Raw genomic sequence first — 125837 nt, 5'->3', positions numbered from 1 at the left:
CAGCAGAGCAGGAGAACAAACACAGTTAACACACTATCAGCCCCCCCCACCACACACACACACACACACACACACACACAGGCATCTGCTGCAGTAGAGAACTACTCAAACTGTGAGATACACAAACAGACTAGTCTCAAATTAGCCCAATAAACACACGTACATACACACAGCCACGCAGGGTACGGAGCAACAAGAGGCTGAAATACAAATTATTGCATCCGACTGCAAGAGAACACACACACACCTCCCCCCTGGAGTGATGATACACGCACACAACCTATTGCCTGTCAGCATTCCTGAGGTAAAACATAAACACGCTGAAGGTTGTTTTTAGCAGAGGGGTCTGGGACCCTCCTGTCACCATCGAGACAGGCCAGAGGGAAGGGGACGGGGACACAGCAGGACCCTCCACACCTGCCACCAAGAGTCCTGTACCCAGCAGGGGGTGAAGAGTGTTCTCGACAAAAGAAAAATCAAACGGTCTATGTTCAGGACCACACCTGAGGGGTAGCCAGCTAATTTGGATAAGTAACCAGAGGGGTATTCTACGAATCAGGTTTAAGGAGCTAGTGAGGTAACTTTGGTCAACTTGAGTTCAACTTGGGATAACCAGTCATACAAATGTGGTTCACTTTTTAGTCAGGTAAATTTTTATGGCAACAAATCCTTCAGAACTAACCTGCTCCCGAGCAGACTAAGGCAACACTAACTAAATTTATTCTGAGTCTGACCCGCAAGTTGAGAACAAATGAAATCAGATTCCCTCCCTCTCGCAAAGATTGCATCACTATCCCCTTCATTTCAGGAAGACCGATTAAATATTTGATTAATAAAATGTTGTTTGTTTATTTATTAAAATGTTTAAAATACCTATTACATTATTTAGTAATAACAGAATGCATTTGAAACTTCATACAGGTAACACTTAACAATATTCTCTAGGAGCAGTAGTGTCTGGGCTAGAATCTATTGTAGGTTCGCTTAAGTTGAATTTGACACAGGCACAAGGGTTGTATTAAAACGGCACATTTTTGCATAGACAAATTCATCAACACAACTACAGTATAATAACACAGTAAAAAATTGTCTCAGTCCTAAATTGAAAAGGATCAGTGTGTGTGTTCAGTTTGTAGGCCTACTACCCGGGTAGTGCGCATGTGCATGTTGGAGCTATTATGTATACGAGATTGATCCAATTAATAAGTGTGTCCTCAATGAGATGGATTGAAGAAGCAAATACATGCTAGCTCAATGGCTTTTCTCAGTTACCATGTAACTGTAGTAGAAAACAAGCTACGTAACTCACCGGTTTCCACGTGGATTTTGACCAAAAAAGAAATCTTGAAACACTGTTCTTGACAAACACACCATCTTGAAACAAAACCAATCTTGAAAACAAATAAAACTTGGTTTCTCACTCAAGGGCTGATAAATTATATAATATACAATACTATAGCGCCTTCTAGGGGAATTACAATGTATTGAATAAGGAAAAACCCAAATTCTATACTGGTGTAAATTGTACTACACGTCTTAAGTTGGATTCAACTGGCTTATGTTGGGGGAATGCGTAAACTCAAGGGCTTGGGAGAAAGCTTTGTCTAAACCGTTTAGAATAGAATTCATAACAAAGAGTAAGGGGTTACCGAGGGATACGTGAGTCAGCTCTTCGAGAGGATTCATCTCAGCATGGTCATCTTCTGGAGTAGGGTTGACTCTTGCTCGAGGAATTTCATGGACAATGATGATTGTCGGGTAGCTGATCTGTTTCTGAGCAGACTGAGGGTTGTAGTACTCCACCTCTTCGTCATTTCCACATTGTTGTTCTACTCATCTTCCTCTTCAGATACTGGACTTTGCTGAGGAGTTGTTAGTTTGGGTCTCTGTTCGAGGTCTTGGTCCTCTTCAACTTGAGCAGACGGCGCAAGGAATCCACAGAGCAAGATCATCGCAGTGAAGCTTCATCTCCACCCACAGCTTTTCATACCAGACCTGCTGGCTTTCTGTCCTACTCCTATCCGCATGAACTGGTCCTGACCCCAACTGCAGTCGCGCAATGTTATTTTAGGGCGTATGTGAATTTTTTTTTTTTAAATAGTCCGGGAGGCCATTTGATGGATTCTTCAGCAGTCTTATGGCTTGGGGGTAGAAGCTGTTAAGGAGCCTTTTGAACCTAGACTTGGCACTCCGGTACAGCTTGCCGTGAGGTAGCAGAGAGAACAGTCTATGACTAGGGTAACTCTTCTTTTACAATTTTTTGGGCCTTCCTCTGACACCACCTAGTATATTGATCCTTGATGTCAGGACGCTTGGCCCCAGTGATGTACTGGGCTGTACGCACTACCCTCTGTAGCGCCTTTAGATCGGATGCTGAGCAGTTGCCATAACAGGCGGTGATGCAACCGGTCAGGATGCTCTCGATGGTGCAGCTGTAGAACTTTGAGGATCTGGGGACCCATGCCAAATATTTTCAGTCTCTTAAGGGGGAAAAGGTGTTGTCGTGCCGTCTTCACGACTGTCTTGGAGTGTAATCATATCTATAGCCAAGCATAGGCTATAGCCTAGTCTATTTAATTGAGACTATACACGCACCTGATCTCGCACATATGGCGACAACTTGAAGCAACAAGAATGATGAGAGCGGACACTTGCACTTTCTCTTAGGCTATGTCCTATATGCAAGACGTAGCACATCTTTTAGGACGACGATTTGCAGGCAGAAACAAATAAATGGGTAATCAATATGTATTGAAAATGAAAAGGTGAAATGATCGCTCACCATGGTAGCCTGTGCACATTGCGGATTTTTCTTACAATGATGATCACATTTTCTAAATGCACCTCGACTCCATTACCAATATTTACTTCTTTCCATTCAAAATATTTACTTAGGGACACTGTAGCCAACTATAGTCTAATCATATTTAATTCCATTTCCTTGGAAAGGTAACTACCACGTGACTCTCCACCCACGCAAAGGCAGCCCACATTATTTCATTGAGACTACACATATACCAGGCACACTTGATCTTGCATGCCCAACTAGGAGAGGTAGGCTACTTAACTTGAAGCAGCTAATTCTGTGTGTGTGAATAATGCGCCAAAGAGCTGCTTTTAATACAATATGTAGACTAAGGCATACAACGCAATTGACTGCTTGAGACCGAACTCTCGCAGCCTGTTCAAGACACGCATCAGCTGTTCTTGATATTCTTTGAGCGTGTCTGAGAACACAATGAGGTTGTCAAGGAACACAAGGACTTCGTTCGGGTTCAGGCTGCCCATCTATACACTGAACAAAAACAAACGCAACAATTAACGATTTTATTGAAATCAGTAAATTGAAATTACTTAATTAGGCCCTATTCATGGACTTCACAACTGGGCAGGGGCGCAGCCATTGGTGGACATAGGCTTACCCACTTGGGAGCCAGGCCAACCCCCTGGGGAGCCAGGCCCAGCCAATCAGAATGAGTTTTCCCCCACAAAAAGGGCTTTATTACAGACAGAAATACTCAGTTTCATCAGCTGTCTGGGTGGCTGGTCTCAGACAATCCCGCAGGTGAAGAAGCCGGAAGTGGAGGTCCTGGGCTGGCATGGTTACACGTGGTCTGCGGTTGTGAGGCCGGTTGGAAGTACAGCCAAATTCTATAAAATGACATTTGAGGCAGCTTATGGTAAAGAAATTAACATAAAATGCTCAGGCAACAGCTCTGGTGGACATTCCTGCAGTGAGCATGCCAATTGCACGCTCCCTCAACGTGAGACATCTGTGGCATTGCGGTGTGACAAAAAGGCACATTTTAGAGTGGCCTTTTATTGTCCCCAGCACAAAGTGCACCATGGCAAAGGAGAAATGCTCACTAACAGGGTTGTAAACAAATGTGTATAACATTTGAGAAATAAGCTTTTTATGCGTATGGAACCTTTCTGGGAACTTTTACTTCAGCTCATGAAACATGGAATCAACACCTTACATGTTGCGTTTCTATATTTCTTCAGTATACTTCTCCACGACATGCTGAAAAGTGCTGGGTGCATTTGTGACTCCTTGAGGCATCTGGTTGAACCCCCAGAATCCCATTGATGTGAAAAGCAGCGTTTGTCTTGCTCCTCCATTTCAACTTGATAGTGTCCCAACTGCAAGTCCATGACAGAGAATCACTTCGAGCCTGTCAGAGCCGATAAGGCTTCCTCTATGTTTAGTAAGGTGTATACATCTGATGGTCTGGTTGTTCAACCTGTAGTTGATGTCAGAGCTCTTTCAGGTGAAGTCGTACGGCTTGGTAGTCAGACGGATGGATCTGGCTCTCTGCTTGAAGTTGGATTGGAGAGACCAATGCGGATGCCTGACTGCAGTTGTGTGACTATAGTCAAGGTCACCCATGGCAAACACTTCAAGGATAGAGCTCAGCTTGCTTGTCGAAAGTGATGGTGCTCTCAGAACCTGTCAGATTCAGTGTTGCACTCAGCAGTGGTATTGGCAGTGTGAGATACTGTTGTTGAGCTTTGTTTCTGGATGTTGACAGTGAGGCGAGGGACGAGGGGATGGAGAGTTCTGCAATTTGGCAGTTTGCTGGCACTGATGTCATGAGCAGTCTCGTTCTTGAGTAGGATTGGTACTTTAAACAAATTACATTCTTGGACTTGACAGGATGTAGTTACAGAAGAACAGACCACCTGGCATGAGTGGGAGGCTCCACCAGCAGCGGGTACTTTTCTTCTGTGCTGCTGGAACAGTGACACTCTTCTTGCATTGCAATTTGACTTTCCCCACTTTGCTGTTGTCTTGCATCTTCTGTACAGGCTATTGAGTGGAGTGTAAGGGCTCGTCTCTGGCTTGCTACGAGCTCTGCCATCTTTGTCGGCTGTACATGCTTGTACAGGATGTTGGGATGACTAGGGCTAATGTGTTCACAGTCTCGGTTTTTCCAGGGATGTTCTCGGGAAAGAGGATGTTGACCTCGACGTAGCCTAGGTAGGGCACAGCTTGACCTCCAGCACCAACCTCTGATGATGTCCAGGGAGAGAATAGGCTGGGATGGAAAGTATTCATCATGGAAGGACTTAGTGAATGTTGTCACTTGTAAGCATGAATTGAGAAGGGAATTGCTCTGGTTTCCATCGATAATTACGACAGCCGTTCATCTTGGTCCTACTAAGCTAATGAATTTGTCAGTGTTGTCAGCCTCGGTATGCCCCTCTACTAAAACCTTGTCCCGTTTAAGCTCGTAGCTCACAGCTTCTTTCCATCTTCAAATCAGCCACCTGCCTCCTCACGATCTCAGTCTCAGAGACGTAGGCTTACAAAACTTCTGAACCGGGTCTGTAGTGACGCCTCTAGCACTGTGATGCTGTGCCTTACACGGAACCCAAACCAGCTGCGCGCGTGCACCATCGTGCATAAATGTATTTTGTCCCCCCACACCAAACGCGATCACGACGCGCAGGTTAAAATATCAAAACAAATTCTGAACCAATTACATTAATTTGGGGACAGGTCGAAAAGCATTAAACATTTATGGCAATTTAGCTAGCTAGCTTGCACTTGCTAGCTAATTTATCCTATTTCGCTAACTTGCTGCTGCTAGCTAATTTGACCTGGGATATAAAAATCGAGTTGTTTTACCTGATATGCACAAGGTCCTCTACTCCGACAATTAATCCACACATAAAACGGTCAACTGAATTGTTTCTAGTCATCTCTCCTCCTGCTAGGCTTTTTCTTCTCTTGACTTTATATTGCAATTGGCAACTTTCATAAATTAGGTGCATTACCGCCACTGACCTCGTTCGTCTTTCAGTCACCCACGTCGGTATAACCAATGAGGAGATGGCACATGGGTAGCTGCTTCTATAAACACGAGATGGGAGAGGCAGGACTTGAGGTGCGATCTGCGTCACAAATAGAACTGACTTCTATTTTAGCCCTTGGCAACGCAGACACTTGTTGGCGCGCGCGAGCAGTGTGGGTGCAATAATTTTATAAAATAGATTTCTACATTTATTTTTTAGTCAGCCTGTTAGACCGATGCGCCACTTGGGAGGTGTCCTATTCCATTCTTAACTGTACGAGGAGCTCTGCAAAGTCGGGGGGTGTCTCCGTCTTGATGTCCAGCCGCAGACTAATGAGGAGTGGTCCCATCAGCCTTGTGTGAACCGTTTCACTAGCTCAGGGTCAGCATCAGCCCCTTTCACTTCCGTTCTCTTCACAGCAGCACTGAGGAGTATCTGCAGCCTCTGTAGGTGTTCAGATGCCCTCTCACCTGAGTTCTGGTGGGTGTTCAGGAATCTGGTATAGATTTCATTGCTGTCCTCCACGAGGCCATAAGCTGACTCCAGTAGCTTCAAATAGGCTCTTGGGGATGCAGAGGCAAGCTGCCTTACCATGTCTGAGGCTGGGGGAAGCAGAATCTCCAGGACCCTCCTCTGCTGTAGATATTTAGAGGTGCAATCTTGTAACATCCGTTTGACATGACACCATGTTTCATAGTCAGATTCACCTGGGGCCTTTGGGTACTTTGCCTGAGAAGGAACGTAGCCATTTGAGTTGGTTCCGTGTTATGGAGGTGTTCTTCATGACATGCTTTACCACAATGCGTTGGACTTCAGGTGTGTTGATGACATAATGCAGCTGCACATCAGTCCTTGTTAGGGTTGATCACCACCTACCGTGGACTTCATGTCTGAATGAGGAGGTAGCTGGAATGGGGTGGTCTGTGTTCGATCATACCTCTTCTCAGCAGATCATTTCAGTAAGGGTGTGTCGCCATCATCAGAGTGGACACGGTCATTGTCAGATGTACTTAGTCATAAGAGGTAACTAGGGGCTGGTCAGTGGGCTGTAACTCTACCCATACTGCTTGTAAATAAATAGAATTTCAATGTCTGAAATATGTCTGTGCCAAACCCCAAAACACCAGCAAAATATGTGCTCTGCTTTCAATTATCCTGGCTAGCTCACCACAAAAATGATGTAACACTTATCACACTATGCTCTAGGAGCAGTAGCGTCTGGGCTAGAATCTATCGTAGGTGACTTTGAAAATTTGACAGGCACAAGGGTCGTATTAAAAATGATAAAAAATGTCACATTTATTACAGACAAATTAATCACTGCACAAATATAAACACAGTAAAAATGGTCTCTGTCCCAAATAGAAAAGTATCAGTGTGTGTTCAGTTTGTAGGCCTACTACCCGGGTTGTGCGTGTGTGTGAGTGCAGGTTGGAGCGCTTATCTGTATCCAAGATTGATCCAATGAAGAAGCACACCCTCAATGCGATGGATTGAAGAAGCAAATACATTGGTGCAGCCTGCATGCGCCAGTCGAGTCAAAATGGGTCGTTGGTGGTTAGTTCGCCATTCTTCTTTGAGATCACTGAATCACCTTCGTTCTAGTCTTAGAATCAACCAATAAAAACATAACAAATCTGCAGAGAGCAGCACAGGATCTCAGTTAGAATCTCATAGTGGTAAAACTTCTCAATTCAATACAAACATTACAATGACTGCCATTGACTTCTGTACAGTACTGTTGCAACCAGTTATCAAGTAAATGCTAAAGTAAAGAGCTTAGCACAACATTTACATACAATAGCATCTCAATTTAAAACATTTATATTTTAAATTCACAACAGGAATAATAGTATCTCTAATTTAAACACCATTTCAATAAAATTAGGTTACAGTTCCATGAGCGAGAAAAAATGCCAATACATTCTAGAATGATCACTCAAGAGCTAGCCCCATCAGCAATACAAGTAGCTAGACATAATTAACACTTCATTCATATGAGCTAAAAACTTAAATACAGTTTCTCATTTACACATCTAACTACAATTGGTTTTTAGTTACAAAACACTAACAAGACAATAATATAAAATTAACAAGACAATAATATAATTATTCAACAAAACCCTGCTAATGACATGCTAGTGCAATGGCTTTTCTCAGTTATCATGCTAGTAGAAAAGAAGCTAGGTAACTCACCGGAGTACATGATTTTGACAAAATTAATTCATCTTGAAACACTGTTCTTGATAAGCCCACTCCGTCTTGAAACAAAATCTTGAAAAGGAATATCACTCAAAACACTATATATAATTCGGTTTCGCTCTGGTTAACTCTATGGTTCATCACTCTTGCTAGCTCGTGATGGTATCTGACTGGCGCGGTTTCTCACTCACGGCCTGATTGAACGTTCTATGATCATCTACAATACTAAAGCGCCCTCTAGGGGAATTACAATATTTTGACTAAGGAAAAACAAAAATTTAACACCGGTGTAAATTGTGGGTTACAACACAGTAAAACTTTTGTATGGAGAAATACAATTATTATTACTACTATGTTCAAATTAGTTTATTGATAGGAGTTGGAAAAAACGGGTTAATGCATTGATAAGCACACCAAAGATGGCATTAACTTCAAGTAATAAAATAAAAAGACGGTACTTCTAAAAACCTATTTCACACCATAGCCTGCTTTATTAGCGATATAACTTTTCCTTCATTTTGATTTCGGCACAAATGAAAAATGTGGCACTGACTTGCCCATGGATTGATGTTTCAGCATTGTATACATTTAGAGTTCAGTGTTCGCTAGCCACGTGCGACATATGCATGCCCAGTTATCCACCGTCTTACTACGAATGAAGACAGCTGGAACGTGAAGCTAACTGAAGCTTTAGAAAACCCTGAGTAGATCCAGCTGTTTTCATAATATAGGATGCCCCTCAGAAATGTTAAATGTTCTGGTTAATATATTATTTTAATAGCTAAAGAAATGCGTTTTTCGTTTGTTGAATTTATTAGACCATGTCAACTTCAACCTTATCTTCCAAAAAAATAAGTTATTTCAAAAGATTTAGGCAAATTACCTGTCCAACTCCTTGCTTTGTAGTATACAAAAAAAGTGACACAATGGTTTGTGAGAAATTTCTAACACAATTCCCGACATTATACATGACAATCATCTGTTCTACATAATGTATATCGTTTTAACTGTGGCACAATGCAAACTATGACATCTGATTAGTGTTGATTAATGACAATGTAGCGCAGTTTCGCGGCCCTCCACAAGGTTCCGAGCAAAGCGCCACCCAACCGCCCACAATTATAAATACATCTATCTATCTATCAACAAATGTTGTGCCATGGGGCAGTTTTGAAGCTAATCTCATGCCATGTTACACATTTTGCCATGAACCCGAGAGAAAATGTTGCCGTTTTAGAGTTCACAGACTTATTGATAGTAGGGGGAAAAGTTGAGATCGTCTAACATTTGGCTTAGAATTTACATTTGAACTATATACACTGCTCAAAAAAATAAAGGGAACACTTAAACAACACAATGTAACTCCAAGTCAATCACACTTCTGTGAAATCAAACTGTCCACTTAGGAAGCAACACTGATTGACAATACATTTCACATGCTGTTGTGCAAATGGTATAGACAACAGGTGGAATTTATAGGCAATTAGCAAGACACCCCCAATAAAGGAGTGGTTCTGCAGGTGGGGACCACAGACCACTTCTCAGTTCCTATGCTTCCTGGCTGATGTTTTGGTCACTTTTGAATGCTGGCGGTGCTTTCACTCTAGTGGTAGCATGAGACGGAGTCTACAACCCACACAAGTGGCTCAGGTAGTGCAGCTCATCCAGGATGGCACATCAATGCGAGCTGTGGCAAGAAGGTTTGCTGTGTCTGTCAGCGTAGTGTCCAGAGCATGGAGGCACTACCAGGAGACAGGCCAGTACATCAGGAGACGTGGAGGAGGCCGTAGGAGAGCAACAACCCAGCAGCAGGACCGCTTCCTCCGCCTTTGTGCAAGGAGGAGCAGGAGGAGCACTGCCAGAGCCCTGCAAAATGACCTCCAGCAGGCCACAAATGTGCATGCGTCTGCTCAAATGGTCAGAAACAGACTCCATGAGGGTGGTATGAGGGCCCGACGTCCACAGATGGGGGTTGGGCTTATAGCCCAACACCGTGCAGGACGTTTGGCATTTGCCAGACAACACCAAGATTGGCAAATTCGCCACTGGCGTCCTGTGCTCTTCACAGATGAAAGCAGGTTCACACTGAGCACGTGACAGTCTGGAGACGTCGTGGAGAACGTTCTGCTGCCTGCAACATCCTCCAGCATGACCGGTTTGGCGGTGGGTCAGTCATGGTGTGGGGTGGCATTTCTTTGGGGGGGCCGCACAGCCCTCCATGTGCTTGCCAGAGGTAGCCTGACAGCCATTAGGTACCGAGATGAGATCCTCAGACCCCTTGTGAGACCATATGCTGGTGCGGTTGGCCCTGGATTCCTCCTAATGCAAGACAATGCTAGACCTCATGTGGCTGGAGTGTGTCAGCAGTTCCTGCAAGAGGAAGGCATTGATGCTATGGACTGGCCCGCCCGTTCCCCAGACCTGAATCCAATTGAGCACATCTGGGACATCATGTCTCGCTCCATCCACCAATACCACGTTGCACCACAGACTGTCCAGGAGTTGGCAGATGCTTTAGTCCAGGTCTGGGAGGAGATCCCTCAGGAGACCATCCGCCACCTCATCAGGAGCATGCCCAGGCGTTGTAGGGAGGTCATACAGGCACGTGGAGGCCACACACACTACTGAGCCTCATTTTGACTTGTTTTAAGGACATTACATCAAAGTTAGATCAGCCTGTAGTGTGGTTTTCCACTTTAATTTTGAGTGTGACTCCAAATCCAGACCTCCATGGGTTGATAAATTGGATTTCCATTGATTATTTGTGTGATTTTGTTGTCAGCACATTCAACTAAGTAAAGAAAAAAGTATTTAATAAGATTATTTCATTCATTCAGATCTAGGATGTGTTCCCTTTATTTTTTTGAGCAGTGTATTTTGATTGGTGATACTTAGTGCGATTGGTGATACTTTGGTCTATGTAAAGGAAAAACCTAATTCATTTGTTTTCCATATAGCATTTCATTTTAAACCGTTGTTGAACAATAGTAAAAAGGCCTTTGTTTAATTCTATAATTTGGTTATTCAAATATGTAATACAAATCTCCAAACATTTTTATTTTGTTTTATAACACGCTCCAGGGCTAATTTATTTAGCATTTTGGCATGTTTTTCTAGATTTAGAACATTAAGCATTTATAAAGCAAACCATCCATTAGCATAGCAAATACTTAAATTGTTTAAGAGTATGTTACAGAACAGGGATTAAAATATTTTTTCAGAATAAAAAGATTTTAAGGGTGTTGGCGTTCAGTGATGGAGTTGACAAGCCACTGATGGAGTTGACAGACATTTTTTGCCTCAAAAAAAGTTAAATACAAACATTTGTAAAATATGGAAATATATTAATTTGAATATCCCCAATAAAAAAAACAACATTCCCACATCTTTCAGCACTGACAGAGTTCATGTTTTACAGAGTTGACAATTTTAATTTTTCTTCATTCAAGTTGTATACACAGAAGCAATGTTTTTCCTCAGTTATTTTACGACTCTAAAACCTAATTAAATGTAACATTTTAAACAAAATTCATATTCTATCTTAATCCATCAGGCAGATGGAGTTGAACGTTTATGGTTGTGACCAAGGTGATTCCAGTATTGTTTAAATCTATCAAAAGTAGAGAACTTTACAGACCATTAGTGGTCTTGTTGCACTACATCTAATGAGGACATGAATAAGGGGTCCTTATGGTATACAGTGCCTTCAGAAAGTATTCACACCTCTTGACTTTTCTACATTGTTGTGTTACAGCCCAAATTTAAAATCAAGAGTTTTTGGTCACTGGCCTACACACAATACCCCATCATTTCAAAGTGTAATTATGTTTTTCGAAAATCTTTACAAATTAATACAAAATTTAAAGCTGAAATGTCTTAAATCAATAAGTATTTAACTCCTTTGTTATGGTAAGCCTATATAAGTTCAGGAGTAAAAAGGTGCTTACATTTTGAATGACTATCTCTGTACCCCACATATAAATATAACTAAGGTCCCTCAGTCTAGCAGTGAATTTCAAAACACAGATTCAACCACAAAGACCAGCGAGGTTTTCCAATGCCTCGCAAAGTCCTTAACGATTACAAGCATAAACATAACATGATGCAGCCACCACTATGCTTTAAAATATGGAGTGTATTCAGGACAAATAGGTAATTGCTTTGCCACGTTTTGCAGTATTACTTTTGTGACTTGTTGCTAACATGTTTTGGAATATTTTTATTCTGTACAGTCTTCCTTTTCACTCTGTCAATTTGGTTAGTATTGTGGAGTAACTACAAAGTTCTTGATCCATCCTCAGTTTTCCCCTATAATAGCCATTAATATCTGTAACTGTTTTAAAGTCACCATTGGCCTCATGGTGAAATCTCTGAGCAGTTTACGTCCTCTCTGGAAACAGATTTACAGATTTAGGAAGGAAGCTTGCATCTTTGTTGTGACTAGGTGTATTGATACCCCATTCAAAGTTGAAATAACTTCACCATGCTTAAAGGGATATTCAATATCTACCAATAGGTGCCTTCTTTGCAAAGCAGTGGAAAACCTCCCTGCTTTTTGTGGTTCTGTGTTTGAAATTCACTTCTCAAATGAGGGACCTTACAGATAGTGTGTGTGTGTGTGTGGGGGGGGGGGGGTGGTGGTGGTGTAACAAATGAGTCAGTTTCTATTACTACACAGAGTGAGTGCATGCAACCTATGAGACTTGAGTACATTTGTACTCCAGAATTTATTTAGGCTTACCATAAAAGGGTTGAATACTTAATTTGATGTATTTATAATACAATTACTGACATTATGGGGTTGTGTGTAGGCCAATTAATATCCATGATTACCAGTTTTTAGAATTTAACACTTTTTGGAGAGCTTGAAATTGGGATCCTTTGCTCAGTACAAGGGCATTCAGGCATACAGTGCTTTTGGAAAGTATTCAGACCCCTTCACTTTTTCCACATTTTGTTAGACTTAATCTAGAATGGATAAAAAATATTGTTTTTCCCTCAATCTACACACAATACACCATAATGACAAATCAAAAACAGGTTTTTAGAAATGTTTGCAAATGTATTAAAAATAAAAAACAGTAATACCTTATTTACATAAGCAGTCAAACCCTTTGCTATGAGACTCTGAAATTGAGTTCAGACGCATCCTGTTTCCATTGATCATCCTTGACGTTTCTACAACTCGATTGGAGTCCACCTGGGGTAAATTCAATTAATTGGACATGATTTGGAAAGGCACACACCTGTCTATATAAAAAGGTCCCACAGCTGACAATGCATGTCAGAGCAAAAACCAAGCCATGAGGTCGAAGGAATTGTCCATAGAGCTCAGAGACAGGATTGTACCGAGGCACAGATTCGGGGAAGAGTACCAAAACATTTCTGCAGCGTTGAAGGTCTCCAAGAACACAGTGACCTCAATCATTCTTAAATGGAAGAAGTTTGGAACCACCAAGACTCTTCCTAGAGCTGGCCGCCTGGCCAAACTGAGCAATCAGGAGAGAAGGGCCTTGGTCAGGGAGGTGACCAAGAACCCAATGGTCACTTTGACAGAGCTCCAGAGTTCCTCTGTGTAGATGGGAGAACCTTCCATTAGGACAACCATCTCTGCACCACTACACCAAATCAGGCTTTTATGGTAGAGTAGCCAGACAGAAGCCATTCCTCAGTAAAAGGCCCATTACAGCCCACTTGGAGTTTGCCAAAAGGCACCTAAAGACTCACAGACCATGAGAAACAAGATTCTCTGGTCTGTTGAAACAAAGATTGAACTCTTTGGCTTGAATGCCAAGCGTCACATCGGGAGGAAACCTGGCACAATCCATTTGGTGAAGCGTGGTTGTGGCAGCATCATGCTGTGGGGATGTTTTTCAGCAGCAGAGACAGACTAGTCAGGATTAACAGAAAGATGAACAGAGCAAAGTACAGAGAGATCCTCGATGAAAACCTGCTCTAGAGCACTCAAGACCTCAGACTGGGGCAGAGGTTCACCTTCTAACAGGAACGACCCTAAGCACACAGCCAAGACAACGCAGGAGTGGCTTGAGAGACCTGAAAATAGCTGTGCAGCGACACTCCCCATCCAACCTGACAGAGCTTGAGAGGATCTTTAGAGAATAATGGGAGAAACTCCCCAAATACAGGTGTGGTAAGCTTGTAGTGTCATACCCAAGAAGACTCGAGGCTGTAATCGCTGCCAAAAGGTGCTTCAACAAAAGTACAGCGTAAAGGGTCTGAATTATACAAACATTTCTAAATGTGTTTTTGCTTTGTCATTATGGGGTATTGCGTGTAGATAGATTTGGGGGGGGAAAACAACTTTTATCAATTTTAGAATAAGGCTGTAAAGTAGTCAAGGGGTCTGAATACTTTCTGAATGCACTGTAGACCCAAAATAAAATGGAATAATATTGAAAGTATTTAGAAAATTCCAAAAACAAAATGTCCCTTAATGTAAATGTTAATCTCAAATAACACAACTATATATATATATATATATATATATATATATATATATATATATATATATATATATATATATATATATATATATATATATATAGTTGTGTTATTTGAGATTAACATTTACATTAAGGGACATTTTGTTTATATTATTTTGTTTAAATGTTAAAATGTTGTTTTATGGTGTATATAGTTTCCCTGCCGGACAAGGATTGTCCCGACTATCAAGAATCCCTGAGCTAGTTTCCTGCTAGAAAATGTTGCAGTTTAAAGCTAATTTCATGTAATAAAAAAACCGACCACCCCCAATTTACATGTCAGCACAATTAACTATTGGTCAATAAAATCGATTGAGTTTCACCCTTGACATCCATCAGATGTACTGTCATGCACAGGCCCAATTGATCAATCACCTCAAAATGAGAAAATGTAATCTCAGAGTAATCCTTAAATCCTGTCTTGAGCGGCTCAAACTGCAACAGCTGGACAAAGTGTGTTTAACTTGATGGCTTTTAATTGATGTCATTACTGCGTCACTGTGTTGAAAAACTGAAACATCTGCACTGTGATAGGGGATAACGGTGACGAGATTTAGTTCGGTTTAGTGAGTCGTTGTTGACGTTGGCTGCCAAATTCTGTCAGGTTTAAGACCCACCTAAAGATCCCTGTTGAATAAGTGATGTGCAAGCATCTTCACAGCTTTGAGTTACATGGAAACTTATCAAAATATGGGAGAAATATTCATTTATCTGATTAAATTGGGAATTAGGATGCAGTTTATATGAAAACCTTCTCACCATATCAACTCTGGTATAAGCAAAAGCTCAAATAACATTTTCAGCCAATTTATTATTCCAAATAGTTAAGTTAAAAAGGCTCAATAATGATTGCAAGTTAAGGTTTCCATTACACTGCGAAGACAATAATTCATTGTCATTCCTCATGGACAGGCCTTTTTCCAAAGGGATTAAACAAGTATTCTCCCCAAAGCCTATGCATAATAACCTCAGAAATCAAAACCCCTTTATGAATAAGAATTACCAAGCTACTTCTCAAAACACTACCATGGAAACACCTTCCCAATTCAGCAATGGATCAGTAGCATTGCATGCTAGCTAAAGTTAGCTATGCTACACTTGTAGTATCATCCTTGGACATCCAATTTCCCCATAGCAATGGTAGATTTTCATTTGGGGTGCTTGTTTTGCGGGGGACACCTGGTTATTGGCCGGGTGGGCAGAGTTGGCACTCGATTTGCAATTTAGGAGCCCAGTGGCAAACACCGAACGCCCCACTCCAAACAGACAAGTCAAAAACAAAAATTGCAGGTGGAGAACTTCTGATAATTGATTAACAATGAGGAAAATGGCAGTGTCATGGTGCCATCTGAAAAACAATTCTTCATATTTTGATCTGTCAATTTCTCCTCTGTCACGCTTTACTTAGTGATGACATTTACAGCCCCCAGGCTCTACAGTACTTGAATACAACAGCAAACTCCTCCTTCGCCGCTTTCGTAGTGCACCGTGAGCTAGCTGTGCAAAACAAGCACACCCATTGAGAACCATGTCAGCGTTAGTGTTGGCTGGACCAATCAGGGAACATGTGACAATATATACAGTGCATTCGGAAAGTACTCAGAGCTTGATATTTTCCCACATTGTTACATTACAGCCTATTCTAAAATGTATTAAATTGTCCCCCTCCCTCAATCTACACATACCCCATAATGACAAAGAAAAACAGGGCTTCAGAAATGTTTGCAAATTTATTACAAATAAAAAACAAATATTCAATTGACATAAGTATTCAGATCTTTACTCAGTACTTTGTTGAAGCACCTTTGGTAGCGATTACAGCCTCAAGTCTTCTTGGATATGATGCTAAAAGCTTGGCACACCTTTATTTGGGGAATTTCTCCCATTCTCTAAAGAACCTCTCAAGCGCTGTCAGGTTGGATGGGGAGCGTTACTGCACAGCTATTTTCAGGTCTCTCCAGAGATGTTCGATCGGGTTCAAGTCCGGGCCTCAAGGACATTGAGACTTGTCCTGAAGCCACTCCTGCGTTGTCTTGGCTGTGTGCTTAGGGTCGTTGTTCTGTTGGAAGGTGAACCTTTGCCCCAGTCTGATGTCCTGAGCGCTCTGGAGCAGGTTTTCAAGGATCTCTGTACTTTGCTCCGTTCATCTTTCCCTCCATCTTCACTAGCCTCCCAGTCCCTACCGCTGAAAAACGGCACCACGCTTCACCGTAGGGATGGTGCCAAGTTTCCTCCAGAAGTGACACTTGGCATTCAGGCCAAACAGTTCAATCTTGTTTTTAGGTGCCTTTTGGCAAACTCCAAGGCTGTCATGTGCCTTTTATTGAGTGGCTTCTGGCTGGCCACTACCATAAAGGCCTGATTGGTAGACTGCTGCAGAGATGGTTGTCCTTTTGGAACGTTCTCCCATCTCCACAGAGGAACCCTGGAGCTCTGTCAGAGTGACCATCAGGTTCTTGGTCACATCCCTGGCCAAGGCCCTTTTCCCCCCCGATTTCTCAATTTGGCCAGGTAGCCTGCTCTAGGAAGTCTTGGTGATTACAAACTTCTTCCATTTAAGAATGGAGGCCACTGTGTTCTTGGGGACCTTCAATGCTGCAGATATTTTTTGGTACCCTTCCCCAGATCTGTTCCTTGACACAATCCTGTCTGAGCTCCAGGGACAATTCCTTTGACCTCATGGCTTGGTTTTTGTTCTGACATGCACTGTCCACTGTGGGACCTTTATATAGACAGGTGTGTGCCTTTCCAAATCATGTCCAATCAATAGAATTTTTCCACAGTTGAACTCCAAATCAAGTTGTATAAACATCAAGGATGATCAAGTCTCATAGCAAAGGGTCTGAATACTTATGTAAATAAGGTATGGTCTTTATTTTTAATAAATACAAATACGCAAAGATTTCTAAAAACCTGTTTTTGAATTGTCATTATGGCTAGTGTGTAGATAGCTGAGGATTTTTTATTTTAGAATAAGCCTGCAACGTAACAAAATGTGGAAAAAGTGAAAGGGTCTGAATACTTTCTGAAGGCACTGTACCTTTATCCTATTCTGTCAGTTAAATAAACACTAGCTTTTTTACTGCACATAAGGTCAAGTAGGTCAGCCTGGCAAGTCAGCATCCAGTAACAAACGTCTTCCTTTTCCGCTGGGAGAGGGATGGAACCCAACGCATACCATAAACATAAGCAATCATTTTTACACCACTTTATTTATTTATTACAATTAATTAAATTCTCTTTTCTTGAGTGTCGACTACTCCTTACCTTTTCCATTTAAAACAAGTCCAGTATGTGACTACTCTTTTTAGAAACTGAAAAGTCCTGAAGAGAGGGGGTAGGGAAGGGGTCTGGGATGGGTTTGAGTAAAGAAGGAAGGAGTGATGACTTTTCCAGGTGGCTCTACTCCAGGTGAGGAGATTTTCATATTTAATGTGATATTCTTTCATTCGCTGGATTTCCTCTTCTTTCTCCCCTTCTCGTTTTATTCCACACCATTCTCTGCATCATCTCCTTGCTCTCTGTCCATTAGCAGAGCAGCGTATTTACTGGCTGAGCTGAATTTCTGAAACAAAAAACAAAATAGAGCAGGAGAGATCCTAACATTGCTCACTTGGGTCCCACTTTACAATAAAAGTTCTAAATACTTATGTATGTACATGGTACAGTGCAACTACAGGTAACGGATATAACAGTTGTCGTAACATGCTGACCACACCGCTCGCGTCGCAAAATAAATTTAAACATACATGCTATTCAATTATTGCACCCACACTGCTCGCACGCGCCAACAAGTGTCTGTGTTGCCAAGCGCTAAAATAGAAGTCAGTTCTATTTGTGATGCTGAACGCAGTGCAAGTCCTGCCTCTCCCATCTCCTCATTGGTTTATAGAAGCAGATACCCACATGCCATCTCCTCATTGGTTATACCCACATGGGTGATTAAAAGATGAACTGAGTTCAGTCAGTTGTCATGGTAACTATGAAAGTTAGATGTCAATCGCCATATAAAGTACAAAGAAGAAAAAGCGTGGGAGGAGAGATGACTAGAAACTATTCTGTTGACCGTTTTGTGTGTGGATTAATTGTCGGAGTAGAGGACCTTGTGCATTTCAGGTAAAATAACAACTCAACGTTTATATCCCAGGACAAATTAGCTAGAAACAGTAAGCTAGCTAAATAGGACAAATTAACTGCAAGCTAGCTAGCTAAATTGCCATAAATGTTTAATGCTTTTCGACCTGTCCCCAAATTGATGTAATTGGTTCAGTTTGTTTTGATATTTCAACCTACGCATCGTGATTGCATTTGGTGTGGGGGGACAAAATCAATTTGCACACAATGGGACGCGTGGCCGGTTTGGGTACAGTGTTAGAACTATATCACACTGTGCACCTAAACTGTAATTACACTGTACCTGCCTATACATTATATGTATGCATAACTATTTTGTGTATAGATATTAGAAAACTTGTCAAAATGTGTTATATATGACTTCGCAATAAAAGCCAAAAAGACAGAAGAACAAAAAAGGAAACATTGAGGAAAAAGGCTGGCGATGATGAGGGATACTGAAAGGGCGGTTTCACGGACTGAAGCCAATGTGAAGGGAGAATGGGGTAAAGGACTGAAGACTTTCAGTGGAAGACTGATGATACAGGGGTAGTTTCAGTTTCTGAATAATCAAAACTTTACATGGGAGGTGGGAATCGTGTGTGGGCGTTTGGGGAAAACACACTATGGGGTGTGTCAAGACCACTTGATGTGGCAACAGGACTCACGAGGGTGGGGGACTCTTCGTATTTCTTTGGCTCTGGTGCAGGTCTTGAGTCTCGGCCTCTTTTCGCCTTTCTACAAACAGAATAAAGACTACGTTAAACTTCACTGTCCAGCTAAGTCTTGCGGGTCAGAACCTGTGAGTGCACAAACTGGCACTAGCACACTGCTCAACAGTAGGACACCAAATAATTCCAATTGATCCAATAGAATCCACTCATAACTGTATATGCAGGAGAAGACTAATAGTATTCACCTTGAATAACCTCTAAAGGCTGGTTAACAGTTAACAATCCTGTTGGTGACTTTGACTCAGGTCCTCAACATGACATTTCTGTTTAAGCCCAAAACAAGCATTCCTGATTTAACTACTCAACTAATAGTCAAGCTCAGGTGTGCTTGTGCAGGGATAGAACACAAATGTTATAAGTTGGGGATACTGACCAACATCTGTGTGAAAACACCATGGGAACGTATGCAATCTTAACCAGTTCCATCCAGTTTAAAGAACTGTGACAAAAAAAAAAAAAAAGTTTCCACTTTTGACGACACTTGCAAGAAAACACCCACATGAACACACGCCTCCAAGACACAAACCTCTATTTCAGTGGGATTTTTTTTTCATGAAGAAAACCAAGGTGAAATCAGCCAGTACTATTACCAAAGATATTTTGGTTCGCCAAGTTACGCTACTTGCAAGCAAATACTAGAATACTAGTGAAATATTTCTAATATTTATTCTTTGCATGGCTAGCCAACAAGCTAGGAAGAATGTTGAGTGTTGCTGGCAAGGTAACAAGTCAGCTAGCTGCTGCTGCCTCCCGAATGGCGCAATGGTCTAAGCTACTGCATTGCAGTGCAAGCTGTGCCAGCCACTAGAGATTCTGGGTTCGAGTCCAGGCTCTGTCGCAGCCGGCCGCGACCGGGAGACCCATGGGGCGGCGCACAATAGGCCCAGCGTCGTCCGGGTTAGGCCGGCAGGAATGTCCTTGTCCCATCACGCACTAGTGACTCCTGTGGTGGCCCGGGCGCAGTGCACGCTGACACGGGCGCCAGGTGTACGGTGTTTCCTCCGACACATCGGTGCGGCTGGTTTCCAGGTTAAGTGGGCATTGTGTCAAGAAGCAGTGCGGCTTGGTTGGGTTCTGTTTCGGAGGATGCACGGCTCTCCACCTTCGCCTCTCCCGAGTCCCTATGGGAGTTGCAGCGATGAGACAAGAATGTAACTACCAATTGGATACCACAAAATTGGGGAGAGAGAAGGGGTAAAAAAAAAAAGAAATTCTGGCTAATTAGTCAAACCCACACAAGGTCCTGAACAAAACTAATTTGCTAGCTTGCTATCCTCACGGTCAGCATTTCTACGTTTTCTTACATTTACACTGACAACTGGTATATACACTGCTAACTACTGTTCTGGAGTGTAAGATGTATACAGTGCATAAAATGCGCTCGCAGTTCGTGGAGTCCCACACTGGAATTAGCTAGCTAAACAAAGTCTAAAAGTGTGATTTTTACTCCCCACAACCATTCAGCTCAGGTATTACTGAGCTGAATTTGGAAGCGGTTGTTATTTTATCATTAATATTTACAAAATACAGTCATGATAATTTGGAAGTTTTGAACATGAAGTTATCATGCTTTTTTTGTAGTGAAGGCAAGCTAGCCCTTGCTTCTTGTCTCATGCTGTGCAGTAACCTTTGGGGAAGCCATGAGTCGAGGAATTGGCGGTTACATCCACAATCTCCTCACTGAGGACAGTATTGGGCCCTAGTGAAGGCGCTTCCCCTTAGCTAGCAAGCATTTGAGGACCTTTGTTTTGACGGAAAAGGGTAGCAATTGCATTTCTTTTAACTTTCTTCTTTCCCAACAGCAGTTGACGCACCAACCATAAACCAACCTTTAGAGGTGCCCTGACTGCAATACACTGCCTATTCCACTAATGCCACTCGTTTTGGGCTGACCTGTCTTCCTCCCTTCGTCGGTCTCCATTGGCCCCCTCTCCTCGGCCCCGCCCTGCTCCAGGCACTGCGGCCCCCCCTCTCCCCCGTGGGGGGCCCCGGTCCAGACGCACACCGTCCACTTTATTCTCGTCTGGAAGGGAGAGCCCAAACAGTGAGGATTGAGGGGTTAGGGAGACGGGAACTCCACTAAAGGCTACAACAGAATTCCACACAGCCTACGGCCCAGGTTGCGTACAGCAGCATTCCACACAGCCTACAGCCCAGGTTACATTCAAGATCATTACATTTGCGCAGTTATGCAAAACAGTGTCGAATGGGAGGTTCACACTTCAAACTTTTGTAATCTTGAATACAACCTGGGCCTGGGGAACCCATTTTCCTTAATAGCCGCAGGGTCTGCTGTTTTTGCTGTGTGACAACCTTCACCTGATTAAGAAACCAAAGCCATTAAATATTTACTACTCTTACTTCATTTCCCATGAGTTACTGTCATATTCATGGCAAAATCTGTCAACAGCTTGATAACACCAGGGGTGTGTTCACAAGGAACAAACAAGAGAAAATAAGTTTTATGGAAAGGAGTGTTATTACTACTGGATTCATGTTGTTTGGTGCCTTTTAAATACTACCCTGGGAAAGTAGCAGACACTGCACCCCTACAGGACCAAGCGTTCCCCACTTTGCTTTACACCAGGGCTGCCCAGTTTTGTTCCTGCCATCTTCTTTCCTGGGTATTGTTTCAACTGACAATTCAGTAAATTAGAGTGATTCCAATTATTCAAAGTTACTTCCGTTGTCCTATCTCATCCACATTAATTAGAAATTATTGTGTGTGAGTGAAGTACTGGTGGGCGAGCTTCCACATTGCTTTTTGTCAAACCTCCAGACCAGCTAGCCAATGAAACAAGACAAGAGAACCAACAGGAGAGATTATCCAGGACCAGAATTGGGCAGTGCTACTCTTCAATCCATTTAAGTCAAGACGTGGCCTCCTGGTCCCAATCCACCCAATCACCCCCATATCCTCTGCTTTAGCTAATCACCAAACGCTAGAAGGGCAGAAGAGCTAGAAGGGGAAACAATCACCAATTTATACTGAAAATATAAAAACGCAACATGTAAAGTGTTTCATGAGCTGAAATAAGATCCCAGAAATGCGCTCAAATTTTGTGAACACATTTACTTACATCCCTGTTAGTGAGCATTTCTCTATTGCCAAGATAATCCATCCACCTGACCAATGTGGCATATCAAGAAACTGATTAAACCGCATGGTCATTACACACGTGCACCTTTTGTTGGGGACAATAAAAGGCCACTCTAAAAATGTACCGTTTTGTCACACAACAGAATGCCATAGATGTTAAGTTGAGGGAGAGTGCAATTATCATGCTGACTGCAAGACTGTCCACCAGAGCTGTTACCAGAGAATTGAATGTTAATTTCTCTACCATAAGCCTCTTCCATTTTTGAGAATTTGTCAGTACGTCCAACCGACCTCAACCACGCCAGCCCAAGACTTCCACAAATGGCTTCTTCACCTGAGGGATCGTCTGAGGGGAGGGATTTTAAATATTAGGTTACCCATTAGCCGACGCCAATGGTCACAGCTAGTCTTACTGGGGTCTGAAGGGAACGTTGCTGAGGAGTATTGCTGTCTGTAATAAAGCCCTTTTGTGGCTAGGGCTGGCTCCCTAGTAGGTGACTTAAGTGGGTGGGCCTCTGCCACCTACCCAGTCATATGTTCCTTAAATGAACTGTAACTCGGTGCAATTGTTGCATGGTGCGTTTATATTTTTTATTCAATATATTTTATAATTGGAACGTGATCAAGGCTCGACATTAACGCTTGTCCCGGACAAGCGTTAAAAAAAATTATTGCTTGACAAGAAGAATATAGATTTAAGTTGTCCAAATGGACAAGTAAAGAAAATCAAAATCAAACAATTACTCAGATCAGAAATGGATCATCAGAGGCCAACATTGGAATAATACTCAAATCTATTGTTCATGTATATAAATAAAAAAAGCCTACACGTCAGAGTGTAGGTGATATGCATATTGGCTACTTTAATGATACTTAACATAACTATAGGCATGTTTGACAAATATAAAATAGGATAATTAACATTAACGTCTAAAGGCTTGATTCTGTCAACATAGCCATTTCCGCACATAATCTAGTACTTCATAAAATTGCTGTCAATGAGAATGACATTCTCATTGATGCATTCGGAAAGTATTCAGACCCCTTCACTTATTCCACATTTTGTTACGTTGCAGCCTTATTCTAAAATGGATAAAAGTTTTTTTCCCCCTCATCACTCTACACACAATAACCCATAATGACAAAGCATAAACAGGTTTTTAGAAATATTTGCAAATGTATTATCTTTTCTTTGGCAGCAATTAAAGCCTTGAGTCTTCTTGGGTATGATGCTACAAGCTTGGCACAACTGTATTTGGGGAGTTACTCCCATTCTCCTCTGCAGATCCTCTCAAGCGCTGTTAGGTTAGATGGGGAGCATTGCTGCACAGCTATTTTCAGGTCTCTCCAGAGATGTTCGATCGGTCTTCAAGTCCGGGCTCTGCCAGGGGCCACTCAAGGACATTCAGAGACTTGTCCCCAAGCCACTCCTGCGTTGTCTTGGCTGTGTGCTTAGGATGGTTGTCCTGTTGGAAGGTGAACATTTGCCCCAGTCTGAGGTCCTGGAGTAGGTTTTCGTCAAGGACCTCTGTACTTTGCTCAGTTCATCTTTCCCTCAATCCCGACTAGTCTCCCAGTCCCTGCCATTGAAAAACATCCCCACAGCATGATGCTGCCACCATTATGCTTCACCGTAGGGATGGTGCCAGGTTTCCAGACCAGAGAATCTTGTTTCTCATAGTCTGAGATTCCTTCAGAAAAACTCTAAGCGGGCTGTCATGTGCCTTTTACTGAGGAGTGGCTTCCGTCTGGCCACTCTACCATAAAGGCCTGATTGGTGGAGTGCTGCAGAGATGGTTGTCCTTCTGGAAGGTTCTCCCGTCTCCACAGAGGAACTCTGGAGCTTGCCCCGATTGCGAAGTTTGGCCAGGCGGCCAGCTCTAGGAAGTCTTGATGGTTCCAAACTTCTTTGGAAGTTTGTCTGAGCTCTACAGACAATTCCCTTGACCTTATAGCTTGGTTTTTGCTCTGACAGGCAATGTCAAATGTGGGACCTTATATAGACAGGTGTGTGCCTTTCCAAATCATGTCCAATCAATTGAAATGACCACAGGTGGACTCCCATCAAGTTGTAGAAAAATCTCAAGGATGATCAATGGAAACAGGATGCATCTGAGCTCAATTTGGAGCCTCAAAGCAAAGGTTCGGAATAGTTATGTAAATAAGGTGTTCTGTTTTTAATACAGTTGCAAAAATGTTTACACCTGTTTTCGCTTCATCATTATTAGATGATGTGTAGATGGAGGAAAAACATTTGTTCAATCCATTTTAGAATAAGTGATGTAACAAAATGTGGAAAAAGTGAAGGGGTCTGAACACTTTCCGAATTAACTGTATAACGCACATTTCTATGAGAATTTTGTTGGATCACCCAAAAAGTTACATATTCCAGCTTTAATTGTTTAAAACCTGGAGGTTCATGTAATTTTTATGAAGCATGTCTTAGCTTGGTTCAATCAAAGTAGCCTAGCCTAAGCAAAATACAACCATAGAGAGGGAATTATTTTATTAGCACTTAATATGGCATTGAAACCAGCATTTCTCTCAGTTTTTAAAAATCAACGTTTGTTATTTGTCCAGCAGCCAAAGGCATAATCTTAAACTGTGTTCGAATACTTATACTAACCACGCTAACCGTACTATTTGTGACGTGAATTGAGTATATAGCATGCTTATTGGTCAGAGTGTGGATATAGTATGCCATAAGTTCCCGGATGTCGTACAAAATTCCCCAAAATACGAAGTATACATGCAGTGGACACCATTTTTGTGCTTTTAGGGTCCATAATGCAATTCTTCAGAAAATGGGCATGGCTTCAAAACGTTTCCAGATTTGAAGAAAATGGCGGAAAATATGCAGCTGAAGTCTGACGAGATCGAATACAAATTCATTGCTTTAACTAATTATGACAAATGTTAAGGAAATGTTGAGCAATGTAATAAAGTAATGACTTTTCAAATAAGTTACATGTTATGTTGACTGACAATTTGTTCGCTGCGCTATCCTTACAAACCGCATAGAATTACAGCAGTATGTACCGGTATGTTAGCTAGTTACCTAACGTTAGTTGGCTACTAATACATCGAACTTGCTAGGCAGTATATTAACTAACCCAACATTTATTGACTTGATTATTCACTGCTAAGTGGTATAGTCGTTCTGCGTTTCAGTGGATATTGTTAATTTTGGCTATCTACTCCGATTTCAGAGCACTCTCTCGCAGAATAACTGATGAATTTACCAACGCTTAACACCCATTGAATACGGTCGGTGTCAGTAAAAGTTGGCAAATGTTTTTTTTTAATTAAATTGTTGCAAGCAGCACAGTTAGTCACCAACAATCTGTATAACATGAACACAGCCTAATCAGCTCTGCTAGGGCGAGTAAAACTGTCAGAGTGAGGTGTTCTCTCATTTGTGTCTGGAAGTAACTGTTTGAATGTTAAATGACGAGACAGAGGCATTGATGCGAGTAACCAGTCTTGTTCAGTAAATTGCCATACATCCGGGTATTTCAAGCACACCGGTAAAAACACTGGAGTTGCAGTAATTAACATTTACCAACAGATGTCATCACTGTCCCATCTTACACCCATAACAGTAACTAGCCAACATTAGACAGTTAGCTTGGGTGCTTTACTGTCGTTGAATGCTCGGATCAACCCTACTCCTCCGCCAAAGTGTCCAGTGTGAACACCCCGAGAGCGAATCACTTGAATTTACGTACGGACAATCTGACAACGCTCTGGATTTACGAACGCCCAGAGCTCACTCTGGCACTACAGATTGAATTTACAAACACACCCAAAATCGTAAAATTTGTATCTAGTCATTTGTTATGCTAACAAGCTAGCAAGAGCTTGCATAGCAACAGCATCAATTTCCAGTAGACAGACGAAGCACTAGTACACTCAACTGAAATGATACTGTTCGTTTACAGTACACTAAAATGAACTAATAGCATATAGTATGTTAGTATGGGTATTCGAACACAGCTCGTCATAGTCGCAATGCATGCTAGTTGATGCATCTTTAGATCTCCCTTCTAATTTCTAACGGATATTTTCATCTGTCACATGAAACCGCTAGGGCATGCAGTGTGCTTTTGAGAAGTGTTTTCCCGCTATTTGCATTTTGGAACATTCGTGCATAGCCTAAAGCAATGTGTGTATTGTTGACCTTATAATATGAAGAAATAAAACTAACATTTTAAGATAAGTCATCTGTTACATCAGCCTCATTGCTTTTTAAATGTTTTAATATGCTCCCAGAACTGTCCCAGAGAGTTATGAACCGTAGACATATTTATAGAGACGCCCTTAATTACGAGCCGTGGAGGGAATTATTTTAAAAAGACAAAAACGATTTGGTTGTACTTATGTTACAATATTTTATAGGCCACCAAGCCTACGTTTTACTTAGGTAGGCCAATTCTGATAATTTTTCCACCAATTGGTCTTTGACCAATCAGATCAGCTCTGAAAAACATCTGATGTTAAAAGATCTGATGTGAATGGTCAAAAGATCAATTGGTGGTAAAAATATCAGAATTGGGCTGCCTGTGTAAATGCAACCCATGAGTGGCGAAGCATTGCCTGGCTAACCAGACGCTTTGCTCTGGCCAAACGCTACACCCATGGACGTTTGTTTCTTCTCCTCAATGAGTCTAGATCTGAGAACATCCACGACCCGTCACCGAATGCGAACACATTCGTGGCCGTCTGATTGATCCAGTAACCAATGGGTTGGGCCAGAGCCAGAACACACGTGGGCAAAGCAGCGGTTTGAAAATTTGGCTTTGATACTCTGATTGGTTAGAGCAGATCCAATAGCTGACGCCCCAAACAGCTTCAATGATGGCAGTCTCAGACCAAAGTATGTAGTGAACGACAGAGCAGCAGAATAACTGAATGTACGTTGTCAGACTATGCCAACCATTCTCCAGGAGAGCCTTAGAGGAAGTGTTGTATTTTGAGACAGGCTTGAATATGCAAAGAAGCCAATAGGTAGAGTGTAGCCTACATTTTTGTCTGATTCTGTGTTCAATATTTTTGTTGTTGAAACAAGTGACTAGGGCTTTTGGACAAGAAAAAAATAATTATGTATAAGAATTCCTATTTGTCCAAAAGACAAGTGCATATAAAAGTTAATGTCAAGTCCTGGTGATGTTGTAAAATATAATTATCCAGCAGTGATTGAACGGTGAGGGGGTGAATAGAACCCAAAAGTGTCTATCACGCTCAGAATCTCTTATAGTAGGACCGAAAGGCCTAGTCGGTCCACTCTGGGATTAGATTAGGACAAAGTCTCCATTACTCCTTCTTTGGAAGGAACTACTAACATAACAGAAAAGCACAAGGTCTTTGTGGTCTCAGAGTCTTACCCTTACTAGATCCTCTTTCATTTGCAGAACTCGAGCTGAAAAGAGAGATGGGACATTCAGACGTTTAACTAACTAGCTTGCAACAAAACAATTCTAAACTATTCTTAGCCACAGTCACTAAAATAGACAGGCTTTTGGGAATGGATGTGACATCAATACAAGACATAATTGGCCACTTCATTATCCAGAGATGCTATAAAATATAGAAGACGTATAAGAACATGTTCTGACCTCAGTTTGGGAGGTGCCGTGTCACTGGTGGAGATAGGGGCGCATCCCTCGCTGGACCCGGTACTCAACGCAGGCCGCTTGACCCAGGCATTCTCCTTAGGTGGCGGTGCAGGCATCACCTTAAGGGGCTCCTTGGAGGAGAAGGTGGAAGAGTTGGCGGAAGAGGGGCGAGACCCGGGAGAGGGAGGGTCATCCTCCTTACCACTGAATACCTCGTTCTCCACTGAGCGCTCGCTCTCTCTGCGCCGTGAGGCTGTGGTGAAGATGGGATGCTGTCTTTTTAGTTTGGTGAAGAGACATGCAAAGCAAGACCATACACAGTATGCATATACAGTTGAAGTCGAAGTTTACATACACTTAGGTTGGAGTCATTAAAACTCGTTTTTCGACTTCTCCACAAATTGTGTTAAACAATAGTTTTGGCAAGTCGGTTAGGACATCTACTTTGTGCATGACAAGTGTTTTTTTCCAACAATTGTTAAGAGATTATTTCACTTATAATTCACTGTATGACAATTCCAGTGGGTCAGAAGTTTACATAGACACAGTCAACTTAGTGTATAAACAGCTTGGAAAATTCCAGAAAATTATGTCATGGCTTTAGAAGCTTCTGATAGGCTAATTGACATCCTTTGAGTCAATTGGAGGTGTACCAGTGGATGTATTTCAAGGCCTACCTTCAAACTCAGTGCCTCGTTGCTTGACATCATGGGAAAATCTGAAGAAATCAGCCAAGACCAAGAATTCTAGACCTCCACAAGTCTGGTTCATCCTTGGGAGCAATTTCCAAACACCTGAAGGTACCACGTTCATCTGTACAAACAATAGTACGCAAGTATAAACACCATGGGACCACACAGCCGTCATACCGCTCAGGAAGGAGACGCGTTCTGTTTCCTAGAGATGAACATACTTTGGTGCGAAAAGTGCAAATCAATCCCAGAACAGCAGCAAAGACCCTTGTGAAGATGCTGGAGGAATCAGATACAAAAGTATCTATATCCACAGTAAAACGAGTCCTATACCGACATAACCTGAAAGGCCGCTCAGCAAGGAAGAAGACACTGCTCCAAAACCGCCATAAAAAAGCTAGACTACGGTTTGCAACTGCACATGGGGACAAAGATCGTACATTTTGGAGAAATGTCCTCTGGTCTGATGAAACAAAAATAGAACTGTTTGGCCATAATGACCATCGTTATGTTTGGAGGAAAAGGGGGGAGGCGTGCAAGCCTAAGAACACCATTCCAACCGTGGAGCACGGGGTTGGCAGCATCATGTTGTGGGGGTGCTTTGCTGCAGGATGGACTGGTGCACTTCAAAATAGATGGCATCATGAGGAAAATTGTGGATATATTGAAGCAACATCTCAAGACATCAGTCAGGAAGTTAAAGCTTGGTCGCAAATGGGTCTTCCAAATGGACAATGACCCCAAGCATACTTCCAAAGTTGTGGCAAAATGGCTTAAGGACAACAAAGTCAAGGTATTGGAGTGGCCATCACAAAACCCTGACCTCAATCCCACAGAAAATTTGTGAGCAGAACTGAAAAGGTGTGTGTGAGCAAGGAGGCCTACAAACCTGACTCAGGTACACCAGCTCTGTCTGGAGGGATGGGCCAAAATTCACCCAACTTATTGTGGGAAGCTTGTGGAAGGCTACGAGACATTTGACCCAAGTTAAACAATTTAAAGGCAATGCTACCAAATACTAATTGAGTGCATGTAAACTTCTGACCCACTGGGAATATGATGAAAAAAATGAAAGCTGAAATAAATCATTTTCTCTACAATTATTCTGACATTACACATTCTTAAAATAAAAGTGGTGATCCTAACTGACCTAAGACAAGGAATTTTTACTAGGATTAAATGTCAGGAATTGTGAAAAACTGAGTTTAAATGTATTTGGCTAAGGTGTATGAAAACTTCCAACTTCAACTGTATGCATATATATGCGTATACACAGCACACACACACACACACACACACACACACACACACACACACACACACACACTCAAAAGTTTGGGTTCACTTAGAAATGTCCTTGTTTTTGAAAGGAAAGCACATTTTTTTGTCCATTAAAATAACATCAAATTGATCAGAAATACAGTGTAGACATTGTTATTGTACGGTTTAGTGTGTACCTTTAAATGACCAGAAGGGCCCGTACAGATCCGAACGAGACAACGGCAGTCGAGAGAGCCATTTGATCATTTATGCTGCTGCGCTTGCTTTTCACCAGAGTTGAGCGTGGCGTGTAGCTTGGTGTTTGCCAATCATAAGTCATCAAAGCGGCAAATAGGTTTGTTATGGAATTAAAATGACGCAAATAAAAATGTGTGAAGGATAGGCTACAACAAACAAGAGCCAACAGGTAGGCTGCTAATTACAGTGGATTCACAAAGTACTCACACCTTGACTTTTTGCACATTTTGTTGTGTTAAAGCATGAATTTCAAATGGATAAAATTTTGATTTTTGGTCACTGACCTACACACAATACCCCATATTGTCAAAGTGGAATTCATTAAAAACGAAAAGCTGAAATGTCTTGAGTCAATTAGTATTCAACTCCTTTGTTATGACAAGCCTAAATAAGTTCAGGAGTAAAAATGTGCTTAACAAATCAAATACTCTGTGCAATAATAGTATTTAACATGATTTTTGAATGACTACCTCATCTCTGTACCCAACACATACAGATAATTCTAAGGTACCTCAGCCGAGCAGTGAATTTCAAACCCATATTCAACCAAAGACCAGTGAGGTTTTCCAATGCCTCGCAAAGGGCACCTATTGGAAAAGAAAAAAGCAGACATTGAAAAATAGATATAATACCTTTTGAATTTAAGCTGTAACAACAAAATGTGGAATAAGTGAAGATGTATGAATACTTTCTGAAGGCACTAATATTCTGAATAGAGTTATTTGTAACTGTAGGATGAGAAAGCACATGTACTGCAGTCTCAATTAGCCTAGCTAGCTAACTAATATTAGCTAGTTTAACTAGCATGTCACGGTTTGAAGCAGTTAAGACAAGTACTACGTAAATGTAATCATATTTAATGATAAATAACCTAGCTATTGCAGCTATTAGTCTTCTAAAGTGCAAGTCTGCTTGGCTGGTTGCCGTTTTTCTTCTCTCCCTCCCCGTGTCACTCGCTCACAGTATGTCCCCTCCCCCTCCTGCTAGAGGCTCATCTCCTGTTGCGCTTTATCAGCTCCGGTTAATAAAGTAGCTTAAAAATTACTTTAGGGTTCTGGATCCAACCAGGTCTATACGGGTTTAGTTCTTCTCTGGTCCAATCGGAACAGGTTTCTATATTTAAATGATCAATTATGCATATCAGGTCCGGGTGGGAAAGCCCCAGGTTCATTTCGGAATGGGTCCAACTTTTTGGACCAATGTAGACCTCTATTACCAGTATCGCAATATTTTTTCCATGGCAAAAATGACAACACAAAGCAGACCAAACTCCCAAACTGCTTTATGTAATATATTGTGTGTTATTGCTTGGAAAATAAATATGACAATTGTTTGTTTCCAACATTATGGCTGTTTTCCTAAATAAGTTAAATCCGCTTCATGTTTTGTTACCTTGCCACAAGGGTTGGGCAAAATTTGTGGAGACCTCTTCTACGATATACTACTCCAAATACGGCGATATCCGATAATCATTTTGTGCCGTTAACGACAAAATTATTTGAGACTGGCATTTTTGTGCTTATTTATTTAACTAAGCAAGTCAGTTAAGAACAAATTCTTATTTACATTGACTGCATACCAAAAGGCCTCCTGCGAGGACTAAAAATTGGGATTAAAAATAAAAAAAATATAGGACAAAGAAAATATTAACAATATTATAGTCACATTCTCATTAAATCATTGGAGGCAAAAAATAAAAAGGCTTAGTTAATTCATTTAGACTTAATTTTCAACATATTGATGATACAGCCGAACTGATAAAACTTCAGTTTTGATTTGTAAAATTCAAATAGAGTAATCTTGCATGTCACAATATATCGTCTTGCATTTTGATTTAGTCACATCAGCCCAAACCTACTTGCCACGATACTAATGAGCACTGCGATACTATAGCTCAGTATTTGAATTATTCAAGGCTATCAATCATTTCATACCCTAATGTATCACAGGAAGCTGGTGGCACCTTAGTTGGGGAGGACAGGCTCGTGGTAATGGCTGGAGCGGAATAAGACTAATGGTATTAAATACATGGTTTCCATGTGTTTGGTGCCATTCCATTTGCGCCGTTCTAGCCATTATTATGAGCCGTCCACCCCTCAGCAACCTCCACTGGACTGTATATACTATAGATATACATTTCCTGAAATACTGCTGAAAAAGAGTGGCTGTTGTAAGGGACCACTAGTCTGAAAACAAATATATACAGTGACAATACATTGAATATTGTGGTTTAAACTTAAACCTGATCATGTAAGAGTCCTTACACCACAAGCGAAGAGACTACAAAGAGAACCGGATTGAACTCAGAAGCAAAATAAGGTTGACCCTCACCTCTCCCTCCAGAGGTACTTCCTGGATGTGATGACTCACTTCCTGTGCGGGACCGCTCAGAAGGTGGCTCCTCATTCCTCCAGCTTGGGTCCCTGAGGACAGAAGAGAAAGGTTTTGAGTAAATACTTTAAGACGATATGAATAATATCAATTACATGCTGACTAGACCAGGCACGTCCGTGTGAGCATGTTGATTTTGTCGATCCACACCAGACGTGATCTGGACACGCAAGTTGAAATATCAAAACAAACTCTAAACCAACTATATTAATTTGGCAACAGGTCTAAAACACATGAAACATTCATGGATATTTAACTAGCTAGCTTGCTGTTGCTAGCTAATTTGTCCTGGGATATAAACATTGGGTTGTTATTTTACCTGAAATGGACAAGGTCCTTTTTTTCTGGATCTTTGCAAAATTTTAACCCATTTTGAGTCAAACAAAATCATGTGATCTCTATTCCAAAAGGGGAAACCTAGTTTGTTTCTAGTAATCTCTCCTACAGTTTAGTTGTCTGACTTTATATGGCATTTGACAACCAACTTTAAGGTGCATTACTGGCACCAACTGGACTATAATCTTTCAAATCACCCAAGTGGGTATATGCTCCTAAAAACCAATGAGATGGGACTTGCATCACATCAAGCATCAAAAATAGAACCAAGTTCTATTTTAGTGCCAGGCTACGCAGACAGTTGTTGATGTGCACAAGAAGTTTGGATGAAATGATTGACATAATAATGTATGTGTCAATTTATTTTGCAATGCTCACGCAACGCGGCTGGTGTGGTCAGCATGTAGGTTCTAGGAATGACCCACACAAACATGCATATACACAGTACCAGTCAAAGGTTGACACCAACTCATTCCAGGGTTCTCTTCATTTTTAAAACTTTCTACATTGTAGAATAATAGTGAAGACATCAAAACTATGAAATACCACATACGGAATCATGTAGTAACCAAAAATGTGTTAAACAAATACTAATATTTTATATTAGATTCTTCAAAGTAGCCACCCTTTGCCTTGATGACAGCTATGCACAATCTAGGTAGCCACCTGGAATGCATTTCAATTAACAAGTGTGCCTTGCTAAAAGTTAATTTGTGGAATTTCTTTCCTTCTTAACTTCTTGGGGCTATGTGGGACGTTAGCGTGCCACCCGTGGCGCACCCTATCAACAGCAGGTGCATTTCAAGAGCGGCAAATTTGAAACCAAATAAATGTCAAAATTCAAAATTCAAAACTAACTTACACCCTTTGAAAGATAAACATCTCCTTAATCTAACCACGTCGTCCGATTTCAAAAAGGTTTTACGGGGAAAGCATAAAGTTAGGTTATGTTAGGAGAGTACATTGACAATAGCTGTGTGTAATGCATTGTCGATTCAAAGACAGGCATCACCAAAACCATAAAATCAGCTAAAATTATGCACTAACCTTTTACAATCTCCATCAGATGACACTCCTAGGACATTATGTTAGACAATGCATGCATTTTTAGTTCTATCAAGTTCATATTTATATCTAAAAACAGCGTTTTACTATGGCGTTGATGTTCAGGAAATCGTTTCCCTCCAATACCGGCAGTCAAGTCATGACAACAAAATAATTAATTAATATTAGAAAACATTGGTAAAATATTATATTGTCATTCAAAGAATTATAGATTTACATCTCTTGAACGCAATGGACTTGCCAGATTTAAAATTAACCTTACTGGGAAATCACACTTTGCAATAATCTGAGCACTGCGCCAGAAAAATACGCATTGCGATACAGACTAACCGCCATGTTGGAGAGATCTAAAATCGAAAATACTATGTAAATAATCCATTACCTTTGATTCTCTTCATCAGATGTCACTTCCAAAGAATCCCAGGTCCATAACGAATGTAGTTTTGTTCAAAAAAGCTCATCATTTATGTCCAAAAACCTCCGTGTTGTTAGCACATGATCTAAGCCAGCCGGACTTCACTTCACTTCCCGAACGGAAAAAATATATTTACGTTCGTTCAAACATGTCAAACGTTGTATCGCATAAATCATTAGGGCCTTTTTTAACCTGTTAGGGTATAGGGGGCAGTATTGAGACTTTTTTGAAAAAAGATGTGCCCATTTTTAAATGCCTCCTACACCTACCCAGTAACTACAATATGCATATACTTATTATATATGGATAGAAAACACCCTAAAGTTTCAAAAACTGTTTGAATGGTGTCTGTGAGTATAACAGAACTCATTTGGCAGGCAAAACCCTGAGACAGATTCTGACAGGAAGTGGATACCTGATGTGTTGAATTGACTTTGAGCCTATGCCATTGAAAAACAAAGGGGGTGAAGTATATTCTGGCACTTCCTATTGCTTCCACAAGATGTCCCCAGCCTTTACAAAGTGTTTTGAGTGTTCTACAGTGAGATCTGACCGAATAAGAGCCATGGAACGTGATGGTCCATCATTCACCCTGGCGCGCGATTTGATGGTGGGTACTCTCATTCCGAAACGTTTTAAAAGAAAACCCAATGGTCCGCCTTGAATTTTATTCATGTTCTGGTTAAAAAAGGCCCTAATGATTTATGCGATACAACGTTTGACATGTTTGAACGAACGGAAATATATTTTTTCCGTTCTTGAAGTGAAGTGAAGTCCGGCTGGCTTAGATCATGCGCTACAACACGGAGGTTTTTCGACATAAATGATGAGCTTTTTTGAACAAAACTACATTCGTTATGGACCTGGGACTCTTTGGAAGTGACATCTGATGAAGAGAATCAAAGGTAATGGATTATTTATATAGTATTTTCGATTTTAGATTCCTCCAACATGGCGGTTAGTCTGTATCGCGATGCGTATTTTTCTGGCGCAGTGCTCAGATTATTGCAAAGTGTGATTTCCCAGTAAGGTTAATTTAAAATCTGACAAGTCCATTGCGTTCAAGAGATGTAAATCTATAATTCTTTGAATGACAATATAATATTTTAGCAATGTTTTCTAATATTAATTAATTATTTTGTCGTCATGACTTGACTGCCGGTATTGGAGGGAAACGATTTCCTGAACATCAACGCCATAGTAAAACACTGTTTTTAGATATAAATATGAACTTGATAGAACTAAAAATGCATGCATTGTCTAACAAAATGTCCTAGGAGTGTCATCTGATGGAGATTGTAAAAGGTTAGTGCATAATTTTAGCTGATTGTATGGTTTTGGTGACGCATGTCTTTGAATCGACAATGCATTGCACACAGCTATTGTCAATGTACTCTCCTAACATAACCTAACTTTATGCTTTCCCCGTAAAACCTTTTTGAAATCGGTAAACGTGGTTAGATTAAGAATATGTTTATCTTTCAAAGGCTGTAAGTTAGTTGTATGTTTGAGAAATTTGAATTTGTACATTTATTTGGTTTCAAATTTGCCGCTCTTGAAATGCACCTGCTGTTGATAGGGTGCGCCACAGGTGGCACGCTAACGTCCCAGGTAGCCTCAAGAAGTTTTTTAACCAGAACATGAATAAAATTCAAGGCGGACCATTGGGTTCTCTTTTAAAACGTTTCGGAATGAGAGTACCCACCATCAACTCGCGCGCAAGGTGTCTAATGGGCCATCACCGTTCCAAGGCTCTTCTTCAGTCAGATCTCAGAGTAGAAGACTCAAAACACTTTGTAAAGGCTGGGGACATCTTGTGGAAGCAATAGGAAGTGCCAAAACATTCCTCAGCCCCTTTGTTTTTCAATGGTATAGGCTTAAAGTCAATTCAACACATCAGGTATCCACTTCCTGTCAGAATCTGTCTCAGGGTTTTGCCTGCCAAATGAGTTCTGTTATACTCACAGACACCATTCAAACAGTTTTAGAAACTTTAGGGTGTTTTCTATCCATATATAATAAGTATATGCATATTGTAGTTACTGGGTAGGATTAGTAACCAGATTAAATCGGGTACATTTTTTTATCCAGCCGTGAAAATACTGCCCCCTATACCCTAACAGGTTAATGCGTTTGAGCCAATCAGTTGTGTTGTGACAAGGTAGGGGTGGTATACAGAAGATAGCCCTATTTGGTAAAAGACCAAGTCCATTTTATGGCAAGAACAGCTCAAATAAGCAAAGAGAAATGACAGTCCATCATTACTTTAAGACATGAAGGTCAGTCAATGCGAAACATTTCAATTACTTTGAAAGTTTCTTCAAGTGCAGTCGCAAAAACCATCAAGCAAGCGCTATGGATGAAACTGGCTCTCATGAGGACCGCCACAGAAAAGGAAGACCCAGAGTTACCACTGCTGCAGAGGATAAGTTCATTAGAGTTAACTGCAGATTGCAGCCCAAATAAATGCTTCACAGAGTTCAAGTAACAGACATCAACATAAACTGTTCAGAGGAGACTGCAGCAATTCGACCATGAAGGCTTGATTCATGCAAAGAAACCACTACTGAAGGACACCAATAAGAAGACACTTGCTTGGGCCAAGAAACATGAGCAATGGACATTAGACCGACGTAAATTTGTCATTTGGTCTGAGTAGGTAAACGGATGATCTCTGCATGTGTGGTTCCCACCGTGAAGCATGACGGTGCTTTGCTGGTGACACTGTCAGTGATTTATTTCGAATTCAAGGCACACTTAACCAGCACAACTACCACAGCAGTCTGCAGCAATATGCCATCCCATCTGGTTTGCTCTTACATAAATATATTTTGATTTGTTTAACACTTTTTGGGTTACTACATGATTCCATGTGTTATTTCATAGTGTTGATGTCTTCACTATTATTCTACAATGTAGAACCCTTGAATAAGTAGGTGCCCAAACTTGAGATGTAATGAGATAGATAGATCTCAAACTCAGCTAAATAAATTACGTCCCTTTTTCAGGACCCTTTCTTTCAAAGATTATTCGTAAAAATCCAAATAACTTCACAGATCTTCATTGTAAAGGGTTTTAACACTGTTTCCAATGCTTGTTCAATCAACCATAAACAATTAATGAACATGCACCTGTGGAACGGTCGTTAAGACACTAACAGCTTACAGATGGTAGGCAATTAAAGTCACAGTTATGAAAACTTAGGACACTAAAGAGGCCTTTCTACTGACTCTGAAAAACACCAAAAGACGCCCAGGGTCCCTGCTCATCTGCGTGAACGTGCCTTAGGCATGCTGCAAGGAGGCATGAGTACTGCATGTGTGGCCAGGGCAATAAATTGCAATGTCGTACTGTGAGACGCCTAAGACGGCGCTACAGGGAGACAGGATGGACAGCTGATCGTCCTCGCAGTGGCAGACCACGTGTAACACCACCTACACAGGATCGGTACATCCGAACATCACTCCTGCGGGACAGGTACAGGATGGCAACAACTGCCCGAGTTACACCAGGAACGCACAATCCCTCCATGAGTGCTCAGACTGTCCGCAATAGGCTGAGAGAGGCTGGACTGAGGGCTTGTAGGCCTGTTGTAAGGCAGGTCCTCACCAAACATCACCGGCAACAACTTTGCCTACAGGCACAAACCCACCGTCGCTGGACCAGACAGGACTGGCAAAAAAGTGCTCTTCAATGACGAGTCGCGGTTTCGTCTCACCAGGGGTGATGGTCGGATTCGCGGTTATCGTCAAAGGAATGAGCGTTACACAGAAGCCAGTACACTGGAGTGGGATCGATTTGGAGGTGGAGGGTCCGTCATGGTCTGGGGCGTGTGTCAGCATCATCGGACTGAGCTTGTTGTCATTGCAGGCAATCCCAACGCTGTGTGTTACAGGGAAGACATCCTCCTCCCTCATGTGGTACCCTTCCTGCAGGCTCATCCTGACATGACCCTCCAGCATGACAATGCCACCAGCCATACTGCTTGTTCTGTGCGTGATTTCCTGCAAGACAGGAATGTCAGTGTTCTGCTATGGCCAGCGAAGAGCCCGGATCTCAATCCCATTGAGCACGTCTGGGACCTGTTGGATCGGAGGGTGAGAGCTAGGGCCTTTCCCTCCAGAAATGTCTGGGAACTTGCAGGTGCCTTGGTGGAAGAGTGGGGTGGCATGTCACAGCAAGAACTGGCAAATCTGGTGCAGTCCATGAGGAGATGCACTGCAGTACTTAATGCAGCTGGTGGCCACACCAGATACTAGTTCCGTCAGCCGCTCGTGGGCTATTCCTGAGCTAGCCAGCTGAAGTGTCTCCTGGGCTACAACTCACCTATCCTGACCCGTTTTACTGCCGATGCGGAGCCCCATCGGGTCTTCACGACTGGACCACCGACGTTATCTGCCCGAGGGAGTTGTCCAACTGGCCCCTCCGTCGCGACGTAACCTGATCGCCCATCTGCGGCCGGCTAATCGTTAGCTGTCTTTTCGGCTGCGATCTGAATAGGTCTATCGGACACTTTTCTTGGGCCACTATAACTAACTATTTTGCCAACTTGGACAGGTCCCCCCTTCCACACGGAACCCCACTAACCCACAGACGGAAACGCACGAGGTGGCTAAAAACAGACCTCCCTCCCATCTTCCACCAGCTTGCTACCTATGGCCCGGCTAGCTGTCTGAATCTCACTGGACCCTCTGATCACTCGGCTAAGCATGCCTCTCCTTAATGTCAATATGCCTTGTCCATTGCTGTTCTGGTTAGTGTTTATTGGCTTATTTCACTGTAGAGCCTCTAGCCCTGCTCATTATACCTTATCCAACCTCTCAGTTCCTCCACCCACACATGCTATGACATCTTCTGGTTTCAATGATGTTTCTAGAGACAATATCTCTCTCATAATCACTAAATGCCTAGGTTTACCTCCTCTGTACTCACATCCCACCATACCTTTGTCTGTACATTATACCTTGAAGCTATTTTATCGCCCCCAGAAACCTGCTCCTTTTTCTCTCTATTCTGGACGTCACAGACGACCAATTCTTATAGCTTTTAGCCGTACCCTCATACTTATTCTTCTCTGCTCCTCTGGGGATGTAGAGGTGAATCCAGGCCCTGCAGTGCCTGGCTCCACTCCTACTCCCCAGGCGCTCTCTTTTGATGACTTCTGTAACCGTAATAGCCTTGGTTTCATGCATGTTAACATTAGAAGCCTCCTCCCTAAGTTTGTTTTATTCACTGCTTTAGCACACTCTGCCAACCCGGATGTCCTAGCTGTGTCTGAATCTTGGCTTAGGAAGTCCACCAAAAACTGTGAAATCTTCATCCCTAACTACAACGTTTTCAGACAAGATAGAACGACCAAAGGGGGCGGTGTTGCAATCTACTGCAGAGATAGCCTGCAGTGTTCTGTCCTGCTATCCAGGTCTGTACCCAAACAATTTGAACCGTTGCCGCCTGCTATAGACCCCCCTCGGCCCCTAGCTGTGCTCTGGACACCATATGTGAACTGATTGCCCCCCATCTATCTTCAGAGCTCGTGCTACTAGGCGACCTAAACTGGGACATGCTTAACACCCCAGCCATTCTACAATCCAAGCTTGATGCCCTCAATCTCACACAAATTATTAATGAACCCACCAGGTACAACCCCAAAGCCGCAAACACTGGCACCCTCATAGATATCATCCTAACCAATGTGCCCTCTAATTACACCTCTGCTGTTTTCAACCAAGATCTCAGCGATCACTGCCTCATTGCCTGCACCCGTAATGGGTCAGCGGTCAAACGACCTCCACTCATCACTGTCAAACGCTCCCTGAAACATTTCAACGAGCAAGCCTTTCTAATCGACCTGGCCCTGGTATCCTGGAAGGATATTGACCTCATCCCGTCAGTAGAGGATGCCTGGTTATTTTTTAAAAATGCCTTCCTCTCCATCTTAAATAAGCATGCCCCTTTCAAGAAATTTAGAACCAGGAACAGATATAGCCCTTGGTTCTCCCCAGACCTGACTGCCCTTAACCAACACAAAAATATCCTGTGGCGTTCTGCATTAGCATCGAACTGCCCCCGCGATATGCAACTTTTTAGGGAAGTTAGAAACCAATACACACAGGCAGTTAGAAATGCCAAGGCTAGCTTTTTCAAACAGAAATTTGCTTCGTGCAACTCCAACTCTAAAAAGTTCTGGGACATTGTAAAGTCCATGGAGAATAAGAACACCTCCTCCCAACTGCCCACTGCACTGAGGATAGGAAACTCTGTCACCACCGATAAGCCCACTATAATTGAGAATTTCAATAAGCATTTTTCTACGGATGGCCATGCTTTCCACCTAACTACCCCTACTGCATTCAACAGCACTGCACCCCCCACAGCTACTCGCCCAAGCCTCCCCCATTTCTCCTTCTCCCAAATCCATTCAGCTGATGTTCTGAAAGAGCTGCAAAATCTGGACCCCTACAAATCAGCTGGGCTTGACAATCTGGACCCTTTCTTTCTAAAATTATCTGCCGAAATTATTGCAACCCCTATTACTAGCCTGTTCAACCTCTCGTGTCGTCTGAGATTCCCATAGATTGGAAAGCAGCTGCTGTCATCCCCCTCTTCAAAGGAGGTGACACTCTTGACCCAAATTGCTACAGACCTATATCCATCCTACCCTGCCTTTCTAAGGTCTTCGAAAGCCAAGTCAACAAACAGATTACCGACTATTTTGAATCCCACCGCACCCTCTCCGCTATGCAATCTGGTTTCAGAGCTGGTCATGGGTGCACCTCAGCCACGCTCAAGGTCCTAAACGACATCGTAACCGCCATCGATAAGAAACAATACTGTGCTGCGGTATTCATTGACCTGGCCAAAGCTTTTGACTCTGTTAATCACCACATCCTCATCGGCAGACTTAGTAGCCTTGGTTTCTCAAACGATTGCGTCGCCTGGTTCACCAACTACTTCTCTGACAGAGTTCAGTGTGTCAAATCGGAGGGCCTACTGTCTGGACCTCTGGCAGTCTCTATGGGGGTACCACAGGGTTCAATTCTTGGGCCAACTCTTCTCTGTATACATAAATGATGTCGCTCTTGCTGCTGGTGAATCTCTGATCCACCTCTACGCAGACGACACCATTCTGTATACTTCTGGCCCTTCTTTGGACACTGTGTTAACAACCCTCCAGACGAGCTTCAATGCCATTCAACTCTCTTTCCGTGGTCTCCAACTGCTCCTAAACACAAGTAAAACTAAATGCATGCTCTTCAACCGATCGCTGCCTGCACCTGCCCGCCCATCCAGCATAACTTCTCTGGACGGTTCTAACTTAGAATTTGTGGACAACTACAAATACCTAGGTGTCTGGTTAGACTGTAAACTCTCCTTCCAGACTCACATCAATCTCCTCCAATCCAAAGTGAAATCTAGAATTGGCTTCCTATTTCGCAACAAAGCATCCTTCACTCATGCTGCCAAACATACCCTCGTAAAACTGACCATCCTACCAATCCTCGACTTCGGCGATGTCATTTACAAAATAGCCTCCAATACCCTACTCAACAAGCTGGATGCAGTCTATCACAGTGCCATCCGTTTTGTCACCAAAGCCCCATATACAACCCACCACTGCGACCTGTATGCTCTCGTTGGCTGGCCTTCACTTCATAATCGTCGCCAAACACATTGGCTCCAGGTCATCTACAAGACCCTGCTAGGTAAAGTCCCCCCTTATCTCCGCTCACTGGTCACCATAGCAGCACCAACCTGTAGCACACGCTCCAGCAGGTATATCTCTCTGGTCACCCCTAAAGCCAACTCCTCCTTTGGTCGTCTCTCCTTCCAGTTCTCTGCTGCCAATGACTGGAACGAACTACAAAAATCTCTGAAACTGGAAACACTTATCTCCCTCACTAGCTTTAAGCACCAGCTGTCAGAGCAGCTCACAGATCACTGCACCTGTACATAGCCCATCTATAATTTAGCCCAAACTACTACCTCTTCCCCTACTGTATTTATTTATTTTATTTATTTTGCTCCTTTGCACCATATTATTTAGATTTGAACTTTCTTCAAACTACAAATCTACCATTCCAGTGTTTCTTGCTATACTTTATTTACTTTGCCACCATGGCATTTTTTTGCCTTTACCTCCCTTATCTCACATCATTTGCTCACATTGTATATAGTCTTATTTTTTTCTACTGTATTATTGACTGTATGTTGTTTACTCAATGTGTAACTCTGTGTTGTTGTATGTTGTCGAACTGCTTTGCTTTATCTTGTCCAGGTCGCAATTGTAAATGAGAAATTTTTCTCAACTAGCCTACCTGGTTAAATAAAGGTGAAATAAAAAATAAATAACTAAAAATACTGACATTTACTTTTGATTTTGACCCCTCCCTTTGTTCAGGGACACATTATTCCATTTATGTTAGTCACATGTCTGTAGAAAGTTTCTTTTTTTTGCAGAGTTTATAACACACACACACACACTTCAGGGAAAGGCTGTGTCCAGAGGGCCCATGGCCAAATTACCAATAAACAGCTGCTGTAGCTTTTACAAAATGTGTAATAATTTAGAGCTGAAAACATTCGATACGGGCACATAATCTGAGTTTTAATGCCAATTGCCATGCTTTTTATGTTGCACCAGGTTGCCCTTGCATAGTGTTTTGCTTACCATAAAATCACTCAAGAATTCTGCCAGACTCACGCTCAATTCAGCTCTGCCGCTTCCTGCTATACCCACAAACTCTCACCTGTCGCGAGGTTTCCTATCGAAGCCCTTGGACTTGTCCTCTTCCAGCTGCCTCTGGAGCTTCTCCTCCACCTCCCGCTCCTTAGCCGCTGTGTCCACGGGCTTGGCCGCTCCGAAGATGGAGGCTCGACCAGAGCTGCGGGCGGCTGCCGGAGTAGCCCCACCGCTGCCGGCCTGCTGCTCCTCGGCCATGCTGCGCGGCTTCAGGACCAACTTGGGCCTTTCGGTTGGACCACCTGGTTGTGGGGGGTGGGGAGATACATGGGTTACATTGTCTATATTTAACCTTTATTTGAACCTTGGCTACATCCAAGGGAGACCTGTTCATATTGTGATGTAATATAACACTGCTAATTATTTAAAGGGGATCTAGGCAGGGGACCTGAGGGAAGGGTGTGGTCAGTGGGGGTAGCAGGATGGACATGGTTATAGGGTTGAATAATACACAGAATAATAAACTGTAATAAAAGAAAATATTGAGTGTAATTTGAGGGTAGTTTATCCTCACCTCTCTCCTCACGCCCTTCGTCCTGCCTCTCATACCGGCCCTCCCGGTCTCCGCCATAGCGATCCCGGGCCCCATAGCGGCTACCACCACCTCCGCCACTCTGATAGTCATCGTCACGGCGGTACCCACTGCCGAAGGCACGTCGCCCGCCATCATCCCTATCCCTGCGGGAGCCAAAGGCTGCGGTAGAGTAGAGGGAGTACAAGCGCCAAGACTTAGACAGCGTTATTGATAAAGCGACTAACTGAAATATGAGGGCGACACAGGGAAGCACTTATTCTGTTTAGTATGGGGTTATATACAGACAGTACAGTCAAAAGTTTGGACACTTACTCATTCTAGGGTTTCTTTATTTTTACTATTTTTAAGAAAAGTTAATTTCTTACAAGACACACCTGTTAATTGTAATGCATTCCAGGTGACTACCTCATGAAGCTGGTTGAGGTAAAGGTTGGCTACTTTGAAGAATCTCAAATTTAAAATATTTTTTGGTTACTACATGATTCCATGTCTGTTATTTCATAGTTTTGATGTCTTCACTTTTATTCTACAATGCAGAAAATAAAAAATATACAAAAACCCTGGAATGAGTAGGTGTGTCCCAACTTTTGGCTGGTACTGTATATCTCATGAAGGCACACAAATACACACGTGACGGCTGCTTAAAAAGCTGTTCACAGAACAAAAAAAATGGAGCTGCCGTATTTAAGAAACTGCTTGATTTTAGCACAAGCACCTGCAGTCAGATTAATGCAACTGCAGGATCTAAAAACTCTGCCACTCCGCAAGTGTCAGGTTGAAAAAAAGGACTTGACTAATGCCAAGCACTCTCAGTGCAAGTTTGGGGAATGATACTGGCACAATTCACGTGTTGTACCATTTTTCATTATCTTTAGGTCGAAAAACTGGAGCTCATGAATCGCACATTGTGGCAGGGTCAACGACATCTGATTTACTGCAAAAAGACCAAAAGACTAGCATGTCAGAATTCTGACAAAGCGTTGCACTTCAAATCAAATGTTATTTGTCACATGTGCCATGTCACATTTACAACCTGTGTAAACCTTACCGTGAAATGCTTACTTACAAGCCCTTAACCAATAATGCAGTTGAGAAAAATAAGAGTTAGGAGAATATTTACAAAATAAACTAAAGTAAAAAAAAAAAAAAAATGGAGTAAAAATAAAATAACGAGGCTATATACAGGGCACACCAGTACCGAGTCAATATGCGGGAGTACAGGTTTGTCGAGGTAATTTAGTTAATATGTAAATGTAGGTAGGGGTAAAGTGACTATGCATAGATAATAAACAGCGAGTAGCAGTAGCGTATAAAATGCGAATAGCCCAGGTAGCCATTTGATTAACTGTTCAGCAGTCTTATGGCTTGGGGGTTTAGGAAGCCTTTTGGACCTAGACTTGGTGCTTCGGAACTGCTTGTCGTGCGGTACTAGAGAGAACAGTCTACGATTAGGGTGTTGGATCCTTGGCAAATTTTAGGGCCTTCCTCTGATACCACCTGGTATAGAGGTCCTGGATGGCAGGAAGCTTGGCCCAGTGATGTAATGGGCTGTATGCACTACCCTCTTTTGCACCACGTGGAGTTTGGCAAAGTCTGATTTAACCCTTACCTTAACCATTGGGAGTTAGCCAGCTAACTAGTAATTAGCATTAGCGGCTAATACGATCCACTTTAGGCACAACTTTTCCAAAATATTCATGACAAACAAGCTGTTTGCAGACAGTAAGACACACAAACTAATAGACGACAAACGGAGTAAGTAGCAAACTATAAAAACTGACATTACACAAGCCGGAGTGGCGTATCACATTTAACAAACCAAAACAGTGAAATAGCATTATAGAAGGTAAAGTAAAAAAACAAAACCGGTCCTTGCATAGACACCGATACATACAAGGTTCATATAGATTGACTTTTTATTAAGTTTCCATGACCAACAATTGGCAGTGTCTATGTACAGGCTTTTGATCAAGCCCTGCTCAAACACAGAGACAGTTTATCAAGGTCCGACTGAGCAGTTCATTTCTAAAAAATGTGTTTTGTTACTGGAATAAAAGTCTGTACAGGTGACACACATTAGCTTTCCTGGAGGATGGTTGACAACCCTTGATGTAAAACATTACAACCAAATACATTTGATGCCAAATTAAATAATTCGCTCAATCAATATAGCAAAAGGTCAAATGGCTATGGTAGGTTACAAATATTTTTATTCAGCTGAAGCAAGCCCACAAAATTATATATATTTATTTGCTACCTTAAAAGTTTACACTTTGCAGGCTGACTAGCATCTATTGTTGCAATGTCCCATACATTGGACGCCCAAATCAAATGGAAGTATCAACAAAAAAAGTTAAGGCACATAATCCAAAACAAGGCTAGATTTAATATTTTTTACTAATGTTAACGAATCACTAATTATTATTTTGATTCACATGATTCGAATCACAGCGATTGAATCGAATCCCAACTAATACAATGACAAAGTGAATTGTCTCGTCAAGAAGAACCATTTAAATGAATCAAATGAATCGTTCATAAAAGTTAAATCAACTTTGTATGGCCTTATTCGCTAGTGTCAGTGGAACGTTTTTGGGGACATGACGAAAACATTAATACATGCAAATAATATCTAAAAACAGTTAACTAGAGGGTACAAAATCGGTTTTGAATTGGCTACCTAGTTAATCTGTTCTCTATTTAAGTGATAATGCCCGAGAAGCCAGTGTCTGGAGGATATATTGTTACGGTGTTGTGCCGAAAATCTCCCCCCTGCCAGAATTCTCCCTCTCCTTCGCGTGAACACACTCAATTCTTCATTACTGCGTCTTGCTTGCTAGTTGAGATTTCTGCTCTTCACTCCATTGTCAGTTTAGCCTACATTTCACTGATCTTAGTAGCAGAAAGCATTTTTTATTTGTCACTAGAGTCAAATGCTTTGTGGCACGCACACACACACACACACACACACACACACACACACACCACACACCACACACACCTGATTAACATGATACCAAAATTATTCTGATTAGGGATGCACAATATCGGTGAACATATATCGGAGAAATCAGCCGATATTAGCTAAAAAAATGCCAACATCAGTATCTGACGATGTCTAGATTAACGCCTCAAGAGCAAAACCGATGTCAAAGCTGACGTGCATACCTATAACACGAAGGTACATGACGAAATGACACTAAGTAAAATGGTGCGCTATACGTGCAACTCAGCATTCCTAAACGAGCCCACAATGTCTGCTGTACAGATCGAGCAGTCAACAAGTCAAGCAGTCATTTGAAAGAGTAACAAAATATCAGCGAGACAACTCAAAGGCAAAATCCATTAAAGCCAAGATAATGGAATTCATTGCCCTTGACAATCAACCGTTCTGTCGTGGGTGATGTTGGCTTTTGCCGACTGGTCGAGCACCAGTTAACACTACCAAGTGCGCTATTTATCCTGATGTTGCCCTACCGGAGTTAGACAGTAATAGCGTCACTGCTATTAGCTTCACGACATACATTCTATGGAACGCCGTTTGGGTCTTTGCGTGTCAAAAAAGATACAGTAGCACTGTCAAAGCTGTACAAAAAAAGTCTGCAAACAAGCAAACACTTAACACGAATGTGTTTACAATACTTCGTTGGTAATAAAGCATAATTCGTTCGACCGCAACTTCTGGGGTAGCTAGCTTTAGCTTGGTACCTAGCTATCACCAATACAACCAGCCTGAAAACAATGACCAGTAGAAACTGCAGTCATTTTCATTATTCTTAGCAATGATTTAGGAATCCTTGTAAGTATTAGCTAGGTTGCCACTTGTTCGCCTATTGAAATTTAACTTCAGTTCATGAAAATAAATAGCTAGCCAGCTACTTAACCCTGTTACCCAAAGCTAACGTTATAAGCAGCCAGCTAGCTTCATCTGGCTAGTGAGGCTCGACCGGACTGGGTTGTTTTGTGAAGCTAGCCACAATAAGGATTAGGTACAAAAATGGAATCTGTTTGCCTTCAAAATAATAGTACGTAATTGACAGTGATGCAAATTAATACAAATAGTAGAATTATGCCATACTTTTATTTTGAAGGCTAACCGCAAAGTCCACTATTGTTGCTAATCCTTATTGTGGCTAGCTTAACAGATGGGTCCAACCACCATTAATCAAATAAAGAACTGTCTTACAAATTAGTGTTATTTTAGATGACACCTAGCTATATAGTTAGCTAGCTAACTATAGCTACTGAAATAAATTGCTTGCATCCATGAGCTAGCTAGATTGTTTTTTATGACCAGCACTGCAGGTGCGCGAGACAACTTTACCAGCATCATAGCCTACGTATCGATGAATCGTTGTGACGTATGAAATATGAGTGATTGTGTAATAACTACGTAAAAAATGTATGAACGCGTAAAATTATTATGTGATGTGCAGTCATATTCAGGTTCTGATTGGTCAACAAGCTTATTTGACACATCAAAAAGTGTTAAATATAATATTTTTTGACAAGCAAAGACCATAGAAATCCTGGTTGAGAATGAAACGAGAATAAATGAACAACAAAACAGCAAGTAAGTGAAAGAAATAGGTTTTGATTTTGTTTTACTGGTAATGGGGACATACGTAAATGCCAACAAAATAACTTTTTGGTCAGAGTGTGTGTGTAACCTTTATTTAACTAGGCAAGTCAGTTAAGAACAAATTCTTATTTACAATGACAGCCGGACGACGCTGGGCCAATTGTGCGCCGCCCTATGGGACTCCCAATCACAGCCGGGTGTGATACAGCCTGGATTCGAACCAGGGACTGTAGTGACGCCTCTTGCACTGAGATGCAGTGCCTTAGACCGCTGCATCCAAGTTTGTGTGTAACCTATTTAACTGTACTAGAATGCTTAAAACCTGTTGGGGATAGGGGGCAGTATTTTCACGGCCGGATAAAAAAACATACCCGATTTAATCTGGTTACTACTCCTGCCCAGAAACTAGAATATGCATATAATTAGTAGATTTTGATAGAAAACACTAACGTTTCTAAAACTGTTTGAATGGTGTCTGTGAGAATAACAGAACTCATATGGCAGGCCAAAACCTGAAAAGATTCCATACAGGAAGTGCCCTGTCTGATAATTTGTTCTCCTTCTGTGGCATCTCTATCAAAAATACAGCATCTGTGCTGTAACGTGACATTTTCTAAGGCTTCCATTGGCTCTCAGAAGGCGCCAGAAAGTGTAATGGAGTGTCTGCAGTCTCTGGGCGAAAAACAGCAGGAGTTTTTGTGAGTGGTCAGGCTGAGAACAGTGACACTGGAGATGCGCGTCCACGAGACGACTCCATTTTTTTCTTTCAGCCTTTGAATGAATACAACTTCGCCCGGTTGGAATATTATCGCTATTTTACGAGAAAAATCGCATAAAAATTGATTTTAAACAGCGTTTGAGAATGCTTCTAAGTACAGTAATGGAATATTTTGAATTTTTTTTGTCACGAAATGCGCTCGCGCGTCACCCTTCGGATTGTGACCTGAACACACAAACAAAACGGAGCTATTTGGATATAACTATGGATTATTTGGAACCGAAACAACATTTGTTGTTGAAGTAGAAGTCCTGGGAGTGCATTCTGGCAAAGAACAGCAAAGGTAATCCAATTTTTCTTATAGTAAATCTGAGTTTGGTGAGGGCCAAACTTGGTGGGTGTCAAAATAGCTAGCCATGATGGCCGGGCTATGTCCTCAGAATATTGCAAAATGTGCTTTCGCCGAAAAGCTATTTTAAAATCTGACACCGCGATTGCATAAAGGAGTTCTGTATCTATAATTCTTAAAATAATTATGTTTTTTGTGAACGTTTATCATGAGTAATTTAACCTGTTAGGGTATAGGGGGCAGTATTTTCACGGCTGGATAAAAAAATGTACCCGATTTAATCTGGTTACTAATCCTACCCAGTAACTACAATATGCATATACTTATTATATATGGATAGAAAACACCCTAAAGTTTCAAAAACTGTTTGAATGGTGTCTGTGAGTATAACAGAACTCATTTGGCAGGCAAAACCCTGAGACAGATTCTGACAGGAAGTGGATACCTGATGTGTTGAATTGACTTTAAGCCTATACCATTGAAAAACAAAGGGGCTGAGGAATATTTTGGCACTTCCTATTGCTTCCACAAGATGTCCCCAGCCTTTACAAAGTGTTTTGAGTCTTCTACAGTGAGATCTGACTGAAGAAGAGCGTTGGAACGGCGATGGCCCATTAGACACCTGGCGTGCGATTTGATGGTGGGTACTCTCATTCCGAAACTTTTCAAAAGAGAACCCAATGGTCCGCCTTGAATTTTATTCATGTTCTGGTTAAAAAAGGCCCTAATGATTTATGCGATACAACGTTTGACATGTTTGAACGAACGTAAATATATTTTTTCCGTTCTTGAAGTGAAGTGAAGTGAAGTCCGGCTGGCTTAGATCATGTGCTACAACACGGAGGTTTTTGGACATAAATGATGAGCTTTTTTGAACAAAACTACATTCGTTATGGACCTGGGATTCTTTGGAAGTGACATCTGATGAAGAGAATCAAAGGTAATGGATTATTTACATTGTATTTTCGATTTTAGATCTCTCCAACATGGCGGTTAGTCTGTATCGCAATGCGTATTTTTCTGGCGCAGTGCTCAGATTATTGCAAAGTGTGATTTCCCAGTAAGGTTAATTTTAAATCTGGCAAGTCCATTGCGTTCAAGAGATGTAAATCTATAATTATTTGAATGACAATATAATATTTTACCAATGTTTTCTAATATTAATTAATTATTTTGTTTGCCGGTATTGGAGGGAAACGATTTCCTGAACATCAACGCCATAGTAAAACGCTGTTTTTAGATATAAATATGAACTTGATAGAACTAAAAATGCATGCATTGTCTAACATAATGTCCTAGGAGTGTCATCTGATGGAGATTGTAAAAGGTTAGTGCATAATTTTAGCTGATTTTATGGTTTTGGTGACGCCTGTCTTTGAATCGACAATACTCTACACACAGCTATTGTCAATGTACTCTCCTAACATAACCTAACTTTATGCTTTCCCCGTAAAACCTTTTTGAAATTGGAAAACGTGGTTAGATTAAGGAGATGTTTATCTTTCAAAGGCTGTAAGTTAGTTGTATGTTTGAGAAATTTGAATTTTGACATTTATTTGGTTTCAAATTTGCCGCTCTTGAAATGCACCTGCTGTTGATAGGGTGCGCCACAGGTGGCACGCTAACGTCCCACATAGCCCCAAGAAGTTAATAAATTCACCGGATGTTTGCGGTGGGTATGCTAGTTCTGAACATCACATGTTAATGTAAAAAGCTGGTTTTTGATATAAATATGAACTTGATTGAACAAAACATGCATGTATTGTATAACAATGTCCTAGGAGTGTCATCTGATGAAGATCATGAAAGGTTAGTGCTGCATTTAGCTGTGGATTTGGTGACATATATGCTTGCTTTGAAAATGGCTTTGTGATTATTTTTGGCAGGGTACTCTCCTGACATAATCTAATGTTTTGCTTTCGCGTAAAGCCTTTTTGAAATCGGACAATGTGGTTAGATAGCTAGCGGAACGTCTGTCCCTAACAGGTTTTAAGCACCTTATGTGAACCTTGTCATTAAGTAGAATGGCAGGAGGCAGCGGGAGAAAGCTAGCATGCATAAAAACTGAAGTCATATTCACATCAAATGGAGAGAAGAGGGACATTTTTTGAAATAATAATTGCCTTTTGAAATAATTAAGTCTGATATAAAAAAATGTGAAAGGCTTCAGCCATATGGGCCAGGTTACCCGACATTGAGAAAAATAAATTAAATCTGACTAGATATTTTGCACTTTACTGCGTGGTGCCAGTCAAGTTGAAATAGGCTCTACATCGTATGTCGCATCATGATGTTGTCACCATCGACAATGGCTGTCAATTATCTTCGATATATCATAATAAATCGCCCAACCCTACTTGATATTCAAAATCATACAGGAGGCATTAGGGACCTGGATAACAAAGTAAATACAGCAGACTAGATCAGTGGTTCCCAAACTTTTTATAGTCCCGTACCCCTTCAAACATTCAACCTCCAGCTGCGTACCACCTCTAGCACCAGGGTCAGCGCACACTCAAATGTTGTTCTTTGCCATCATCATAAGCCTGCCACACACACACACACACACTATACATGTATTAAACATAAGAATGTGTGAGAGTTTGTGTCACAACCCGGCTCATGGGAAGTGACAAAGAGCTCTTATAGGACCAGAGCCAATAATATAATCAATAATTTCTCTTTATTTAGCCATCTTACATATAAAACCTTATTTGTTAAACAAAAATTGTGAATAACTCACCACAGGTAAATGAGAAGGGTGTGCTTGAAAGGATGCACATAACTCTGCAATGTTGGGTTGTATTGGAGAGAGTCTCAGTCTTAAATCATTTTCTGTGCCTATATTTCGTTTTCATGCTAGTGAGGGCCGAGAATCCACTCTCACATAGGCACGTGGTTGCAGAGGGAATCAGTGTCTTAACAGCACGATTTGCCAAGGAAAGAAACTGATCGTAGCCCTATCCAGAAATATTTTATTGGCTTCTGATTAAATTACATTTTCACTAAACTGCTTGTTGCAATTTCAATGAGGCACTCTTGTTCAGATATCAGTAAGTGGACTGGAGGCAGGGCATGAAAGGGATAACGAATCCAGTTGTTTGTGTAGTCCGTTTTGGGAAAGTACCTGCGTAATTGCGCAACGATGGAAAGACCTGTGTGTTGTCCTTGTTAATGCAGACAGAAAATAGCTCCAACTTCTTAATCATACACTCAATTTTGTCCCACACATTGAATATAGTTGCAGAGTCCCTGTAATCCTACATTCAGATGATTCAGGCGAGAAAAAACATCACCCAGACAGGCCAGTCATGTGAGAAACTAGTCATCATGCAAGCGGTCAGACAAGTGAAAATGATGGTTAGTAAAGAAAACTTTAAGCTCGTCTCTCAATTTAAAAATAACATGTCAATACCTTGCCCCTTGATAACCAGCGCACTTCTGTATGTTGTAAAACCGTTACATGGTCGCTGCCCATATCATTGCATAATGCAGAAAATCCACAAAAGTTCAGGGACCTTGCTTTAACACAGCTAACCATTTTCACTGTAGTGTCCAAAACATCTTTCAAGCTGTCAGGTATTCCCTTGGCAGCAAGAGCCTCTCGGTGGATTCTGCATTGTACCCAACTGGTGTCGGGAGCAACTGCTTGTACGCACGTTACCACTCCACTAAGTCTCCCCGTCATGGCTTTTGCACCATCAGTACACATACCAACACATCTTGACCACCAAAGTCCATTTGATGTCACAAAGCTGTCCAGTACTTGAAAAATATCCTCTCCTGTTGTCCTGGTTTCCAGAAGAGGATGTCTTCCTTAATTGACCCCCCCCATAAACGTAACAGACATATACCAGGAGCTGTGCCAGGCCCGCCACGCCTGTTGACTCGTCCAGCTGTAACGCATATAATCCACTGGCTTGTATGCGAAGCAGTAATTGTTTCAAAACAATTACTGTTGTTTGATGAAGACATTGTCTGTATAGTAATTTTTTTGCCTTTTCCCCCAGGATGAAATAATTAAGTCCTCCACAATAGTATGGGGCTTGCCTGTCCTAGCCACTCGGTAGCTCACCATATAAGACGCTTCTAGCCCCTTCTTATAAATGGTATCTGTTGCTTTTATACATGTCATACTACTCGAAAGTCGTCTTAATTCTCGCTCAAAAAACTCCCGTGGCTTATTTTTTAAATTGGGATGTTTTGTTTCTAAATGTCTGCGCAAGAGTGAAGGTTTCCGGCGAGAGAGTAATGGTTAATGTGATTGGATGTTAATTATTTGACTAGGCTACCTGTATTTGACATTGTGTTGTTATTTTGATCAACACTTGGTTTAATTGTATTTTTGGCAGTGAAACGAGGCTACTCAGGTGAGAGAAAAAAACCTAACCAAATGTATAGCCCTGTTGGAAAATATAAATGTGAAGAAGTTTTATTTTATTTTTTGGCATATCCCCGACGGCATTGAACGTACTCCCAGTTTGGGAACACCTGGTCTAGATTGACGACGATACGTTAAGATTTGAGCAGTGGTTTCACCTCCGTTCTCACCTCCCCGGTCGTCATAGCGGTCTCTGCCGCCAAAGCCGCGGTCCCGGTCGCCGCCGCGGTCCCGGTCGCCGCCGCGGTCCCGGTCGTTGTCCCTTCGCAGCCCGTCACGGTCTCCGTAGCGGTCGCGTGACCCTGACAGGGAACGAAAGAGTTAATGGGACTATGAAAGGGATACAAATCAAGTAACACAAATGCAAATCAAATCTCTTGAGATCCAAGAAATATTAAGAAAAAATGTCAAAAGGATGCAGTTCTTTTCACACAGTGCAAGATAAGAACTGGAACTATGTGGACGGCATAAAACATACCCATGCGTGCTTGACATTTCAGATAAATAGTGTAGCATGACGCTTTGAGACAAAGGTGACTCACCACCTGGATTTGGTCTTACGTAGCAAAATTTGAAATTGTGTTTTTTTAACATTGGATAAAAGTAGAGACTAAAAGCTACAAAATGGTATATTATACAGGGCATTTTTGACAGTGGGAAAGTCATTCTGCTTTGGAAGTTGATAAACTTGTAAACTCACTTTTGAGAAAATTGCCTTTGAATGTTTTGGTATCTACACCAATTCAGCATCGTTCACACCCTCTTAAGCTTTAGCCTCATAACGTACACTTGACGCTCTGGCCGATGATTTGTTTACCTCTGGATAACATGAAAAACAGCCTAACCAGCTCTGCTGACAACAATTTCATTATGCTTTTTTGCTGACACCGGCCATATTCAACAGGTGTTGTACACTTTAGCTTAAGACATGAACCTAGCTAGGTAAACAACGTGTAAGATTACACACGTCACGTAACGTTAGCCAATGAGCCAGCCAGCTCACGTTAGCTTGTTAAAACAACAATGAACATAGTGGCAAATAAATAATGCCACGTTTGCCCGTAGTTTGAAGATGTAATCCGGAGACAGGTGTTTTCGCCATCTTTAGCTATCATACTCTAATTCCACTGATTTCAAAACTCAACCCTCCAGAAATTGGAGAGCAACACTTATGCAGCTCCACTACAAGATTATAATTTTTTTTTTTTAAACCCGCGTTCGACAGGATTACCAACACAGACTGTAATAGAAGCCTTCTATATGGCAGACCAATCCAAACTTCTCTCTCGGCATGTCCAGCCCACTCATTATATCAGTCAATAATGGCTAGTGGGAAGGTTGCTGTCTTTTTCTGTGGCTTAACCAACAAGGCTTGTAATTTAACACATTTTATTCATATTTACAGATGGCATACAAGTTTGTTAAGGCACATGAAAGTTGCCATGTTCCAGAAGTTATTTCTGCCAAAAAACGCATTTTGATGATTTTTTTGGTTTTTACTCAAATGTCTCTGTGAAGTCGTGATTTGCAACATACGCTTAGTTTCCTGAAACGGGTCACAAAGGACATTAAGAGGTCTGCCCCAGCCTCATTCGCGACGCTGTGCCTATTCTGTCCTTCCTTGGTGAACCCGTGCGTACACGCTTGCAAAAGCTAAGCTGTGAGGCTGCTTTAAAAGAAGCTTGCTGAGTACATTCATACAGTCTATAGATATGTGGCTCTTTTAGCTTAGAGGGAAACACTCTTACCGAAGGCGGATTCTTCTCTCTTTGGGGGTCCATCGTCGGCATCTGCAGCTGGCCGGGCCCTCCAGTCATCACTGTCTGTCTTGTCGGGGCCTGCCATGTCTCCCATGCGGCCCATCCTGTCTCGTCCACCCATCTGACCATTGTCTCTCCCCTCTGGCCATTCAAGGTTAGGGATCAAATGATAAAAGCCCACACAGAAAATGCAATCCCCCCCAAGTGCTTTATTCCTACACCACAACAGATAAAGTTTGCGCTACAATGGCCTTCAGCAGTGTTTTTTTGGCCAGGCACTGGTAGGGAAATGTGGAATGTGCATCAATTGACCTCCTGACACATACGGTTTGCAAGACACAGATTAAGCCTAGTCCTGGACTGAATAGCATTTTCAATTGAGAATCTCCATTGAAAATACTAAATCGGTGCATCATTAATTCAGAAGGAAGGCCATGGGTTGTGTGTAACTTACCCTTGTCGTTGGACTGATCTGCAATATCCACCCGGATCCTGCGGTTTCCCAGGTTCTATTAGGTCAGAAGCAGGAAACAAGCTCAGAGACATGCAAGTCATTACCAGTAATGTGGCCTAAATGACCAACTAATCTCCTTTCCATAATAGCATGTTCCAGCATGATAGATTGAAAACTATTTACCTGTCACTAACAGTTAAATTCCATATTTGTCTTGAGCAATCAAAGTAATTTCACTAATGATTAATCGAAAGCTCTAACTACTTTACTAAATCTACAGCACAATGTTAATTTTTAACTACAGTTGAAGTTGGAAGTTTACATACACCTTATCCAAATACATTTAAACTCAGTTTTTCACAATTAGAAAAAAACTAGTAAAAATTCCCTGTCTTAGGTCAGTTAGGATCACTACTTTATTTTAAGAATGTGAAATGTCAGAATAGTAGAGAATTATTTATTTCAGCTTTTATTTCTTTCATCATATTCCCAGTGGGTCAGAAGTTTACATACACTCAATTAGTATTTGGTAGCATTGCCTTTAAACAAAACTGGAGCATGCGCAACCATGGGGCAAAACAGATGAGCTGGCTTAGATTGTTGACAACATGTAAACTATATTTTGTCTCTTACTGAAAACAAATACATTTGCACAATGAGCAATTTTTCTCAAATACGTCATTACAGTTGATGGTTAACATTGACATGCAATCTGCTATAACAAGGCATGGTATTAAGAACAAGATTAAAACGAGTCACTTACGATTCCCCACATGGCAGTGTCATTGTTGGTAGCTATGTGGCTATCCAGAATCACAATTCAGACTTCTGCCCCATTGAAGCGTGCGTATAATTGGTGACATTGTCAGCTAACCCAAACTATTACCAATACTGAATGGATGTTGTGATGAATCCTAATTAGAGACAGACACGTGGTTCATCATGCTCATCATTGATCTCATTGTTCCTAGATCATGGACCTCGAATTAAGACCCTCGATCCTTTCTCTCCTCCGTGTGTTGTTCCTTACCTCCTCGTTGAGAGTCAGCGCCCTCAAGAGAGAGTCCACGTCGTCAAACTCTGCGTAGCCAAAGCCCTTCAGCCTCTCTGGGTTACTGGGCTCCCGTGGCAAGCGCACCGCACTGATCTGAGAACAGAGGGGAGACGTGGACCAGCAAGAGGGTGAGAGGGCTGATGGAGAACTGCATTGGTCTGAGGTCAGAAATAAGACAGACGAGTGAATGCGAGATGAACTCCACTATAGTCTCAGAAGAGGGGAAATACTGCAGTGACATAAAATTAATGGGTATATCGTTGGTATGGGTATCGTGAGATTAATCAAAATGTCCTTGAGGGCAATAGGATAAACACTTTCCTAGCTTACATTGCCAGCTCTATTCAAATCAAATTGTATTTGTCACATGCGCCAAATACAACAGGTGTAGACCTTACAGTGACATGCTTACTTACAAGCCCTTAACCAACAATGCAGTTTTAAGAAAATACCTAAAAAAAAGTAAGAGATAAGAATAACAATTAAAGGGTAGAAGTAAAATATCAATAGCGGGGCTACATACAGAAGGTACCGGTAGAGTCAATGTGCGGGGGCAACGGTGTCGAGGTAATATGTACATTTAGAGTTATTAAAAGTGACTATGCATAGATAACAGAGAAGCAGCAGCGTAGAAAAGGGGAGGGGGCAATGAAAATAGTCTGGGTAGACATTTGATTAGAAGTCCAGGAGTCTTATGGCTTGGGGGTATAAGCTGTTTAGAAGCCTCTTGGACCTAGACTTGTTGCTCCGGTACTACTTGCCATGCGGTAGCAGAGAGAAGTCTATGACTAGGGTGACTGGAGTCTTTGACAATTTTTAGGGCCTTCCTCTGACACCGCCTGGTATAGAGGTCCTCGATGGCAGGAAGCTTGACCCCAGTGATGTACTGGGCCGTACGCACTACCCTCTGTAGTGCCTTGCGATCGGAGGCCGAGCAGTTGCCATAACAGGAAGTGATGCAACCTGTCAGGATGCTCTCGATTGCGCAGCTGTAAAACTATTTGAAGATCTGAGGACCCACGCCAAATCTTTTCAGTCTCCTTAGGGGGAATAGGTTTTGTCGTACCCTCTTCACGGCTGTCCTGGTGTGCTTGGACCACTTTAGTTTGTTGGTGATGTGGACACCAAGGAACATGAAGCTCTCACCCTGCTGCACTACAGTCCCGTCGATGAGAATGGGGGCATGCTCGGTCCTTTTTTCCCTGTAGTCCACAATCATCTCCTTTGTCTTGATCGCTTGCACCACACGGTCAAGTCTCTGACCTTGGCTGTATCATCGTTGTCTGTGATCACTTTAGTGTCCTCGGCAAACTTAATGATGGTGTTGGAGTCGGAGTCATTCCTGGCAGTGCAGTCATGAGTGAACAGGGAGCACAGGAGGGGACTGAGCACGCACCCGAGGGGCCCCTGTGTTGAGGATCAGCGTGGCGGATGTGTTGTTACCTACCCTTACCACCTGGGAGCAGCCCGTCAGGAACTCCAGGATCCAGTTGCAGAGAGGTTTTTAGTCCCAGGGTCCTTAGCTTAGTGATGAGCTTTGAGGGCACTACGGTGTTGAACGCTGAGCTGCAGTCAATGAAAAGCATTCTCACAAAGGTGTTCCTTTTGTCCAAGTGTGAAAGGGCAGTGGGGAGTGCAATAGAGATTGCATCATCTGTGGATCTGTTGGGGCGGTATGCAAATTGGAGTGCGTCTAGGGTTTCTGGGATAATGGTGTTGATGTAAGCCATGACCAGCCTTTCAAAGCATTTCATAGCTACAGACGTGAGTGCTACGGGTCAGTAGTCATTTAGGCAGGTTACCTTAGTGTTCTTGGGCACAGGGACTATGGTGGTCTGCTTGAAACATGTTGATATTACAGACTCCGACAGGGAGATGTTGAAAATATTAGAAGACACTTGCCAGGTGGTCAGTGCATGCTTGAAGTACACGTCCTCGTAATCCGTCTGGCCCGGAGGCCTTGTGAATGTTGACCTGTTTAGAGGTCTTACATCAGCTACGTAGAGTGTGATCACACAGTCGTCCGGACCAGCTGATGCTCTCATTCACGTTTCAGTGTTACTTGCCTTGAAGCGAGCATAGAAGTAATTTAGCTCGTCTGGTAGGCTTGTGTCACTGGGCATCTCACGGCTGTGCTTCCCTTTGTAGTCTGTAATAGTTTGCAATCCCTGCCACATAAGACGAGCGTCAGAGCCGGTGTAGTACGATTCAATCTTAGCCCTGTATTGACCCTTTGTCTGTCTGATGGTTCGTCGGAGGGCATAGCAGGATTTCTTATGAGCTTCCGGGTTAGAGTCACGGTCCTTGAAAGCGGCAGCTCGACCCTTTAGATCAGTACGAATGTTGCCTGTAATAAATGGATTCAAGTTGGGGTATGTATGTACAGTCACCGTGGGGATGATGTCATTGATGCACTTATTGATGAAGCCAGTGACTGTGGTGTACTCCAATGCCATCGAAAGAATCCCAGAACATATTCCAGTCTGTGCTAGCAAAACAGTCCTGTAGTTTAGCATCTTATTCATATGACCACTTTTTTATAGACTGAGTCACTGGTGTCCTGCTTTAAATCTTGCTTGTAAGCAGTTATCTGGAGGATAGAATTATGGTCAGATTTGCCAAATGGAGGGCAAGTGAGAGCTTTGTATGCATCTCTGTGTGTGGAGTAAAGGTGGTCTAGAGTTTTTTCCCCCCCCTCTGGTTGCACATTTAACATGCTCATAGAAATTAGGCAAAACTGTTTTCAGTTTCCCTGCATTAAAGTCCCCGGCCACTAGGAGTGCCGCCTCTGGATCAGCGTTTTCCGGTTTGCTTATGGCGATATACAGCTCATTGAGTGTGGTTTTAGTGCCAGCATCGTTCTGTGGTGGTATGTAGACAGCTACGAAAAATACAGACGAAAGCTCTAGGTAGATAGTGTGGTCTACAGCATATCATGAGTTACTCTACCTCAGGCGAGCAAAACCTTGAGATTTCCTTAGATATCGTGCAACAGCTGTTGTTTACAAATATACATAGGCCCCCACCCCGTGTCTGACCAAAGACTGCTATACCATCCTGCCGATAGTGTATAACCCGCCATCTGTATTTTATTAATGTCGTTGTTCTGCCACGACTCGGTGAAACATGATACTACAGTTTTTAATGTCCTGTTGGTTGGATATACGTGCTTTCAGTTCGTCCCATTTATTTTCCAACGATTGAACATTGGCCAACTGTACGGATGGCAAAAGCAGATTAGCCCCTCGTCGCCTGATCCTCACAAGGCACCCCGATCTCTTTCCGCGATCTCTCTGTATTCCCCACATAACCTTTGGTAATTCCATTTCACCATTTAAGCTACAGCAAAAACATTTTCACTGCAACAACCAGTAAAACCATATTTGAGGTATCCTATGCTGACATTAAAGATATTCCAATGTATGGTGTTTAATTTGCTACACCTGCAATAACAGCTGTTAAATATGTGTATGTGACCAATACAATATGCATAAAACTGCAACATTTCAGGCAAATCATAATCTTTGGGCAAGTATAAAAATGCTGCCGACTTGCCCAATGGGCAAGTGTCAATGTTAATCCCCAGAAGACCCTTGGTGCTTTCAAGAACAGGCAAGACAGGTTGATGTTTCAGTTAATCCTCCTTCTATAGATCTAGGACAACCTCATGTGGTTTGAATGTCCCATTGTGTCCTTCAGTAGGTTCATGTGAGTACAAGCCAAGGGACTGGCCCTCGAATTTCCCAGCGGCATCCCACTTGTGTGGCCGTAATTCCCCCTAAGCAAATCCATACATTGCGGCCAAAGTGGCTGTTGTAATAATTATAATTCCCTTCTCCTGTGCTCCGAAGCTCCTCTCACTCACATGGCTCTCAGATCTCTCAATTCTTATTAGCCAATGCTCGTTACATGACTGGGTCCTTCTCACAGGCATTGCAGCTCCAAAGTAGGAGATGCAACGGCGAAGGTCCTTATCGAATGTGAATATTGAAGAGGTTACAAGAACTGTCCACATTTATTTTTCGTCAGCCAACAAAATGAGTAACGAACAGCAAAAGCACTAGCCTATGTCAATCTACTATCCCCCATAGAACAAAAGTTGACCTATTTAATTGGTCAGCTTGTCGTTCTGTATGAGAAATAAATATTAGCCTACTCTGGGACAGTTGTGGGACGCAAATTAATACAACCACTGTATATCAAAACACTTTTAAAAGCAATGAGGATGATGCAACAGATCAGAACATTTAGCTTAAAATGTTGATAAACTATTAGGCTATTTATTCACATAAGCGTAGCAATGCGCATAGAGCAGTAGACTAAGTGTGAATGTTCCAAGATGCAATTAGCGGGAAAACACTGTTCTCAGAAGAGCACAACATATGTGAGCAATTTCACACGACAGGAAAATATCCTTCAGTAATGTAGAAAGAGGAAAGATCTAAAGAAGCAAAAACAAGCATGGGTTGTTAACATGACTAAAATTGTGTCTTTCACTGATGGACAAAGAAAAGATGAGAAATTCTGGTTGCAATAGCATATCAGGAAGTGTTTATAAAATAATTCCCACGGTCTCAAAATCCCTATGGTCGGAACACTGCAAGACATGTCTCAAAACAGCAAAAAACGTTGAGGTTTTAAACAATTACTCTTAAATAGTTCCAAAATGTTGACTGCCTCCGCTCAGATTGCAAGGTGGGTGATGTTGCAGTGCACAACAGGCACAGTCCTTTCTCTCCTATCTGAACAAAAAGTGCCTCAATATTTGTCAAACATGACTGCCATTTAGCATATATAATGTGTAATTAAAGTTAGATTACATTTTTAGTCACCTCCCTCATTTCCGCATCGGTCTGGTCATTTATTACGGAACAAAAACCACTGTTGTTAAACACATCTAAAGCAGTCAAAAAGTGGGGGTGTCTCCTCACACCAGTGTCAAGTTCAAATCAGGCACAACGTAGCTAAACATTTTGAAATTGGGTCATTCCATATGAATTCAATCACTGACTGCACCCCTTTAGATTTGAACAAAAACTCCCAAACATGTTTTCCCATGGTAGAAGTGTTTTTTTTTTTTTTTTTTCTTTTGGGACCTGAATGCCAAAACTTTCAAGAGATAGGTGCTCAAACTTGACCCACTTTGCATACCCCACCCTACCATGAGGACATCCATGTCTTCATCACTGAAAAAGATACTGTTGAGTTTGATATAATTTGAAAGCTTAAACAGGATTGTGAAACTAACATTTATTGAAAAAGTAATTTTTTTAAATTAAATGAGCAATTATCTGAAAACGTGTAAACTCAAATTGCTTTCATTTTCACGTATGTTGTAGCTTATTTTACATTGAGGTGTTGTGCCCGTCATCGGTTGAGACACAGCATTCTCTTGAATACAGGCTGTCATTTTAATTATAGAAAAATAATTAAATAGAATGGACCTATCCCTTCAGACCACTTCAAATTAGCTGGTACACCAATGAAATATATTTTCTTTTTGTGGAAAAAATGTAAACACAATATACATTTTTCAAATGCACAAAAAGCTCATTTCTCTAAAATGTTGTGCAAAATTAATTTACGTCCCTGTTTGTGGGCATTTCTACTTTGCTAAGATAATCCAACCACCACAAACAGAAATATGATTACACGGGTCCACCTTGTCTGGGGTCAAAAAGGCAACTCTAAAATGTGCAGTTTCGTCATACAACACAATGCCACAGGAGCGTGCAATTGGCATGCTGACTGCAGGAATATCCACCAGAGCTGATGCCAAACAATTGAATGTTAATATCTCTGCCATAAGCTGCCTCCAACGTCATTTTAGAGCATATGGCAATTTGAACGCACAGAGATAACGTGACAAGATCCTGAGGCCCATTGTCGTGCCATTCAGCCACCGACATCACCTCATGTTTCAGCATGATGAATCGCAAGGATCTGTACACAATTCCTGGAAGCTGAAAATGTCCCAGTTCTTCCATGGCCTGCATACTCAGACATGTCACCCATTGAGCATGTTTGGGATGCTCTGGATCAACATGTACGACTGCGTGTTCCAGTTCCCGCCAATATCCAGCAACTTCATCCAGCCATTGAAGAGGAGTGGGACAGCATTCCACAATCAACAGCCTTATCAACTCTATGCCAAGATGTCGCACTGCACGAGGCAAATGGTCACACCAGATACAGACTGGTTTTCGGATCCAACCGAAAACCTTGACAATATGGCAAAGTTGTTTCCTACAAATTATTTGCCTACTTAACAATAACATTGTATTTCCATGCCACTAAGTTAGTGTAATTTAGACGAAACAGTCCCATTAGCCTCCGAGGTGCAACTCATGTCTAGGGCAAAAATAAATATTAGATGCAGCCATGGTGGTATTAGCTAACTCATGTCTGACTACAACAGTGTACCAACTAACAGCAACAAACTCCAACCAAGCCAGCGCCATAGCAAAACATGTCACAGTTGGTTGCCTAGTGTAATGGCGTCACCAGCCTGAATCTGGAGCCAGTCAGTCTACATCTTTAAAGCATAGAAGAATTAGCTTCCAAACGAGATTGTTATTTATTGAACTATGTTTATAATTGAGGGATGATGACAATCGTTGATCCTGTTTTCAGTTAGACAAAGTGCACAGCTGGGTGCCAGACTGATCCCCTGGTCATGAACGGATGCCGGGACCTACCAGAAGAAGTAAAGGTGGGCATCATAACATGTCCAGCAATGTGATTGTAATAGTTTAGCCACCTCCAAAAATATTTCATTTTTTTCCCGCAGCTTTTCAGGCAAGGCCTCAGAATAAAATTATTTCATGTGACACAAGAACCCTTGTGACGACACCTCCGTTGTTGCCAGGCTCCATCGGCTCCTATGAAAAGGACACGCCATCATGAGGCCTCTGATAGTGACCCGAGTTACTGCCCTGTTGACAGACGGCTTCATCAACAATGACAGGTAATGTGTGTCAAATGAAAAGTTGTATTAAAAAATACCCGGCTTGATAAAGTAGTTGGCCAATTCCCCAGCCAAGCAAATAGAACTAGTAGTAATTTGGGTTTTGAAGTGCATTAGAAAAAAACTTCCTTTCTCTAGAACAAAATGCAATTTACCACTTGGCGATCAATTATATCACCCTGTCACAGGCCCGCCCAGTCAACACCACCTCATAAGATTGCCTGCTACAGTTCGAGAGATGTCCAGTTTGCAACCGAACATGCAGCATAGAGAAGAGCAGCAAGGGGGCACTCATCAGCATCATGCAGACATGCCCTTGCTGTAAGCATTCCTGTGTGTGTGTGTGTGTGTGTGTGACCGACCAGTATCTTTGAGGGGCCAGGAGCTGATCCACCCTGCTGTGCCCATCAATGTGGTTCTGGCAAAGACCTCCCCTCTAGCCTCAACAAAAGGTCGTCAGTGGGGAGAACATAATTAGGTAGGTTTAGTTTGACCTGTTCAAACTTCAACATATTACCAATGGCTGTTAGGATAGGGACTAGAACAGTGACTACATGTGTATGTGTTCACAGAAACATGCATGGAGAAAGAACAGAAACTTGCTAAATGATGTGATGAAGTCTAGACTGACTTGATACTGATGTCTCTGAATGGAGAGAGACATGCCAATAGGCATTAACATTTTACTAGACAACTTTTACTTGTGTTGTCTTTTTATTATTATTGAATGGTAGAAGTCAATACGTGGGGGGAGATAGCCTGTGTATTCTGCACCAGGATCAGGGAACTCCCGGTTGAATACGAGACTCCACACAAGAAGGTATGACCACTGACATGCCGAAGTAGTTCCATTACCACAAAACAAAAACACAGATAGGCACAGTATCGGTTGAAAATGACAATGAAAGGTGCATTTTGTTATATTAGCAGAACACTGCTTCTATGATATTATGTAAAGGGTTGTTTATTCTACATGGCCCTGTTACCACATAAATTCAGCAATTGCATTCTTCTCATGTTACTCTGTAGGCTCCTGACCCATTCAAAGCTTTCCCACTCAAGTCAACATTCTCTGATTTGTGGACCTATAACCATCTTTGTGGTACCATTTGAAAGTCGATGTTAAATTTTTACTCAGATTTTAGTTCATTTATTACACAACACATGACACGCACCGTGTATTCATGAGCACGCTGTCTCTCAAACGATGGTTAGAACAACAAACCCCTCTGAGGATGTAAAATGGAGTCTAAGCTACAACATTTACTGAACAAAAATAATTGCAAAATGCAAACATTTCAAAGACTTTACTGAGTTAGTTAAGGAAAATCAGTCAATAGAAATAAATACATTAGACACTAATCTATGGATTTCACATGACTAGGAATACAGATATGCATCTGTTGGTCACAAATACACTACATTGCCAAAAGTATGTGGACACCTGCTCATCAAACATCTTATTCCAAAATCATGGGCATTAATATGGAGTTGGTCCCAACCTTTGCTTCTATAAACAGCCTGCACTCTTCTGGGAAGGCTTTCCACTAGATGTTAGAACATGGCTGCGGGGATTTGCTTCCATTCAGCCACAAGAGCATTACTGAGGTCGGGCACGGATGTTGGGCGATTCGGTCTGGCTAACAGTTGGCGTTCCACTTCATCCCAAAAGTGTTTGATGGGGTTGAGGTCAGGGCTCTGTGCAGGCCAGTCAAGTTCTTCCACACCAATCTCGACAAACCATTTCTGTATGGACCACGCTTTGTGAATAGGGGCATTGTCATGCGGAAACAGGAAAGGGCCTTCCCCAAACTGTTGCCACAAAGTTGGAAACACAGAATCATCTAATGTCATTGTATGCTGTAGCGTTAAGATTTCCCTTCGCTGAAACTAAGGGGCCTAGCCCGAAACATGAAAAACAGCCCCAGACCTTTATTCCTCCACCCCCAAACTTTACAGTTGGCACTATGCATTGGGGCAGAGAACCAAACCAGGTTCGTACATCGGATTGCCAGATGGTGAAGCGTGAATCATCATTCCAGAGAACGCGTTTCCATTGCTCCAGAGCCCAATGGCGGCAAGCTTTACACCACTCCAGCGGTCACTTGGAATTGCACATGGTGATCTTAGGCTTGTGTGCCATGGAAACCCGACGAACAGTTCTTGTGCTGATGATGCCTCCAGAGGCAGTAACTCAGTTGTGCGTGTTGCAACTGAGGACTGACGATTTCTACATTCTACGCACTTCAGTGGTCCCATTCTGTGAGCTTATGTGGCCTACCACTTCGCGGCTGAGCCGTTGTTGCTTCTAGACATTTCCACTTCACAATAACAGCACTTACAGTTCACTGGGGCTGCTCTAGCCAGGCAGAAGTTTTACGAACTGACTTGTTGGAAAGGTGGCATCCTATGACAGTGCCACGTTGAACGTCACTGAGCTCTTCAGTACGGTCCATTCTACTGCCAATGTTTGTCTATTGAGATTGCATGGCTGTTTGCTTGATTTTATACACCAGTCAGCAATGGGTGTGGCCGAAATAGCCAAATCCGCTTATTTGTGTACCTTAAAAAAAATGTAGGGGAGGGGAACAGAAAACCAGTCAGTATCTGGCTGGAGCACCATTTGCCTCATGCAATCATATGAAAAAACCAATAGTAAACAAGCGTTCTGATTAGACACGTTCAGGTAGGACTAGGACTGCACAATTAATCAAATTCAGATTGAAATTGTGATATTGACGTGTGCAATATCAATATCGCATGAGGCTGCGATTCTCTTTTCTTTGACACTTAATGCAACAAAAGCTAGACTACGGTACCTCCTCCAATGAGATGCGCTAGACATTCATTCACTATCTACATGCACAGAGGATGCTGACCAATCACAAGCGGGCTCTCACGCTCTGCATGGCATGCACCTGCTGGCCAATCACAAGAGTCCCCGCTTAGAGCACGCAGTTAGATGCTGGCGAGGAGAGAAAGGGCTTTAACAAGTCACATCTTCAGTGGTATGGGAGTATTTCGGCTACATGCAAACCGATGTCAACCAAATGCAAGTGTTGTGCAAATAGTGCCTCAGAATTGTGGCGACAACATGAGGCAACACGACAAATGTATTTAATCATTTTAAGAAAAAACACCCGCAGACACAGAAATCACAGAGGCTATCACATAGCCAAAAACACTTCCTATTTACAGAGTCAGCAAAGAATGCTTTAAGAAGATGAAGCTGGACAGGAGATATAAGATTCAGTCTCGCACATTTCTCTCCCATAACAGATAATGGCGCCGGAGGAGATGGCTGCCGTTTTACAATCCCCTAACCAATTGTGCTCGTGTGTGTTCTTTCACGTTATTTGTAACTTATTTTGTACATAATGATAAAAATTATGAATAATAATGTAATAATATTTCTGCCACTGAGCCTTATGAACGAAAAGAGCTTCTAGATATCAGGGCAGCGATTACTCACCCCGTACTGGAAGAATACTTTTTCCTGTAACAAGTCGGACGCGAAGGATTTACTTCAGAAGCCCGACAAGGCCCTCATCCCCGTCATTCGCAGGACAAAGAGACGGAGATACCGGGGAAGAAGGTCCGGGTGCCTTGTAAGAATCAGGCAGCGAGCGGGTAATCTCCCCTTACCGTCGGTCCTATTAGCCAACGTACAATCAACGGAAAATAAAATGGACAAACTACGATCACGTATATCCTACCAAACGGGACTTTAAAAACTACTATCTTATGTTTCACCGAGTCGTGGCTGAACGACGACATGAACAACATACAGCTGGCGGTTTTAAGCTTTTTTGGCAGGATAGAAAAGCGGCCTCTGGTAAGACAAGGGGTGGTGGCATACGTATATTTGTAAACAGCTCGTGCACGAAATCTAAGGAAGTCTCGAGGACTTGCTCGAGGATCTCATGATAAACTGTAGACCACACTATTTACCAAGACAGTTTAAATCTATATTCTTCGTAGCTGTCTATTTACCACCACAAAATTATGCTGGCACTAAGACAGCACTCAATGAGCAGTATACGGCCATAAGCAAACAGGAAAACGCTCATCCAGAGGCGACGCTCCTACTGGCTGGGGACTTCAATGCAGGGAAACTTAAATCCATTTTACCTAATTTCTACCAGCAAGTTATATGTGCAAACAGAGGGAAAACAATACTAGACCACCTTTATTCCACACACAGATGCGTACAAAGCTCTTCTATCCTCCTGATTCCTGCTTATAAGCAAAAACTAAAGCAGGAAACACCAGTGACTTGGTCAATAAAAAAAGTGCTCAGATGAAGCAGATGCTAAACTACAGGACTGTTTTGCTAGCACAGACTGGAATATGTTCTGGGATTCTTCCGATGGCATTGAAGAGTATACCACATCAGTCACTGGCTTCATCAATAAGTGCATCGATGACGTCGTCCCCACAGTGACCATAAGTACGTTTTATTTTTATTTACCCTTTAACTAGGCAAGTTAGTTAAGAACAAATTCTTATTTACAATGATGGCCTACCCTGGCCTATCTCGGATGACGCTGGGCCAACTGTGCGCTGCCCTATAAGACTCCCAATCCCGGCCGATTGTGATACAGCCTGGATTCGAACCAGGGACTGTAGTGGCGCCTCATGCACTGAGATGCAGTGCCTTAGACCATTGCGCCAAAAGTACATACCAGAAGCCATGGATTACAGGCAGCATCTACACTGAGCTAAAGGGTAGAGCTGCCACCTTCAAGGAGTAGGACTCTAACCCAGAAGCCTATAAGAAATCACACTATGTCCTCTGACAAACCATCAAACAGTCAAAGCTCAATACTGGACTAACATCGAATCGTACTACACTGGCTCCGACGCTCGTCAGATGTGGCAGGGTTTGCAAACTATTTGACTACAAAGGGAAGCACAGCCGAGAGCTGCCCAGTGACACGAGCCTACCAGACGAGCTAAATTACTTCTATGCTCACTTCAAGGCAAGTAACACTGAAACATGAATGAGAGCATCAGCTGTTCCGGACGACTGTGTGATCACACTTTCCGCAGCCGATGTGAGTAAGACCTTTAAACAGGTCAACATTCACAAGGCCTCAGGACCAGACAGATTACCAAGACATGTACATCGGGCAGGCGCTGACCAACTGGCAAGTGTCTTCACCGACATGTTCAACCTCTCCCTGTCTGAGTCTGTAATATCAACATGTTTCAAGCAGACCACCATAGTCCCTGTGCCCAAGAACACTAAGGTAACCTGCCTAAATGACTACCGACCCGTAGCACTCACGTCTGTAGCCATGAAATGCTTTGAAAGGCTGATCATGGCTCACATCAACACCTTTATCCCAGAAACCCTAGACCCACTCAATTTGCATACCGCCCCAACAGATGATGCAATCTCTAATGCACTCAACATTGCCCTTTCCCACCTGGACAAAAGGAACACCTACATGAGAATGCTACTCATTGACTACAGCTCAGCGTTCAACACCATAGTGCCCTCAAAGCTAATCACTATGCTAAGGACCCTGGGACTAAACCCCTCAGTCTGAAACTGGATCCTGGACTTCCTGACGGGCTGCCCCCAGGTGGTAAGGGTAGGTAACAACAGTCTCCTCCTGTACTCCCTGTTCACTCATGACTGCATGGCCAGGCACGACTCCAACACCATCAAGTTTGCCTGTGACACAACAGTGGTAGGCCTGATCACCAACAACGAGACAGCCTTATAGGGAGGAGGTCAGACCTGGCCATGTGGTGCCAGGACAACAACCTCTCCCTCAACGTGATCAAGACTAAAGAGATGATTTTGGACTACAGGAAAAGAAGGACGGAGCACGCCCCCATTCTCATCGACGGGGCTGTAGTGGAGTAGGTTGAGAGCTTCAAGTGCCTTGGTGACCAACAAACTATCATGGTCTAAACACACTCAGACAGTAATGAAGAGGGAATGACAAAACCTATTCCCCCTCAGGAAACTGAAAAGATTTGTCATGGGTCCTCAGATCCTCAAAAGGTTCTACAACTGTACCATCGAGAGCATCCTGACTGGTTGCATCACTGCCTGGTATGGGTACAGAGGGTAGTGCGTACGGACCAGACTCCATTGTTTTGGACAAAGGCTGCACCTTGCAATCAAATCAGTAAGCTACGCGTTTAGGCGCTTTGACTTATAATTCCAATTATAATAACGATTAAGCATACTTATACATAATTACAGATTCATAGGCTTCCAATTCAATCTGGAGCCTATGGCTGCCTGAATAAATAATTAACTTAGTTTATTTAAGAACTCATAAGCTTAACGTTAAGTGCAAAGCTTATATCACACTACAATTTAGGTTTGTTAATATGCACAGTAGGTGTAATAATCCAATCTATTATCATATGTAGCCTATTACAATGTTGGGAAAATATTTATTTCATTTGGTTCTATATTCAGTTAGCACAGCATGTATTCATTCATATGTTCTCATTTTAGAAGGGATGTTCTCTACCGTGACAGTTGTTTTAACCAAGTTTTTGAAAATCGCAATTCATTATATATATATAATATCGGGCCCAATAAAATCACAATTAGATATTTTGTCCAAATCGTGCAGCCCTAGGTAGGACCAACATTTTTGCGCCACTTTGTGCATACTGAGCACGACACAGATTTTGTCCCCATTTGATAACACAGCTGAGTACATACCGCTAGGCCCCGAAAGAAGTCCTTGATAGATTCCTCTGAGACGTCGTAGGGCAGGTTGCCCAGGAAGGCAGTGTAGGGGGGGCTGCGGGGGAGGCGTGAGCGGTCCACATTGGGCTCACGGGCCGACCGTGGAGCTGTGGGCAGGATGTTACGGTCTATTGCGGGGGCCCGGTAACTGTCCTCCCCTGTGTGCCAGGAGGTGGACACTGAGGGAGAGAAAGAGGGGGAAAAAATTCCAGAGACAAATGGATTTCAATGGATAGGTGAGACATTACAGAAAGACTGTGTGGAACAACAAGACATGAGTCCCAATGGAACATGACAGAGAAGCATGTTAGCTCTTTACAAGACAATTCACAGATCTGAGACATCCTGTACATTGCACATTGAAACCCTTGGTAAGTTTGCTTCTTTGGATGTGCCCCCATATGAAACTTCATCAAGAATCAAGTTGTCCCTCACCATCTCCTTCCAGGTCATCGGTCTCATCAGCCCAGCTGGTGGACTTGGCGTAGCTCGGTTGCGGTGGTGGAGCGTTGCCCCCACTCCCACTGTCCTCTGCGAGGAAGTCAGTGAGGGTCAGGGTCTTCCCCTTCTTATTCCCCTTTTTCTTAGCTGGAAAGGGATAGAGTTGAGACATAAGTGGACTGCATTGAAGTGAAATGAACAAATGGAACTGTCCAAAAACAACCCCTTATCCCTGCCAGCCTTCTGCGTTTTCTAGTCTGAGGGGTCTGGATTAGTGTGGTTGCCAGTCCGTTTCTGCTTTTTTGAGAACTCCTTGTTGAACCGTCATGCCAAACATTGGCAAGAGCGCAAACAGATCTGGGATCAGGGCAGTTCTGGATGGGTGTAAGCAATATGGCTCCAACTGGTGTATTGCTTAGACCTATCCAGAGTATCTCCAGGTCTTTGAAAACCGAAGAGGTAAGGGGACAGGTTTAGGGGTTGCATTGGGACCAGGCATGGGAGTAATTATAATAAAATTTAAGTCAGGGCTCCCGAGTGGCGCAGCGGTCTAAGGCACTACATCTCAATGCAAGAGGCGTCACTACAGTAGTTGGTTCGAAACCAGGCTGTATCACATCCGGTCGTGATTGGGAGTTCCATAGGGCGGCGCACAACTGGCCCAGCGTCTTCCGGGTTTGGTTGGGGTAGGCCGTCATTGTAAATAAGAATTTGTTCTTAACTGACTTGCCTAGTTAAAAAGGTTGAAAAATAATGATAATATTTGTGGGATATGGCTTCAAGTCATTACATCAGTCAGTGTCCTCAAAATTGAAGACACAGCAGGTGGATGGAGAGCTCTTACATAAGATAAAGAGGGTACATTTTGAAGACACTGACTGATGTAATGACTTGAAGCCATAGCCCACTACACGCGGTCCATTAAACTTGATTTGTGCCTCCCAAGTGGCGCAGTGGTCTAAGGCAATAGCTGTGCCACTAGAGATTCTGGGTTTGAGTCCAGGCTCTGTCGCAGCCGGCCGCGACGGGGAGGCCCATGGTGCGGCGCACAATTGGCCAAGAGTCGTCAGAGTTAAGGGAGGGTTTGGCCGGCAGGGATGTCCTTGTCCCATCGCACACTAGTGACTCCTGTGGCAGGCCGGGCGCAGTGCACGCTAACACTGTGGCCAGGTGTACGGTGTTTCCTACGACACATTGGTGCGGCTGGCTTCTGGGTTAAGTGGGCATAGTGTCAAGAAGCATTGCGGCTTGGTTGGGTTGTGTTTAGGAGGACGCACGCTCTCCACCCTCGCCTCTCCCGAGTCCTTACGGGAGTTGCAGCGATGAGACAAGAATGTAACTACCAATTGGATACCACAAAATTGGGGAGAAAAAGGGGTATAAAAAATAATTTCAAAAAATAAACTTGATTATTAACTACTAGCCTTCAAGCAGCCCATCCCCTTGTTTCACAAACCACAAAGAAACAGTGTCCATATAGAGCTAATGGAAATGCTGGACAAACTATAGTGCATCATTTTCACATACTGCCATTGACATTCTCTGAAAAAAGGAAAATAAGCCAATTGGTTTAGAAAAGGGCTCAAACCGCCCTTCATGCCGACAGCGGCGCCCCAACAATTGCTCAATTTGAACCGCTGTTGTGGATCGCTCTGGTCCAGCAGCATTTCAGATAAGGGAGCAACATTGCGCTGACCATGATAAGGAAACACTGTGTGTGTCTAATGGGCCTTGATAGTGTGTGTGTGTGGGGCCAGATGAGCCTTGGCACAACTCACCCATTCTAAAACAGGGAGTGGTCTCTCTCACTGAATATTAACCGCCACTAATTTGCAAAGTTCCAAAACAAACTGGGCATCACAGACAAGTGCTTTTACAACTCAAATTACAAGTAGGTGTTAGAGAAGGGCACAACGCAAAATGTCAGTTTATCCTGTTTGCAGAAACTGAATTTGATTGTTTCTTCAAGGGAAACACCCCTTCAGAAAGTATTCAGACCCCTTCACTTTTTCCACATGTTGCTGTGTTACAGCCTGAATTTAAAATGGATTAAATTGAAATTGTGTCACTGGCCTAGTACACACAACATCCCATAATGTCAAAGTGGAATTGTTTTTTTAAAATTATTATTTACAAATTAAAAATCTGAAATGTTTAGAGTCAGTAAGTATTCAACCCCTTTGCTATGGCAAGTCTAAATAAGTACAGGAGTAAAACATTGCTTAATTAGTCACATAATAAGTTTCAATAATCATGTTTAACATGTTTTTTTTTAAATGACTACCTCATTTCTGTACCCCATACATACAGGTAATTGTAAGGTCCCTCAGTCAAGCAGCGAATTTCAAACACAGATTCAACCACAAAAACCAGGGAGGTTTTCCAATGCTTCTCAAAGATGGGTAAAAAAAAAGCACACATTGAATATCCATTTGAGCATTGTGAAGTTATTACACTTTGGATAGTGTACCAATACACCCAGTCACTACAAAGACACAGGCGTCCTTCTGAACGATTTCACCATGAGGCCAATGGTGACTTTAAAAACAGCTACTGAGTGTAATTGCAGTGATACGATAAGACTGAGGATGGATAACCAACATTGTAGTTACTGCACAATACTAACCTAATTGACAGAGTGAAAATGAAGCCTGTAGAGCTAAAAAAAAATATTCCAAAACATGTATCCTGTTTGCAACAATAAAAGTAATACTGCAAAAAATGTGACAAAGCAAACCTTTTGTCCTGAATGCAGTACCTTACCATGTCCCACTCTCCATATTTTCAAGCATAGTAGTGGATGCAGCATGTTATGGGTATGCTTGTAATCGTTAAGGACTGGGGAGTAATTCAGGATGAAAAAAGAAAGGAATGAAGGTAAGCACAGGCAAAATCCTAGACAAACCCCTGGTTCAGTCTGCATTACACCAGACACTGGGAGATGAATTCCCCTTTCAGCAGGACAATAACCGAAATCACAAGGCCAAATATACACTGGAGTTGCTTGCCAAGACGACACTGAATGTTTCTGAGTGGTCTAGTTACAGTTTTAAATAAAATCAATGGCAAGACGTGAACATAACTGTCCAGCTATGATCAACAACCAACTTGACAGTGCTTGAAGAAATTTGAAAATTATAAAATGTGCAAATATTGTACAATTCTGTTGCGCAAAGCTCTTAGACTTACCCAGAAAGACTCAGCTGTAAATCGCCGCCAAAGGTGATTCTAACATGTATTGACTCGGTGGGAATACTTAGTAAATTAGATTTCTGTATTTCATTTTCAATACATTTGCAAAACACGTTCCCACTATTTTTATTGGGTTTTGTATGTAGATGGTGAGGGAAAAGAATATATTCAAAATTTATTTAATTCAGGGTGTAACAACAAAATGTGGAACAAGTCAAGGGGTATGACTACTTTCGGAAGGTACATTAGGTATGCGTGAGACACACTCATCAAAATTTGTTTTAGTGGCCTATAAATGGTTGACTACTGATTCCAGGGGTTTCAATGGACCCAGCTCTTCTGATGGAGCAGGTTTGGCCTGTTTATTTTGGTTTGAAGCAGACTGAGAAAAACAAATGAGGGTTGGCAGCTTAATTGTGAAAATCCCAGCTGTCAGGACATTCTTTTCACACACTACAGAGCATCACAGCCCGTTTACAATTGGTATCTAGTCAGTGGGTCACACACTGTTTACAATGGATGATGGCACCAGTGCAATGAGTAGCAACAAATACAATAAATGCACATTTGAATTGTATTAGTTAGTTATGAGGTTTATCCATCATGGCAACTAGCTACTGTAGCTTTATTAAATCCTAGCAAACAGCCTACAAGCCTATGTGCAAGGTATAGTATCATTATTATGAATTATCTGAAACCAAATTATGGACAGTCCCAGGCAGTATTAAATAGAACGTTGCGGCCCCGCCCGCCTGTGCGGATTATAGCGCCTATTGAGGATAGTATCTTTTGGACGGGGGAGTATTAACAGACCCAACGTTCATTCTGAAAGTTGAAACTGTTTTGGAAACGAGGAACGTAGCCATCTTTCATATCAGCGATACAAAAAAGGTTAAATGACTACACACCTTTATAGGGTTAGTGATCCCACACAACCATATCTCCATGTTACAGCGCATGTTTACGGAAAACAAAAGGAAGTCAGTCGACTACCTCTGCTATCTAGGAATCTGCGCCGATTCACCTTTAAACAGAACATGTAAGGTCCATGGACTATAAGTAGTAACGTTAGGCTCCTTTAGTCCAATATTGGGCCAGCTAGCTACCTGCTAAGCTAGCCATTACACCCACTTGCTTATGGCGTCAGCATGCTTCAGTTTGGTTGGCGCCTAGCCAGAGGGTGCTTGCATACTCCCTTAAAAGACCTTCTCTTGAAAAACGAGAAAAAAAGCGTCAATAGTACTGTTTGTCCATTTTGAGATGCCGTAGCCAGTATACACTTCCTCAAAATATCATTACCGTAATTTCCGGACTATTAAGCGCACCTGAATATAAGCCGCACCCACTGAATTAAAAAAAATATATATATTTTGAACATAAATAAGCCGCACATGTCTATAAGCCGCAGGTGCCTACCGGTACATTGAAACAAATGAACTTTACACAGGCTTTAACGAAACACGGCTTGTAACAAAAATAAATAGGCTTTAACGAAACACGGCTTGTAACAAAAAATAAAAAGTTAGCAGTAAGCTTTAGTTGTCTTTTTGCACTGAGTCAATTCCTCACGCTGCTGTTTCCAACGTCTTATCATCAACTCATTAAGACCAAGCTCCCGTGCAGCAGCTCAATTTCCTTTTCCAACAGCCAGATCAATCGCCTTCAACTTGAAAGCTGCATCATATGCATTTCTCCGTGTCTTTGCCATGATGAGGGTGACAAAATGACTACCGTAATCAGAATGATGGGAAGTTTGAGTGCGCTCGATTTAATCTAAACAGTAAACAAAAAAGTTGTTTGACCTTAACCTGTTCGGCAAATTTCATTGGTCTAATGAAAGCTTCATGCCGCCAAAAAACTGAGCACGTCACAGAATGTGTTTTTTTGAAAAAAAATAAAAATTGAAAGCGGGAAAAATCCATATATTAGCCGCGTCATTGTTTAAGCCGCGAGGTTCAAAGCCTGGGAAAAAAGTTGTGGCTTATAGTCCGGAATTTACAGTAATCTAAGATAACTCAAGAAATCTGTCAAATCATACGGTTTTTGCCGAGAATAACTTAGTCGCGCAATTTTACATCTAACTAAGATGTTTGGGGCAGTATTTCTCAAGTGAAAAAATATGCATGAAAGCAAGTCGTCTCTCGTTGAATGACACGAGACACTTCATTGACAAATCCCTATGGTTGACCAATCACCGAAGAAGGGGCCTAAGACTTCTACTGCCAACTTCGGCTTGCCTCGAGAAAAACATGTTGTGCCCGAACAACCGAAATAACCTTTGTTCGAAGACCAAAACGTCATCATAATATATGAACAAACTGTTCCAAACTGTTTTGGCTGGGAAGCATCCAGGCACTTTTAGTCAGAAAAAGACTGCTGACGGGGAAAACTGCTCGAGTTAAAGTGGAACTGATAAGAGCTTTAGCAACATTAAATCTTATTCAAATCTGTTTATATAGACCCCCAGGAAGACTATGACACCTTTTTTGTAAGCACTTAGATATGGTCATTTTCATAAATTCCTAGAATGTTCGGGAATGCGTGTAGTAAGGCATTTCAGAAAATTCTATAGCAATAATAGAGGTGGAAAGCGGCCATGCGTTTGGACAATTAATTGACACTGCAGTAAATAAAACTGAATTTAAAAAAATCTGTCTTGTCCAACACCGGAGTCTATGCAGACCTGTGCGTCATAGTCAATCAGAGCTACAGTAGGCCTATATGCAAATAAGTCATATGGGCCTGCCATAATTCACTTTGAACTGGACTGTGTGTTTACAGGCAGTAGCAACGTCGTGAATTTAGATCATTAGAACGCATTTGCCCAAAAATACACCTGAATGGATTTCTGCAAATATTTAAACACCACAGGAGTCCTCTTACATTTAGGAACTTCAGTCCTATTGATCAAACAACCATGAAAAAAGGTAGGCCCTCTCTCCCTCAGTTGCATATAGCACATCAACAAGATCAACAACTAATGCTAGCCTGAGCGAGATGAGCCAAAGTCTAATGAGGGAACATTAGATAAACCCTCTCAAACTTTTTCAGCTAGTTGGCCATCAAAATTGCACTGATAAACGATGGGGAATAGTAGCCTGCTTGTCCTTCTGCAGCTTGTCTGCCAATGCTGGACCCCGGGAAGAGCTTGGCAGCAGCTAATGGGGATCCATAATAAATACAAATGCATTCTTGTCCCAACCCATGTTTTGACAACTGAATGAGAACTTGCCTGCCTGCCCACCCATGTGATCGATGCCAAATACATTTGATTGACAACTAAGAGATATGCTAACTGTGGATAACAGTTGTTCAAGTTCAGCATAGCTAGTGAAGCGATTCAAATGTCTTGCTAGCTAACCAAATGACATCTGCATCTCTAGCTGTAGACAATGAAAAATGATATGAAGGGAAAAAAGGTTGCTTGTTCACCCACTCCTCCAATGACATGACATCCTCCCGGCAGCTAAATAACTAACATTAGGCTCCGTGTTTTTAGCTTGCTAAATAAACAGCTAGCTACATAAATACACTAGCCCAGGGGTGTCAAACTCAATCAGCGCACGAGCAATTTTGAAAAAAACAACTAATTTGCAGGCCAAACATACTATTTTACAAAACAACTTGCAACCCTAACTGGCCATTGCTTTATTAGAAAAAATATGGCCCTTTATAATGTCCACTTACAGGATGCTGTATATAGTATTTTAACATATTAAAACAAAAGATAAACCATGTGTTCAGCCTCGTCCATGTTAGGCGAAGGTTTGGTTCGTGTAGGCCTTCATTGTAAAATAAGAATTTGTTCTTAACTGACTTGATTAGTTAAATAAAGGTTAAGGCCTAGTGGCTATGACATAATGAAATATGAAAAAGTTGGGGAGATGCCACTGATGGTTAGTACGAGTGTCTGGTGTTGTGCCTAAAATCTCCCCCTGACAGAATCCCCCCCTAATTTCCTTAATTTTGTGGCTAGTCAAATATTTTCTATAGAACAAACTTCACATCAGGATAGGTAACCCGAAATGAATAATTAATGTATGTGTCATATTAAACAGAGGGAGTACAATGTTGGCCTGCAATAAACATTTCAGAACAACTATGGCTGAATTATTATCCTTACACTTTCAAAAATACTAGTCGAATAAGACATGGGAGATGAGGAATTTTGGCAAAGAGGCGCCCCTGGGTGCGGGCGGGGAGGGCTGCCCCTGGGTGCGGGCGGGGAGGGCTGCCCTTGGGTGCCATACAAGCTAGAACTGCCACATACACTTGAAACAAATAGCCAAACCAAAAACTGCAGACAAAAATGCTTTCTGCTACTAAGATCAGTGAAATGTAGGCTAAACTGACAACGGAGTTTAGAGCAGAAATCTAGCAAGCAATTCGCAGCAATTAAATACGCGAAATGGGGGGAGAATTATGTCAAGGGGGAGATTTTCGGCACAACACCGGAAACTGTCGTACTTCACCCATCGGTTACCAAAAATCATCTCTAATCCGGGGACCCAAATGCGCACGTGGGGAATTTCTTGGGAATCCCACGCCATTCAACCAAACCCTCCTCCAAGAAATTCGCTTGCGCCTCTAGCAATAGCGTAGATTGTCTGAGCGCACAGTAAATCATCCACTATCTAACGGTAGACACAGTGTGACCGTTCTTTCAGTAACGTTAGTTGTTTATGTATAACAACATAACATAACGACCTGCTTAACAATGTATAATAAAAGCAAAAGACGACCTCTAAAGTCAACTTGCTACACGTTACATAAAAAAAAAAACACCGGTGGGACAAAATGATTCAACTTGCAAATCGCTGCCTCGCGTAACTGTTAACCATAGCTAGCTTTAACGTTACATCCCTTGGCCGGCCAGGGGGTCTTTATCCCTCAGAAACAGTCATTTGATACCATTATAGACATAGGCCATTGACACGACAAGGTGTAAACACCGGTCAAACAATATGTGTTAGTTGTGCGGAGCTGATACACTCTGAAATTTCCCAACTCGTTCAACCCACATAAACCTCACCTGCCGCCGCCATGTTGGAGAGCGAGTTCGTACCAGATTCCCGGATGAAGGCGTCAGAAGTTTATAAACGAGAACGCGCATCTTTGGGTTCGAGCCTCAAATCCCTCCCGCCTTGCCCATGCAGTTTATTTTCTATAATAAACTGGGTGGTTCGAGCCCTGAATGCTGATTGACTGACAGCCGTGGTATATCAGTATACCATGGGTATGACAAAACATATATTTGTACTGCTCTAATTACGTTGGTAACCAGTTTATAATAGCAATAAGGCACCTCAGGGGTTTGTGGTATGTGGCCAATATACCACGGCTAAGGGCTGAGTCCAGGCATTCCGCAATGCGTTGTGCATAAGAACAGCCCTTAGCCATGGTATATTGGCCATATACCACACTTCCTCATGCCTTATTGCTTAATTAGGCCTATTTTATATTAGAATATTATGTTATGGTTTGTATGCCCACATGGCCAATTTTAGACATCTCAAAGCGTTTTCATTCCTTTTGGATTTTTTGTTGTTGTTGTTTATAGGTAGGCAGGATATGTGTTTTAGGTGTTGTTGCGTAGGCCTACTATGTCTATTTTTCATTCATTATTAGATCATTTAGCCTTCAACCCATTCATTAATTTACTCATTCATTCATTAGATTAATTCATTATAGTACCAACCTGACCAATAAAAACAGTCATACCTAATGTCAATATTGTGTCTTTTAGTCTCATGATCTCATCTTGTGCTATTGAACTGAAAGTTTGCTGCACTCAAGGATAATTCACTGCAAGCAAAAAATAAGATGATTCACATCTTTATTTTTTATAAACTAACCTCAAATAGATCAATATTCTATTGATCTATGGATAACATGGATAACCTAAGGAGGACGTACAGTCATTCCTCCTTAGGTTATCCATGTTGTAGGCTATTGATTCAGTATTTGAGTGACAGCTTGTAGATATATCGATAACGTAACCTACTGACCTTCATAATAGGTAGCATAAACTATGCATTGCACTCTAGTCTTCCTTATGTATTGCCTAATAAAAACTGGATGGTTCGAGCCCTGAATGCTGATTGGCTGACAGCCGTGGTATATCAGGGGGTGTCGTGCCTAAGAACAGCCCTTAGCCATGGTATATTGGTATATATATATATACCACACCCCCTTGGGCCTTATTGTTTAAATATAGCCTAACAAGAGTAGCCTACCTAAATTCAAGAAGAGCACTAGCCTCAATTGCTTCCTAAAGCATTCTGTTCTATAGTAGCCTATTCACAATGAGTCATAATTCATTAATGATTTTCTGTTTGTGTTGGGATTAAGTACTTTATGGATGTAAAGTTTGAATTATGACTGTATGGTTATACACATGATAAATATTCATACATTTCTTCCCTCATTACTAAACCACACCGTCCTTTGTTTTAGGTTAATAAGCTTTTGCAATAGCCTTTACACTTTTGTTCATGATATGGGAAGGTATGCCCCTTTCTGTGCACTGAGGTCATTTCTGGACATGTAGTCCTTTTATGGCTCAAGTGCACCCCTAGAGACAATGTGTAATACTTGCCAATCAGTTCATCATGGTGCAGTGGAACAAAGAAACAAATATGAGAAATTCCATGTTAAATGGTAACCATTGTATTTATTGCATATTTTTGTTTGTTTGTCATGATAACACGATGCTATGCCCATTTGATGGGTTTGACTCCTCCGCGTCTGTGCGTATATCTCTCTCTCTCTCCATGAAGTTGATAATTGGTCGTCACTTTTGTCTGCCCTCCTTCCCTTATGGTTTCAGTTCATCCATAGCGTCTTGAAGCCTGGAACAGAATGAATAGGTATTAAAACACAGGACATTAATTAATTGACAGGACAGATGATACTGCCATACCTAGTTTTTACTGTAGATGGCATTAAACCTCAAGAACTGTACTACACCCATACTAATTGCTACTGACATGTCCAAAATAATTTTGTGTTTCTCCCATTTCACGTTGTCACAATTTCCAAGTATTTAAATTATGATATGTGTCACCACCACCTCCCCATCATTATTTCCTGTTTCAACTCCCTAGATTTTATTTAAACTATGCTCTGTGGCCGTTTGTGGTACATGAACTTGAAGCATAGCTGACATAAGCATTGAGATGCTAAAAGAAAAAGCATTTTAATTACAATCAATCCTCAACCCTAAGAAAAGAGTGTGCATCTCAATAATCAAAAGTTTCTTCCTCTCCTTCTCACGTCCTTTCCTTCACCTTCACTAATGTGTAAGGAACTGGATTGGTGGACGAAGCCCCCACCCTATAACAGTCACCTATCCATGTGTCTTTAGATCAGTGCAGATGATGGAAACAAACCGAGGAGAGTTAACACTATTGAGACACACCCCTAGTCAGTCAGCCACTCACCCTCATCCACTTGCTTGAAGTCGCTTGAAAGGAAGTGACTTTAGACTATTGAGACACAGCCCTAGTCAACCACTAGCTCCTATTCCCTCATACACTCGCTTGCAGTTTCTTGAAGGAATCCACTTTAGACTACACACCCCTAGTCAGCCATTAGCCCCTTTAGTCCCTTGTCCACTTACTTGAAGTCTCCCCCATCAAGCAGGCTCCTGTAGGTGGCGATCTCGGCCTCTAGCTTCATCTTCATATTGAGCAGTGCCTCATACTCCTGGCCCTGCTGCTGGATGTTGCCCCGCAGGTTGGTCAGCTCACCCTCCAGACGGATGAGGATAGCATTGTACTTCTCCACCTCCATATTGGAACGCATCTCTGTGTTACGCAAGGTGTCTTCCAAGGAGGATTTCTGCTGGGAATAACAGGGGAATGTTGGGAATGGTCTTCGAAATTTTGTTGAATGATACTGGGATTATTAGAATGTTGGAATTTGGAGATATGGATGGTATGGCTAAGGTATGGCAGCGGACTTTAAAAGGAGGTCGTACATAGAGAACATGCATGGGTTACTATCAGTTCCATTTCTACTCAGAGGAATTAAGGAATTTAACGGAAATATGTTATCATATTGAAAGAATGTCCTTGCCAAGCTCTGTTGGGATGCCAGCTCGATCTCGAGGGTCTGTAGCTGTCTCTGTAGGTCGCTCATCTCCATCTGGGCCCCTTGCAGGGCCTCTGTGTTCTGGGATACCTGCACCTGTACGTCTGAGATCTATACCACAGCACAGAGGAAGAAAGGAAGGTAAGGAGATAGGGATGGAGGGAATAAGGGAAGGAGATAGGGAGGGAGGGAAGAAGTTAAGGAGATAGGGAGGGAGGGAAGAAGGGAAGGAGTGAAGCTTAGGGCTCTGGTCGATCTGTAATGCTGAAGCGTTACAAATTCTGCGATATAAATTGAATGGTAATTTCCGATTGAGTTGACATATGCAGCGTTTACCGTGAATGCAGTCTCCGCTAAAGTGGGAACATTGCCTTTAAATTTCAATCACGCTTTAAAGCTGAACTTCCGCGATGCAGATTGAATAGAGCCCTTAGTCATCTTGAAAGTTGAATTCATGTTTTGGATTTCAGGATTTTTTGGTGTGACTAGACTACTCACACAACAAAACATGCTTTCAATGGAAAGCTACACTTTCAGTGTATATTTTTTTTAAATCTTGGCCAGTGGGTGTGGGTTACTCCATTTTAGTTTTAATTTCAGAACAAAAACCAGTAATTATAGGTTTGATGTGGTGTGTAACGATAGTATGATACAATGATGTACCTTCTGGACACTGTGAAAATAAGATGGGCTACCTGGTTTTCGTGCCACACTTTGAGGTCCTTTGCGTTATTCAGAGCCATCTTCTCGTAGTTGGCCCTCATCTCCTCCATGACCAGACTCAGGTCCTGACCTTTAGGGGCGTCCACGTCCACCTGCACCCCCGACTGGGAGATCTGGGTCCTCATTTCCGTCACCTCCTGTTGGAGAGAGGGAAGGGGGAAGGGGAGAGAGAGCAAGAGAGAGGGAGAGATAAACAGAAAAAAAGGATAGTAAGGCATTCCAGTATTAGCTAACTGTGAAATTTGAAAAGTTCATAGCTAGTGATAAGGTTAATCTGATATTATCACATTATCGTTGTTCTTCGTGGAATTGTATTGTTCTTCATTCTATTTCTATTCTCTATAATGAAAATGTTATTTTTCAAATTATTATTTGACATTGACATTCAGTCTCGATGCTATAATAGCTCACGTTGCTGTGGTTCTTCCTAGAATAATTCTTATCTTCAATATTTTCTAATGTAAGGAAAATGTTCTATTTCAAATGATTATTTTAAATGGACATTCAATCTCAATGTTATAGCTCACATTGTCATGGTTCTTCCTGAGGAAGATGAGCTCCTCCCTCACGGCCTCAATCTCACTCTCCACATTCATCCTGCCCATGTTGGTGTTATCGATGACCTTCTTCAGCCCGGCGATGTCTGCCTCCACTGACTGACAAATGCTGTACTCAGATTCAAATCTGTGGGCACAGGGACACTGTCACTAAACTCTACATTGACATGAAATACCCTGACATTTTGGGTTAAAGGCACAAAATGGCTGTCATGTTTCAGTTTACTAGGTGTAGGATGGATTTGAAGCAAACACTGATCTGAGGTCAATTTGGTATTTTTCTCGTCCTTTTGATTATCATTAGAATTTGGGAAGGAAAGTTGATCCTAGATCTGTGTCTGTGGGCAATTACTATCTCCTGAACAGTTCAAGGTTATAAGAGATATGCAGCATAGGGGTTGCATGTAAGAGGTTACATTCACATCAGGCATTCACGTACAGATGCCAAGATGACAGATTCATTATGAGAGATTAGACTTTCTGTGCCAACTCTGCATACTGGTACCTGCACAAGACTTCCTCTCTTGTGGGTCTGGCATGTCTCAAACTCTTGAGTTTTTCCTTGCTTAATGGCTGACACACCACTAAATTGACTTTATCGTGGCCCGTTGGGCACACAGTGGTTGAACCAACGTTGTTTCCACATAATTTACATGAAATTATGTTTAACCAACATGGAATAGACGTTGAACTGACATCTGTGCCCAGTGGGGGGGGGTTTGAGCCAATGAACTTTGTGAGAAGCACAATTACAGTATGAAATTGAACAGATCAAATGCTTTTCATGACAGAACAACAACATCTCAAATTAACCCCTGTATTGTATACAAAGTAATGGCACAACCAATGTGCAGAAAGATGTAATTTACAGTAGCAAACTCACTTCACTCTGAAGTCATCTGCAGCTAAGCGAGCATTATCAATTTGGAGGACAATACTAGCGTTATCCACTGTCGCATCGAAGACCTATTGGAGAAAAATATTGTTAATTCCATTGAATATATGACAAAAAGAGATATAATGGACGTACTTCTTATTTATCATGAAATACAAAATATTTTCTGAAACTATTTTTGCATGTGACATAAGCCTGCTTTATTATGCTTTACTTTCCTTTACTTTTGAATCCATGTCAGTTATAGAGGAAGGCCTTTCCCCCATTTACTGCTCAATGCAAATAGATATGAACTTGCTTCCCATTCTAACTATAATTTTGTGTGTCATACATAGATGAGCTGGCAATAAAAAAGAAGAACTAATATGTTCCATCATGGGATTTGCTGCTCATCACCAAACTAAAACAGGTGTTTTAAATGTACGCCTCCCAGGGGGGTGTTATTGAAACCGGAAACCGCAGATTCTGAGTGATTTACATAATGGGACCAAAACACAACTGAATCTATGGTTACGACCATATAACTCCAACTGCCCCTGAAAAAGAGGAAGCTGTGAACGGAAAAGCAGGAAAAATAGTTCCCGTGCTAGGGCTGTCTGTTCTCAGTTTGCATTGTTAGAGAAAACGGGCCAGGCTTCCTGTCTTCCACCCCCTAATCTGTGTGTTTGTAACCATGGTATTCTGGTGCTAATCACATAAAAAGGGGAACTCGTGTCCGGCAAATGGAACAAGGCTAACATTCATCATAAGAGCGTCATCATAAACTATAGAGGACTTTGGAATTCTTTTGAACAAATGTCAGTTTTTGCAGAGAGTCTTTGAGATTTACATTTACATACATTTACGTCACTTAGCAGATCTTGTTGGAATTCTTTGACTGTGCTGAAAAAACACACCCGCCAGCAATGTGTTTCAAATCTCACAGGGAATTATTTTTGTGTGTTGTCACACCACATCTGGTTTATACCGCTGGTCCCTCTCACACTACACTATCCCCCAGAGTGGAAACTGACCCGGGGAGGTCAAAACGCTTTTCAAACACTCTTGGAACTTTGTTTATAGGTTTTATTCAGTTTTTTGATGATAATGATTCATTGCGTCCACCAAATTTGGTGATTCATTTGAGGAACTCTTTGACCAAACTGAGGATTGAGGGCACTAGTGAAGGAGGGGGAGGGAAAGTGGATATCTGACTGGCCTGCCACACCCTCTACAATGATTTATATATACAGTAGATGACTAACAGGGGGCGCTGTTTTGGAAGCCTCCATCTTGGCACTTCCCCACTGTTATAAAAACAATTTTGGAAGCTATAGAAATGCATTAACAAAGGTCTGAATTTGTTTTTGCAATGTGTATTCTATTACCGACACCTTAATACATACCTTTTAATTATTTTATGTGAGCTAAACATAAACATTTCAAATTAAATAATATAAAGATTTAATTTCCTTAAAAGTATGATTTTTTTGAAAGTACTAATGTTACTGTCCCAATTACAACAACAAAATACTTAAATACATATCATTTTGTCCTTGAAACATTTAAATTAAATACTGTAGAATTCCATTCATTCCTGTGGAGGACTGCTTTTCAATATGGCCGGCTGGTGGCTTCAAAGTCTCTCATTGGCCAATACATATCATCAGCGATCCAGGGTTTAGATACATCATTGACCCTCTATTCAGTTAGGAACTTTGAGAAGCTAGTTGTTCCAATGCAGGGTTCCCCACAGAAATGTTGAAGTCAAAGTAAAAGCAAAGTAAATTGGTAAATAAATAATTGTCATTATGCTTAAACTCATTCTTGGAAGGACATCTTCTCTCATACCATAATGGGTTTTAGTTCAACGAAAAGTTGCAGGAGGGGTGACATTACATTCATATTTTGACTTATTGGTTGATCAAATCAACACACTTATCTAAAGCAACAAATGACAAAACCACAAATTCCTCAACTTAACCCCTTTCTTACACACATTATTCTCAACATCCCCCTCTCTTGTCTCTATCACTTTTGTAATGATACTGTATTTCATTCACACCCCCACCTTCTTGCGCAGGTCGTCCAGTATGGTGCTGTACTTGCTATAGTCGCGGGCGTCCGGTCCTCCCTTCTCCAGGGCCTCTCGGATCTTCATCTCCAGTTGTCCGTTGGCCTGCTCCAGGTTCCTCACTGTCTCCAGGTAGTTGGCTAGGCGGTCGTTCAGGTTCTGCATGGCCCCCTTCTCGTTGCCCATGACGTGACCGCTGCCACCACCTGCTGCCGCAGCGTTGATCAAACCACCCTTGCCGGCACCCATGCCACCACCAATGCCAGTGCCCATACCACCGCCGCTCACCTTAAAGGAGGATGAGGAGTAGGAGGAAGAGCTGGCTGGGGCACCACTGCGGAGGCCCCCGTAAGCTGCGGAGGAGATGCGGGTGCCCTGGCCGCCAGCTCCGCCATAGGTGCTGGCAGCCCGGTAGGAGGACACGGGCGTGGTGCGTTGGAAGGAGATGTGGCTGTTGGACGGTCTGTAACTCATGACTGCTGATGGAGTAGTCAGAACGAATGAACAAATGGAAGAGAGAGAGGGAGGGAGAGAAAGAGAGAGAAAGGAGCCTCTGAGCTGAGCTACAGAAAGAGTGACGTGAGTAAAGTGAACCGGAGAACTTATACTTCCCCCCCAAACAACCCTCCTCTTTCTCTCTTTTGCAGGCTGGCCTCCAAGACCCTGCCTACATCCACATCCCCCATCCTCTCTTTCCTACTCTCCTACCACTTCTCTCATGCTCTCATTCCAAACTCTTTTCCCTAGCATTTGCATTTGCCCATGGACACTGCTCAACTTCTATCTGCATGCAACATTTAGCTAATTATGTTATTTTTACATGCATCTAATGTAAAAGACATATTTGTGACATCTATTAAAAGATAACTTTCTATCTTGTCAATTCAGATGACAAATTCCTCACACTGCAAAAATAAAATGTAAAACAGAAAAAAGAAACAAACAAAAACACAAAATGAAGAAAAGAGAGAAAGACTAGAGTTAATGATGAAGAAAACAATTAAAGAGAGCAAGGTTTTATCCTGGGCATGCTTTGAGATTCTTTGTTTTTTTCCCATAAAAGGCATAATTTGGAATGGTTGTTGCATACCCACTGGACAAAAACAGGTTGACTCCACAGGAGGTTTGGGGCACCTTAATTGGGGAGAACGGGTTCATGGTAATGACTGGAGCGGAATTAGTGTAATGGTATCAAATACGTTAAACACATGGTTTCCAGGTGTTCGATGCCATTCCGTTTGCTCTGTTCCGACCATTATTATGAGCCGTTCTCCCCTCAGCAGCCTCCTGTGGTTGAATCAAAGTTGTTTCCACATTATTTCAACCCCAAAATTATATGTGAATAGCATTTTAGCTAGCACATTTGGTTCCTTGGAAGTTGTGGGAATGGACATTTTTGGTTTCCCAATTGTTTCTGGGAACGAAGCCAGAAGTTTCCTGACTGGTAAAAATGTTTTTTAAATGTTCTGAGAATGGAATGCAACATTTGACCTGTTATGGGAACGTACATTTTTAGGTTGCAGGGAGGTTCTGAGAACATTTTACTATGGTTCCTTTCAAGTTTTCCTGGGAAGTTTTATTAACATTCTGAGAATGAAAATGATAGGTTATTTGAAGGTCATTAAATAACGCAAAATAACAATAGGACAACTACACTCTCACCAAGCTCTAAGAAACATATGGTTCTCAGAAAGTTATATGCTAGCTGGGGTTGAATCAAGTGGAAAACTGATTGGATTTGAAAAAAGCCATCAATGTAATGTAATTTTGTCTTTTTTTCAACCAGCTTTTAACCTAAATCCAATGACATGGTAAAATGTTTTGTTGATTTCACATTTAATTCATGTTAGTTGACAACTCAACCAAATGTAAATCAAAACTAGATGTTGAACTGACGTCTGTGCCCAGTGTATAGTTTCTATGTACTTGATCAGCCAAACCCCAAAATTACTGGATACGGACACGCTTAGCAGCAGGGCTAAAGTAAACTGGCTTGCAGAAAGGGAAAGGGAGATACCTAGTCAGTGGTACAACTGAATGCATTCAACTATAATGTGTCTTCCGCATTTAACCCAACCCCTCTGAATCAGAGAGGTGCGGGTGGAATGGCTAGCTAACTAGCGGTGTGTGCGCTAATAGCGTTTCAATCGGTGACGTCACTCTCTCTGAGACCTTGAAGTAGTTGTTCCCCTTGCTCTGCAAGGGCCGCGGCTTTTGTGGAGCGATGGGTAACGATGCTTCGTGGGTGTCAGTTGTTGATGTGTGCAGAGGGTCCCTGGTTCGAGCCCAGGCAGGGGCGAGTAGAAGGACGGAAGCTATACTGTTACACCGGGGGGCTGCCTTAATCGACATCCACGTCATTGGATGTCAAAGAAACAAACACATCAAGAAAAAGTCACTGTGATGATGTGATGTGCACAAAGACTTTGGTAAGCTGATACCATAGTGTCTCTGTCTCTCTGTCTCTCTGTCTTCAGGGATAGGATTGGGAGAAGGGGGGGGGGGGTGCTCTTGTGTCACATTTGAGTGGTAGAATGCCGGACGCTGATTTCACAAAATTCTTTGGTTGTGTAGTTGATATCTTCAAGGTGATACCTTTGAAAAGAATGTCTGCAGATAGCTGTGATAGGCTGAATGATATCTTTTAGTGGTTTGTATGTCCTTGATGAGCAGGAATGTTGATTGTGTCACCCGAAAGGTAATAAGGTCACAGAGACAGAAAGAGCCATTGAGTTTTTCATCCAGTACACAAAAGCCCATCAATATCCATTGTTCTTAAGAGAACTTACCAGAAAAGCACTGTGAGTGGAAACGTTACCTCTCAAAGGTCAGAAACAACATAGCATGACATAAGAGAAGACTGGACAGTCTTGAAAGATGCAGCATGTAACATTTTACACGGAATCTTGAAGTAGTTTCGCAAGCCAATGATAACCAGTGTTAGAGCAACGACTGGAAGTCTATGTGTATCGGCTAGCATGCCAAAATCCCGTAGCATTCCTTTAACGCTACATGCTTTTTTTGCTCACTACAGACATATCATAGACATAATTAAATGAAGGGCTATTTGTTTGTGGAAATGTAACAGAACGCGCCAAATTAAACCCTCTGCCCTTAAGGAGATGGTCTCAAAGTTAATAGGTGGTGGCATTTATAGCAGTGGAAAATAACAGGTTCCCAACGACCCTGACTGACGACACTACTGTACGCCCTGGCTAGGGCGGATTCACAAAATGGACCCCAGAGACAAAATAACAAAACACAGTACCCAGGGGAAGTTGGCTAAAGCTCATACACTTCCCCTGTTTTCTTTATTCTCTGACTCTACCTCACCTTCATGGTTGATCAAGTTTCAAAGCTTCACCTCTTCATCATAACAGCTCTCATATCATACAGTATGTATCAATGGCCAGTCACTTCATGCAAAGCTTGGACAGCACACCTCAATGATTTAAAACAGTTTAATGGCAGAAGAAGAGGAACTTCTCAATAGAATCAGAGTGACTTATCTCACTACTTCTACGCCATTACGAAATGTTTAAAATGATAGTCCACTTTGAAATGAATGTTTGTCAGTGCAAATCAAATGCACTTCTGAAACTGCTGTCCAGAAATCCACATTCTACAATTGATTGTATACAGGCCATAGTCTAGCTTTAAATCCATTGGTGCATTAAGCGCACGAGGAGACTGAATTCAGATCCCCCCCACCTCCCCCAACAAACAACAACTAAAAATGGCTTCAGGTAAGGCTTGGACAAAGAAGATACAACAGTTTGGTAATGCCAATGGGTTGCAGGCTCGACACAAATATTATGGCACAGGACCAAATACTACATTTGATATTACTTTAATAAACTTCAAGTGCTCAATTCACAAGTGCCTACACAGTGGTATTTGTGCAGTGGTCAGTTTTTTCTCCAAATAATATAGTAAAATATTTTTTATACTGCAAACTTACTATTACATCTTCTACCAGGTAGATCTACACAACATATGGCATCGGATGTGGACTTATCTCACTCAACATTTGACCTCTTTTGAACTCATCTGACAAACGTTGATTTCGGAGGGTACAATCACTTCAAACTGCTGCATGTGCAGAAATCCAGGCCTTAGCAGCTCTGGAGACCGTCAGTCCATGGAGGCCAAGGGAGAGAGGGAAAGAGAGAAAAAAATTGATGAGAAACTTGAGACTCTGACTCATACCAATAACAGCAGGATTCTGGGAAACTCAACAGGAGCTTATGTGCTTCAGGGATTCTGGACAACCGTCAGAGAATGAAAGCTCCCAGCTTGATCTTTCTTGGATGAACTTTTACTTGTTTATTCTCCTCTTCTTTTTTACTCACTTTCCACTCTGTTACCCCTGAACTCGGGAGTGCTTACCCAGCTAAGACAATTACAGTGCTACAACGTTGTGCCAAAGTCATATGTCAGTAGGGCACTTACTCACTCAATCCCATGACTTGGAGTTGTGCCAGTGTGTGGAAAAAAAAGAGGAACAAGGGTAAGAAAAGGGAGGGTGGATCTCTTTATAGGGAATTAGGAGTATGAGTTAGATAAAGACCTTAGACACCCTGGGACCCTGAACATTATTGGATGCCCTGCTTACATTGTTATATCTGCGTGGGAATTCCAGTTTTACGAGCAAGGTGTGGTCATGTGGGTCTGTGAAGGTCACTCATCAGACATGAGTGAAATGTGACAGTTACGGGCCATTTTCTCCCAGAGTTGTCATGTCCATCTATAGAGTCTTAGTACCAGTATGTTCCCTTTTTACACATGTCCACAAATACAGTAACACACCACTGAAAATGCATAGTCAGCACAATGGCCTCTTAATTAATATGCTCCTTTTTAACATGCACACGTACATAACAACGAATACACAAACCCTCTACTGAAAATGCAGTCAATCACCACAATAGCCTCTTAAAGGGATAGTTCACCCAAATACAAAATTGCATAATGGTTTCCTTACCCAATAAGCAGTTTATGGGCAATGTATGACATCAATACATGCTTTGGTTTTGTTTAACTTTTTAGCATTTGTGGACCTAAACCAATGCAAGTCAATATCTTATATTTGACTGCTTAGAGCCGGGATCATCAACTAGATTCATCCGCGTGTTGATTTTATGTTGAACGGATGGTTGGGCGGCCGGAACATGATTACAAATAATTTGTAAACTACAAATTTACCGCAAGAAGCCCACATAGATATAATGTTTGACTAAAACATGATCATTTCAAACCTTGCTTACATGTGTATATGATCACGTGTCTCTTATTATATGTGGAAATATTGGGAACAGATTTCTTAAATTAAAATCACTTGGACCTGATTTCCTGGTGTTTTAGTCTTTAATGTCCATAAATGAAAATTAATATTATACTTTTTTTTGCTCCGAAAACTTGGGGGGCCAAATGAAACCACTCCCGGGCCAAATTCGGCCTGTGGGCCGCCAGTTGGGGAACCCTGGCTTATGGGGTAAGGAAACTGATAACTTTCCCTTTAACATGTTCCCTGTAGACTTAAAGTTCATGAGTCTATAACATTCCACTGAAAATGCATATTCAGCCTTGACACTCTTTAAAAACATAGGAATATATAGTAAAAAATACTTTAGAAATATTACAATAAAGGTTATTTGGATGCTTGCATAGGAAAATTAAGAAAGTATTCATGCACACACATTCACACACCAGGGACTGCAAAATAAATCTTAGTTAGTTAGTTACTACCTACTTACTTACCTTTATTGAATCTCATTGGAAAAAGGATCTTGTTTTCCTATTAAACAAGCATGACATTTTTGCATTTATGATTTATCACAAGACAAAAAACAGCACAGGGGTTTACGTACACATTACAGTCCACTCCGAATGAGCACTAGGGGGAGCCAGCCTCAAGCCAAGCAACTCCAAACCTGCATAACTGAAGAGGGTGTGGGGCAGTCAAGGTGCAAACGGGCAGGCGTACTTGGATCATCCAATTGTTTTTATGGGATGCTAAAATCGCTACCCTAGTGTTGACTAAACTTCAGATACAGATGTGGGTGACAGGAAGAGGCTTGTAACGCAATTATGCAACCCATATCGCCACGCCCTTAGGGTTATTTGGAACAGCAGCCCCATACAACTTGAGGTCAACCTCTCTCTTTCTAAAGGGGGTTTGTTTCTTCTCAGCGGCTAATCGTTGTCTTCTGCCCCTCCAACCCTCACCCACTCATCGCATGTACGTGTTTATCTCAGCACATTCCAATCTTTATGTGTCGCATTTGAAGACTGACGCACACAAACCAAAACATCTCTCGTCTCTGGAGGCTGCGGGGCGAGAGGGTCAGATGTCAAAAGGGCGTCTTAAATTACATATTACATATATATATTATATTTACATACATATTTACATATTAGTCATTTAGCAGACGCTATTATCCAGAGCGACTTACAGTAGTGAATGCATACATTTCATTTCATTTTTTTTTTTTTTCTGTGCTGGACTTCAGGTCTCTGACAATAGACGAGGAATGCAGTGATTTCACCCAGAGGAAAAGAGAGATTTTAACCCATATATGTCAGTTATTAAGGTCGATAAGATTCGAGAAATACAGCTGTTTTTGTTTGTTTAGTGGTGAATGTGTTGAACAATAGGTCATTGGTCACTTTGACAAATATGGTAATGCTTGAGCCAGATAAGGCTCCAATGGCCAATGCAATCATGAGCCGTGTTACTTCCGTATGGCAAAATAAACATACAGTAATCCGTTGGTGCAAGCTCTTCACAGTGCAACTTTGGGACTGTTTACAAATGGAGTTAAAGTTTCCAATACTTGGGATAAACTGAAAAATGCAGATTTGCTACTCGATCAGATCAGTCAAAATGACTTAAACAAATTAAATGAAAAATGAAATACTATATAATTTCCCCCAAATGACGTTATTGGGGTGAGTTGTTGAGTTCATTGCGTGACAGTCATTATTTATCTCTTCAACCCAGCAGTTCAATTCTGATAAGCCTTTCCCATGGGTTAACATGTGTTTCTTAGCAACAAGCCTGTAAAACACCTACACACCCACATCCACACACATGCTTCATGTCTGGGTCAACAGTCAGCATAGACTTATACTTTCTCCTCAGAACATTTTATATGTTCTTTTGTCATTACAGTTCCCCCCCCCCGCAAAAAACCCTCGCGGGCCATATTGATTTGACACCCCTGCTCTAATTGCTAACTATTAATCAACCGAATCGCATTATTTCCATTGAAGTACAGTGTGTGTCTTATTCTAGTCAATCACAGTGTCAACACTAGAAGAAGTGAAGCCCGAAGGTAAAGATACAGTATATACTGTAAAATTGCAGGTACAAGAACGACAACTTGTACAGGATTGACTTCCAGGTACAGATGTCTGGCCAGTATCTATAAAATGAGTGCTGATCTAGGGTCAGATCACAGCTGTACATGTAATCTAGATTCATTATAATCTAAAAGGCATTCCTACTCTGGGACACTTTATGAATACGGGTCATGGACTGCTTTTCGTGGTTCAGGGGAAAAGGGTGTGTATAGAAGGACTGGCTTACAAGTGCAGTCTATCTGTGTAAGATTTCTTGGCTGCTCATTGGTCATATTGAAATATTCCTCTTGATTTTGGAAGATTATTACTCAAGGAATATTTTTGCACTATGTAGTGTATGTTAGCTCACTAATACAGTTCTGGGTATTAGAAAGTTACTTTTTCACACGCAAAATGCATGCTGCAGCAAGGTACATTATTAATGGTGACAAACTGTTAATGATGATGCCAAGCACCAAGTTCAATAGCAATCATCTAACAAGAGCCCATTCTAAGAACTGTACTTTGTTTTTGTACAATTCATTAGGAATCTTTAAGAGGTTTTTGATGATGCAAAGAATGCATTCTGCACTGGTCAACTGCATTGAGACTCTAACATAAATACATTATAGTACAAATAGTCAGAATATCATTATGATAGCACATAATGCTGCAAATAAGGAAAAGCAGCTCCAATCCCTGTTATGTAAGTTTTGTACTCTCTGAAATTCACTTTGTGTGCTGTAAATGTGTAACATGATTCTATTATTTTTTCTCCAGTATTCCTCTATTCTGTGCTCCCCTGCTGCATGCTAGCCAATCACAATGGCCTCGGTCCCTCCCCTTTCCAGATAAAAAGAGGGCCAGGGAACAGTGAGCTCCATCTGCACGAGTCTCTCTCTCTGCAGCGAATCTCCCAGTCTCTACAGACCACCTACTGTAGCGCTAAAACCTAAGTCATCATGTCCACCAGAGCTGTGAAGAGCACCAGCTACTCTTTGAGGTCCTCCTCTGCAGGCATGGGGTCTCAAAACTTCAGCAGCAACTCCTTTTCCGATGGCTATGGCGGCGGAGCCAGACAACAGAGCTACAGCGTCCGCAGCTCTTATGGGGGTGTTGGCAGCAGCGCCAGGGGTGTGGCAGCAGGTGGCTATAGGGTAGTTGGGGGGTACATGGCTGGAGGGACTGGGCAAAGAGGGGGCGTGATGGAGTTTGGGTATGCGGGCATGGGTGTTGGCGGTGGTATGGGAATGGGGGGTGGTATGGGTATGGGTGGTGGTATGGGGATGGGGGGTGGGAAGATGACATGTACGGGACCCCCTCAGATCACCGCTATTCAGATGAACAAGAGCCTGCTGGCCCCCTTGAACCTGGAGATTGACCCCAACATCCAGGTGGTCCGCACCCACGAGAAGGAGCAGATCAAGACCCTCAACAACCGCTTCGTGTCCTTCATCGATAAGGTCAGTTTCTCGATCACATCGATAAGGTCAGAGTTCCGATCACACCAGGGTCAAATGCATAGTGCATTCCAAATACTTTCACACACTGGAACTGAACTTGATTTAGCTTGTCTTGTACAATGGGGCCAATGGAGTAGTCCTGAAGGTGCAAACCCCGCCCACTCTGCACAGCGGTCAAGCTAAATCTAACTCACCTCAGGTATTTTACAGTACTGCACGGTAAAATACCTGACCCATGTCTGGTTTGTATTAACTTGGCTTTTGGGAAGGGGAAGATTCTCTATTTTGGATTTTTTATGTTAGCTATAACCATTGTGCAAAACATTATGCACAAAACTGAATGTACATTGTGAACAAAACTATGGAAATAGATTATATGACAAATTGGGAACACTTAGGCATGCAAGAATATAAAATGCAAACTTAGTTATCAACAGAAAACCCTCTCGCACTGACCACTACCCTTTTACTGTAAAAGAAAGAGTGAAAAGATGGGTGGAGACAGAAATAGGGCCAGAGGCACAAAATGAGGTTGGTTGTATGAATAACAGAGTTTGTTGTTTGGAAACCCCTTCTAGCATTAGCTACTGACTCTTAAATCTTCAAAACGGTATGTGGGGACACTTTGTTGTCTGTAGATTTTGTAGGCTACTATGGATTTGTTGTTCACAGGATCCTCTTTGCTCAATGTGCCATTGTGGCCTACACACTCAAACAGGATATGGCAAGTTCACTGTCAGATATATCAGCCCATTACTGCACAGGGCTTATCAACTGTCAACTACATTGATTACATGTTTCAAGCATCCCTTATTTGTAAAGAATCAAATAATTCAATTTCTAACTGTCATAAATAAGTCATAAAACATAACTGTCATAAATCAGTTATGTTTACCGGAAGGTTAACATTTGACCACTCCTCGACCCCTCCTACACACCTTAGCGATGCACGCCTCTGTTCTCTCCTCCATGCTTGTGTTTGAGTGGAACCCCACCCAGGGGCATGAGGTCAAAAAACACTTGAACAACATGAATCATATGTGTAACTTTGATTGAGAAAGAGTGCCACGTCGTGCTGAAACACAGTACTCTGCTTCAATGACACATTTGTTTGTTGGCCATTCTTCTGTCTTTACATACATTGACACTTTTGCTCCATTCATTTATAGTATATGCACATGAATTCATACATTAATTAATACATCCATTCATTCATTTGTTTGTTTGTGCCTTCCATCCACCCTTCCTTTCTTTCTCCCTCAGCCATCCCTTCCTTCCTTCATCCATCCTCATTCACAAGTTTCAGTCAATGACACTGACCATTTCCCTTTTGTCCCTGCAGGTGCGTTTCCTGGAGCAGCAGAACAAGATGCTGGAGACCAAGTGGAGCCTCCTGCAGGACCAGACCACCACCCGCTCCAACATCGACGCCATGTTTGAGGCCTACATCTCCAACCTGCGCAGACAGCTCGACGGTCTGGGCAACGAGAAGATGAAGTTGGAAGGGGAGCTGAAGAACATGCAGGGTCTGGTTGAGGACTTCAAGAACAAGTGAGTGGGTTTGACATTAAAAGTTAAAGGGGTAGTTCACCAAAATGTGATTATTATTGAACTACTTTCTTCACTTAAAAGTAATGTATGTTGTATAGTTCGAATTAAACCATTTTGACTAGGAGGGACCCAAATCTGTGTCTCAAATACAGTGTTATGATTTCAAGGAACTTTTGTTTTTGATTGAATACATTCAAATCTTTAATCATGAACGTTCTTTCATTTTAAGCTTGTCAGCAATGTTTCTTGTTTGATTGATGGGCTTGCTCTATTCTCAGGTATGAGGATGAGATCAACAAGCGTACCGAGTCTGAAAACAACTTTGTTCTCCTCAAGAAGGTCAGTAGACTTGATAATTCTACAAGCCCCCACCAACATGGATAACTTACAGTGCATTGTTGCTAAACCACAACTTTAAAAAATGTGGCTGAAGTAGAAAAGTACATGATCCAGGTATGTTCTGCTATGCTTTCTCAGGATGCAGATGCTGCCTACATTGTCAAGACGGAGCTGGAGGCCAAGCTGGACTGTCTTACTGATGAGATTGAATTCCTCAGGACTATCTATGACGCGGTAATGTACCATGTCTATATTGCAATGGGAGTGACTGACAGAAAACATTTGAAAGCCTAGCTCAGAGATCTCCAATAGGTCGATCGCAAGCTACCAGAAGTTACCAGTAGCTCAAAGACCACCCACAATTCTGAAAGTACATGCAATTTTCACGTGTTCCACCGCAAAATGTCATAAGCAATTCTCATGAATATCACAATGCAAGCTCCCAGCTACTATTTAACCAACGGAACTTGACGTTATCCCACCCCTGGTTAGCCAATATTAGCTTACAAAGCCAAACCTAAAACAATGTCTGCCAATTAATTTCCAGCATTATTGCTTTTTGGTGAACATAGGGAACCGAATCGCGTATGTGAAAGAGCCGTTCATTTGGCTCCCTGATTAGCGTACTTTTACTATTGCTTGATTAGCAGTTATCTGGGGATAAGTTATAAAAACATTATTTCAGGATGATAATTCCTCAGTGCAGGAACAATATAGTGAGGAGAGAGCCTCATTCAGTTGTGCATTTTTGTTTTGTTGCAGGCAATCTAATAATTTTGTCAGGTAAAAATGTTTTGAACTCATATTTCACAATCTGACATAATGGTAGGCAATGTTTTAGGCATTAAATTAGAGATGTACTATTTTCTCATGGTTTTAGGTCCATTTCTACGCATTACTGAACAAAGAGCCGTTTGGGAGCCAAATTAACGTCTCTTTTAGGTGAACGGAAACAAATGAGCCGGCTCACAGAAAAGACATCACCAGAGCCAGTTGATGTGATAACTGCCTTGTGTGTTGACAGAAATACTGTTAATGGAAAAGTAGGCTTACCTGGCAGAAGTGTACCATGAGTAAGTTCGTCATTTGTATCTATTATTTGTTATTTGCTAAGTTTGCCATGAAACAGCAGCAGCAGTACAGAACCATCACTAGACAGGCACATTAGATGGCACACTAGATGCACAATTAAAGGGCCAGATGCGCAATTAATGGGGAATTACACTCAAAAAGATATATTTTTAAAAGTTTATTTAAGCAATGACATTGACATTTACTCAGAACATCCAATTTCAGTGTTTCTCTATAAACATATTGTAATTTTAAGAGTTAAACCCCCCAAAAAATCTAAAACCAGGAAAAATATAAAACAACATTTTGCAATGAAATCACTGATTTCATTGTGGCCCCCTAAGTGTTTTTTATTAACCATAATTTTACCAGGTATATTGACAGAAAATATAGTGCACTACTTTCTCTTGTACACTAAGGACCCGGGAAAGAGTTGCATGGGAGAGGAGAAGAGAAGAATGTACCTATTTGAAAGTGAGAAAAAAATGTGTAGCTTGCGTCATGGTAGAAAAGGTTGGAGACCCCTGGCCTAGCCTATGCTGTAGATTCCATTGGATTTTGAATAAATTGTGTGAAGAGTAGATGCTTTCTGAAATCTAAAGGCTTCTCTCTATCCTCTCTTGGTTCTTCAGGAGCTGTGTGAGCTGCAGGGCCAGATCAAGGACACCTCTGTTGTGGTGGAGATGGACAACAGCCGTAACCTGGACATGGACTCCATCGTGGCCGAAGTGCGCGCTCAGTACGAGGACATCGCCAACCGCAGCAGAGCTGAGGCAGAGACCTGGTACACACAGAAAGTAAGCCCCTTCTCCCGTGAGACCCCCGAAACCCCTCTCGCCTACGTGACCTTTCCAAGATTTAATACTGGCTATGCTCCAATGTCCATACTAGCATATCACTGAGAATGGATGCCCAATGCCTAAATGGTATGTTAGTGTGGATAGGAGTGGAGGCTGCTGAGGGGAGGACGGCTTATAATAATGGCTGGAATGAAGTCAATGGAATGTCTCAGGTGTCCACACTGCTAGCTAGAGGCTAGCATTGATGGATGACTTCACTGTTATGTCTCTACATTTTGGCTGGTGACAGTAACGTGATTTTGTCTCTGTAACAGTATGAACAGATGCAGGTGTCAGCCACCAACTATGAGGACAACCTGAAAAACACCAAGGCAGAGATCGCAGATATGAACCGCAAAATCATGAGATATCAGTCTGAAATTGACATGATGAAGGGTCAGGTGAATGCCACATTACATCTCTCAGTAGATATGTATCTCAGTGTATTTTTATGTAACACCCCTGGTGTGGCTAGACTGTCTCTCCTATTCAGTTGTAGGGTAACCAACATCTACCAATAGGAACATGACTAAAAACATTGTTTGCCTGAAAACAGCGCGGCCACCTGGAGAACCAGATCGCTGAGGCGGAGGAGCGTGGTGAGCTGGCGGTGAAGGACGCCAGGCTTCGCATTAACGACCTCGAGGTGGCCCTGCAGAGAGCCAAGCAGGATATGACCATGCAAGTACGCCAGTACCAGGAGCTGTTGAACGTCAAACTGGCCCTGGATATTGAGATCGCCACTTACAGGAAGCTGCTGGAAGGAGAGGAGAGCAGGTACGAGACTTGAGCCCATGTTCTTATAGATTAGTCACAGGAAGTAAGGAGGAAAGCATTCAGGCATGAGACTCTAAGATTAGGAGAATTTGATGATGACCAATGAGTTAATTTGCTCACTGAACATATCCCTCCTCTCCTCTCCTCTCCTCTCCTCTCCTCTCCTCTCCTCTCCTCTCCTCTCCTCTCCTCTCCCCTCCCCTCTCCTCTCCTCTCCTCTCCCCAGGCTGGTGAATGGCATCAAGTCGGTCAACATCTCCAAACAGTCTTCTTGTAAGTGAATGCCCTCACAAACCACAGCTATGCTGTTTCACTTGTTGCTTATTAATGTACATCACAGAAGGTTCGTGGCACCTTAATTGGGGAGGACAGACTTGTGATAATGGCTCATGATATGGGTGTCCATAAGAGTCCATAAGAGGAATGAGTGGAAGGGTATCAAATACATTAAACACATGGTTTCCATGTGTGTGATGCCATTCCATTTGCTCCATTTCAGCCATTATTATGAGATGTCCTTCCCTCAGCCGCCTCCACTGATGTACATTGTACTAGTCAAATAAGTGGGAGAAATAAATAACACAAATTCATGTATACTCCAATAACCCGACATGTTAATTTCCACTTCCAGCAATGAACTACAACTCTTACCCCCTGGAAAGCAGTCGCACCACCAGCTATGTCAGCGGCTCAATGGGGGGATACAAGGGCAGCAGGACCAGCTACGGCAGCAGCACTTACGTCAGTGGCCATGAGAGCAGCCATATAGGCAGCAGCTTCGACCTGCCTGGCAGCATCACCCTGGGAGGCACCAACGGTATCCAGGTCTCTACCAGCAGAGACGTGGATGCCAGCATCAGCCTGGGAGGCGCCAAAGGCACCAGCAGAGACATGGATGCCAGTATCAGCCTGGGAGGCAGCAACAGCCTGGCTACTAGCAGAGACATGGATGCCAGCGTCAGTGTCAGTAGCAGTTCCACTGTCACCAACAACAAATCCCAGACCACCTTCTTCAAGACCGTTGATGCTGAGGTGACCTCGCATGTGGCTTCTGATGCGGCGTCCAACCATGTCGAGGAACAGGCGGCTGAGAGCGACAAATGAGGAGATTTCGTCATCACGGGAGACCTCGCAATTAGCTTACTGTGGACCTATCTGTCGCAGATATATGCCTCCAACCTACCTTTCACCCTTCCAGTAGTTTCACTTTTCTAGCCAGGTTATTACTGTACTTACCTGCTGAACAGAACAGTGACATATCAAACAGGCTACATATATCCACCTGGAATCACAGGCAGTCTAACTGTATCCTCAGTCTACCTGTAACTTTTCCTACCCACGAAGGGTTTGTTTTAAATTGGTAAATGTGAAAGGTTGGGGGTAAGATTTTCCTAAAAGGCCCATGAAAGTCGACCCCTAGTGTCCATTCGAGTCACCAGCAGGTGTCATTGTGGCACATGTTTTTCTCTCTGCTCGCTCTGTGACCCATTAAAGTACTTGGAGAAAAAAAAAACCTCTTTATGTGCTGTGACATATTTATTCTATGAGTGTCCATAAGAGTCATTTTATAGGGGGATGCTGTTATCCTCACGCACACCAAAAGGGACAATTTCATGAAATGTGTCCATGTCGTTCACCAACAGCATTTTCATAGTATGGAATGAAGATTCTATAGTTGTCAATGGAGATGAGGAAAAGATCAAAACACGAAAAGGGACACATTTGTATAAGAGATCGAAATGATAGACAGAGGTTTATAATAACAAGGAGCATAGCATAGCAGAGCGCAGCTGCAAAAATGCAGAAGGTCTTCAGACCATCAGTCTTGATAGACAGGTACTGGCCTGAAGCATGTCACTCTCCAACCTCTACTTAGTGCAATCAGCCAAACACATTCGAACCACACCCTCCATAGACACACGCGACAACGCAAATCCATCAGAAAGACACACGCGCACACACAGGCGCATGCATGAGATCACACACACGAACACAACATGTAAAGTGTTGGTCACATGGTTCATGAGCTGAAATAAAAGATCCCCGAAATTCTCCATACGCACGAAAAGCTTATTTCTCTCAAATGTTGCACATACATTTGTTTACATCCCTGTTAGTGAGCATTTCTCCTTTGTCAAGATAATCCATCCACCTGACAGGTGTGGCACATCAAGAAGCTGATTAAACAGCATGATCATTACGCAGGTGCACCTTGTGCGGGGGACAATAAAAGCCATTCTAAAATGTGCAGTTTTGTCACACAACACAATGCCACAGATGTCTCAAGTTTTGAGGGAGTGTGCAATTTGCATGCTAACTGCAGGAATGTCCACCAGAGCTGGTGCCAGAGAATTGAATGTTTATTTCTCTACCATAAGCTGCCTCCAATGTTATTTTAGAGAATTTGGCAGTACGTCCAACCGGCCTTACAACTGCAGACCATGTGTAACCACGCCAACCCAGGATATCCACATCTGGCTTCTTCACCAGCAGGATTGTCTGAGACCAGCCACCGGGACAACTGTGGGTTTACAGAACTGAAGAATTTCTGCACAAACTGTCAGAAACCATCTCAGGGAAGCTCATCTGCATGCTCGTCGTCCTCACCAGGGTCTTGACCTGACTGCAGTTCGGCGCTGTAACCGACTTCAATGGGTAAATGCTCACCTTCGATGGCCACTGGTACCCTGGAGAAGTGTTCTCTTCACGGATGAATCATGGTTTCAACTGTACCAGGTAGATGGCAGACACCGTGTATGGCGTTGTGTGAGTGAGCGGTTTGCTGATGTCAACCATGTGAACAATGTGCCACGGAGGAACTCTGAAGCTCTGTCAGAGTGACCATCGGGTTTTTGGTCACCTCCCTGACGAAGGCCCTTCTCCACTGATTGCACAGTTTGGCCGGGCGGCCAGCTCTAGGAAGAGTCTTGGTGGTTCCAGACTTCCATTTAAACATGATAGAGGCCACTGTTCTTAGGGACCTTCAATGCTGCAAAAATATGTTGCTACCCTTCCCCAGATCTGTGCCTCGACACAATCCTGTCTCGGAGCTCTTCAGATAATTCCTTTGACCTCATGGCTTGGTTTTTGCTCTGACATGCACTGTTAACTGTGGGACCTTATCTAGACATGTGTGTGCCTTTCCAAATCATGTCCAATCAATTGAATTTACCACAGGTGGACTCCAATCAAGTTGTAGAAAAATCTCAAGGATGATCAATGGAACCAGGAAGCACCTGAAGTCAATTTCGAGTCTCATAGCAAAGGGTCTGAAAACTTATGTAAATAAGTTTATTTTTATTTTTTTTAATACATTTGCTAACATTTCTTAAAACCTGTTTTTGCTTTGTCAATATAGGGTAATGTGTGTAGATTTATGAGATTGTTTTTTTAGATACATTTTAGACGAAGGCAGGACTTTAAAAAAAATGGAAAAAGGGAAGGGGTCTCAATACTTTCCGAATGCACAGTACGTACAAACCCCAGACACAAACACCTCTCTCTCTCTCTTTCTCTCTCTCTCTCTCTCTCTCTCTCTCTCTCTCTCTCTCTCTCTCTCCCTCCCTCCCTCTCTCCCTACCTCTCTCTCTCTGTCTCTAATTTCTTAACATGGAAAATGTATCATCATGTACTGTGTCGTGACGTTGTATTAGTTAATGTGACCACTGTATGCTCATCGAATGATTAACGGTTTATATTTGCGTGATTAAACTAATCAAGCAATTATTAACTCATTAACCTGGGGCACCATGGGAAAATTAGTTTTATTGAGTTTCTATTTCCCAAATTAACTCAAAGAATATCAGAATATCGATTTTACAACAGTCGCTAATTAATCAATTTCCTCTACAGTCTCATTCTGAACGTCGCATAATCTGGGAATCTGCACGGACCCGGGTCCCACCAATGAGTTCGTACCACACCAATCTTAGTTCATTATTTATTTACTAGAAAGCTAAAATGATGATAAAAGATACACATACACAAAACACAGTCTAGGCTATTGATTAGGACTTAGTATAAAGGGCCAACACACTAAAATGGGGATTTAAAAGAGAGAGAAAAAAAGAAAAGAAAGTACATGAGAGAAATATACATTTGGGTGCATTTGTCAGCTATGCTTATTTTAACTGCCGCTCTTATAGGTCAGAATATAATGGTGTAATTACGTGTTGGAGGTCTCAGATGGGAAGCTCCGCATGGGTTGTTTAGGCTTCTCAAGGACACACTTCTCCGACGCAACTCTCTGGTTGTCCTCACGATGTCAGTGTCCCTTTTGGCATAGTGGTCTGATTCCTCGCCCTTGCTTTGGAAGGGCTCTTCTGAGGACAGACAGCTCTGTAGCTCAGAGCTCACAGCGTAGGAATGAAACAGTGTAGATACCATGATTCAATGGAGAGTGGAGGCTAGGTGGTTCGGCTTGAATTCACCCGCTTAGACACAGCTACTCATCCGTAGCTTGGGTAGAAAAAGATTTCTTTGTCTTCAACCTTGTGTGGCGTTGTGGATTTCGTTGACCTTTTAGACCTTGGCTGCAGCTTGGGTCACTTGGTCTGATCTGTTCATTCTTAAATCCCCTGTCTTATACCTTCGGGTCAGAAGTGGGCGTAACCGACTTCAGGGCAATTCTCTGGGCGTACCAAGTTAAGAGGCAAGGCCTAGATTTTACTCAAATCCAATTTTAGACAACTAACTTCACATTTCATCTTTACCAAAACATTCTCTTTCATTTGGACATTTTCCATACAACGTACAATGTATAAAAATCAGGCATATACTGGGAAAACTCTTAAAGGTACAATGTTTTTGTAATAACGTCATCTGTTAACCTTTAATAACAAAACAAAAATTACATACATTTTCATATTCCATCTATCGTCATGACCACCATTGTGGCTGACGGAAACCATTGTTCCAAAGTCCCTTTATTGCATGTTTAATGTTCTGAGGCTGGTTCTCCATAGTGAGGACAAAGGAATTTCGTCTGTGGCCTAAGATTTATCATGGGCGTGAGGGGTCATAAAACCCCCACATCTTCAGACCCCTAGATCTCTCCTCCTCTGTTGGGGGTGAGAGATAATCTGTAGGGTTGTGGTCTCCTGTAACCTGACCTGATCAGGACAGTCATGACAGTCCCCCATTGGGGGGGTTCAACTTGGAAGGATTCTGCATGTTGCAACCCACCATAAGAATGACCATCGGATGTCCTGGTTTGTGGATCATCATAGCATGATCCTACTTGCAGGTGGGTAGTTAAGGCACTTGGAAAAACTTGGCCCCTGAAGGCCAAAGCTTACATCGGGGACATTACTGGGCTGACCTAGCGAGTTCGGGAGAGGAGGCTGGGACTGAGCCCCCTAAGGGGGTTTCCGGATCCATTGCCAACTTTCCAAAAATCGGGATCGCTTCCGTCACACGGGTGATCCTAGTATAATACCTCATTAGGTCTTCCATTGCACGTGTGTGCCTGTGTACGTAGTAGGTGCACATGCCAAGGGAAATAAGACCAAGGATCATAGTGACAGTCAGGATACTGTCAGGCACCATCCAAGAGCGGGCAACAGACCAGTCTTTTGGTCTGTAGTCAGTCGGGTCGACTAAAAGTGCCTCATCCAGTACGCTAAGATCAACATTCATGGGTCCCTTGTACTGGATTTGGTATTGAATGGCTTGTGGTAACTCAAGGGAACGTTTAGCAAAAGCGTCCGGCATTTCAATCTCTGTGTCTATCCTGTCGTCGGGAAGTTGGTATAGAGCGTCTATGTGAATAATCGCCCCCTCTGGTAGCTTAACAGGTTGCTGTCAGAGTCAACATCCAGCCTGAACGTTGATGTGTCGTCAAGTGGGAGTTACGGGAGTTAGTGCGATTGCTTTTGACTGACAAGTAAACAGCATACCTCCCTCGCCATCTAGGTCTAGGGAGGACGGAAGAGGCCCAATCACGGGAACAACCAGTTCAAAATCATGCAAGGAGTAATCGATCAATGTTCCTAGCTGAGCGTGCCGAGAAATGGAAATATCCGCTTGAGTCAGATTTTGTACCAGGAGGTAAGTGGATCTAGCGGTTAGTTCCAACAGCGGGTTGCCATTGATAGTTAGCCCCAAGTCGAATAGTTGCGGAGAGGGTTGGAAGAACGCAGTGGTGCCTTTCATCCGGTATCCGGGCGCCAGGTTCAGTCGTACAGAAACCTCTGTGGTTCTTGCCGGAATCAACATGGCGGACTCAGTTATCACCTTGCAAGCTTCAGGAATAGTCTGTCCGGATGCCATTTGCACCGGGTCGAAAGACAAGGCATGTTGGTTTGGCTGCGCCAAAGACCAAAGAACTTGGTGTATGGTATCGAGTTTAACACACAATCTTACCAAAATGTCCGCTCCCACATAGACTGTATGTAGGAGGTCCGCGACAACCAGTAGGTAGTGAGATACTTCCTTGGTTCCAATGCGGATCGATAGCGCACACACCCCTATTGCGTGAGCGTCGTCTGGGGAGTCGTTCCCAGTGGAAATCTAAACGTTTTCGGCACAAGGGGATGGCAGTTAGCCGTTTTCGAAATTTCGTTGAACATTTCCAAACTGATTGCGGATTTTTCTGACCAGGTTGCCAGCCTGGTATCCTCAACCATAGTGCCGTTTAGGCACACGCCCCCTATCAGAGGAGGGCGGTAAGTGTCGGCTGGTGAATCACCCAAGCCACACAGGAAAACCTCATGTTCGGTTAAGTTCCGAGTTGAACTCACCTTGTCATTTGCCACCAATGGCGGGCTCTTGGCCAAGTTCACCGGGTTTGCGTCAGATACTGACGTCGAACCCACGTCGTTGCACAATGTATGGCAGGTAGCCTTGGAAGAATACGGTGAAGTCAACAGAGTTGGCATAGGTATTTGTGACCAGATTTGATTGGTTTTCCAATCCATTAGTGGTACCAAACGGTCAATTAAATCAATCCCAATCAGCATCCGTTCAATTTTGATGCTAGTCACATACACAGGGTGGATCAGTGACACGCTTTAGAAGTTGAGTTTAAGTAGGAGACGTTTGGTTAGGGGCGAGGTAGCTTGAGTGAAACCTCGAAGATTCGTATCGCAATGTTCCGTTTTCAACCAACGTTTTGCTGGGTCCACGGCCCTTTTAAGTTCATCCAGCAAGGTTTCGGATATGAGGGAAATTGTCGAACCCTAATCTATCAGAGCGTGACAGGTCAAACAGTCCTCCAGGACTGTTCTAAGATATGGCCTGTTCGAGTTGGTTTTTCTCGTCATATCCCCAACAAAATGGAGTGGGTTGGGAGAACGGAGCGGTTTGTAATCTGTGTCGATTTCCAAGACAGATAAGTCACCTACATGACCCAGTGGGTCCTCTATCGGAATGGGAGAGGAATCATCTGTTGCAAAGCTGCTTATCTTGTGCATCTCCAACTCCGTGTCCAAGTCTGTAGACAAAACCTGCGGGCTTGTGTCTAGAACAAGCGGTTCCTGGACAGGGATTTGAGTGGGGGAGGGGTAATGGAAATGTTTGTATCCTCTTGAATTGCGTAAGTTTCGGCGGACTTGGTTTCCAACGATTTTACGCCTAGTCATGATGACTTATCCTTGTCCTCTTTCTCAAATTTCTTACGATGCAGTACATCTCTTATCAGAGCTTCGGTTAGCGTTTAGATCATTGTTGAACACTTTGTTGCCCTTGTTACGCTTGTTACCCTTGTGTCCTGACCCTTTGTGAGAGTTAGGTGCAGGGGATGTCAGCTAGGTTGATCTCTATGGGACCTGTTAGATTGGGGACAATCATCGTAGCTGTTACGGCGGTGGTTGTCGGGGTGGTGGTTACTTGGTAGCCACCCCCTTTGATCGTCATCTTTTACCGCACATTTCCCTGATGCAGCACCTTCTAATTCGAGTGATAGTTCCCGCCTAAGCTCAAAAGTCGAGGTGATGCTTCAAAAGCGGTGCTTGCAAGCTCTTGGAGCGTCGAGATTGGCAACCCAACGTGGGCAGTAGGGCCCAAGTAGTTAATGAAGTTGGGAGACATGTTTGACAGGAACAGTTGTTTGAATGGTAATAGGTCTTCCATTCTTGTTTCAGTGAGCATGCCAAAGTAAGCTGAACGAAGCCGGTGATAGTAGGCTTGTGGGTGTTCATTTCGAGCTTGTCTGATATTGTTAGCCAACGAGCTATCGTGTTTGCGAGTTGCAGAACCACTGAATTCTATTTTTAAAACCGTAGTTTAGCATAGTCGTTTTGCACGTGTTGCTCTTGTAGACGGATGAACCTTGTCACGTGTCTGTTGGACGTTTTCTTCAAAAGGCAGAGCCTGTCTGCATTCGTAGCATCTGGGTAGCCATCCAAGGCGTCCTCTATGTCTGCTAAGAATGTCTCAGTGTCGTTTGGCTTTCCTGGAACGGGGTCGAAGAGGCGGAATTTTTTGACGATTTTGTCAAGGCGATCCCGGCCAAGTGCGCGGGGAGCATCTGCACTCTCCCGTGGGGAATTGTGGGCCGAGAGCCCAAGAGGAAAAGTCAAGCTGTGGTTGTGTTGGCGAGGAGGCCCCAATTCACTGTGGGCTGAATGGCCAAGAGAAAGAGGCTGAAATCTCCTGTCATCTACATTCCCTCGTTCTCTGAGCTCCGGATGTGAGCTAGGTTGCTTGGTTTGGTTGTCCCCCGATAGCTCGTGACTGATCTGGAGTTCCTCCAGATGATACCTAAGGGTGGTGTTCTGCTGCATCGCAGAGTCCACCTGGGAGTTGAGGGTGTTTATTTTAAACACGTAGGTGTCGCCCTTACTCCGCTTGGCCTCATACTTATCTGTCATGGTTTGCAGGGAGAGGTCTCGAGTGTGGAGTGAGAGATCCAGTGATGCGATGTCCTCCTTTTGTTTAGAGGTCACATTTTCCAACTTTCTCACCTGGTCTTTCTCATCCTTCATTAAATCAGTGACTTCAATGAGTTCTGCTGTTTTGTCCTCCAATTTGGTCATTGTGTTCATTAACTGATCGTCTTTGGTCTGCAGCTTTTGGAATAGAGCATTATTGCTTTGAGTGGTTTCATTCACAACCGTTTACAGGGCATCAAGTTGCTCGCCCCGTTTTCTAGCTAGCTTGTCCGATTCATCTAGTTTTGCGTGGACTTCATCGTATTTAGTTTTGGCTAAAACGAGTTGTTCTTTTAGAATACGGACTTGGTCAAGAGTTTGTTCGCGTTCTTTGTTATAAGTGTTAGACAGATCTTCCAATTTATCTGTTCTCACACACAGTTCCTCGGCTAGCAGTAGCTTATCTTTTTCGGCTTTCGATGCCAGCTCCCTGGTTCTCTCCACCTGTGCCTTGAACTCCCAGCTTCCTGCTCGTGCCTCTGCTGGGCACTGATGTACTGGTGCACTGTCCATCTCTGCTGGTGGGCATAGTTGAGGGCTAAACTGGAGAGAACCTTCACAAGGCCTCCGCCTGATGGTCTATTTTGAAGAGCGTCTGTCGCAATGTCTGCATTTTTCTCGCTTATGGCATCGAAATCTAACATTTTCAGCCCCTCGGCATTGTTAGGATTTGCATCGTTGCTGAGGTCAGCGATCAATCTGGTGAAGGTCCACTGATTAGAGGGGAAATGGGTGGAAACCAATCTGATTGATTGCTCATTGTTATGATTATCAGTTATTTAAATTTACGTAATGTTTGGGTTTTTGAGTTGGAGGCTGCAAACACGATTTAACTCAGTTTGTAAACGTCAATGAATCATCAATGAATCATAATGTGAGTTGGTTATTACTGAACTTGCCAAAACAGGTTTAATTGATTACATCGATTTTAATGATAAATCTAACCTGTATAGGCTATTTGGGAATTTTAACTTTAATTCACCTGAAAGAGTTGCTATCTCTAAGTTAACGTTTGAAAAGTTTAACGATGTCTCATTGGTTAGAACACATTAGTTTGCGTATTATTCCAATAAACAACCTGGAAAGGTAGTGTAGCAATTTAATCTAACCACATTGTCCGATTTCAAAAAGGCTTTACAGGTGAAAGCAAAACATTAGATTATGTCAGGAGAGTACCCTGCCAAAAATAATCACACAGCCATTTTCCAAGCAAGCATATATGTCACAAAAACCAAAACCACAGCTAAATGCAGCACTAACCTTTGTTGATCTTCATCAGATGACACTCCTAGGACATTATGTTATACAATACATGAATGTTTTGTTCAATCAAGTTCATATTTATATCAAAAACCAGCTTTTTACATTAGCATGTGATGTTCAGAACTAGCATACCCACCGCAAACTTCCAGTGAATTTACTAAATTACTCATGATAAACGTTCACAAAATACATAACAATTATTTTAAGAATTATAGATACAGAACTCCTTTATGCAATCGCTGTGTCAGATTTTAAAATAGCTTTTCGGCGAAAGCACATTTTGCAATATTCTGAGTACATAGCCCGGCTAGCTATTTTGACACCCACCAAGTTTGGGACAACCTAAACTCAGAATTACTATTAGACAAATTGGATTACCTTTGCTGTTCTTCGTCAGAATGCACTCCCAGGACTTCTACTTCAACAACAAATGCTGTTTTCCATAGTTATATTCAAATAGCTCCGTTCTGTTCGTGCGTTCAGGTCACTATCCGAAGGGTGACGCGCGAGCGCATTTCGTGACAAAAAAATTCAAAATATTCCATTACCGTACTTAGAAGCATGTCAAACACTGTTTAAAATCAATTTTTATGCTATTTTTCTCGTAAAATAGCGATAATATTCCAACCGGGCAACATTGTATTCATTGAAAGGCTGAAAGAAAAAAATGTAGAATTCTCATGAACGCGCATCTCCAGTGTCACTGTCCCCAGGCTGACCACTCACAAATTCTCCTGCTGTTCTTCGCCCAGAGACAGCAGACACCCCATTACACTTTCTGGCGGCTTTAGAGAGCCAATGGGAGCCTTAGAAAGTGTCACGTTACAGCACAGATGCTGTATTTTCGATAGAGATACAACAGAAGGACAACAAATTGTCACACAGGGCACTTCCTGTATGGAATCTTCTCAGGTTTTGGCCTGCCATATGAGTTCTGTTATACTCACAGACACCATTCAAACAGTTTTAGAAACGTTAGACTGTTTTCTATCCAAATCTACTAATTATATGCATATTCTAGTTTCTGGGCAGGAGTAGTAACCAGTTTAAATCGGGTACGTTTTTTATCCGGCCGTGCAAATACTGCCCCCTAGCCCCAACAGGTTAACCTTTAATAACAAAACAAAAATTACATACATTTTCATATTCCATCTATCGTCATGACCACCATTGTGGCTGATGGAAACCATTGTTCCAAAGTCCCTTTATTGCATGTTTAATGTTCTGAGGCAGGTTCTCCATAGTGAGGACAAAGGAATTTAATCTGTGGACTAAGATTTATCATGGGCGTGAGGGGTCATAAAACCCCCACATCTTACATTTACATTTACATTTAAGTCATTTAGCAGACGATCTTATCCAGAGCGACTTACAAATTGATGCATTCACCTTAAGATATCCAGTGGAACAACCACTTTACAATAGTGCATCTAAATCTTTCGGGGGGGGGGTAGAAGGATTACTTTATCCTATCCCAGGTATTCCTTAAAGAGGTGGGGTTTCAGGTGTCTCCGGAAGGTGGTGATTGACTCCGCTGTCCTGGCGTCGTGAGGGAGCTTGTTCCACCATTGGGGTGCCAGAGCCGCGAACAGTTTTGACTGGGCTGAGCGGGAGCTGTGCTTCCTCAGAGGTAGGGAGGCGAGCAGGCCAGAGGTGGATGAACGCAGTGCCCTTGTTTGGGTGTAGGGCCTGATCAGAGCTTGAAGGTATGGAGGTGCCGTTCCCCTCACAGCTCCGTAGGCAAGCAGCATGGACTTGTAGCGGATGCGAGCTTCAACTGGAAGCCAGTGGAGAGAGCGGAGGAGCGGGGTGACGTGAGAGAACTTGGGAAGGTTGAACACCAGACGGGCTGCGGCATTCTGGATGAGTTGTAGGGGTTTAATGGCACAGGCAGGGAGCCCAGCCAACAGCGAGTTGCAGTAATCCAGACGGGAGATGACAAGTGCCTGGACTAGGACCTGCGCCGCTTCCTGTGTGAGGCAGGGTCGTACTCTGCGAATGTTGTAAAGCATGAACCTACAGGATCGGGTCACCACCTTGATGTTAGTGGAGAACGACAGGGTGTTGTCCAGGGTCACGCCAAGGTTCTTAGCACTCTGGGAGGAGGAGACAAGGGAGTTGTCAACCGTGATGGCGAGATCATGGAACGGGCAGTCCTTCCCTGGGAGGAGGAGCAGCTCCGTCTTGCCGAGGTTGAGCTTGAGGTGGTGAGCCGTCATCCACACTGATATGTCTGCCAGACATGCAGAGATGCCATTCGCCACCTGGTTATCAGAAGGGGGAAAGGAGAAGATTAATTGTGTGTCGTCTGCGTAGCAATGATAGGAGAGACCATGTGAGGATATGACCGAGCCAAGTGACTTGGTGTATAGTGAGAATAGGAGAGGGCCTAGAACAGAGCCCTGGGGGACACCAGTGGTGAGAGCACGTGGTGCGGAGACAGATTCTCGCCACGCCACCTGGTAGGAGCGACCTGTCAGGTAGGACGCAATCCAAGCGTGGGCCGCGCCGGAGATGCCCAGCTCGGAGAGGGTGGAGAGGAGGATCTGATGGTTCACGGTATCAAAGGCAGCAGATAGGTCTAGAAGGATGAGAGCAGAGGAGAGAGAGTTAGCTTTAGCAGTGCGGAGAGCCTCCGTGACACAGAGAAGAGCAGTCTCAGTTGAATGCCCAGTCTTGAAACCTGACTGATTAGGATCAAGAAGGTCATTCTGAGAGAGATAGCAGGAGAGCTGGCCAAGGACGGCACGTTCAAGAGTTTTGGAGAGAAAAGAAAGAAGGGATACTGGTCTGTAGTTGTTGATATCGGAGGGATCGAGTGTAGGTTTTTTCAGAAGGGGTGCAACTCTCGCTCTCTTGAAGACGGAAGGGACGTAGCCAGCGGTCAAGGATGAGTTGATGAGCGAGGTGAGGTAGGGGAGAAGGTCTCCGGAAATGGTCTGGAGAAGAGAGGAGGGGATAGGGTCAAGTGGGCAGGTTGTTGGGCGGCCGGCCGTCACGAGACGCGAGATTTCATCTGGAGAGAGAGGGGAGAGCACAGGTTAGGGCAGTGTGAGCAGGACCAGCGGTGTCGTTGGATCGGATGTCATCAGCCTTCTTTTCAAAATGGTTGACGAAGTCATCCGCAGAGAGAGAGGAGGGGGGGAGGGGGAGGAGGATTCAGGAGGGAGGAGAAGGTAGCAAAGAGCTTCCTAGGGTTAGAGGCAGATGCTTGGAATTTAGAGTGGTAGAAAGTGGCTTTAGCAGCAGAGACAGAAGAGGAAAATGTAGAGAGGGCGTGAAAGGATGCCAGGTCCGCAGGGAGGCGAGTTTTCCTCCATTTCCGCTCGGCTGCCCGGAGCCCTGTTCTGTGAGCTCGCAGTGAGTCGTCGAGCCACGGCGCAGGAGTGGAGGACCGAGCCGGCCTGGAGGATAGGGGACAGAGAAAATCGAAGGATGCAGAAAGGGAGGAGAGGAGGGTTGAGGAGGCAGAATCAGGAGATAGGTTGGAGAAGGTTTGAGCAGAGGGAAGAGATGATAGGATGGAAGAGGAGAGAGTAGCGGGAGAGAGAGAGCGAAGGTTGGGACGGCGCAATACCATCCGAGTAGGGGCAGAGTGAGAAGTGTTGGATGAGAGCGAGAGGGAAAAGGATACAAGGTAGTGGTCGGAGACTTGGAGGGGAGTTGCAATGAGATTAGTGGAAGAACAGCATCTAGTAAAGATGAGGTCAAGCGTATTGCCTGCCTTGTGAGTAGGGGGGAAGGTGAGAGGGTGAGGTCAGAGGAGGAGAGGAGTGGAAAGAAGGAGGCAGAGAGGAATGAGTCAAAGGTAGACGTGTGGAGGTTAAAGTCACACAGAACTGTGAGAGGTGAGCCATCCTCAGGGAAGGAACTTATCAAGGCATCAAGCTCATTGATGAACTCTCCAAGGGAACCTGGAGGGCGATAAATGATAAGGATGTTAAGCTTGAAAGGGCTGGTAACTGTGACAGCATGGAATTCAAATGAGGAGATAGACAGATGGGTCAGGGGAGAAAGAGAGAATGTCCACTTGGGAGAGATGAGGATTCCAGTGCCACCACCCCGCTGGCTCGATGCTCTAGGGGTATGCGAGAACACGTAGGCAGACGAGGAGAGAGCAGTAGGAGTAGCAGTGTTATCTGTGGTAATCCATGTTTCCGTCAGCGCCAGGAAGTCTAGGGACTGGAGGGTAGCATAGGCTGAGATGAACTCAGCCTTGTTGGCCGCAGACCGGCAGTTCCAGAGGCTGCCGGAGACCTGGAACTCCACGTGGGTCGTGCGCGCTGGGACCACCAGGTTAGAGTGGCAGCGGCCACGCCGTGTGAAGCGTTTGTATGGCCTGTGCAGAGGGGAGAGAACAGGGATAGCCAGACACATAGTTGACAAGCTACAGAAGAGGCTACGCTAATGCAAAGGAGATTGGAATGACAAGTGGACTACACGTCTCGAATGTTCAGAAAGTTAAGCTTATGTTGCGAAAATCTTATTGACTAAAGTGACGAAAATGCTAGCTAACTAACACAACACTACACTAATCAAGTCGTTCCGTTGTAATGTAATAGTTTCTACAGTGCTGCTAGTCGGTAGAGGTTGGCTATTATACAAAAGCAACTTTGTAGCTAGCTAACATAACATAACACTAATCAAGACGTTCCTTTGTAATGTATTTAGTTTCTACAATGCTGCTCGTCGGTAATAGTTGGCTGGGTATGGAACAATGGCGTCGCGGGGGAGAGAAATAGCTGGCTAGCTAACCTAGCTAACCTAGCTAGCCTCGATAATTACTAAACTACACAATTATCAAGCTATGACAAAGACAGCTATGTAGCTAGCTAGCTAACACTGCACTAGTCAAATCGTTCCGTTGTAATGTAATAGTTTCTACAGTGCTGCTAGTCGGTAGAGGTTGGCTATTATACAAAAGCAACTTTGTAGCTAGCTAACATAACATAACACTAATCAAGACGTTCCTTTGTAATGTATTTAGTTTCTACAATGCTGCTCGTCGGTAATAGTTGGCTGGGTATGGAACAATGGCGTCGCGGGGGACGGAAATAGCTGGCTAGCTAACCTAGCTAACCTGGCTAGCCTCGATAATTACTAAACTACACAATTATCAAGCTATGACAAAGACAGCTATGTAGCTAGCTAGCTAACACTGCACTAGTCAAATCGTTCCGTTGTAATGTAATAGTTTCTACAGTGCTGCTAGTCGGTAGAGGTTGGCTATTATACAAAAGCAACTTTGTAGCTAGCTAACATAACATAACACTAATCAAGACGTTCCTTTGTAATGTATTTAGTTTCTACAATGCTGCTCGTCGGTAATAGTTGGCTGGGTATGGAACAATGGCGTCCCCCAACAGATCTCTCCTCCTCTGTTGGGGGTGAGAGATAATCTGTAGGGTTGTGGTCTCCTGTAACTTGACCTGATCAGGACAGTCATGACAACTGTCAGGGTGAGTTAAGCAAAACCAACAATTGCGCTCAGTAGTATGCTGAATCCAAAGTTCATTCTGCAGCCTCTGACAAGCCCAAACTGGGCCTGCATTTGACATTTCATGTGACTTAGCAGTGTGAGAAACCAGAGAGACCAATTAATGCATAATGATGAAGCCTGCAGTATCTAGTATTATCATCTTTATAATGCCAAATGTCGAAGGGATTTAAGGTCATGCATTCCTGACGACTTGTCAAATGTCAGTGAATGCCACGGTTTTCCTGTGTTTGTTTTCTCACGACATTTGTGTGTATTCCACAGATTTTCTTTTGTTATGACTCGAAACAAGAAATATTTCAACACTGCACAACATGCTTTGCTGTGTACTTAAGGGTTCATTGGATTCCTCTAACTCAACTAGAAACGGGCATAAATCATGCACTTGTAGTATGCCAATGGAATAGTCAATTTCTGTTTGAGTTGCGTTCGCCACAATGTTTGCACACAATGTTTGCAAACAGTGTTTATTTTAATTTTATTGCAAACAATGTGGTGATAGTTTAATTGTAAAATCAACATGTAGGATTTTGGGTTAAGCACATACGCAATGGATTTGATGTGTTTTAGGGTGGAGGGGACACAAGTTACACAAGAGGGGTTTAGGGCAGAGGGGAACAGGTCTGTGCCTATAAGAAGTGGGGGGGTATCACTAAAGCTGTTGTCTAAACTTAAGGCCAAAACACAAATGTCACCCACCCATTATGCAGAGGAAAGCCCCCCCCCCCTGGGTGTACGTTTTCGTTCTTGCCCTATCACTACACAGCTCATTCAAATAACCGACTAATCATTTGAATAATTATTTGAAACCAAAACGTGCACTGGGGGGGGGGACTCTAGAGAACAACATATACAGTACTTCGTTTTACCTTCATTCAATACTCATTTCAGGTCAGTAAAGTTATGTATAATTTTCTGTGCACTGTGGCCTTCAGCACATGCAGACCATAAAACTGCAGTGAATGTTGAAAGTATGCATTTAGAAAATGTTATGGTAATGGCATACTGTACAATTCATGCAGGCGGAGGAGAAGGACAGGGTTAGCTCTAACTGCAGAATCTTGCATCCTTCTCAGAACACATTGTTCGAGAAGATTCAAGGTTGATCCCCTCTTCCATTGCGTTTTGAGAAGGACGAGAGGAGAGGGCGCGAGCATTCAAGGAACATCAATTGAGAACCACTCGATGACCACAACATTCAAATTGCAATTTGTGTGGCGATGTGGACTATCATCCAAGCCGCATGCACGCACTAACTCACTTTAAACCTCCAGGCTCTCAGCTGGCTAGACCAGTTCACCTTAACAGCTGGGTCAAGAGCCTGTTATCGATGGTGTAACAGGCCCTAGGATGACAGTGGGCATACTAGGGCCTGGAAAACAGGTTCCCTACATACAGGGGGAGCTGTGTCTTAGTTCATAATAGGTGGAGTAAGTGTCACTAAATGCAATTTGTGTAGAGATCATAGAAGACATGTACTAACTCACTTTAAACCTTCCATTCAATTTCCTTGCCAATTTGTTTTTGTGTTGTAGCCAACTAACTCATTCATAAATCTACGTCTTGACTCAACTTGTGCGCCAATCATTTAGAATTTCCACTTAACTAACAACTGCGTGTGGCAGTCTCCTAAAGTCATTGAATTATACAAGGAGCAAGACATATGTACAAGGCCATTATATTGTAAATCTTGCTTAACAGCTTTAATTCAAAGCATAATATGACATACTGCTGGTAATTCACTGCCAAGTTGACTTGTATCATCATAGCTCTTTCGATGCCTCAGGACTCGACATAAATCATACAATGACAGCTACTTTTTACAACTTTGTAGGCTGCTTGCTGTCTTTTTTCCATCATGCCTTGTGGCTGTAGTAACAGGTTTGCATTCTTCCCCATGAGTCCACTGACATATGACGGAACACAATCGGCTGAGCCGTTGGAAAAAAATATGTATTTTACATAAGCTGTTGGATGCTCGGCAGAGGTGTGTCTAATTCCAACAGTGTGGGAAACAAAACGAGCAGGTCTTTTGACTGCTTCTACCTGAGGACCTTGTCAAAACGTCTTGCAGCTGTTAGTTAGCACCATGCTATCATTATGACTATGAGTTAACCTGTAACCATCAAAGCTAATACTAACATGTACCTCTCAAATGCAGAGCCAAAGGCCTATTAAAATTCTCAGCATGTATCCCATGTGCAGGGGTTGAATGAACTAATAGAAACACCTGTCTAAACTTAAGCGCTATTGCTGAGTTGCTTTTACAATACTCAGCTTATGTACAATATAGTTATCTTTCAAGGATCGGGGCAGGGTCCTTCACTTAGCAAGCTGGTGATCAGGTGAGAGATTACAAGGCTTTCATTAAGTGTGGAATCAAATCAAATCAAATCTGAGGGAGGTGTACGTTGGCCAAATGAACAAAGGATAGGCTGGTTGTTTTCTTTTCTCTTTCATCACTTGGTTCTTGACATTGTTGAACGTCTAGTCTACACCATAGTTAGCTTGATCGCTGTATGTCAGGGTATCAAATCAGTGATTTTGAGTTGTAGAGATCAGTGCTTTCCATGAATTTGCGAGTCTTCCATTTAAGATGTATGCCATTTGGTTTCTGCAATGGTCCTGCAAATGAAATCAAAGTGAATTATGTTCAATGGGGCCGGAGTTGAGATTAGATTGCTAGGTTGATGCTTTTGCATTATTCTCAGTATTTTTTTGTAACTGCATGATGTGCTCCTTTGAAAATGCCACACATTGAAACAAAACAATCTGATTTAAAAGCAACATGTAGCACCAACACATAATGCACAAGTGATAAAAACATTTCCTGTAGGGGTATCAATGAAAAACACATTAGTTTTGACATCGATTGATGAGTAAGTTTGGCCTTTGCCTAAAGCATGGCCCAAAAGCATGGATGGTCAGACAGACTACAGTACGTAACTTGTCCTAAGAGGATTGTACTGACGTCCCTGCATAACCCACTTTGACTCAGTTGTCTAAGTGAATTAGTCCAGGGAGGGAAACGGAGCCCCAACCAATGCATTTCATGCTCCAGGGAGGGAAACTTGCAAAAACCGTAGAAAGAGAGGAGTTGGTGAGAAGAACAGTGTTGAACCATGTTCTGTGAAGTCTTGATACCCCTACAGGAAATGTTTTTATCACTTGTGCATTATGTGTTGGTGCTACATGTTGCTTTTAAATCAGATTGTTTTGTTTCAATGTGTGGCATTTTCAAAGGAGCACATCATGCAGTTACAAAAAAATACTGAGAATAATGCAAAAGCATCAACCTAGCAATCTAATCTCAACTCCGGCCCCATTGAACAAAATTCCCTTTGATTTCATTTGCAGGACCATTGCAGAAACCAAATGGCATACATCTTAAATGGAAGACTCACAAATTAATGGAAAGCACTGATCTCTACAACTCAAAATCACTGATTTGATTCCCCTGACATACAGCGATCATGCTAACTATGGTGTAGACTAGACGTTCAACAATGTCAAGAACCAAGTGATGAAAGAGAAAAGAAAACAACCAGCCTATCCTTTGTTCATTTGGCCAACATACACCTCCCTCAGATTTTATTTTATTTGATTGCACACTTAATGAAAGCCTTGTAATCTCTCACCTGATCACCAGCTTGCTAAGTGAAGGACCCTGCCCCGATCCTTGAAAGATAACTATATTGTACATAAGCTGAGTATTGTAAAAGCAACTCAGCAATAGGGCTTAAGTTTAGACAGGAAGTTCAAGAGCATGTTATTTTTGGTGTAACAGGCCCCAGGTTCACTACATACAAGGGGAGCTATCCCTTACTCCATAATAGGTATATAATTTTAGTTGGATTGAGGGAGCTAGACCTCTGCAAGCCGATTTGGGGAAGACTTCACAGAACATGGTTCAACACTGTTCTTCTCACCAACTCCTCTCTTTCTACGGTTTTTGCAAGTTTCCCTCCCTGGAGCATGAAATGCATTGGTTGGGGCTCCGTTCTTAGGGTTAAAACAAAAGAGAGTATAAAAGAATGCAACATACAAGTGTCTCATTACAAATATGTTTGAACAGCTCTGTTTCTCTCTGTGTAACTCCATCCGCCCCAAGTGTCAACAAACAAGGCCTAGGTTGAGGGGAAGGCTAACAAGCAGCTGTGGCCATACCCTATATCCTGCCTATCATGGTGATAAGGAGGACATGAAAGACATTTTCCCCGCCCTCATCATCCTATTTCACAACCTCTCCGTCTCCTCAACAAACCAAGGCACAAGTAAGGCATCTGATAACAACCAGACTGTGAGATAAGGTCTTTGACATTCTTTGCCCATTACAATGCGGTTGTCATCCAACTTGTCTCTTCAATTATATTAAACAACATCTATGCATTGCTCTTATACAAAATACTGGACATATCTATCAGTGTGTGTGGGAGCTTATACTTGCCAGATGCCAAAACTGGTATTTTTATTACAGATGTCAAGTCAAGCTTTTTATGTTGACCTCTGTGCCCTTTTCATTCATGTTGTTACAATGCATATGCTTTACAAACAAGTGCCAGATGTCAAATATTACAAACCCAATCACATTATGGAAACATCTTAAAATGTGTTGAGAAGATGTGCTTGGACATGTCAAGTCTTTGGCAAATTCACTCAGACAAGAGATTAATCTGATTGTTTGCAGCCCATAGCTTGCCTCCCTTGCAAGCGTTATACATCAATCTGCCCCACACAATTGGAGTATGCAGAGTATTTGAGTATCAGTCACACACATCTCCCACGCCTGCGCCCGAGAGGATTGTGAGAGTGCGTGACCAGTTTAGTACCTGCTGCACATACAGTGCAAAAGAGTAAGATATGTTCATGCACTGTACTGTACTGTCCTGTACTGTAAATTTCAGTCATTTTTTTTTATTCTAACTCTTGTTGAAGCAATGGTTCCCAAGCTAACAACAAATGTTCGCACAATTTGAGAGAACTTTCCCTTAAGAATGGACTCTACCCACACACTCACACATACTTACACTGACATCCCAACACACACATACATTGCACGCGCACACATGCATACTGACGCCACACACACCATCCTGCTACTGTCTACTATCTATCCTGATGCTTAGTCACTTTTTCCCTACCTATATGCAGCTACACGGCTGCCTCAATTACTTCGTAACTACAACAATGTTGGTACAGGTTAGTCGCTAAATTATTGCCAAAACAGATTTGAGAAAGGCAAATGTACTTTTGATTCTTAGAAGATTCACCAGTCGCAAACTGTTAACATATCAAGTTACATGTTTGCAAGTGTTGTATTTATTGTCATATTTTTTTGCAACTACAAAACAGATTATACAGGCGCAACGCATAGTTTACATGCTTGTACACGTATGACATTATTTACCTTCATAAATCCGGTCCTCGATGGGCTTAGCAACAGTTACAAAGAGTAATGCGTAATGAAACAATTACTTTTTTTTGGAGAACATTCCTTTGGGACCATCAGGCAGCGTCCTAAAAACTTCTTTAAGGACGTCCCCAGAACAAGCTGGGAACTAAACAAAAACGTCCAGGGGACCATGACAGAATGTCCTATGTTTTAAAAGTCCTTCGACACAGGAATGTTCTTGCAACGTTCCAATGAAACGTGTCATTAATATAATAGAACATTGATATGTTCATTAATACAATATATCTGAGCTATCTTTTTTGCAGGTGCATGGTAACAGTTGAATAAAATGAGAAAAAAAGAAGAATCCTGCACACTGCTCTTGATAGTACCACTGCTCTTTAATAAGCTTTACGTATCGGCCTCACGGTCTTCGACGAAGGCCATGAGGCCGATACGTAAAGCTTATTAAAGAGCAGTGGGCAGGTTTCTTATTTTTTCTCGGCTAAATTCAGGTTGACATTAAGGGAATCTTTTCCTAACCCTCATAAAACTGGACACAAATGTTCTTGCACATATCCGCCCACCCCTCGTAGACTGTTGTCAACACAGGAAAACAAATCAGCATTGTGTTTTTCCATTACATTACGGAAATGAAAGCTGGCCACTGTTAAGTTACTCTGGTCCATTGCATGTATTCAATCAAACACAAACTTTTCTCTGTCACTGTCACATCAATTCTTTACTCACTGGCTTAGCCTCTGGCACAATAAGGGCACACCCTGACCTGGTTAAGGGCACTCCCAGCAGGTACGGCATAGTCTCCACTCACTGAGGTTAATCATTTTTTACTCTCCCTTCCCACTGCCAATCAACTACCCACATGGCGCTTTGTGTCTCTGTGCCAATAGGGCTATTAAGGGTGGGGATGTGTGTAAGGGATGGTGTAACTATGCAGTGCAGACACACACACACACACACACACACACACACACACACACACACACACACACACACACACACACACACACACACACACACACACACACACACACACACACAGGCTCACACACACTCAGACAGGGAGGGAGGGGGACCTCCATATACGGAGTCAGTACATGAATGAGACATTATCTCAGTGAATACTGGAATGACTGGATTTATAGTTTTGGAAACACTGTCATAGAGTTGCGAGGGGAGAAAAACAACAAATGGTTTCTATGACAACTCTCACTGTGTGTGTGTGTTAGAGAGAGAGAGAGCGAGAGAGAGAGAGAGAGGGGGAGAGCACAGTAAGCTATCTTTATGCAAAGAAAAGGTTTTAGACTCAGTTTTTTAACTGAACTCAACAGCACAGTCTGACATTTTTTAAATGCAATTTAAATACATTTTGATTTGAGTTGTTTTGTTGTGTTCAAAACACATTGCCATAGTTTCCTTGCTAGTTAAGACCCGGACAAACATACTGTGAGAGTACACATGCAGCGCAATGCTATCAACAATATGTGTAAGCATCACAAAATGAACCCTTGTTTCATAATTACACCGGTAGTTGAAGCCATATTTGTCTGTTGGCTACAGACATGATTGAAATACAGCATTGGCTATATGGCCATAAAACCTTGTCTATGGGGCTGGAGTGTAAAGTCTGTTACATGCTTCCCAGTCGAAACAGTTTGCACATATATTCTGATGGACATTTTGTCAAGTTTTTGTTCATTATTGGTGTCCGGCAGTTTTTTTGGGGGGGGGGGGGTTCTAGAAGCAAGTCGAAGTTCGGTAGCCGAAGTCTATGCCCATTCGTCAGTGATTGGTCAACAGTACTGTTCTTAGTAGGTGTGGGAACTATGGATGGAATTCTTCAATGAAGTCTTTGTTGTCATTCAACGAGAGATGACTAGTTTTCATGCACAAAAATCTAAGATTTCTTGATTCATCTTTGATTAATTCTGACTATTTCGAGGATATGTACACTGAGTGTACAAAACATTAGGAACACCTGCTCTTTCAATGACAGACTGGATCCAGGTGACACTTTGATCCCTTATTGATGCACTTCAATCAGTGTAGATAAAGGGGTAGATGAAGGGGAGGAGAAGCAATGGAGTTAACATGGGCCAGTATTCATGTGGATGCTTTTGAAACCTTGTTCAGTTCACGCCCCAACGAATTGAGGCTGTTTGAGGGCAAAAGGGGGTGCAACTAAATATTAGGAAGGTGTTCCTAATGTTTTGTACACTCAGTGGTTATGTTGTTGCTATGTTGTCTTAAGAGGGACAAGCAACAATACAAAAACATTTTATGGCGAAAGTCTTTTAAGGGAGTGTGCAAGACACAGACGTTTGCTTCGCCTTGCCGAGTTCTGCTAGGAGCAAACCAAACCTAGTATGTGGGCGCCTTTACAGACAGCTGCGGCCAAAGGTTGCTCCACACCATTGTTGGCTGCTGAGGGGAGGACTTCTCATAATAATGACTGGAATGGAGTGAATGGAAGGGCATGAAACACATGGAAACCAAGTGTATTTTATACCGTTCCACTCATTCCGTTCCAACCATTAACACAAGCCTGCGCCCCTTGTGTGTCACACAGTCTGCAAGAGGAGGATCAATTATCATGTGCTCATAGTGGTTGCTAGGCACTGCAAAGCTATGGCAACAACAACATGTGGAGTCCAGATGCCGAAAGTCATAACACACTGTGGGAACTGAAACGGGGCTAGTCTGAAAACAGGAAACACTTTCAGCCTCTCTGATTAGTCTGGCAGAAGTGGGGCATTGTCCCAATGGCAAAAAAAATTGATATTCAAAAGATGGTAGTAACTCCACCATGCCCTATGATAAGCTAGCTTTAATTTCTTTGCAATAGCAAATTCTTTCATATCTAGACTAAGGGGCCGATTCAGAAATGTCCACCTTTCCTAAGCACTTCTTAGCATTTGGTATTCAGACTTCCCTTATTCAGTCCGGTAACACGCTCTGCATGTCTACCTTGCCCTCTCTGAGTACATTTCATTCAACCCCTGAAAACCCTCCCACTTGCTGGCCAACAGATTTTCACCTGGAGTTTTCATTCAATATGGATTCAGTACATGTATCTTAAGCCATCCCTTTAAATACGTGTATTAGTTTGAATTTTGTGACGGACTCACTACAACACAGAAGAGAACTGGTCCAGAATATTAGGGAACAATGAAAGATAGCCATCTAAATAAACTCAGCAAAAAAAAGAAACGTCCCTTTTTCAGGACCCTGTCTTTCAAAGATAATTCGTAAAAATACAAATAACTTCACAGATCGTCATTGTAAAGGGTTTAAACACTGTTTCCCATGCTTGTCCAATGAACCATAAACAATTAATGAACATGCACCCGTGGAACGGTCATTAAGACACTAACAGCTTACAGACGGTAGGCAATTAAGGTGACAGTTATGAAAACTTAGGACACTAAAGAGGCCCTTCTACTGACTCTGAAAACACCAAAAGAAAGATGCCCAGGGTCCCTGCTCATCTGCGTGAATGTGCCTTAGGCATGCTGCAAGGAGGCATGAGGACTGCAGATGTGGCCAGAGCAATAAATTGCAATGTCTGTACTGTGAGACACCTAAGACAGCGCTACAGGGAGACAGGACGGACAGTTGATTGTCCTCGCAGTGGCAGACCACGTGTAACAACACCTGCACAGGATCGGTACATCCGAACATCACTCCTGTGGGACAGGTACAGGATGGCAACAACAACTGCCCGAGTTACACCAGGAACGCACAAACCCTCCATCAGAGCTCAGACTGTCCGCAATAGGCTGAGAGAGGCTGGACTGAGGGCTTGTAGGCCTGTTGTAAGGCAAGTCCTCACCAGACATCACTGGCAACAACGTTGCCTACGGGCACAAACCCACTGTCGCTGGACCAGACAGGACTGGCAAAAAGTGCTCTTCACCGACGAGTCGCGGTTTCGTCAAACCAGGGGTGATGGCTGGATTCACGTTTATTGTCGAAGGAATGAGCGTTACACTGAGTCCTGTACTCTGGAGCGGGATCGATTTGGAGGTGGAGGGTCCGTCGTGGTCTGGGGCGGTGTGTCACAGCATCATCGGACTGAGCTTCCTGTCATTGCATGCAATCTCAACACTGTGCGTTACAGGGAAGACATCCTCCTCCCTCATGTGGTACCCTTCCTACAGGCTCATCCTGACATGACCCTCCAGCATGACAATGCCACCAGCCATACTGCTCGTTCTGTGTGTGATTTCCTGCAAGACAGGAATGTCAGTGTTCTGCCATGGCCAGCAAAGAGCCCGGATCTCAATCCCATTGAGCATGTCTGGGACCTGTTGGATCGGAGGGTGAGGGCTAGGGCCATTCCCTCCAGAAATGTCCGGGAACTTGCAGGTGCCTTGGTGGAAGAGTGGGGTAACATCTCACAGCAAGAACTGGCAAATCTGGTGTAGTCCATGAGGAGGAGATGCACTGCAGTACTTAATGCAGCTGGTGGCCACACCAGATACTGACTGTTACTTTTGATTTTGACCCCCCCTTTGTTCAGGGACACATTATTCAATTTCTGTAGTCACATTCAGTTTATGTCTCAGTTGTTGAATCTTGTTATGTTCATACAACTTTTTATGCATATTTGTCTCTGTTTCAGCACCAATTGTTAGATTTAAAAATACTCTGATCTTGTAGATTATTTAGGGTTAGGAAAGTATTTATGAATCATAGAAAACTGGTT

General features: G+C 42.6%; 3 protein-coding genes and 1 long non-coding RNA gene across 6 annotated transcripts; 1 reads left to right on the top strand and 3 right to left on the bottom strand.

Annotated features, from left to right (window-relative positions):
- Positions 1-17697: 17697 nt before the first annotated feature.
- On the bottom strand, positions 17698-79503 carry LOC115208311 (eukaryotic translation initiation factor 4B). 3 transcript variants are annotated; one of them, XM_029776251.1, is made up of 13 exons: positions 79413-79503; positions 71183-71335; positions 70721-70926; positions 57033-57149; positions 56003-56057; positions 55537-55689; positions 53947-54090; positions 43738-43917; positions 43231-43465; positions 32608-32699; positions 28067-28319; positions 27836-27870; positions 17698-18069 (listed from the first exon to the last, which is right to left on the bottom strand). In XM_029776251.1, exons 1-13 carry the CDS (start codon positions 79423-79425, stop codon positions 18050-18052), a joined length of 1656 nt encoding a protein of 551 aa, XP_029632111.1. In that variant the 5' UTR covers positions 79426-79503; the 3' UTR covers positions 17698-18049. The 3 variants fall into 3 exon arrangements, with proteins under 3 accessions (XP_029632111.1, XP_029632109.1, XP_029632110.1); XM_029776249.1 differs by lacking the exon at positions 17698-18069 and adding an exon at positions 21136-21374; XM_029776250.1 differs by lacking the exon at positions 17698-18069 and adding an exon at positions 21136-21374 and having other exon boundaries at positions 53959-54090.
- Positions 79504-81033: 1530 nt separating this feature from the next.
- krt18b (keratin 18b) lies at positions 81034-87289 on the bottom strand. The gene is made up of 7 exons (XM_029776248.1): positions 86700-87289; positions 84638-84720; positions 83725-83881; positions 83170-83334; positions 82460-82585; positions 82002-82222; positions 81034-81231 (listed from the first exon to the last, which is right to left on the bottom strand). The coding sequence occupies exons 1-7, from the start codon at positions 87174-87176 to the stop codon at positions 81198-81200; spliced, it is 1263 nt and encodes a 420-aa protein (XP_029632108.1). The 5' UTR covers positions 87177-87289; the 3' UTR covers positions 81034-81197.
- Positions 87290-90149: 2860 nt separating this feature from the next.
- LOC115208309 (uncharacterized) lies at positions 90150-96916 on the bottom strand. The gene is made up of 2 exons (XR_003881142.1): positions 96830-96916; positions 90150-90826 (listed from the first exon to the last, which is right to left on the bottom strand). It is a non-coding gene; the product is annotated as an uncharacterized LOC115208309 (long non-coding RNA).
- On the top strand, positions 94921-101599 carry LOC115208307 (keratin, type II cytoskeletal 8). The gene is made up of 9 exons (XM_029776247.1): positions 94921-95509; positions 96852-97060; positions 97339-97399; positions 97538-97633; positions 99103-99267; positions 99585-99710; positions 99866-100086; positions 100313-100359; positions 100718-101599. Exons 1-9 carry the CDS (start codon positions 95009-95011, stop codon positions 101188-101190), a joined length of 1899 nt encoding a protein of 632 aa, XP_029632107.1. The 5' UTR covers positions 94921-95008; the 3' UTR covers positions 101191-101599.
- The last annotated feature ends 24238 nt before the right edge of the window (positions 101600-125837 follow it).

This window comes from Salmo trutta, chromosome 14 (genome assembly GCF_901001165.1).
Source record: "Salmo trutta chromosome 14, fSalTru1.1, whole genome shotgun sequence".
Lineage (NCBI taxonomy): Eukaryota > Metazoa > Chordata > Actinopteri > Salmoniformes > Salmonidae > Salmo > Salmo trutta.
Note: the sequence above shows the minus strand (reverse complement) of the source record. Positions and strands in the feature narration are given on the sequence as shown.

Excerpts from the sequence above, each read along its gene's own strand:
- krt18b (XM_029776248.1), bottom strand. The coding sequence starts at position 87,176 with ATGAGTTACAGACCGTCCAACAGCCACATCTCCTTCCAACGCACCACG. Across the intron at positions 83,882-84,637 it reads GCAGATGACTTCAGAGTGAA|ATTTGAATCTGAGTACAGCA; the intron begins GTGAGTTTGCTA and ends CTGTGCCCACAG. Across the intron at positions 82,223-82,459 it reads TGGCATCCCAACAGAGCTTG|AAATCCTCCTTGGAAGACAC; the intron begins GCAAGGACATTC and ends TATTCCCAGCAG.
- LOC115208311 (XM_029776249.1), bottom strand. Across the intron at positions 70,927-71,182 it reads CGATGACCTGGAAGGAGATG|TGTCCACCTCCTGGCACACA; the intron begins GTGAGGGACAAC and ends TCTCTCCCTCAG. Across the intron at positions 56,058-57,032 it reads CGCTGACTCTCAACGAGGAG|AACCTGGGAAACCGCAGGAT; the intron begins GTAAGGAACAAC and ends CTGACCTAATAG.
- LOC115208307 (XM_029776247.1), top strand. The coding sequence starts at position 95,009 with ATGTCCACCAGAGCTGTGAAGAGCACCAGCTACTCTTTGAGGTCCTCC. Across the intron at positions 97,061-97,338 it reads GTTGAGGACTTCAAGAACAA|GTATGAGGATGAGATCAACA; the intron begins GTGAGTGGGTTT and ends CTCTATTCTCAG. Across the intron at positions 97,634-99,102 it reads TCAGGACTATCTATGACGCG|GAGCTGTGTGAGCTGCAGGG; the intron begins GTAATGTACCAT and ends TTGGTTCTTCAG.